Raw genomic sequence first — 144,179 nt, forward strand, 5'->3', positions numbered from 1 at the left:
CTAGAACGTTGCCCTGACAGTGTGATCCTCGGACTCGACTTTTTGGCCACCCATTCTGCTCTGATTGACTGTTCCGCCGGTGTTTTACAACTTGACCTACCCCTACCTGTTCCCGTTGACCTTCCTGCTCAAGACCCGACTCAGCTTTGTTCCGCGGATTTTATACGCCTGCCACCTCTTGCAGCAACCTGCATCCCTGTCTTAACCTGCCCACCTGTACCTGACGGAGACTATGTCCTTATTCCCACGACTTCAGCCCTGCTTTCTCACAATGTCTCCTTCCCGCGCACCACCGTTTCTGTTGCCGACAATCAGACATGTCTTCCCATCCTAAATTTCAGACAGCTCCCACAAGTACTTCCTCGAGGCATATCTCTTGCCACATTGTCAGCGACGCACGTGTGTCACATTTTCGCTGTATCTGTTGCGCCGTCTTCGACCAATGCTCATTCTGCGCCTTCTGCATCAGCCCCGACCGACGACTTTACAAAGATCATTGCACTGGACCTCTCAACCCAACAAGCCGCAGAGCTCCGTGACCTGCTCGAGTCCAACTCCGACATTTTCTACCTGAACGATCGCTCTTTGTGTCAAACTACGGTCGTGAAGCATCGTATAAATACCGGCGATGCAGCACCTGTTCGCCGACGCCCATACCGGGTGCCGCCCTGTGAGCGACAAGTTATCCATAGCTAGGTTGACAAGATGCTTGCCAAAGCGATTATTGTACCCTCTTCCAACCCCTGGGCGTCCCCTGTTGTTCTCGTCAAAAAGAAGGATAACAGCTGGCGATTCTGCGTTGACTATCGTCATCCAAACACAATCACCAAGAAAGATGTATATGCACTTCCTCGCATTGAGGATGCTCTGGACATTTTCCACGGTGCCACTTATTTTTCATCTATAGACCTTCGTTCTGGATATTGCCAAATTACCGTGGATGAAATGGGCCGTGAAAAGACCGCATTTGTCACACCAGACGGCCTATATCAGTTCCGGGTAATGCCTTTTGGCTTGTGCAATACGCCGGCGACCTTTGAACGGATGATGGACATGCTCTTGCGTGGTTTAAAAGGGTCCATCTGTTTGTGCTACATGAATGACGTCATCGAATTCTTTTCAACTTTTGCGACACATCTTGAAAGACTTTCATCTGTTCTTAATGTTTCTCGCACCGCTGGTTTGCAGCTCAACTCCTCCAAGTGCCACTTCGGTCACCGCCAAATAACCATGCTCGGACACCTCGTCGATTCGTCAGGCATTCGCCCCGACCCCGCAAAAGTTCATGCTGTGCAGAATTTCCCCGTACCAACTTGTGCCAAAGATGTTCGCAGGTTCAATGGCCTTTGCTCGTACTTCCGCAGATTTGTGGAAAATTTCGCCCATGTTGCCCGTCACCTGACTGACCTCCTGAAGAAAGACGTTCCTTTCTGTTGGGGCTTTGAACAAGCATCTGCTGTCTCGCAGCTCATCACGCTGCTCACCTCACCTCCTGTTCTCGCCCACTTTGACGCCTCCGCTCCGACAGAAATCCGCACTGACGCCAGTGGCTAAGGCATCGGCGCAGTTTTAGCTCAACGCCAATGTGGGCACGATCGCGTCATCGCCTACTCTAGCCGCCACCTCTCTCCAGCAGAGCGCATTTACTCGATTACTGAGCGCGAGTGTCTTGCCCTCATTTGGGCGGTGGGCAAGTACCGACCCTACATATATGGTCGACCATGTACAGTTACAACCGACCACCACGCCCTTTGTTGGCTTTCCTCCCTCAAGGATCCCACCGGACGCCTCGGTCGCTGGGCCCTACGGCTGCAGCAATACACATACACTGTGGTCTACAAGTCGGGTCTTCTACATCAGGACGCCGACTGCCTGTCTGGTCATCCCGACGATGTACCGGACGGTTTAGTGGATGTCGCACCAATGTGCGTTCTTTCGCTCTCTGCATTGCAAGACATTGGCGCTGAACAACAAAGCGATGTGTTGTTACACCCCATTATCGAACGCCTGCTCTCTGATCCGTCTGACCCATTCCTTCACATGTTCGTATTACAAAATGGCATCCTGTATCGCCGCAACATGCACCCCGACGGACCCGAGCTCCTAACAGTTACTCCGCCTCATCTTCGACAAATTGTACTGCCGCAACTGCATGACGTTCCCACCGCTGGACGAAATTCTGAAATGTAATTTTGAAATAAAATTTCAAATTGAGTTACAGTTGTGCGCTGCTGTGAAGTTTCGAAGGAGAATGTCCAGAATTCCTGGACATCAGTAGCTACCCTATGGTTAAGATACTTTTGCAAAGACGAGAGAAACAGAAGTTTCCTAAACATCTAAATACTAGTTCTCCTTTATCGATCCTCACTGCCTGCTTTCTTTTAGTTCGGGAGCGAAGAGAGGCTCCACGTGATTTTGTTTCTCCGGTTTTCTTGAGTCACCTTAACTTCACGTGCACCACTTTACCCTGTTTTAGTATCAAGTTACTTTTATATAGAACCCTTCGCATAACCTTTCCTTTCTTTTTACACCACACTAGTCGCACGTTCCTACATTTCTTCACTTCACTATATCCGGTATTTGTCCAAATTTTCGTTTAGTAAAGCCGCACTGCCGGTTCAGGCTTTAGGCACGTGCAGTCTGAATTAGCGCAGCTGTCATTTTACTTTTTTTTGCTGCCTTTTCTTCACTAATTATGCATTACTACTGCTCCGTACTTCGCAATACACTAAATAGCGTTGTCTTTTTTCGTTGCAAACTTCATTTTGATGCCTTTTTCATTGCCCCATGTGCACTAGAATGTCTGAAATTGTCTTATTTACGAAACAAAAGGGGGTTGCGAACGTCCATCCCATGAACCGGAAAGTGATCTTAAGTCACCAAAGACGAACTTGTCTTCAATAACTTGGTGCTGCATCCATTCTTTGACGATTATTGCCAGCGTTAAGGTGATTACCGCGCCCTCATCATGTTAATCCGAAAAACATTTTTTTGTTTGCCGTCCTCCAGATTTTGGTGTTGAAATAGAGGGAATTGAATTGATTTGTTTTATAGGTTATGGTTATTATGAAGAGTTCTCTATACGCAGTGGCACACATGCAGCGTACCCAAGTTGGCGGTAAAGAGGTTCACTGAAGAGCGGCGCATTCCCCGCGACACATACCCAGTGGTACATACCCAGCGACACATACCCAGCGACAAAAGTTGGCGTGAAAGGAAAACGGTTAGATGTAGACGTGGATAGACACTGGACAGTGCGTGAAGTGTCATACTAATCGCGCTACAGTAAGACTCAGGGTAATACAGGCTACTAATAACGATTTTACTTAAATTTGTGGTAAGAGCACTGCAGTGGTTTCTAATCTTTTTGTTGACTCTCTCAGAACGCATTCTTTTCACACTTGCTTTGGACGCAAACAAGCGTCATTCTTTTCTAATAAAATTACTGATTTAATTATAACATTTGAACTTGTTTCTTACATAGAGGTAGTTGGCCGTGCGTTGAACCACCATAAAGTACAACTTTGATATGCCTGTATTTTACGGCATGGCGTACCTATCAGAAGAACACGCATTGGTTATTTCACCATTACATTCCCAGCACTGTTCAGATGTGGTTAGTTTTGGTTCATTGCACCGCATAATGCCTCTTCTGTGTGACTTCCAAACATTATTTCGCTGTTGCAAGTTGTATTTAATTTATCAGTTCTGGTGTGATAACCAGGTTTGCGAAGAGATCTTTAATATAAGTTTATCAAAAATTTTACGTTCTGTAGCACTTTTACTTGCCAACAAAATTGTGCTCTATAAGTCGGACTAATGATCTGTATTCTTACTCTTCATCATTTATTTTTTACTTGGCGTCATGCTTTAAGGTATGTCAGCACTCTTCAGCAATGCTTTTGGAATTTAGGGTGCAAAGTAACAGTCGTAGTTAACCTTCGTGAAGCGAAAATATATAGGAACCCTAAGTCAGCTTAATCACAACATAAAATGACACACGTATCTTAGTGGAAAAAATATGCCAGAATATGGGTGTCACGTTAACAGGGGATACCACTGTCACCTGCTTGTCAACTGGGTTACCTCTGTCACGCCAGCAGGTAAAATATGGGCGTAATACCAGCATCACTGCAAGTCGCAAGAAAATAAAGTAACAATAAATATAACTAAAGAAGCCCAGCATGTATGCAGCGATATCATTGGGCTGTACAATGAACTACCATCATTACCATATACCGAGGCCGAAGCACGTTCTTCTAAAAAAAATTAAACAATTAAAAATTTTAAACGTTTAGCGCACTCTTGCCCAAATTTCCCTTATTACCAAACTTTCTTGCAACTTTCAAACAATTATGGTTCATTCATCAGCCTTGTGTATGAAGAAACAGCCCACAAATCTTATGCAGATATGTATGCCAGAAAATGCTTATCAGTTCACGTAACACCAGAAAGTAAAAAAAATATATATAAAGTTTTCAGAAACCTACCACTGAAATTTCGGTACCAATGGTCATATACGAGAAGCAGTACGCCATTCACCTAAAATACAGCAGGCTCATACGTTGGGCCCAATATCTGTCCCTCTCTTTTGTGTCCACCGTAGGCTGGTGTGCCGCCTTCTTTTGGTGTTGTTGGGTTCCAAAACAACTTTCTTTCTGGCTATAACTTTGCAATGAGTCCAGAAATGTCAAAAAGTTTGGCTTAGATATGCTAATTGACAATTCCAAGCTCCAAGGGATGACCAAACAAGCAGGCGACCTGCAAAAGCAAGCACACGCGATGTAAAGAAACCAGAACAGCAGACGCCATTCAGCCTTCTAGTGAAAAATTAAACTAATTCTAAAATCCTACTTATCACAAAGCACTCTCCTACACGTGTCTTTATCTCCGAAAGCGCCACAAAAGTAAAATTACATATGCGTGGCAGCACATTGGGTGAAAAGGCCCACTTTTTCTTATGCGCTTTTTCCCATTTTGATTTCAAATGCATACACAAAGATTGGGAAAAAAACAATGCCTGTGCTTTTTGAGCGGGCTAAGGTAGCAACAAGATTATTTTGCCAAAATATTCCTTGCCCGTGGCCAATTCGAAAAGTGCGAGAAAAAAAAATGAAGTAGGACTTATAATTTCTTGCGTGTTCAAAGGAGGCGTCATACCTAACAGCTGAAGCATCTTCGAATGCAAAGTAGGCGCCTATTGGTGGCGATGGCTTCAACATTATGTCAACATGTCGGAACGCCGCACCCACGCTCTACGTGCAGAGTGAATTCGTAATCTACGTTTCTTAAAGCGATTCATTCGATGACCTTGTTAACGAAGTTTGTCTCGACGCAATTTCAACTTCCCTCCCTACAACCTTTGTCAGGGGATTTGCGAGACTCGAACTGCGCCGCACCAGGACTTCGCCAATGTGGAGAATGCGTTGCCCGCGCAGAACGGTCCGCTACCAGCCGCGATATTCTTTTCTCTGTCCCTCTCATCTTCTCCTCTCCATGAAGAGGCGAACACTGACGAGTACACAGCCTGTAGCTGCGGACACGCACTCTCCCACGCACGTACGATACGCAGCGCGCCGGCGGCAAGGTGGACTTCATCCCGAGCGCTGAGATAGCGCAGCACAGCGCGGGTAAGGGTCGCAGCCGCCGCGGCGGCTTGTCATAAACTCTGCTGGAGACGGCTTGCGAGAGGGAAGCGCTTCTTGACGCTCCTCTCTCTCTTTGTATCGTCCTCTCCCTATGCCTACGCACGGAGCCCTCGTCGACGAACCCCGCGTTTCGCTGGCGGCGATAACGGCCGAGTCAGTTCAAACGGGAAGCATTCTGAGCGTTGGGGCTTGCTCACCTGGGGCACCGGCCACCGCCCCTGCGTAATCTACATTCCTCGCTCGACGTCGCACTCTGCACAGTGAAGCCTGCGCGTGTGCGTTAAGTGGTGGTGCGAAATTTGCGCGATCTGTGCCTCGCAAAATCGAAGAACGCCATGGATGAAGGAGTAGCCTGCGTTAAGTACATTCTCATCACCTGCAATCTGCTCGTCTGGGTGAGTGCGCGCGACGCAGGACGGCGTCGGGATCAAACGTATTATGGGAGCATTGTTGTGTGAGCCATGTTAGGCCTAAGTTCAAATCTCTTGCTTACAACTTTGTTTTTTCTTGTCCTTTGTCGACGTTGTTTAAACCGTGTCGCCTTACTTATGTGTGGAAGAAAATCTGCTGCCCCGGAAGAGCCAAGTGTTGTTCCAAATGCCCACCCATTACCGGCATTTCGATCAGCAACATCAATCGTTAAAACTTAACAGTTACCTCGTGAGGATGTGTCATTTGTTTACGGCGCATAATACTTTTTGATTCAAAGAATGAATCGAAAGAGAATATGTACTTATGAAACTGTAGAATATTATGAGTGTGACATCAAGAAGGTGCGTGAACTGTTTGCACACAGCTGAATTAAGAAAAAACATGAAAAACACTGGACAAATAACTAAATGAACAACAAGAGGGCACCAAAGTCCGACTGCTACAATTCATGAAATTCTGCCGGCAAAATTTATTCAAGTAGTAATTTACGTCTACATTTGTTGTTCAGTTTCTATATGGCAGCCACTCAAGGCTAAATGACCCTTACTGATTTGTCGTGTCGTGCACGTTTAGAAGGCGTCGCGTAGCCTCCCCCCTTTCCCTTGTCAATATTTTCATCGATAGCATCAAAAGAATTCTGTCAGCGATCTTGCGCTATTCATTAGTTATTGTTAGTTGATTCGGCAGTGCCCTGCAAGCTGAAGTAGGCGCTCAGAGGGATCATGAAGACGACCTTGAGCAAATCGCTCATGTTGCTGATAGGTCATTTTAGTAGTGGTCAATTGAAGTATATATATATATATATATATATATATATATATATATATATATATATATATATATATATATAGAGAGAGAGAGAGAGAGAGAGAGAGAGTCTTTCCGCACTCTTTCTCTCTCTATGTCAACAACTTCGCTACTCTCACGGCTTCTACTGCGCATGTTACAACACGCCTTCCTGCTACTGGGTTTGGGTGTGCGATTATTTAAGACAATCTACTGGTGAATACAAGCGTCTACACACTATTGAAAACTCAAATACCCACAGAGAGCGGCTAGCCATTATATGACTTCCTCAATGTCGCACGACAGTTCCCTTCAGACAATGGGTAGACATGACAACCGCGCAATAGACATCGATATTTTCCTAAATAGAGAATTGCAACGGCTGACACCCTTTCAGCGAGAGCTTTTCCTTTTCCTTTTTTGTTCCTGTACCGTATTTCTCATTTGTTTCCTTTCTGCAGCGGCATACCCATCGCGCCTTCGTAGAGAAAGCTGTAACACGTCTCAACACTCATAAAATATTGTGATCTTATCTGAACAAATCAACACATAGTGCGCATATTTGATGAAGACAAGATTTAACATAAACTCTACACAGAGCGGACAATACGAGCTGAGGAGCCTCACCTATATCAGTGTTCTCCTTTTTTTTTTCTGGCGCAGTAATGTTTACGGCCACTTCGAGGTTTGTGACGTGCGGTGTCGAAGTACAAGCCTTGTACATTTCGCCGTCAAAATCTTTGGCGTGTATAGAAGAAAACAGAAACTGAGATTCAGTAATGGCTAACAGTTCTCAAGTTATGCAGATGAAAAGCAAACTGTGTCATAGAACGCTGACATTCTTCAACGCACAGAAAATTTTATAGTGCAGCTCTTAAGTGCCCGTTCCTGTATTGGGCGTCGGCGTCCCTCGGCGTAACCGCGCGAACGGCCTCGTGCCACTGCTCGCGCGTTCGCCGTCGTCTTCAGCCACAACTGGCTCCGATGCCGCTCATCGTGTTCTCATACTGTCTCTCCCTCTGCCAAGGCGCTGACGGCATACACCGACTGCCAGTCGGCGCGGTGACTTCGGCCCCGAATTCCTTGCCTGAATATATTGCAAAATGAAAACACATATCGAGCTCCACTAAGAATTCGCCTTAGGCAGTATCGCAATCGTCCGACAGTTTCTTTCCTCAGCACATTGGTTGCAACTGTGATTTACTAGTTGAAAACGATCATTTGATTTTGTTGTGGCCATCAACACCATCTTTATACGAGGGGAAGTCAAAAAGTAAAGGGAATTTGTAATTTCTCGCACTAGGGTTTGGTAACACTGCTAGTATCCAGCACTGAATTAGTATCATCCGCAACGCTTAGCGTCGTCTACAAAGCTTCTGTGGAACGTGTCACTCTTATTCACGCGTTAGACGGAGTTGGGATTCAAATGGCAGGAACACCCGCCATACGCTCCAGACACGGCTCCGAGCGATTTTCATATGTCTCGATCATTGACGGGAGCGCTCAGTTTCCCGAAGAAAATTTGCAACCGACGCAGAAGTCATTGATTCGGTACAAAATTTGTTACAGCTGCAACCCAAAAACTTTTTTCCCCGACGTAATAAAAAAAAACTTGTGAAACGTTGGGCAAAGTGCGCTGAAGTGCAGGAAGGTTATGTAGAAAAATAATGTATGTTTCAGCTTTCTATCATTATCATAAAAGTGCCTTTTCTCAAAAGTCCCTTTCCTTTTTGACTTCCCCTTGTTTAAAGCGAATCAACCTGACTGTGCTGATGAAAATAAACGTATGGTTAAGCACAAGGCATAATCACAGCGGCGTTCTTTTACTATGATTCAGTTATTGCCGTTTTCATGTAACTGGGTATTTATATATGACATTACCCACCACAGTGGCTTAGCGCCTGTTGTGTTGCGCTGCAAGGCACGAGGTCGCGTGATGATATCCCCGGCGGCCGCCGCCGCATTTCGATGCACGCGAAATGCAAAAACGCTGATGTCCCGTGTATTTAGGGCACGGTTAAGATCCGCTGGTGGCCAAAACTAATCCGCAACACCCCGCCCCCCCTACACCGTGCCTAATAATCAAATTGTGGTTTTGGCACATAAAACCCCAGAATCCAATTCCATTATACAGGGTGTCCCAACTATCATGCACCAAGATTCAAAAATATACAAATGCCGCGTAGCTGGACAGAACCAAGGTAATGTTGTTTGCAGGATCATTTTTGGTACTCTCATTATACTAAGATTATTTTTCCCCACGTAATTACATAAGTAGCATTAGTCAATGAGTATTTGAAATATTATAATTACATGAAAAATATCAATGAGGAAAAGGAAAAGGAAAAACTCCCGATACAGCTTTCTTTTGCTCAAGACGTGCTACACAAACTGTTTTCCTGCTTCCTGCTGGCGCATTGCAGAAGTGCGCCACCTTAGTGTGGTCAAAAATAAATATGTTATTCATCCGCTGTTTTGTGTTGCACTGAAGCGGCAAGTAAAAACAATACGCTGCCGTTCGTGATAACTTTCGCAAGTTGTTTGTCGCTGTCCCAAACTGTTCCGTCTCTCCCGAGCTACGCTTGGACGCAAGGTTCGCCGCTGGCGGCATACTCAGCGGATACACTAAAATAAACGGCCTGCCAAATCAGTAAGCCCACAGCATACCGTACAAAGCACCTTAATTTAAGTTGAAGCGTTTTTCAGAACGGCAGTTGGGTGGCGGGAATGGATGGTCAAGTCAGCTTTTTTTTTTTTGAATTTGTAGGGTCTTGTCTAAAAAGTGGGAAAAAGAGTTGAGATAAAAAATTGAACGTTACGTTATTCAGATTGGTTTTCTAAATGAAGCAGGGCGATATTGAACGGAAATCTAATAAATAAAAGGAGCCAAATTTTTCATTAACACTAGAGTTTTACGCACCCTGATCAAGGCATGCCGTATTGTGGGGGGGGGGGGGGGGATGGGGGCGAGTTTTGGCCTCGTGGAATTCTATAAAATTCGGCTATGCAAGCTCACTACCACGTTTTTTTTTTTTTGGCATTTCACCGGCGTCGAAATGCGGCCGCAGCGGCTGCGATTGAAAGCGTGACATCGAGCTCCGCAGCGCAATGTCATGTCCACTGGGCTAGCGCGGTGGGAGCCTAAGCTGTACTTAAAGAAACTATCATCTATTCAAGAAGCAGACACCCTATACTATCGCTTCTTTAAAGAGGTCAATAACTAGAAACACTTAATCAGTTTAAATGAATAAAACATTATTTCCAAACACTATCGATAATTTCACGGCAAGATTTCAATATTAGATAAGCCAAATGAAGGAGAAAGTTTTGTTTTTTAAAATTTTGACGAAAACTCCCAGCACTTCCACGTCAGTGCGACGTTACGGATTTGAGGGCAGTATTTTCACTTTTTGTATATGGGCACTTGCGGCTTGGTAAAAGCTCCTGAAACTTCTGTAAGCCAGGTCGGGTAAAAATGTTTAAAGATTTATTGCAATCAATACTCGCCATTGGGATGCCCATGCTATGCGGCGAACCAGTAGCTTCGCAAATTTAAGAAGGAGTAAGTTCTTGTTCAAAAGCGTGCATTTGTTTTTACTCATTGCAGCAGCCGCTTGATTTGTTATTTATTGCATTTTTCGGCTCGAAAAGCAATGGTTTTCAAGTCCGAGAGTATGAAGAAGCCTGCTCGTACTTGATTATTGCGTTCGATTAGTTTTTTGTGCAAGCGAGGTAGTCCTGGGTGTTCAACTGACTCTGGAGCCTCTGCATACTATCATCAATTCCTGTACAGTGCTACAGACTAGTGTGGAGTATTGCACAATATGGTACAAAAATACATAAGGGCACTTGCACAGGTGGTGTTCGAAATGCAATAAATTAGACAGCTAGTCAAACTCCGGTCGATGTTCGGTCTGGAATCAACTGCGTGCGCTTTTGTAAGTGAATACGCCATACGACGGGGAGGATTGCTAGTTATAATTTGCACATACGTTGACACAGCGTTGATCGATAAAAGTGACCGACGGCGAGGAAAATAATGTTGCAATTGACATTTTTCTAACTAATTATCAAAACAACACACTCTTCAGAATCTACCGCACTTAAAGACATCATTCAAAAAGCCTGCACATCGGGTTAAAAAATTTCCTACCCGAGGGGGCCTCCTGTGTCTTCATTGCTGCTGTCAATTTTTTAAAAATTATGTTGCCGAGTTTAACAAAGCAAAAAATTTGTGTCGATTTATAGAAGAAGCGCTAGGAGCACTGGTGCGCAGTTTCGATTACACCTCTAGTCGAAGTTTTATTTTTTCCAAACTCTCAATCTGCGAAAAATTCTCAAATCTGACAAGTAATTAAAGTTTGGACGTCATTTAAGGTAGTGCGTGATGTTGCTAGTAGAACAATGCCATTAGAAATGTTGAAGAGCCTGTACAATAAGTGCCGATCAAATTGATTGATTTCTATAGGCCTAGTAGCGAAAGATTTACAGGGTCTCTGAAACGGTTTGAACAAATTTTGTAAACGCGTAGGTTACATCTAGAGTAAAAGGTCCGCGCCACAATTCAAGTGAAGTCATATCATTGATGAAGCAGCGCGCTTAAAAGAAGCACGTTGACGTATACATGATAAAGGCCAGACACCGGCGCTGGACCGCAACTACTGCTTTATTGCTCAAAGACCCCGATTTCTATAGGATATAAGAAGCGCGTGCGCTTCTGAAGCGATACGCTGGTTCATCACGTTGCTTCATCAGTGTCATGGCTCACGAACTATATATCCCATCCGTGTCTATTATTTTAGTGAAGTGTCTCGTATTAAGATAGCTACGGACGATTACAAGTTACCCTCCTACCTAGCCATGGTTTTTCTGCTAAACTCATTCGCCGTGTCATCGAGGCTAAGCTCCGCCTTCACTGACGCTGAGTCATGATGTGACGTCGTGTCGCCTACTTCCGGTCGCCAGCGCGCGAAGCCTTGTCAACCTCTCCGCTAGCCGCCTGTCCGTCGATCCCCAGAGATAGCTTTCTAAGGAATGTGCGTTACGAGCATCCTGTCAGAGCTCCGAGCCTGTCTGGTTATCATACGCTGCCCATGCTTGACTTGACTGAAATGACGCCTCTCGTGAGTGCACTCAAGGAAGCGCAATGAGCATCTTGGCCGCATTCACACAAGGCGTCATATATATCAAGAGTGGGCTTCACATTAGGTTGAATTTCTGAATACGGGGGTACATCTCCATAGTACTACTACTGTGATGAAAGATCTTTAGCGTAAACGTGAACGTCCTGCACGGTGCAGCTGGCCGCTCACAGCGCAGCTTAACCAACCAAAAACAAGCCTAATAATGTTGTAACCTAGCGTAAAACATTTTAAACATTTAAAAAGAAAACGTGTTCGCGATTACGGTCCTGTCGAAAATTTACACCAGCAGCAAAGTATACTGTACTTGGTTACTCCCATAAAATTCTGTGTTTGATTGGTCGAGCACTGCGCCACGAGGTGCCTGCATCGTGGACGCCCTTGATGTTTGCGCCTCCACTCATCCGGTAAACCTCCCGGCATACTTGCACTTGCGTTCACCCGTATACAGGACGCGTTAAAGCTCTTTATTGTGTGTGTAATCCTCCGGTGTGAAGTGACGGCCGCAAACTCGTAGATGCAGGAGCCGATTTGACACCGACAGCACGATGCGCTGCAGCCACTCCGCTCGCATGTTGTCGTGCAGAGGGACAAGACGTCGCAGTTTGACATGTCGCCAGTCGCTACCTTTGCAGTCCGCAACGAAACAAGGTCGATCCGTGGTGCTCGCGAAAAGAAAGCACGAGGCCAGCAGTAACCGTGCAGCTCGCTTCAACACGGAGAGCGTTGTCGAACAAGCAGGCAACACTTACCGTGTGCCGGAACTGCTTGACTGTAGCGTTAAATTATCGTTGTGTATTCTCGTATTGTGCAACTTTCTATGAATAAAAATTCACCAACAGTCAAACTATTGAGAACGTCTGTTCACGACCTGTAGAAAAATTATCGATGACGCCATCTGGGTAGCCATTCCGGTAGCTCACCCAACTGACGTCAATTGGGCTAACTGCATCAATTTAGGAGGTGCAGGTTAAAAACTTGCGGAAGTGGTGGCTCTGTCATTGACAGTGACGCACATCTTTAAAGCCGTCTAATATATTACGCGCTTTACGCGGAGTGTTTAAATGCGTCCCTTAACGATCAGAGTGTCCTACGCTAACGATTCAGTGCGTTTCTACAAAAGCGACAAAATAGTTTCAGGGGCTAATGAGAACACAATGTTCGTTTCATGAGCCTAGAAGGTTGCCTTTTTTTAATCAGCTTAGTTAGCTGAGCAAACAACAATTTTCCTGCTTGATTGCATAATATGAAACCATTTTTACTATGCATCATTGTCTGTGTGAATATTCTCGAAAACCGAGTACTCCCAGCGCGAATAGACGTGTCATGAATGCACTGCGAGGATGCAGAGGGACGTTGTTTTATTGCTGAACGCTGCGTTTGTGAAAGTGTTTGTGTGTCTTCGTGTCATGTCTATTCGCTCGCGCTGCACCTACTTTTCTACAACAGCGTAGCAACTATACTATGTAGTCAGTGAATGAATTGAGGGTAAACATATCCGCGAGGGGCGCCAGAACGGTGACTCTGTGTTCCTGCATTATTTCTTTTTCGTTTATTTTACCTGAATGCCATTGCCTATTATCACCACGTGTTTCCATACTTCAAAAGCATTCTCCCGTTCAAGTAAGCGCTATGCCACTAATATAATCTTGTTTCCACGTGCTTATCGACCGCCAGCCGTCTACCCTGCCAGGTTGCTCACTCGGCTTAACTGCTATGACATTCGTCTGCTTACAGATAGCGTGAGGTGTCGGGTACTATTCTTTGTCGCTCATACTGTTTCTTGGTGTGAACGGAATATCAAAGTGTCAGTGCACTGTAATATCAGTGTGAGGTAAAGACTCAGGAAACCCGTCTATTGCACTCCGAAGGCCCTCCAAAAGCCCTCCGGATGCCAAGGGTTACCCTCGGCGCCCTCAACTGTATCAATTAATATGAATTATCTAGAAGCGTGACACTAAATGGGGCCCGCTAGAATTTCTATTCGTAATACTTTCAATTTCTATTCCATTGTTATTTTGTTTTCGAATTCAATGGTGGCGTCTCTTTAGTAAAATACGCCTGCGATAAGCGCAGCTTCTCGTCACCGAAAGATTAGATTAAATGTCCCATTTGAAAGAACCAAAGGCAGTAAGTACGAAAGCGATGTGAAAAAAAAAATGAGCCCCACGAATAAAGTTTCGTATTTGCGCTTAGAAAAAGTTCACATGAGAAGGCGTCTCAGCACAATATATTTAAGTGAAACGTAGACTGCTCTGAATTATCATGGAATAAAAAAACAAGATTATTGCAGCTATAAGCATGGAAGCATCGTTTATGACGGATGTGTTTAGGATTGTCATTGTGGCTAAAGACACACAGTGGTACAGGATCACCATTCTGAGAGGTTGCCTCATTTTACAGCGATACTCTGTGACATGTTTGTGTGAACAACGGCGCTAATTCCCGTTTTTCTGTTGAGTCAGCCTTGGCCACGTGTTCCGTTTGTGTGTGTCGTAAGCCCGAGAGATGTGACGGCATCGCTGGCATTGGTAGTAGCATTGCTTTTCATAGGCTAAATGCAGCTTGAACACATTTAACTCGGCCACCCAGATACCTAAGTGACTATGGCATCCTGCTCTTGAGCACCACGTTGGGGTCCCATTATTGGCTGCGGTGCCGATTAGCACTGAATTCGAAAACTGTTGTGGGCCATTATCTGGATGCACGCTAAATAATGACAGGTGTCCAAAATTGATGAGAAGACCACACCACTGCGCCCCCGTGGTGGGCGTAGAGCTTCGGTGGGATGAATACCGCGGTTTAATTATGTTTTATCGCTAAACACCCGGAAATTGTTGTTAGAGTTACCTTCCCTTGAGAATTTTACTGAGACATTGGTGGCTCGACTCATTTAGCATAAAAAATGCACGGTAATTTCTGTTCGTACGTGGTCGAAGAAAACGTTCAGTCTGCCTTGTAATGCTGTATATATATATATATATATATATATATATATATATATACATATATATATATATATATATATATATATATATATATATATATATATATATATATATATATATATATATATATATATATATATATATATACCAAGCGTGATTGTTGCTCACACGGTGTTCTAACCAGGAGAGCTTATAGCACTGACACAGGCGGGCAAAAAAACGTTTCGCGTTTTCTTTCGAAGACCTTGTGCAGTCCCATGCACCTATTACGAAGAGAGCCAAAGTGCAAAGCCAGACACTGCCGTTATTCCTCAATGGAAGCCAGTTGACGGTAATGGAGGACGCTGCGACATTGATTTGACGTGGATGTCGCTATCTGTCCTAAGAATGTACGAGTCCTAGGATCATAAGTACTGTTAGTCTTTCGAGTATAGGTTTTTCGTCTCCAGTTGTTATTTGGGGCGTTATCCGAGAAAACAACTACGTGATGGCACCACTTTAAGAATGTTACTGATAAAGCCGGTCGTACCGGGAGTTGCCCTCGTCATACGCAAGCCAACGATTTCATCACTTATCTGTGTGGGCGAAATGATTCATTTCCCGTGCAGCAAAGGACGATGACTTGTCCATATCAGACTCCCTCTTTGTGAATCAGTAACGACTGCTTGGAGGTCTACATCGAACCGTCTTGATCAATGTCCTTTTACTGTAGGAAAACTATACGGGCTCTGAAATGATCTACGACAACGAAGTAAAGCCTCCGTAAGCATTAATATAGCATTTCTTGTCGGGCATAAAAGCATTTTGTTTAAATATGGACTATAATTTTTTTTATTTCACTTCTGCGATCAGATGGATATTTTTTGCCTTGAAAGTAGCCAGAGTGGTAACGCCTCTATTATACTTTTCACCGATTCAGGAGTTCAAACGAAAGGGCGTATTATGTTTCTTTATTTATTCTACGTACCATGTGTAAATTATGCAAGTTTATGTGGCACAGTGTTGCACAAATAGTTATAAGAAAATGCTTATGTTCAAATTTTACCAGAAATGAATAAATAAATCTGCGCAAGTTTTCAGCAGGTACGGAAACAGTCGAAACCATCAAAAGAACTCTACCTGTGCAACGTTAGCCTTACGCTTTCGCCACGTCATCACTAACCATAAAATAAATAAATAGAACTGACAGTACGCTATATGCTCCTATATATATGCGTATACTTTCAAAAACCAATTTCCCCAGCGTGCACGAAAACAGAGACAGACCGAGAAAACATTCATTTGTTGTGATGCTTTGTCACAACAACATTAGCGAGGGCCGCACATTAGCACAAGCTGCGATTCGCACAACAAAATTGGATATTATTAGTACTACCTCCGTAATAGAGGGAAAGAAAGGAATGAATGGCAGCCGTATCTCAGAAATTGATATTACCCTTCTGTATATATATATATATATATATATATATATATATATAGATAACGCCGGACGCTATAGAAAAGGACCTCTAAATTCCTTATTGTGGCCTTGGCTTCGCTAACCTTAGTCAAGATATCTAAGAACATATTTTCGGCATAATTGTCAATATCAAGTCAACTATACATACAAGATCACTGATTATGTAAAGGGGATACAATGTCACGCCACTTGATTCATCTCGTGGCAATACTCTAATGGCATAAGCGTCATCGAAGTAAAGCCAGCCAACTGTTCTCCACCACCTTCGCTTTGACGAAGCGAAGGTGGTAGAGAGCAGTTGGCTTGCACACTGGTGTAGTCCTCGCACACTGGTGTACTCGCAGACGGTACTCGCACACCGGTGTAGCGAGTACCCTTTCTTTATTACACAACTATTGCACTTAACCCGTCATTGACCGCACATTTCGTGTTAAAACAAACCACTACAGTATTAGATATGACAATATTCATTTGTTATAGTACCGGTATGCTTACTTAGGCGCTGTTTTTTATGTGTATATATTAATTCTTGCTTTTCATCTCATCTTTGAAGAGCACCGTTAATTTTCCTTTTGGTACTAGGTTTACGTGACATATTTTCCTTGCTCTTCAAGGTAATATTTTGCTTTTTTATCACATCTGTGAGGTGATGCCTTCTGTGGAATACTCTGCTGCAACACTCTGTGCTGCGTTCATTGAAGTTGTATACGGTGTTTTTCTAGATATTACAACTTTAAAAAATTGCTTCAGGCAGATGGCACAATTGTGATCCTTCAGTTGGATAACTCAAAGAGGCGGACAACACCTTCACGAGAAATCAATATGCCTAATGAACAAAATTTCAATAATTCACTTTCTTATAAAGTAATACATGGTACACATTCCAATTTACGGATTAGCCGGTTAGGTTACTTGGAACAAATTCTGAGGATGGCACCGGTTTTTAAACATGTACCTTGAAACATGACTTACTGTACGACATACTCGCGGTGAAGATTCACTGTTCCGCTCACTTTATTAACACAACGTTGTTTAGCATACAAGAAGGAAAGTAACTGGCATGCCAATGTATTTTGTCGAACACTTTGGAGAAGAAGCCCTTGAAGGGTGATTATTTCCAGGAATGTTGGACATTAGTCCTTCGGCTATATCTCAAACTTCGTCGCAGTGCACCATCTTAAATGAGTGGGCAGCGTTAGGAAAAATCAGTGTTAGGAAAAGAAATATATTTATTGAGACCGCTCGTATTTCAGCAGCTCTCAGTTAGCAACGTCGCGAGGGTACGTCAAGAAGGTAGCCCTCTCTTTAACTAGGGTATGGGCACTTACAAATGACGTCATTGCTGAGTAAAAGCAGAGTGTTTGTTTGAATTAAAACACTTTTAATTGCAGCAGGAAACTTATGAATAAGTACCTTAAACATGCAAGGGGTTGTAGGGCGTACCCTCTCGACATTATACATTGAACTTGTTGAAATTTGAGCGGCCTTAGAATTTTGTTTTTAAATATGCTGCCAGTTGAGCTACGCTGCCACATTTCGGTGAAGTTCGACAGAGCGGAGCAGAGGCAAAGTCCGAAATTTCTCGGTATGGTCATCCTGAAAATTCGTTACAAGTGAATACGCCTTGCGAATTCACCGGTTACAATTCTTAAATTGCCTAAAGCGCCGTAAACTAATACGTCAAAGCCGTATTAGTTCACTATTGTTAAATTATTCATTACGCATTTTAATTCCTCAGGCAAGCATTGTCTGTATCTTCGAGTAATACACTTGAAGGATTAGAATTTTGCTGTAAGGCACATGCGATTTTTTAGAAATTCTTTATAATCTAAAAAAACTGCTCCCGGTATATGAGCTGTCGTGTTTGTTTTGCTATAAGTTTGTTTCTGAAATGCTTGTATGTCACACGCTCGTACGTCCCCCTTGTGTAATGCACTCTGCGTTCTTAAGGAACAATGCGCGGAGGAATAATTTCGATAGTCGTCCACATGTGCAAAAGTTCAAGTTTCGGCAAGCAAACAGGGTATCAAAGCAAAAGCCATTGAGTCCTGCGAGCCGCATAACGTATGTCAGTGTTCCACGTTACGAGATGAAAGGTGGCAGTGATAGAATATGCATATCTTTATTTCTTTCTTTACATTCCTTTCCTCTGTTACAGCACAGATAAGGTTGTTTTGCTTCAAGTTGATGTCTCTATTGGCCGAAACGTTCTGATCCTTTCTTTTGGAGGGGGGGAGGGGGCTGCCCTATGCGCAGTATGCTTCTTCTTATACATTTAACGCTGCTGCTTCTGCATATCCGCTCTTTTTTATGTGCTTCCCGGTTTTCAGATGCATCCTTGCACACATTACGTTGGGTTCACAGTGACCCTATGAACTTCAACAGGGCCCAAATCGTTGCGGATTAGGACGGTCTCTTAATTGCAATAATGTTTAGCGGCTCCCGTTCGATGTGATATTATTCAATCGTAATACCACGAGTGTTTTAATAATTCCACCAAATTGCTACGCAGCAAAGTCAGATTTCTGCTCTTGTATGAAAATGTATTGTTTAAGTAGTAAAATACTTGCAAAACGTTTGTACGAAAAAAAAATATTTATTCAGTCATGACTATATATCTGCGAAATCGATTATTCTTCAATCAGAAAAGCCAGGGTTGTTTGCATTTATTTAGCATCGAGACTCCTATGATACTTGCACCGTGCTGCCACGAGCACAACGATTTTAAGTTCACTTTATTTCTGACAAGCCCTGCTACACAGAAAAAGGCAGCAGATTTGAAAAAAAAAACTGCATTTGAGTGAAGCATCTCACTAATGCTTATTTACAGCTTTAGCGCTTCCAAGATGGAAGACTTATTTGTCAAATGTCCTGATCCCTAACCCAGATGCGATACTGAGTGAGAACATCGCCCTGTAAGTAATTAGAGTACCATTTTAAATGCGCGTCTAGCCCCTGCATGCAAAGTAGTGCAATAGTCTAGTCAACGGCCAATTTCGACTAAATTTCGGACCACGTAAAAAGCTTAGCATAGGATAGCGTAGCTTTAGACGAGCCTGCGTGCAAAAATTTGACGTTGCAAATACGAGCGGAATCATTAAGAAAAACTGGCAAGAACAATTGCTTTTGATACGGAAACTGACAAAAGATCCCGCCATTACGGCTCACCGAAAGTGACGAATGGCATAAAGCACCGGCCTCCTTCGCACAACCTTCGAGATACAGCAGCGGCTGCGGCGCGCTGACAAATCTCAGACTCGGAATGCTCGAGTTTGCGTCATAGCGACAAACACCAGGTGTAGGTGCCGTCAGTTTGTGTGCTGTTTAAAGGCTGCTATCAACAAACTATGCAATTACCAGCCCTCTCACTTCGCCAAGCTTTGCTGTAGCGGAATGTACTACTAATTTATAACACGTTTACCCGATGTGAAATTTCGATGCAGCAGTCGTTAAGCGTTCAAGTTTTAAGTTCTATCGAGCGGCACTCGATCATTTCAAAGGACGAATTTCAACTCGAATACTGCTACCACGCCGATTGCCAGAACGTAAAATTATATCGCTTTCATTGTGCAAGTACTTGCATTGTGCGTTTAATATATGTGCTAAGCTACCATACTTCACACACGGACAGCTTCCTATAGCATCATAAGGTAGAGGATTGGGCGAGTTGGTGGTTCAATATCGACAGGTTTGCACATCGCCAAAGACGAGGTCTGAAGGACAACAACAGCGCCTGTGTGGTGTTCTCCCTTCAGTCCCCATCTTTTGCGCTGTGCAAACATGTTACTATAGCACTAATAGTAAATCGGCTGAAGCTCTGTCCCTGCACATCTCTAACTGCGTTCATAATTACGTACACGAGTTGCCCAGTCTTGAAGTAACTTACGCTGGGGTTCATAACATATTCATAAAGATTGACACAACTAATACCACGGGACCTGACGCCATACCTAACAGGTTCTTAAAAATGTGCTTGGAATGGAATGCCCGGTATCTTACAGTAATATTAAATAAAGCGCTGAACAGGTCAATGGTTCCCCATGCTTTGTAAATTGCTATTGTCATCCCTGTATTTAAATCTGGAGATTAACAAGTGATGGCTAATTACAGACCAACATCTCTCATTTCCACTTGCTGCAAGGTCCTTGAACACATTATACCTACGCATATTCAGTATTTAACCTGTCAAAATCTCCTATCCGAAAACCAGCGTGGCTTTGCAACTGGTATTTCCACTGTCACGCAGATTGTTTAATTCACGCACAACGTAGCTTCTGTAATCAATAACCGCGATGAAATGGACGCCATTTTTATTGATTATGCAAAATCATTTTACTTAGCCATAAAAACTTCAGTGTAAATTTCTCGCAGTATTCACTTGGGACTTAATTACTAGACTGGATCCCTGACTACTTACAATTAAGATCCCAATTCGTCACTTTTAATAGCCCATAGTCTTCATCAGTCAGTCACATTAAGTGTGCCTCATGGTTCGGTGCTTGGACCTCTGTTATTTGTATTATATATTATTATTATTATTATTATTACAAATATAGTTATTAACACTGCCGTCAAGCTGCGTCTATACGCTGATGACTGTGCCCTATACCCCACTGTTAGCACTGCTAAGAAGGAACAGAAATTAAACAATATTTTTTTCCATTGTTCTGCGAATGGAGTAACGCGTCGCAAATCAAAATTGATTTTCATAACCCGCCGTGGTTGCTCACTGGCTATGGTGTTGGGCTGCTGAGCACGAGGTCGCGGGATCGAATCCCGGCCACGGCGGCCGCATTTCGATGGGGGCGAAATGCGAAAACACCCGTGTGCTTAGATTTAGGTGCACGTTAAAGAACCCCAGGTGGTCAAAATTTCCGGAGTCCTCCACTACGGCGTGCCTCATAATCAGAAAGTGGTTTTGGCACGTAAAACCCCAAATATTATTATGATTTTAATAAAACAAACGAATTGACCTACGGTAATAAAAAGAAGCCGCTAAATTTCTGTTACAATGCCACAATACTACAATGTTACAATACTTGCCCCACGTTATTGACTTCAAGTACCTGGGTGTTACTTTTTCACATAACTTAAATTGGCATGCTCACATTACTCATATTCACATTTCTGGAAAAGCAGTTATGACACCTAGTTACCTTAAACCAACATATAAAAATGCAACAATAGAATGTAAGCTAACTGCTTACGAATCACTAGTTCGCCCGACACTGGAATATGCTTCAGGTGCTTCAAACGTGTGGTCCCCTCACTGCACATGTGACATTGAGCTTTTGGAATCAGTTCAGAAAATAAAACAATGAAATTCATCTATGGTCGCTATGATCGCGGATTTTCACCTTCATCAAATGCTCACACCTAATCATAGCAGACTTTGAAACTCAGGCGCACGCGGGAACGAATCAACATGCTTCAAGAGATCATTCACACGTCATGCAGCACTCAGGCACCCTTCTATTTTATATCTCTAGCGCACGTGCAACCAGAAAGAGTCATGCACAAAACTTCTTTCCTTTCAGGACATACATAGGCTGTTTTAAATTATATTTTTTCATTCATAGCGGAAATGTGGAACTACTTGGACCGTTGGCTACGCGCATTGCCTTTTGAAGAGTTCATTGAGCAATTATCTAACCATGTCACTTGTTAATCTATTTGTATAACCTTAGTGTTTGTTCTTTTCTTCGTACTAAAATCTGTGCCCACCCCGGCTATGTATAGAAATAGAGACAGTGGCATTTCGAAATTAAAATGAAGTATTCCGGCAGTGTTTGACAGTTCTTTCTGTTTGCGAAGAGCGTCAGTTATATTCACCAGTGTTCGGGATCAACGTTGCTTGAACTTTCCTTGACTTTGCTTATGGTAAAACTCTAATAAAAAGAATGAATGAAGCTATAATCTAACGTAACACTGAGCTTTGTATCTTAAGCGATATTTTAATATAGATGCTGAACCTATTAGGATAAGCATGTTTTCTGTTTCTCAGCTTGAACAAAAAAGTGATTTGGGGAGAGTTTTTATAAGCACTGTCACGCGCGCTCTTCGCCTCCGGAGAGTCTCTCTTCGTTACCACAGAAAGTTTGTTAGCTTCACCATGTTGACGTGCTGGTGATAAAATCTGTGATAACCTCTGCGTGTCTGCGCGTGCAGATCCTGGGCCTCGGGGTTCTCTCTGTCGGCATCTGGATTCGTTCCGACCCGGACTTCTGGGTGTACCAGGACAACCTGCCGCTGTCCAACTACTACAATGCCTGCTACGTGGTCATGGCCGTGGGGCTCCTGCTTCTTGTGCTTGGCTTCATGGGTTGCTGCGCCGCTGCCATCGACAGCCCCTGCATGCTGCTCACGGTAGGAGACCAGCCCGGAGATGGTCGTCATTCCACAACAATAACGTAAAAGCTCTGGGTTGCCTGAGGAGTCTGTCAGCAGACGATGTTGTCCTGTGGTTAACGTCTTATTTAACCATAGAGAAGGGACAGGGACCAACCTCGTTAAGGCTTGCAAAAACGGCACAACGCAACTGCGCTTTGGACAAGTGTAGTTCAGCGTAGATATTTACATATGAATTATGCACGCCACAACTTTAATCTCAATAACGAATAGAGGGTTCTGCACAAATTTTGGCTTTCTCGCGGAACATAGCAAGATGAGTACCCGTGCTATGGCGAATGTATACAATGATGGCGTCCCTAATGTGGGCTATTGCTAAGAAAAAGTAGCCCACAGAAGACTTATTATTTGCTTATTATTATTATATTATTATTATTATTATTTTATTATTATTATTATTATTATTTGCAAAATATTATTTGCTCCTACTTAAAGTTAAGCTGGCACGTCATAGGCTCGGCCGCCCTTTATGAAAACAAGTGTAACTCAGCTGTCTTTGACGATTACCTCTTCTTGTTGGCTATCGCATTTATGGACTGAACCGTATGATCTCGTTAGTAAGTAATAAGCTATGTTCGGCGCCTACTAGTAAGAAAAGTTGTGGTTCGGTTCTTGTTCTTTGCATCGTAGTTGAAAAGAACATGCGTAGCTAGTTGTGCACGCTCGCCCGTGCCAAAACCCTAATGAAGCTCAGGGATGCTTACTGTATAAAAGAGGAGGACGCACCTTTGAGGAATGTTATCGACAAACATAGTAATCATACGTGCTGTCTTTATGCTTCCCTTTGCAACGTTAGTATGGAAGCAGAATCGATGCGCTCAGACACAATACTTACCGTTCGCTGCTTCTATTAAAAGAAAACATTTGTTGGCACCGCGGTGTCCTTTAGCATTCTCGTATTACAGTATTAGCGATATGGAAAATGCAGCACCAGAATCCTCTGCACACTATGGTCTTTCATGTCTCTTCGCAAGAGGTCGCGATAAATACCGCAAGGCAGGTCACAGAATTCATTCACGTTCTGAATTTATTTCGATACAGGACATGCCATCGCGGACCTCATCTCTAAACGTTAGGAAATAAATGGGAATGTTTGCCAACATGGCCATTGCCCGGTAGCATGTATTAAGACTGAGCCCATAGAAGTTCATCACATTTATTTTGTAGACTATTTGCCAGTTTTACGTAGTTCCTGCCAGCGCGCTATTCCATCCCGCGTCCACAGGACTGTGCCTCATGACGACATTTGCTCCTAGTAACTGTGTTTGCGTTAATCTATGAGCTATCGCTGTTTGCGTCAATCTATGAGCTATCGCTGTTTGCGTTAATCTATGAGCGAGCTACAACCTAGTATTTATCCCCCCCCTCCCACGAATATTGAAGGACAACTTATTCATTTGCTATCAATATCGCTTTGTGATCTCATCATTCTTTCTGAGGCAGCAACTTCACATATATAAACAGCACTGCAAGTGAGCTTTCTCTCTAGACCCAAGGCCATAAACAAAAAAAAGAACGTGAAGATCGAGCACACGTTGGAATATGCGCTAAGCGTAGCTTAAGTAAAGCAGTTAATTAACAGCTGTACAACTGTAGGCGATGCGTGCAGTTTGGTGATGACAGGTGTATCCACAGAAAAGCGCGACAGGTATCAAGCAACCTTTACGGATTTTGTAATCTTGTGTCAGAGAGGGTTATAGCCATTCATGAGGCAAAGCAGCGAGGCGGGCTAGTTGGGTGCTGGATGTCGCGTTCGTGTTGGCAGCGTGGATTTCAAAAGCACCTATACAGCGGGTATCAAGTAGGCTGGACTTCTTCTGTGTAAGCGCTTTCCAAATCCGTGCTGCAAACGTGAATGCGAGAGCAATTCTGGAGGATTCGCCAAGAACTGGCCCACCGCCATTTACGCCTACCGAATGGCTAACTCCCAGAAAGTAAAGTAAATCAACCAATTCCTGACATATAATTAACAGTTATATTAACCGAACGATGTGCTTTAGAGATATCTGTGAACCGACTTTATATCGTAATGTTTTATGAACAAATCGCTCCTAGTGGCACACGCCCATTCTGCAGGAGTGGCCAAGCACCTATTGTGAAATAGTGAGCCGGGTAATCCGAGTAAAGTGAATCGAAGAATTCGGTAAATATAATTGACCATCGCATTACCAGATGGATGTGCTTCAGACATACTTGCGTGCCGACATTACGTGTGGAGGTCTTATGCCAGGAAGGTATTTTTTTCTAACGTAGCACATATAGTCTATAGGAGCCATGACTACCTTCATATAACCTTTGTACATATTGTGAGGATAAAGCGGTGGCGTAGGTAGATCGAATACTCCAGGTGAAGCGAGGCGAGGCCTGGTGCTCGGAGGCTGCGCGCGTGGTTGACTGTAGTTGTCAGGGAAAGAGCCAATGACGCGAGTGCAGCGGCGACATAGGGCGCCTTGATACCAGCGCCGGCTCCTTCCGTTCATGGTGGTGACACCGTTTGACCGGACCCGTGCCGCAACACCGCCATATTGACATGTGCGCTTGTATATCTTTCTCCGGTGATCGCAATTCACCGGCTAACAATGTTAAACGTTATCGCTCAGTGCAGGCGCGCCTGCATGATTTGTAACTTCAGCGAGTGTTATCGTTGATCCTGTCTGTAGTGTATGTCCTCGCCGAACCTTGTATTAGCAGATTGCATGCGCGACAGGAACTGTGTAGTACTCTATGAAAACCACGCCGGCACCAGCGATTGCTCTGCAACCTTCGACGACTGTTGTATAAAAGCCGACGCGCTTGACAGGCTCATCAGAGTTCGACGATTCCGAACTGTGTTCGCCGCTGCCGTAGTGCTTTGAGCGTAACTTGCTTTTGTGGACGCACGATAGCCCAATAAAAAGCTAGTTAAGCTATGCACAGTTTTGCTGTTCTGTTTTTTCACCTTCACTACTATGTGACAATATTGTGTAGGAGCTGCCGAAGCGGCGCTGCATGCGCGTGCATTAGTCACTGTTGCGCGGTCGTGCCGCCTGGTGTTTGTAATTTTCACGGTGCTGCGCGCGTGCTCGCTAAGTTGACTTTTGGGGCTGGCGACATCCGATGAAAAGTACGTTACACATAGAGTTTCATATTAGTATACCTAGAGGGAAATCTGGCGCTGCGATCGTTCAACCATCATGGGAATGATGGGAAGTACAGGCTTCGGATTGGCGTTCTATTGACTGGCGAACCAGTCTACAAGTATTTTTTTTCAGTTTTGGTTTCGCTTCAAGCTCAATTGCTATAACCTGCTGTGGGACAGTGCAACGCAAAGCTCTCTGCCTTTGTTATGTTGCTCGAAGTGGCGATAGCGCGCTGGGCCAGCGACTGAGACGATGTTCGTGTCGCGGTGTAGTGTCGAAGTCCTGACGAGAAAGCCACGACATCGAAAACGTTGAAAGAACATGTTTTGAGCGTTTGGACTTTGGTTTGTTAAGTGTGTTAGGTTGGCGCTGTAGCGTTACGTGCTTTATGAAACTTCAGAATAGGGAAAAGAAGGCACTACTGATACAAGACGTATACAGTTGTACTTCTAGTGGCTTGACAATAAAATTTTATTGAGGGCTTCATCATGCATTGCTCGTTTATGTGCTCATTGAAATGCGTGTTTTAGGACTTTGAAAACACAAACTTACTTGTGGTAGGACAGGTTGCTGCTTCCTGGCTGTAGTCTAGGGTCGCAAAATAGGTAATTTCGAAGCCACGCCATAACGCTTCGGAAGCGGTACGTCAATATAAAGCATGATGAAGCATATACTCGTAGGAGGCCACTAGCGTCCTAGCTAGCACTGCAGCAGATGTGCTTAAAAGTACTTGAAGCCGTTCAGCAATCGTGACAGCTGACCCAGCCTTTCGAAAGAGCGAGAGAGTTCGCAAGTGCCCGTCGTCTGCGAGAAATGTCTCGCGTTTGCAACGAGCAGGTGTCGTAGCAGACGACACTTGCAGCATTCCGCTCAAGGGCGCGAAACTTTCTCACAATACATTTTTATTTCCATAAATACTTGATGAGTATTTTTATATAAGTAAATGCACGGTTGTTATAGCTGTTGTAAAAATAAATAAATAATTATTCGCTGGCGTTAAATCGGGAACAGAATCGCACAAGAATGCATACCCTGGTGTGTCCTGGTGATAAACCATAGTAAACCGTGCTTCCCTCTCACAGTCATACAAAGTTTATGTAGCGTGTTGTACATTATATGACATACTGCAGAAATAAAATTAGTTTTTTACGCGATAATGTTTGAGTATAGATTCGTTTAATGCGCCGCAAGCAAACGCCACTAGTCTAAAGATCGAAGTCAATCCGAAGCCTGTACTTCCCATCATTCCCATGTAGGTTGAGGCAACGCTCATGAGAGCCCCCGTAGACACTAGCGCCACATTTCCCTCTAAGGTATTATTAGAAACTCTATGACGTTACAGTTTTATTGTAAACACAACCTGTCATGCCCTTTTGCTCTCCATCTTATATATTCATATATCGGTAACGCTACCGTACCTATTCACGTAGTTTTGTCCTATACCGTTCCCCGCATTAGGCAGCTGTACTTCTGCGGTCAAAAGTTGCGTCATTCTTTTTCATGGACAACTTCTAAAACCTTAAGTATACGCCATATGCGCAAACGTTGTTTTGGAAACAAATTTATGAGCGTAAATGAAAACGCGGCAAAAGAGGACTATAGCTATCTCCTGGGCTTGAAACTTATTCTAATATTGTTTTACTGCAAATGTTCCAACATAATTTTTAAGGTACGCTATAAATATTGAAATGCACGAAATCATACAAACTGCGAAAATGAGAAAATTTTACACTGTCAGCGAGCGCTGAAGCGAAATTCCCGCTGCCTGTCATAGCGCGCCTTTACACGCCCCGACAGAATATGGCGGTGCAACCGGGCGTGTAACCATCCAGCACAAAGAAGCGTGGCATCGAGGCTGGTGCGCAACACACACAGCGCAGGTCGTGCGCCGTGCGTGTCGCGTCGAGTGTGCAGGGATGGTCAGGATGTGGACAGCGTGGGGGAAGATTCGCGGAGTACAGTAATGAAGGAAAGCTTTGCAATGAACATGTCGGCGTGTCGTCGTTCTTAACAAGATATCAAAGAATATCACCGCTGAGGCAGGGGGCGACCGAACCGCAACTAGCAGCCAGGTGGCCAGGCTAAAGCCTTCAAAGTAGGCAGCAAGCTTCGCTTTGAGCATTTGCTTCGAAATCTACTGTAAAAGTGGGAAGTTGGGCTAGTTTCTGGTGGAGCATCATCCTCGAAAGCAGCTCTGGCTACAGGACCTTTGGAGCACTACCTGCACCTGCTTACGCCACGCCTGTGTCACTCCTCTATCTGTAGGCATGTAGCAAGTATTTTCTTGCTCAAAAGTCCTCGCTTCCCAACTGGCACACCAGTAAAGTGCTATAGGTATAAAATGCGTGGATATTGCAGCGTTCTATGTGGAACACCGTGGGGCAGTAAGTGGGGCGAGCTTGCTTAGTTTAATTGTCATACGTGCTGAGGGGCGTAGCTAGTATTGTTATTTTAAAATGTTTTAACAGCGGAGCTGCATAAACGTTTAGTTCCTCCGTGCAGCGTTACCGAAAAACTCAGTCCAACTGTGCGCCGCCTCGCATCGCCTAGCAACTACACGCGAGAGCACCGAGCCACGTAAACTCCTCGCACCCCAGACGCGTTGGGCACAGTCGTGACGTCACAAGCCAGTAAAAGCTCGGAACAGCTGGCGCAGTGGCACACCTTTCGCCTCTACTCCGCGCGTACGTGCTGCTGCCATGGGAAGACCGAAGAAAGTCCGCACGCCCGAAGAAAAAGCCGCTAACCAGGAAGAGCGCCATACTGCCAAGCGAGAAGCGATGCGTCGCCGCCGAGCTGATCTGGAACACTGCGCCGAAGCTGCGGCTGAGAAGAGGGAACGCCGAGTCGAGGATCTCGAGTTTAAGTCCAGGGAGCGCGAGAGTCGGTGCCTTAACCCTAGTCGTCGCCGAGAAAGCGATCCCGGCCTGCGACTACTCTAAAACTTCCAACGTGAAGCCTGCCGAGACAACAACTTATCAAAACCTAGCGTAACCTCGCAAAACCTAGAAACAACTTAGCCACCCCCAAGCCTACCATGACCTCGCAAAGCCTAGAAACAACTTAGGCAAGCCACGTAAAAGCTAGGCAATCCCAAGCTCCTCTATTGATTCCAGTTTTGCACCACTAGTGCAAGCTGCACCAGTTTTTGTGATTAGAAGTGAAACTTTTACAAACTCAGCTGCGGCAAAGCGCACAAGTTTGCACATTCAGTTTCATTACTCGATGAGATGAACGTTAAGTAAGGCAATTAAAGGGGCTAATTGGTACATGTTCATAAATAGTGGCTCTGAGTTCTACACTGGCAAAAAATTACACTGAAGAGCACAAGGACGAAGACGGATGAAGGGCACACTACGAAGTGCAAAAGGGTAGCTTGCGCTTTGTCCATCTGCGTCTTTTTCTCTTCTCAGTAATTGTTTAACGGTGTAAAACTTAGCGCAACGTATTTATGAATGATGGAGCCCTACGCTTTTGCACGGGAACATGAAATCTATGGTATCACCTGATGTCATAGCCCAATTTGACGCATACTTGAATGATTGAGCATTGCGATAAGTGGAATGATTGACATCAAGATAATTAAATGCGCTGTATCAAAACATTTTTCTCTTTGAAACGATATTTATAAATACTTCGTGCTCGTCAGGCGTCCAGACTTGGACTTTGATTCTGACTCTGAAACGGTGCGTGGCTTGCTTTGGGCAGCAGCCGCTGCACACGGCCTAGCCGGAGCACGACAATGGTGTGCATGTTGACGTTGCTGTTTCTGTCATCGCTCATGGTGCTCGTGCTGTTCTTCGGAAGCCCTAACTATGCGTGGCGTTTCTATAGCGCCATCATAAAACAAAAAAGCATTTGCTAGGCGGGTGCTGCTTTTACATAGGAAAGGGCAGGGACGTCACTCCCTGCTTTGTATGCTACCGTTTCCGCTTCCCGGCAACTGCAGCTTGTGCAACTTTAATCTTTACTAGGAAACGCATGAGGCGAACGCTGCGTCTTTCGCATTGCACGCGTGCCCCTTATCATCTGTCATGCGGTTTTGAAACTTGTTCTGTGCTTTTCTTCATTGAAAATAAAACTGGGGTATGTTGCATGCGTAATTCCAATGGAGGTAAGCACTTTTTGCCTCAATTCGAAGAATGGTTTTCTTTAGACAGTCCTGTCAACGGAGACGAAGAAATTCTGGGATCTGAGTCATATACGTACAGCTTCGCTGTTAAATATTACGCCGAGCCAGATTAAAACGCGAAAGATATGTAATAACGACTTGGTCATTGGTAACGAGAGCAGAACTTCTCCAAGCGATAAAATCAAGAAAACAGAAAATCAGACTGCCGCCACGCAGTTTGGACTATGTTATGTTATGGACTATGTTTGGACTAAGCTCCTATGTTAGGTGGGCGCTGGCTGCGAAACTGCAGTGCGCCATGTCTCGCACCCATCGATTCACAGAAAGCGGCAGAGTGCGACGTTACGTGGGCATTGCGACAAGTACGTTTTTGTGCGGGCGATTGCAACTGAGTAGCAGGAGTGGTACCATATTCAAGCAAGACATTCTTATAATGTCACACAACAAACAAAGATATACTTCCAAAGAAATAATATGTCCACGAAACTTGGCCTATTATTAGCCATTAGTGTACCCTTAAATGAGTGACAACATTGTGTTATGTGTTATTGAAATTCTTGCCGATCGCTTTGGGGCAGATATTGCAATTTTAGATTTACAACCGGTTAACTTGCAGGGCAATATTGCACTTGAAGAAATTCTTAGGCACGCTTCAGTTTGCAGACTTCTTTTTCACCAATTGCTCCATGAAATGGACTGGGCTGTTATTTAAGGATGGCATCATATATACTGAAGAATTCGTTATTCAAAGAAAGCGCAGTAACATTCACGACATTGATCTCACAACAGATGTTAGCGTCAAGATTTGTTCCTTGTAGACATTACTCGGGAACTCAGACTTAAATTGTTTCGTGACAAAACGTACCCCAAATGTGATAACAGAAGATTGAAGTAACAATATTTGATAACTGTCCAAAAACTTGCTGATATTGCGGATGAAAACGCTCGCCTCTTTAAGCAATTTAGCCGAGCCACCTGAATTATGTTCTCTCCAACATGCGATTGATCAAATTCGCTAATAACGAAACAAACTATTGGCGTTAGGATGGATAGTTGGACGTGTTGGTTAAGCATGATCTGAAGTGAAGGCGCTAAAACGAAGGTGGTCGAAGAAGGATCACACACACACACACGCACACACACACACACACACGCACGCACGCACACACAAACACACACACACACGCGCACACACACACAGGGCGCCCTGCCCTGTGTGTGTGTGAGTTCATTGTTCGTCCACCGTCGTGTTAGCGCCTTGACTTCAGATCAAACTATTGGCGTGTGTGTTCTTCCGTATCTTTATTTTAATCGTCAGTGCATCCCTAATTTGCCATAGAAATGAAGTTTGCCACTCCTTCCTGTCAAATATTGACGGGAATAAAATAGTATGCGAAGTGTAAAAAAGCTCGTGTAATTTGGCTCATGAGCACGCTAAAGAACTTGAAGTGGTCAACATTAGCCCGCAGTCCCCCACTACAGCGTGCATCATAAGGGTTTCACCGCACGCAGAACACGCGAATTCAATATTACGACAGTACTTATGGACACTCCAGGCGCATTTCCGCCGCCGCCTCCCTGATGTTCCGTATAAAGTCGAAGTGCGCTAACACCGTGGCCGCGCGCCGTATGCTGTACGTGCGAGTGTGAGCCGAGAATGGTGGATTGATCTAGCGCGCGCAAGGGAGAACACAGGTCAGTAAGCGCGCTGTCTTCCACATGCGCGCAAGGCACCGGGCTCATTCTGCTCCTGCGGCGGCTGCACATGGCGCGACTGATCGTGGCGGCGCGGCCTTATGGTTAAAGTAATCTGTGATGAGTGCCGAGTCTAGGTGCATCGATGGCTGATAATTTCGTGTGCGCCGTGTTCTCTGCGCTTATTTCGGATTGAAGCGAGAGGCAATACGAAGGTCAATTCGCTCACTGCTGCTGCCAGCGTTCTCACAGAGAGTGTTCGCGCTGATCGAGTGAGGTGTGTCTATGTTCGCCTGTGCGTGCGGGACACCATGCTCGTTAATTTATGGTGTAATCGGTTGGCCGCTCTGGCCCTCTGGCTCAGAGTCGGCAGATCCGAGGCCAGGGTGCAATCTGAGCGGGAGACGCAGTGCGCCAAACGAATGCATGAGCGATTCCGAAGCAGCAGGAGCAGGGCATCGGTGGCACCACTGCGCAGGAAGCGCGGGAAGTCGCCGTATAAACATTCGTGCGCGACATTGACAAATTGCGTATTCGATGCTGCTAGCTTCAAGGCGCTTTGTCGCGAGGTGCTCTGAAAGCATCACTGATGATTCTTGCGCCTTTAAGAGCCGCCTTCGTTTCGACATGGGGCAAGTATGCCTTGCTGGACGTAAATTGGCCGCAGGGACATACGAAAACGCCACGAGCAGAACCCAACAAACCAGCACGACCCTCCAAAACTCCAGCCGGCGAAAATCTACGCTGACGCTGTCACCTGTCGGCAACCGTGGCATATCAGCATACCACGGCGGTTAGTGTCACGTGACGCTCCCCGCGCCCAGATCGCACCAGCGCGATCACTTCGAAGCTAGAGAAGTTGGTAGCGCTCTGAGTCGGAAACACGGAGTGGTCGGAGGCTGACGCTTCGAAAGAGCGATCCGAACCTAGTCCGAGCACTCGACTTCTACCACCCGAAGGCGTGCCCACTCTTCAGAGCGCTCTAGAGCACTCGAAAACGACCATCCGAATACACTATTAGTTCGTAAGCGAATGTATACGAGTGTATACGGTCGGTAAAGCTATTGCTTATTTCGTATAGCTGTCTACTAAAGTACTATCGCAACCGACGCATCGCATTTCGGGCAAAACTGCGGCTTTTTTTCTTTTTGTTTTAATCCACACTAAGGATACCACCCTCTGCCACACTTCTTTATTTAAACTGTTCTCGCTTTTCCTCTGAATTATGACTTGCTCTAATGCTATTTCTACCCTTCCAGTACTTCATCGCCATGTTCGTGCTGCTCATCATGGAATGCGCCGTTGCCGGCTTGGTGTGGAAGGTAGCCGATGGAGACCAGGTAAACAGCCCACTCCACTTTTGAGAGCTCGCTCGCGTAACCCAACCGTTGAACGTAGACTGCGAACTGAAATATTTTTTATTACTTGGTCTCTTAAAAAATAAAACAACTATCTTGGCACGCCATGCTGACGAACAGTAACATTACAACATCAAGCGCTACTGACGTTGGACTGTTAACTTGCTTGCATTTCAAGCACACCAGTGGAACACTGCGACTCTTATGTTGCTTGTAGCTTAATAGACGTAATTTATTTTGTTATTTGGGAAATTCTCCAACAGGCGAGTGTTTCAGTGACAGTAGCGTTGCTCTTTTTGACCTAGCAATGTACGAGCTTTTGGAACAAGTTATTCTATGATGTCATTTATTTGTGTTTTACTTATTTAAAGGACCGCCTATTTTTTCCTTGAACGCAGTAACATGTTTGCCTTGCTTACCGAAAAACGCCTAGGACTGACAAGCCTTGCAGTGCGCTTTTTTTCTTTTCCTTATTTGTAGATTGTGTTGCGTTGGTCCCTCTTTTGTTGATATGTACTACCGTAAACAATACACAGATATTCGCCTAATATCCAGAGCGGCTTTTCTCGCGTGTCTTTCGTGCCACTTGCACTCGAACTTCAAACGTTCAATTTTGCACGGAGGCCCCTTGTGTCTATACTACCTTATTCTAGGGTTTTCACATGGTTCCAAGTTTCGTGGTGGCTGACCTTTAAAGGGCCTTTCACCAAGTTGGGAATCGGCGTACAGATGAAGCAGAGTGTGTAGAATGCACGCAGGCGATCGCGTCTGCGAAATGTCAAACTGCTGTATAGCCGCAAATACACCTTAAATTTCACAGAAAAGTCCATGCGTCCTTACTGTCGAGAGTGCCGCGCTTGCTGCAGGGGAATCGAACTATCAAAGCGACGCGCATAGGCGCCTCTACTACAGAGACACAGTTGGCAACATCGCGGAATACGACGCGTGGCTTAGTTATATAATTCATACAATGCAGAACGTGTAAGAGCACCGCAGAAAGTGCGGTTCCCAGGAAAAAAAAGAAAAAGCAAAGAAGACAATGAGAGAAAAATAAGTTGCCAGATCCCAGGTACTGGGGAGATCGATGATATGTGAAGCACTTAAATTTTTACCCAGTATCCTTTTAGGTTCTGCAATAACGTGATCCTATGGGTCATTGTGAGTGTGTAGGGCAAGTAGTGGGGTGTGTTGCGGAAGCGTATGTGTGCAGGCACCTGCAAGATGACTGTGATGAAAACAATATGACGGCGGTCGTAATGACACGAACACAGGTTTTTTTGTGTGTGCGTGTTTGTGCGTTCACTCCACCAAATAAAAGTTATATCCACTTTTGTTACCGGGAGCGATAGTGAAGGCTGTGCAACGTAGCACAGCGTCTACATATCGTTAGCTGCTACATGGAAAGGACTAGTGAGTGCGGAGCAAGGAGGCTCAAAAAAAGAATTCCTTTGTTTGGGCCAACCCCGAAGGCGATGCAATCTAACGCAGTGTCTCAAAGTGGCTGTCAGACGAAATAATGGAAGTCATTGCCGCATTCTCATGCATGAAGTTGCAATGCCACGCAAGCACGTCAAAGAAGAATAGTAAGTTGGACGAATTGGAACTGGTTCGTCTTTCAAGCGCAGCGCTAAACTGACACGGTAACATTTTAAACAGAACATGACGGACCAAGTACTGAATTTCAACTGCCCGATTTATTTCGAAACTTCGAAGGCTGGCAGCTATCCGCACGTTCCAAGTTTGTGAATTTAGCGAAACTGGTGCGCGCTTCTGTGCACGTGTATTCACTCGTGCTATGCAATTTGGCACACGCGCCAGTTGTCTCAAGAAGCTCATTGGGTTTGGCAGAACAGAAGAGGGGCGGCGAGTGTGACCTAATTGATAGAGCATTTGGCTGTTATGCGGCGAGGCCAGGACATATAGGGCCCGATCCTAGCATCGGGTAAGTGGAAGGAAGCTTTATGTCGGGCCCAACTCCGACGCGGCTTATTCAAATACATGTAAAACGCAAAAACGTTCTTATGAGATAACCCCTGGACCGATTTCAATAAAATTTGTTGCATTTGAAATAGAAAGTTAAGTTCTAGTGACTGGTGGAAGCGGAATTTGGATCTATGCCTTGAATTTTTTTTTAATTTCATATATTTGACCGTTTGAAAAAAAATAGAAGCACGAAGTTTACAAATTCGTAGCTCTGTATCAATAGAAATTTACAAATTTATAGCTCTGCATCAATAACTGATATCGCAGTTCTGTGAACGGCATCCATTAGATCATTCAAAGCTGACGAATTCAGTGTGTCAATTTATATCTTACTTGAATTTGTTACGCTGTGTGCACGGGTTCTGCAAAAGCTGTATTTCCATATTACTCAATTTTTTTATATTCATATGTAACATGTCAATCTTGTCCGCTTTAAATGTACTATTCGATGCAATTCACCGAATTGTATTAACATTTTTCGTTAGTGAGTTACCGAGTTGTAAACTTGATAATTTCGTTTTTTGAGACCTTTCGATATTTGCCATTTTTTAATAAAAGATTGATGACCTAACTCGAAAATTCGAAACCAACAGTCACTAGATTTTGTTTTTCTTTTAAATGCAACAAACGTCGTCAAATATGGTGCAGTGGTTGCCGAGAGAAACTAATTCTCCTTTTGCATGTATTTAGATAGGAGCACCCGAGATAAAGCTCCCTCTTAACGCAAAGCACTATTTGGCTCATACGAGGCACTCGGTGGTAAATAGTTTTGTCATAGGTACGCTCGCGTGTCACCTCATTTTTGGGCATTGAATAAAACGAAAATTAAAGTTTCTGATAGCGAGAGTGAACATCTGACTGCCAGCTCAGCAGCGCATGTTCTATTCATTAGGGCGCGATCGAATGCATGTTCAGCAGATGCTCGGACCTACCTACACAATCATGCGCTGGGCCTATTTACCCTAAAACCAGAAGCACTGGGCTGACAAAGATATGCACTTAGGACATGTAGGTAGGACCAGGTCAACTAGAGTTGCAGAATACGCGCCAAGAAAAGGGGTTGAAACAGACGGAGAATCACATGGCGGGATGAGTTTCTCAAATTTACATACAAGCAATGAAGTGGGCTGGCGTACCCGAGGAGTACCTGGAGATTTGGAGTACCTGGAGAACCACCGATTTCAAGTGGAGATGAGATATTTTGATGTATCTAATTGTGATGGCCGTGCTAGCAACCAGATCAATTGACGTGAAGAATCAGGGACGGTTTGCTGGCACATGTGGCTGTCCCTGAGTTTGAGCAAATCAAGAGCAAGGTAAAAGCGGGAGCCAATGTTTCGACAACTACACTATATCTATTTATATTAATTATTTATTTATTTGCTAATTAATTTAATATTTATTTATTTATTTATTTATTTCAGATACTCTCATGGCCCACAGGGCATTATTGAGGGGAGTGGTACATACATTGCAATACATTTGTTACAAAAGGAGTATTTGTGACATTTGTCGAAACGTTGGCTCTCGCTTTTACTTTGTTCTCATTTTGCTCATCGTCTTGTATTTACATCTACCGCCTTCCCCGTACTTTCCCTCTCCCTGAGTTTGTTATTTTATGAGGTGGTCAGTAATCTTGTTTTTTAAGAATGATAATTCTACGCACGACTGATGTAACCAGAAAGTGGTATTTAGCATGCATGGCTTTCGTCAGTGATGCTCCTGTGAGGTGTTTTTCCGCAGCTTGGATGACGGAGGCTCCGTCCGCCGCCGACGTCCACTGCTTGTCTCTTGTGAAGATGCAGCCTTTGGTCTTGCCGGCTGATCACAGCTTCGCTAAGACCGACACCCAGAGTGCATGAGATCTACATGTTATTCAACGCAATGGTCGCAGTAGTATCGGGCAGCCGTAGTGTAAGGGAGCGCAGATGAAAGAGGAGGAGCGCAGCCATTCTTAGGTCGTCGCCATTGGTAGTCACCGCGCCGCCATCGCCACACCATCGTGACCAGACTATCCTTATTTAGTTGTCGTTATGGCGTTTTCTGCATGCTGCTGTCATGGTTCCGCCGTTATCATTTCCATTGTCGTCATCGACATGCCTATTATGCCGTCTACAAAGAAGAAAAAAACACATCGTCCATAATGTGTCATCACCATGAAAACCCGTGCAAGGCTTGAAGATCACATGAGTTGTCATTTCTTACATCTTGGCTGTTTTCACACCGCACAGATGCTTAGGAAACGGGGACAGAACCATTGGTATCGTGAACCACCGGTTGAAAAAAAAGCACAATTTCATTTCCGACAGCGGTATCGGTTATTTACTATAGCCATTACTCAGAAAAACGGCTAGTGACGAGCAAGCAGTGAGAGTCTGGACGTTTATACATACAGGGTGTTTATTTTAAACCACAGAACAATTTTAAAAATCCCCCGTAGCAAATAGCGTACTCGTAGTTCGTGAGTTAGATTGCTCAAAGCGGTGGACATTACTGGCACGAGAAATATAAATGTATATTCGACTAACTAACCAAAATCACTCATTTCATTCTCAAATTATTTACTTTTAGGGCAGTGCAATTTGCGAGTTGCAGCCAGAGAGTTTGTAAGACTTATCCACTTTGAGCGAATACCGGGGATGGCACGGATATGCAGATATTCACTGGCAAACTAGCGGGAAAGGTCACTATTGCTTAACTTAGAGGCACGTGCACATATATATTGCCTAGGTGTATCGCCTGGATCACTTACTATTGCTTTGCGATTAAACTAGTGTCGAAACTGCAGCTGTGAGTCTGTGCGTCCTGAGAGGCAGACTTGAAAGATTACGCAACTATCGTTCCACCACAAAGACAAAAGGGTAAATTGGTCTCGCGCATCGTCGCCGTCATCAAGTTCATTTCACGACCAAGATCTTTTCACTATGATCTCGAGTCACCTTCCTACTGCGTGTGCCGACTGGATCCTCTCGTCTGCAAGCTTCCTGATCCAAGTGCTCCGTCTTATCACTAGCGGCTTTGGACAGTGCTCTGTTTTTCGACACCTTTTCTTTCTCTAACAGACTACCGATTATCCTGACTCTACATCCGGTGATGTTCCCAACTCACTTTGTCCCAAGTTTAACATCGAATGTGAGCCATCCGCATTCCCTCTCTAACACACGCTGGCACATTGATATATCCAACTGTTATGCCTTCACCCGCCGTTGTTGCTCAGTGGCTATGGTGTTGCGCTGCTGAGCACGAGGTCGCGGGTTCTAATCCCGGCCACGGCGGCCGCATTTCGATGCGGGCGAAATGCGAAAACACCCGTGTACTTAGATTTAGGTGCACGTTCAAAAACCCCAGGTGGTCAAAATTTCCGGAGTCCTCCACTACTGCATGCCTCATAATCAGAAAGTGGTTCTGGCACGTAAAAGCACGTAATTTAATGTTTAACTGCTATGCCTTCGATATTGTGGTACATAATTTTGAGTTTCACAATTTCTTACATATTTTCAAATTTCTCTGAGTTAAAGTGCGTCAAGAACTTCCGCGAGGTATGGTAGAACTTGAGTAATCAAACGACAAAGACGTCCATTTTACCCTCCCCTTTCTCATACATGCGCGCGAGTGAGCCTCAATATGCAAGCTTCAGCGAACGTAAGCAAATGCAGGCAAGTCTCCATAACGAAGCTCTGGAGCTGCTGAGACCCATTGCATCTCTTTCTTCATTGGCATACTATAGGTAGCTCAAAGAAAGCACCCTCCAACTGTTTCTACTGTTAAAGCGTATACTGCACTGAGTGTTCAGCGGGATGTGTGCACCTTAGATCGTATGAACAATACAATTGTGCGGCACTTGTTTACGCCAAAGTAAATTTGCTCTGTTTGTAAAAACGTAATTCTGGACTAGAGAATCACACGCCTTGAACACGTCTTGGCTTAGATCGGCCTGGTTGAACTTTATGTATCGACTGTTACAGGCTTGGTATGAACCTTCGCATTTAGTGCTCAAACAGGGCTTCTTAAGTTTAAGGATTCTACTATGGCCACCTTATTGCCTACAGAAAATAGAAGGTGATATACTTTTCGGATCCCTTTACATCTTGCAGCTTCAGCATCACCTGGCTTCAAGCATAGAACAAAAACTGGACACCATCATCGATGATCCCAAGGCCAGACGATTCATGGATCTCATGCAAGTTCACGTGCGTATTTCACATTGCTTCTCTCTGCATGCATAAACCCTTTATTTAGGGGCACTATAAAATGTTTGTTTTGCCATAAAAGCTCGATTTTTATGCTCATACGAACAATACCAATTTGGTGTCCAAAAGCTTCCTATATGCAGGAATTGTTTCACTGGATTTAAGTGAAGCAAATTGGACGTCAGATCTATCATCAAAATCCTTAATCCATCACACTAAATAGCCGATACAGGTTCTCGAGCCTGCCGCGAAATCTTCTCTGGAGCTTTTCCGCTTTCATTGAACGGGTTGTTCCAGGTGATCAAGCCTGCGCAGCTTATTTCTTCTCCTAATTTTTTTTTTTGCTACCACTTCAAATATAACTCTCGAGCAACGAGGCCGGATTTTCTCTAATATATTCTAGTAGCCTCCCCTATGGCTTTCGGGGTAATAACGCGTAACTATTCTTAATTACCTCACACGCCGCTGAGTTACGTACTTAAACGATCCTCATACGATGATTTTTTTAGGATTTGTGTTTGTGTGCGTGTGTTTTTGTGTTTGCACGTATTTGTGCGTGTGTTTTTGTCCCAGTGAGTAAATGCAATACTTAAAGGAGTCGCTTTACGCTGAATGCCCTACTTAAATTATTACACGTGTCTCGTTCCACGTAGCTGTTTCTATAAGCCCATCGGCTACCCCGTCTTGGTATTAGGCTATTTATGAGCAACTTATGAGGAGGATTTGAAGGCGAGCTCGCTGATATGAATCCGTCGAAGAAAAACAGCGTTAAAACACGGACGAGACTCGTCCTGTCTTCTTCCTTTCTCGACCGTGTTTTTAGCGTTGTTTTGTTGGCTTAATCTTAGACTTTGTGCGTGCAAAATGTTTTTTTTTACGGTGGTTCCACGACGTGTCTTGTATCTGGCCCCTGCCACTCCATTTTTCTTTATGCTTTTTCGCCCGACAAAAATAACCGCTTAGGAGAACTCTGCAAATTTAAAATTCTGTTGAACAATCGCCCGATGCGCCCTTGGTGTCTTGCTTGTTGGCAAGTTTACAAGAGCAGTAATCAACTTGCCTCTTATAAGGAAATTAGGCACGTTTTAGTATCCCCTCTCGCGTGGCTCATTCTTTGCCGCAATAAATTCGCTGCTGCAGAGCTCCTGTGTATGCAGTTAGGATATATTTTATGAATGCGGCGTGTAAGTCTGTCAGCGCATTCCTGGAAGTTGAAATTTGTGCGACACTTAAGTGAGCTAGAAAATGTTGTTTTAATAATTGCGGTTCCAGATCTTCAAAATGTACGGCAGAAAGCACTGCTTAGTTTACCATGTTGGCCAAAAGTATATTCAGATCAAGTGTTTAAAAGTAGCTTCAGAGTGTTCCCCTAATTTTGGTTCTACCCGTTTTTGTAAATACTTCGATCAACGGGAATGCCGTACTCAAGTACAAGAATTCGTGTTCTTGTGAACAGAATGGCCGAAGCAAAGGCATGAAGTAAAACGCTCGGCGCTTATCTGCATCAGGCTGACCAACATTAACCATCTCGTGTGCCAAGCTTTCATGTTGCCTGCATCCGTAATGTGGATCGCAGTCAAGTTTTCACTGACTAGTTCAATGGCTTTCCGAGTGACCTAAGGAGATCATCTTTTTTTCATTCAATGTTTCAGTTGCCCTTCAAGAACGGTGACAGAAACCTCGAACGAGGCGCCTAGTCATAGGACAATATTTCATATTCTTTAAAATCAATTGTTAATGGCATGTAGCATCCATTTCAAACTGTTCACTTGTTTCTGTCATCCCTTTATTAAATTACGCATTGCATACCGTTAGACAGTGGACAAATAGAAGCAGTCTCATGGTTTATGTTTCCCAGGAAAGGTGCACAGTGTTGTTTCATACATTTAAGCCAACAGTAATTAAGATCTATGTGAACCCTACTCCGTGCACTAATTTTGCCAAGAACTTCTTATTTACTTGACGCATAAAGAATATAAAAAGTGGAAGTAAGTGTAGTGGCCGTATCAATAATGAAACCATGAGAGCTTCCCCATTTATAGCGACAGTGCCTCAACATTCAATTGTACAATGATGTCCACTATTTAGCTTAGGAGCTCCTATTCGCTAAACTAAAATATAACCGATTGATTTAAATAAAAGCCCAATCGCAGTACCGTTCTCTTGGCGTTATGCACTGGCGATAGCCTATCCATTCCAACCTTCGCATCTTTTCACCACACCGCCACAATTTTTTACGCTTTCACCCAGCTCAGTTTTTTAATGTTTATTCTCTGTCTAGAGCGTCTTTTCTTTTCGCATTGCGTTCCCTTTTTTGACCTACCCTTCCGTATTGGAACACGCAGACGCTGAAGCCTCATCGACATGATGTCCAGTAATGGAGCTCCCGTCTGCAGAGTCAGTCGTAACAGAACTCGTGAACCTCCGCACTGATTTCATTTTGTCCAAGCACTGTTGTTGACGGCACCCTCTTACATGAAGAGGAATGCGCGCTGTTGTTTGCGACTACAGGAACCGCCACAAGCTCACTAGAATTGAGGCTGTAGGATGGAGGACCGACGAGGTAGATTGTTGCGTTAAAAATTGTCCCACGTGTTTCTCATTAGTTAAAATTCACAAGCACTTTATTGTGCAGTAAATTACGTCAAATAGTCTTGGATATGATTGTGCTTCTTTTTCTTTTTTGGTACAGCTTGAATGTTGCGGCGCCATCTCCAAGCACGACTACGAGGTCCGAGACATGACTATACCACAGTCGTGCAGCAGTTCCCGGACCAACAATATCTTTATATACGTAAGCGAACCTTTCACACAACTTCCGTCGCAGCTCTATTTCAAACGCTTACAGTCTCAAAAGAAAGTTATTCGCCGATTTTGAAGGGTGTCAGTCATGGCGCCAGTCATGTCAGTCCTGCGATTTGGCAGCGACTTACAGGGATGTTTTGGCCGGTAATTGTACCCATTCAGTGATATAGCGTTTAACAATAATTAATAAATATTAGCAATATGTCGCCTTCTTTAATGAAAAAAAATCCAGTGCTCTTCCACTCTGTGAAGAAAGATGACCGGCGAAGCTGTTTATGTGGGCCCCTTAATGGCGAACTGCAACTCTGCCGCGGGTAGGCCCGGTATTGCACCATCTTCGGGATCGGACTACGTCTGGGAAGCTTTGTGTCTACCCACGGACACGATCCTGACGGAACTAGTCCTTAAGAGCTTTGCTGTAAAAAATTTGGTCGGCTGCAACGAGGACGCAGCCACAGTGTGGCACATGAACTATTTTATGCCCGTTGCCGAGGATGTCTGAAAGTTATGCTGCAAAATAACCTAAGCAAATACAAGTGGCATTTATTCAAATAATACAATGCGTGCAAAATATGATACAGTTAGTAGCTGTACTGCGGCGTTTTGTTGCTGGCATGCTTGATCTCTATTTGTAGTCAGTCCGTCGTGGTCTAAAGTGGTGGTCGCGAGCTGGCATCCTTCTGTGTTGCTTCGCGAATCAGTTTCCGTACCTTACGTGTCGAAAGCGCGGGGCCCATAGTTGAGCAACCGCAAAACGTATGCAACAGACTGCACACTTGCAAGCCTTATAACACTGATGAGCACAGGTTTGCGTTTAGTGAATTATACCGAACTAAAGCTGTGAGTAGTACGGTTGCAAAGACATAAGTACTAGTAATGCGACATGTTTTCATTAGATGTGGTTTTATCAAGCGACTCCTGTGCTTAAAGAACTGAAATTTCACACCAAAAAGAAACAAAGGAAGAGAGGCGGCATCAATTTCTTTGCAATGCGAGAACTTCAGGTTTCGTGCACAATGCATCTGATCACAAGAGTACCCTTACATATATCCATCACTGTGCATAGGGGAACAAATAGGCAGAAAAATATTGTTCCCTGCGATGCAGCAATTCTTAGAATTATTTTGTAGTATTATGTAGAAGAAACCTCTTGATTATTGGGTGTCTTCTCTCTTCAACTTCGGCAGCTACACTGTGGTTAATGAACGGATAGGGACTCAAACAAAAACCCCATGCACTACTGTGAGTTCATTGATTTATAGGGAAGAATAAATGCTAACACGAAACATTATCCCACAAGGTGTGCGCATGACGTGCTACTTCACGTGTGGTGCGGCATTAGAAATGAAAAGAGGCGTGGTTATTATGGTTAGGAATGTGCATGTTAGAAAGGAAGATGTGAAGAGTTGGCACCTGACGCTGACTTGACGATCTTTCGGACCTCCAGTGTGGCAACCGTATTTCAAAAAAATTATTGTTACACAATACATTTTTTAAACCTAATCTTTTCCTCGTCCTGAATATCATACACCACAAGAAGCATACGCCAGAAATATTGGAATACAGAAACTACTAAAGTATTTATCACCTGATAGTTACCTTGACTTAGCTAAAGAATTAGGCAAAATGTTCGAGAATATGAGTCTCTTTCATTATTACGGTTTCTTTTTTTTTTCTTGGGAAGGGGAGGAGGAGGGGGAAAGGTGAAGGCACAACTTGCAACACTGGCTGCTCAAAGGAGTTTGCAAGTACTTTAAGAACTTCAATGTAAGCACTAAGCTCTGCGATCTACTGGGAATGCTGAAATATGCTACACCCAATCCTCATGTCGACAAATGGTTTCCGATTGTATTTTTCTCGCTCAATGTTCGCCGAGCACTGATACAGTGATTGCAGATGTGAAGGCTTTCATTAATTATTTTCGAATATTTCAGGGATGCAGCGAAAACTTACGTGTCCTCCTTGAGAGGACCGGAGCCGTCGTGGGTGGCTTGGGTCTCGCGCTCGGGTTTGTGCAGGTGAGAAATGGGCTCAATGTATGCATTGAAACTTGAGCTGTTCAACTATACATGCTTGCAGTTGTTTAGTCGAGCTTCTACAGAGTAGGACATTACCACGGCCGATTAATCTTGCATGAAGATGGCATGGATGCTACCGTCATCTTATCATCTCATTACACTAAATATAACATTAGGATACCTGATCTCTCTCTTCTTCTTTTAGTGGTGCTTCACGTTGCAGAAAACTGAAACTCTCCGGCTTGCGAAAAACGAGAATTTAGTTACAAGCAGAAAGACGAGCTAAGAATTGTAATATACAAAACCTAATTTACTGAGACGTAACATAAAATATTGTAAGCGCAGCAGATTTTCATACTACTATGGTAAGATTCCTTACACAAATACTTTGTGGTAAAAATTACTTCGCGGGAAGAATTCCGATAATATAGAAAAGGAAATCTGTGCTGGGCTAATTGGATTTTCAACCTCAATGAAGTTATCATGGAATTCCTGAGTAAAGGTTGCAGCTTGTTTTTGAATTAGTACAACTTACCAACACCTAATCTAACTGAACAGCTTCTGTCAAATGTGTTTGTGTGCATCACTTCACTGACTTAGGTAATTAAAGTGAAGCTGAGTGAAATACGGCTGCGGTGTTACATGTAGGGTGTGACAGCTGACGTCAGCCAAGTTGTTCAGAGAACAAAAAGATTTAAAAACATCTTCCCAGATACAATATTGAAGCCTATGGTGTTACGTCGTCAGACCTCTGACAACTCACCACCGCATTTCTTAAAACTATATTTTCACTGTGATTTTTTTATATTTTTTATTCGTACAGTTTCGCTAGTCCTAGGAAGGACACACGGTACAGAATGTCATGATGGGCCTCAACGGAAGGCGAAATATTTGAATCTGATGCAATTGTAAAGATTGTAAATATGATACATAGTTCAGCACAGTGTGTTGGCGGGCTAGTTGGCGCGGATCCATAAATACTTCGTTTAGCGCAAAAGCAACACACACAAGAAAGGCGACAGGACAAGGCTAGTAGCGCCTTGTCCTGTCGCCTTTCTTGTGTCCGTTGTTTTTGCGCTAAACGAAGTATTTTTGATACATAGCTCCGCTTTGCTTTTTGTACCCACAGTATACACTTGCTCGTATTATGTTAGCTATTCAATGTACCCGAGCTTCCGGCCGTTCCGTTGTTCACATGTGTGCCTTGGGCGAGGAAGGGGCGGTGCTCCCAGCAGAGTTGCCCAGCTTCTTTTTTTTTCTCCTAACCAGCGCCATTAATTCTCGCTTTTTCTGCAACGAGATGTAAGCGGTCGCGGACGCGTATCCAGGTGCATATGTGTGGTATGGCCTATAGTTCTCACTCAGTGCTTAACGGGCTTAATGGGTTTCTAGTGTATGTCTAATTAGATCGACGAAAGCATCGCTTTGTTTCGCACAGGGCACCTCTGCAGACTTCTTTTCAAGTGACGCCAATAATAGTCTCATAGTACAGAATATACCGAGAAGGATAACACTAAACAAATAATTCTGCTGGAAGAGTTAACCCATACGTGAGAACCATCGTCTCAGCAGTGAAAGCTTGAATGGTAAAAAAAAAAAGAAATGAAGAAAAAACTTCGTCAGTAAAAGTATTTTAGCATTCTGTAATGTGTAATTTACTTTCAGTGGCACCTCGTTTTCACCAAATATGTGGCTTCTTTTTAGAATTCCTCAGCTTTCACATCTAATGCTAGGATGACACAATTGGAGTGTGGCGTGAGGCAAAAATATTTTCATTTCAACTATGCTGGGAACAGTGCTCATTGGTTTATTTAAGCGGAGCACCCACTATTGCGGGTGGAGTCTGCAATTGTAAAGCGATCGTCAAACATCCCGGCAGAGTCTTGTTCTTCGTAATGTAGGTACTAGCCTTGGTTAATATTGTGTAGAAAGCGTTCACGTTGCATATCCGCACAGCAGCTTTTAGCATATAAATAGGACACACAAATAAGGCTACACGAGCTGTCTACGAAACACTGCCAGGTTTGATCAAAAACGAGATGTCAATGATCACTACAATGAACTATTGTCTATTTCATTCCAATCAATTGCTTGAAACTTCCGCTGTTCATAGCGCTCACAAACAGTAAGCAAACAGGGGTAATCTCTGCGAAATAAGACAAACGAGGAGTGAAGATGTACCAATGTCATTGCGTCGCAATTAACACGACTGAACATTTTGTTTCAAAGGCGAGTGGCACCGGATGGCTCAGAAGGGCCTCAAGCTGGCACATTTAGCCTCGACCCTTAAGAAAATGAACCATGAATGAAAATTATGAGCCAACGTAATCTGCCTGCACATCATATGTGAAAGGGGACGCTTCAATATGAGGTACGCAAAGTAATGCTTTAGGTGCACAGCCTTCTGTTTCCGTCTACTCTGCTTAGTGTACAACCAAAAAAATTCTTGGCATTGATATCGGATCTTTTGATTTTAGGTCTTTACTAAGCTCGAACCTTATAATTATGTGACGATTTTTCTTTCGAAAAGTGAGTAAAAGTTTTTATTTTCTTCATTTTGCAGATCATCGTCATGATCATCTCTCTCTGCCTCTTTTGCACGATTCGGCAAGATTCGAAGTAATGAGCAGATGTGATACGTGTTGTGTTCTCTTGTTTCCTTTTATTATATCTTTAACACCTCAATAGAGCAAGCAGAATATCTTCAGCTTTAAAAAAATGAGCCCTCCATTCCTGGCGCTGTATAGCGACACGCTGCTCCTCTGTCATCTACGCAAGCTCCAGTTCGAGAATTATATTTTAAAGCTTCTTTATTGCAGCGTAGACAAGCATGGCTATCATGACGAGCAGCGATTGAAAGCAGTGCTCGTGAACGCGTACGGTAGCTTCAAAATAGTCATTGCTTCAATAAAGCTGCTGCTCTTGAGTACACGACATACATTTGAGCACTTTCACGAAGTAGTCTACACATTACACATGATTCTCGTCTCCTTATTCGGAGGCAACACTTTGTAGCTCACCATCTAGCCCTCGCGATTTCATTTGTAGAGTTTGTAATTTTACAGACAATGTTCGTTATTCGATCATATTTTATTTCAATCAACATTCATGAAGGAAACCTGTCATATGTGTATATTCAATAAAGTCGTATTTTTACATAGTGTACTGTTTTATTTGCAAGACATGATCTTTTGAAAACATAGAAAAGGACATATAGGTGCGGTTCCAATGACTATAACGGCATACACATAGTTCAAATATTTGCTTTGAACTAGCACTTGTACCATCGGAATTCTTCCGAGGTATGCAATATAGAAGATGTTTTTTAGCATCTGTGCCACCACCAAGAACAAGTCGTGCCGACCTTTTCTTGCAGGACGGCGATTCCTAAATGAATGAAAGGTATTGTGTAACATAAAGCAAGCACATATTGCGGCTGGAAATAGCGTTATGAGCACATAAACAAATATGCGTTACTAAAATAAGCACGTAAAATACATAATATACGCGCAAAAGCATACATCAGAGAGCCGGAAAACGTACAGACGATAAAAGACATGTCTTTCAGCTGAAGGCTTATTTAAAACATGTGGTGTTAAAAAATTACCTCACAATGACTGTCGACGCTAATGCGAATAGCCATCGAGCAACGCAGCGACAGACCATAATCCTGAATTCAGGTTTATTGAACAGGTGTAGTAATATTGAGACTCTTTGCCTCGGCTATATGTCACATTCTCCGATATCGCCGCACTTTGCTGTAGCACTCGCTTGCCAAGGTCACCCATGAGCATGCAGGCATGCCGATGACTTTATGACGTGGACGTAGTGACGATGTAATGAAGGAGAACTAATATCCATAGAATTACCAAGGCGTATAACGACGAAGTGATGACAATACGATGTCAGTTCTTAAATTATTGCAATAGCATTACGACAACCAGTAGGCGATGAAATGAAGACAATGACATGGCGACAACGGTATGCCAACAACCGGTTGAAGAAGCGGGAATGACGACCGAGACGGCATGATGATGATGTGACAGCGGATGAATGGTAGGGTCTCTGTGACGATGACCCAGTTTAGGCCAATGGCAAAACAACAATGTTATAATGACGACTGAACGACAACATCATTATTATCAAATTATGAACGAGCATTGACGTCGACAGATCAGCAAAGGTCGTATAATGACGATGGCATGACGGTGACGGCGTGACGAGAGGCAGATGTGCAAGTTGCAATGAAGACGATGGAACGGCCGCGACGCCTTGCCAACGACGCAGTGACAACAAATACATGACTATGATTGTATGACGACAGTGGCACGGTAGCAATGGGATGACGACGAGTGTACGAGGACAATGACGTGACCATGACGCTGTCACAAAACCTGAATGAAAGCGATGGCCGGGAGGAGGAAGGCATGACGGGGGTCGGATGAAGAAGCTGGGGGGACGATGCCGACATGACCGAGGCGGAATTATGGGGACGCCCTGACAATGCCTGCGTCATAGCGACTGTCTGAAGATGTCGACATGACGGGGGCACCCTAGTCACGATCGAATGATGGCAGTATGATTACAATACAATGACGAAGGAAAATCGACGTTGCTAGAAACACGAACGTGGTACGACAACGGGAAGACGATGCTGAAGTGATGACAATGATAAAACGACAGCGTGGAGACGACGGCGTGATGAATACGGACTGACCTGACTCGGATGATGAAACTGCAATGACGATGCAAGTACCACGATGGCATCACTGACCTAAGGCTCAACCATTAGACAACTTCGACCGGTGGGTCTGAATAGAATACGCGTACGTGAAAACGACAGCATAGGCAGAGTGCGATCAAGCTAAACCAACGACGATTGAACGAGCACGACGGCACCACAATGGCAGTATAACAACGAATCCATGACAACTGAATGACGACGATGGCGCGACGACGGCATGACAGGTTTCAGATGACAAAGCTGGAATGACGGCAATCGAACGATCCAGCTGGTATCATGACCACTGGGACATACTTAATAACCCAATCTATTAGACATATTCGTTCACTTTGTTAGGGCAGATGGCGTGACGAGGACGGCGTGAAGAAAGATAGGACGAAGCTGGAATGATGACAATGGAAAGGACACGACGGCGTCATTACTAGGGGTCCATACCCAGTCACACAAGCAGGTAGACAACTTGGGTCACTGCGTCCGCATAACAGGATAGATAGATAGATAGATAGATAGATAGATAGATAGATAGATAGATAGATAGATAGATAGATAGATAGATAGATAGATAGATAGATAGATAGATAGATAGATAGATAGGCAGGCCCAAAACTGCTGAAGTAGGCAAATAATGCTATTGGCATTAATATACACTGTCACGGGATAACATCCGCAAACTCGAAAGTGCAGTGACAAGTAAAACCCTTGCTTGGGCTAGCTGGTGCATGCTTGAATGAGTAAAGGCATGGCACAAAAGACCAGGACTGAAGAAGGACGCAAACGACAGGACCGGCGCCGGAAGTCCACTGAATGCCGGGCACGTGTCGTGTACCAAATCCCTCTATGCTGTGGTTGCAGCTATATCGGGCAAACAGGTCAATGTTTCAATGAGCGTGCAATGCAACATTGCCGTAATCTGCGCAACAATGAAGATAGCTTCCTTGCATAGCATTGCAGAGACTGCACTAATTGCCGCCCTCAGTTCGAGAAAACTAAATTTTTGAAATTTGGAAAAGACAGGTTCGAGCGGGAGATTGTGGAAGCCTATTTCATCAAAAAAGAGGGAAACAAGTGCGTCAGCAGGCCGTCCATTGTGCTTACTGAGAAGGAGACTGCTTTTTAGGTTGTGTTTGGGCCTCATGTTAGAGTGATTTCATTTAGGGTTTTTCCGTCTGTCTTCCTTTCACTTATTTAGTTTTTATTTTGTTGATGATTTTCTAGTGGCTCTTACAGGTTTTGTCGCCTTTCTTATTTTCTCGTGTTTCGTGTTTTCGTTTTTTTCGTTTTCATGTTTCCGCAACATAAGGCAGGCTTGTTGCGGAAATAAACTTAGTTGTGAAGGCGCCGGTCCTGTCGTTTGTGTCCCTCTTCAGTCCTGGCCTTTTGCGCCTTGCCTTTACTCATTGAAGGAGTGACAAAATGATTAATTTATTTTGCCGCTCAACTCTTGAGAGACTAGTATAGACTATATAAGCGGTGCTTTTCTTTGCGAAAATCGCCGGGTTTACGTGACCGCTGGAGCTGCCTGACTGTTCAGTCGCCGAATAGGCCATCCAGTCTCAGCGGCGGAGGTACGGGTCATCGCTGCAGGATTCCTTACGTCACCATCAGATGACCCTGGTCTTCGTGCATCAGTGGTACCGGCGGCGCCAATCATACGGGGGAGAGAAAAAAAAGAACCAGAATTCTCACCTTCACGCATCCGCAGCTGCGCAGTAAAGAGGAACTAAGCGCTTCTTGCGGATAGAATGGATTGCAACTGCGCTACCTATGTATGTTCATGCTACCTTTGAAACCATGATGTGTTCTTGGCGTCTGTAATAGTCAGCAACTCCGCTTTAAAGAAGGATCGGTATAATGTATGAGCCCGCCCTCGTATGTGTTTGTGCGGGGCGTGGAGGGTGCGTATCCGTATTATGGGGTTTTACGTGCCAAAACCACTTTCTGATTATGAGGCACGCCGTAGTGTAGGACTCCGGAAATTTCGGCCACCTGGTGTAGCCGAAATTTAGGTGCACGTTAAAGAACCCCAGGTTCTTTAACGTGCACCTAAATCTAAGTACACGGGCGTTTTCGTATTTCGCCCCCATCGAAATGCGGCTGCCATGGCCTGGATTCGATCCCGCGACCTCGCGCTCAGCAGCCTAACACCATAGCCAGTGAGCAACCACGGCGGGTTATTCGTATTTCGACTATTTATGCACTCAAGGAAAGCTTCGCGGCATATAGATTCCAACTCGTTCGGTCTGCTGCATTTTTAAAATTTATGTGTTTGTTCATGTGGGTCAATATAATTTCTGAGCACATACCTCCAATAAATTTACATTTGTAAAAAAATACTGCACGCGTTATTTCTAATTTAGGTTTCTTCTTTGCTTTCACTAATGACCTTCTTCTATCTTGCCCAATACTCCGTGTCGTTGAGCATGCATACGACTGTAACAATTATTAAATATATAGCAAGCCATTAATGCTGATGCTTCATCGACCTTGTTTCTTTGCAATTTATATGCCGTACCTTAGTGGCGCATGTCTAAGCATTATTTAGGCCCAAAATATCATAGCATATTTCACGACCACAATTATGTCGGGGAAACTGAGTTATTTTAAGAATGACAGCAACCAAGATTAAGAATAATTTGTTTGTTCAACTTCAATTGAGGTATCTATGCTGGGCTCATTTAAACTCTGTCGCCAGCAGTGTTGCCACTGCGCCGAGCTATTTGTTAATGACATGGAATTCTAATTACGCTGCTTTGGAACGCAAATGATGAGGACGCCAACAGGTAAGCGCACTATTTACGCTTTCGTTTGGGTACGCGCACGCAGGTCATCCTTGATATCACGCATTGATACGCTTATGTGGTGTCGGAGGGTGGTGCATGAGCGATGCGTCAAATTAGTGTTTTACATTAAAATAAACAACGTGCATTCAACGCAGTTGATTGCAGGTCTACTACCTATGTCAGAAAAAAGAGCCATGCAGGGTGAAAGATTGTAAGCAGAAATTAAGGCATGAATTCGCCTCTTCGTCTCCAAGTCGTTTGATCTCTATTCTGGTCGTGGCGTCATGAGGCAATAATAATGGCAATAATAATGGTGTTCTGCGAGCAATGTCGTTATGAAAGTGACCCTATTCTTCAGCTTCAGAACAATTTAGTATTCCCTAATGTAATAAGACATCATAAATGCTTCATGCAAATATATTAGTGTTGGACCTAAAAGAAAATTAGGTCTTCGTTAAGCGCACTAAGAAACCGTGTAACATTGAACTCACGTTACGTTCTAGGACACCGTCATAGAACGAGTAAACGCGAAAACATTTAGGTGTGTGGTTTGAGTAAAGTATGTAATGGAATACACACATTACCAAACTAACTTCAAAACTAAGCCGAATAGTTAGTTTATTATTCAAATGGTTTAATATAGTTGTTCTGAAGCTAACCAAGGAGATATATTATGCCCACTTCTACTCCCGTTTATCTTTTTGGACTACGAAATATAACATATCGGAGATATTGCTCAGGATATTTGAGAATCATTATGGTGAGCCCAAAGTTATCTACCAAATAATAATTTGTTTATCAAGCAAAATTTGTTCAAAGCGAGTAAATTACATGACTACAAACTCCCGCAGCCCATACATAAACATAACCTGCTACATACAGCACACACAACGTAAGCTCGTTATGTACGGCCTAACGAACAGACACAAACACCACGAACACGCAAAAATTATGTGAGGGCTGTCCTCCCCTGTCAGATACCCGCACTAATAAAAAGTGTGCCTTGACAAATAAACTTCAACATCCCACTTTATAAATTCACGTCGCAAATAAGATTTTATTTTTGCTGTGGAATGAGTGAAGAACCCTAATACCACAAGCGCATTCTTATTTTCCACATTGCTATGTTTCAAATATGCATGAAAACGTGTTCGTAATTTCCATAACTGTATTTGTTTTTATGTTGCACTACATATTATTTTTACTATTTCAAACTACCCAGCGATATAAAGTCTTTCAAATTTTCGTTTTCTGTACGCACCCCTATTACCTGCTGTTTGTATGGTCCCCAAGCCCCCTCAAGTTGCCTATGACAACTTCTTGCCTGGAAGACCCCCAAATTTTGTGTTGGAAATAAAGTCACTTGATTTGAGTCTGGCGCCCAGATAATGTAGCGACTTTAATGCAACTTGAGAAAATGTGACAAAAATGTGAGAAAGAAAAGCCTGCCAGTTCTTACGATTTGTTTAAAGACCTAAGCAAACCGTGAACTTAACGTTTTTTTTTTCATACTATAGGAGATGTTAAAGTGGCATACTAGGAAGATTTGAACTGTGTCCAGCAATTAGGGTTAAATGAAAATTCCTAAATCTTTGTTTACCAGCCCACCTAAACACGGTTTATCAAACACTTGCATAGTTTCCGCCCTCTTCTGTGATGTTTGAGAACGGCAGAAACTTTGTAATTAACGGCAATGAGACCCAGTCTAATTGTTACTTGGGCGGAAAAGTATGTGAGCGAATCAATTAAATCATTCTATAATAATTACTGCATGCCCGCATATGCGTGTATTAGGTAGTCCCAGTATTCTCGAATAACTGTGCGAGGTGCATTGTTTATAATTCTTGGAAGTGGGAAGCACCTTGTGAGTGACGAACGATAAATGTTTATTCTGCGTAAGTCAATGACTTTCTTGAAAATTGCTTATTTAAGCGTTTGAAACTGTCATACGGCCATTATTCTGAATTGTTTTCCAGATTCGAAAAACCGCTGTAGAATACAGGTCCATAATCTGTGGAAATGGGGGCATGTTGTAAAATCTCAGAAAACCTTAACAGTTTAAGTTGGATTAGGAGCCTGACAGTTAATTACTGAAAGCTTGTTTCTTCTTTTTTATTCACTTTTCATGTGAAACAGTGTATGTAGCTCCTTTCCCCGGCGTTCTTAGCGAACAGGACACCTTGTTCATATGTATCTAAAATAAGGGCCACGATATGCCTAAGGTCAAGGAAAGTTCAGAGCTTGTAAGTTTCTTGTGGCTGTTGCCACAAATTGCGTGTGCGAGTGCTCCAGAGTTTTATAAGTGTGTGCTACGAACCGCACAATATTTAGCCTGGAAACCTGGCATGCCTACGAAGGCCACCGAGATCAAATTTTGTGAACACACGGGAATGCTATGGCAAAATTGTGTGCAAAGATGTGCATCAAATTCTGCTTTTGAGAAACGTGTGTTTAGGAGTGAGCGAGAACGGTCATAGGGCTATTTAAAGCCATGTTTCCGTGTGCCGAGGGAACTCTGCGAACCCCCAAGATTATACTTCATGAAGCTACGTCCCTCGTCCTACGTTAGGTGCAGGCAAACTTCAAACAGATTGGGTTAGTCATGGCTTTAGCAATTATTACGTACTCTGCCACCCTGGCGCGTTATGAGTGAAGTCGACGAGAAGTGCAAAGCTACGAATTCCACTAAGATCAAACTAAGCAAGAATGGCGGACCACTATGGCAAATTAGTGTGCGAAGTTGACGCTGTGTCAATTAAATCTGTGTAGCGGTAGATAATAAAAAAAAGGAAATCTATGAGGTGATTACTGTATAGCGTGCTCGCGCGCGTATCGCAGAGGACGAACTAAGAGATGGGCTCGCGATCGGCAGAATACTGATGTTAGGCTTCTTAAGTAGTATTCGCCATGGTTTAGGCGGCTTAGCGCTCTGCACCAATGAACCCAGCAGCAAGCTAGTGTCTTTGCAACTTGCGGCTTCGTCTGGGAGAGATATTTGCATCCAGACCATCATAAAATGCATCGAGAACAAGCGTACTTCTCAACGAGCGCAAATCACGGGGACCATAAACGAGGTGAACGAAATTAACACAGCAAGCTGGGCGAGTTGGTGTCTGACCATATTCATAGATTTGGGCAGCGCAACCCGGACGCAGGGCAAAAGGAAGTGCACGATAGGAGCGCCGTTTTTTCAAACAAGTGAATAAATATACAGAGAGTGTGATCATGTGATGAAGTGACGCTTACAAGTGGTGAAAGGGTGTCAGCCTATCTTGCCATTCAAAAGCTCTTTCATTATCATGCAAATAGATATAAGTGTGGCTGACGTATGCACCTGCGTTGACATGTACGAAGTAGGCTTCTACAATCTCGCGGTTGATTTGATTTCCATTTTTATAACATATTTAGGTTTTTCGAACAAAAGCTGGCATGGGAAATTTTGTGAATGTGTGGCCAGATTCCAGCGTGTTACATTGCTGATCGCACCTTGTTGCTCCCTAAGGCGGATGTTAAGACAGCGTTCCGTCTTCCAAAACTATTTTTGCCACACGAAAGTTGAGTAACGTAGACCAATCCCACAGAGCATGCGACGAGCTTCCCCGTGTGTTTTACGCGGCACATGGCCTTGGACGCCTGTTTAGGTCGATTGACGCGATTGCAAATCTTGTTTGACGAATTTTTAGCTGAAAAGACGACGTGAACACCGTACTTCATGGCTGTATTTTTTAACCCTTGCCCCATCTGATGTACATAAGGGATGACTGCAATCTTTTTTATCGTTGCGATGTTTGTCTGGGTTGTTTCATATTTTTTTTTCTACACTAGCCCTTCCCATATTGATACGACAATAGATTTTGGAGAACAGGCGTTCTCTAGACGATTATGTTTTTGCAAGAAACTCAGATTGTCGAGGTGGTGGCACCACTTTTTAAGTGCGGAACCTTAACACGTCGTCGCAATGCGTCTTTTCACTAGTTTTCAGTGTGCTGACGCGTAGTTTAGAATTAGTTTGCTTGTCAGGGGATTATATTGCCAACAAATATGTTGTGCAATTTTACCTGTAAATAGTAAAATTGAATTTCATTATTACTCGGCAATTGATCAGTAAATCTGAGACCCATCCCTTATCAAAGGCTGCGAGAATAACGCCAATATCTTTGGAACTGGTTTGAGAGGGGATAACTACCGGGTGGTCATGAACAAACCTAAAGCAATCGATCAATGTTCCCGCCAAGACGCTGTCAAGCACCCGGTCAACACTTCAGAGAAAGACCTCGCAAAGAATTCGTGCGACCTGACAGCCAATGCAGACCCCCTGCTTCTGAATCATAATTTCATTATCACTGATAGCGAACGTGGGATTTAAATAAAAGAGCAAGAGTTCGAGAAATGACTGAACCGGGACGCCACTCACATAGCTAAACTTTACCTCATCGTTATGCATATGGCAATCTTTGATTGTTTTGATCAGCTGATTTCTAGGAAGGGAATAATATACATACGTGACGTCAACGCTGAAGGCTGCGCACGCTGGATACACCCCTTCTTGTAAAAAGCTAACAATCTCTTCTGAGTTTTATTTTTCGCCTTGAATGGGTCATCTACCTGGATCCCTGTTAAGTTCTTCCGAAGATAACCAGAGACTACCAGTTGCCAAGTGGATCTCTCAGACACAATTGTGCGTAAACGTTGCTCAGGTTTACGCGTTTTATCGTAAAAAAAAAACCTCAGGGTCCAACCCCCGACTTTTGTTTACTTTACTCAATTTAGGCTCCAGGTTCAATTGCAGCAATAATTTCTCTGCCTGATCTTTGTCTTTCTTAGGTTCAACGTGTACCTGCTTGAAGTTTTTCTTAAAGCGTTTGAGATTTTCTCAGATAACTGCCCTTCCGTATGGAGGGCGAAGTACCCTTCTTAACCAGTGGTCAATGCTTTCAATTTGTTTTCTATGACAAATTGCACAAGAGGTTGAATCTTGTGCACTCTGCCATTCCGCTTTCCTTGAGATCTGACTAACACATCAATGCCCTCAGAAATACACCTGAATTTTCGATCTTCTTCTACATGCTTGGACGCTGATCTAACGGCGGACATCTTATTGACTTAGGCTAGGCGGAACTTTGGCCATAATTCAAAAATGTTGATGTGCTTACTGGAACGACAATATCGGTCAGGTTCAGCCCTTTGGTCGTGGGCTTCGGTTTCTTCTCCTTGGGGGTAGCTTGAGCTGGAAGCTGCTCGTGAAAAATTGCAGCGAAGACTGACTTGTCATAGATCACTCGCGGTATCGACGGCACTCTCGTTGCCTTCCTTTTATAATCCGCAAACGGATTTGAGGCCGCCTCGCAGCATTCTGGCCTAGCTCACCCATTCGGACAGCAGTATCTTGTAAATCCTTCTGGTGTGGCCAACCGAGGCATGGAAAATTGTGCACAGAGCCATAACTTCTTCAGGGCACGTACCATGGCGAAAATGCCAAGACACCGCCCTTGCACGGCACTCGCAAACGGCACTGCGCTCGTATTCTGCACTTGCTTTTGTCCTTCGTCCGGGTTGCGCTTCCCACATCTAGAAAAATGAAGAGGTGAACGAGATCATTCCATCCGGACGGTTCGACCTTTCTGTCCTTCGGTTTCTGCGTAGCTGGTTAAAGACGACGATGTCTTATTTGTCAGTGCTCAATGTCGAGTGGAACGAATGCATGACCGGCGAGCAAGCCACGGAAGATTATAATTCCGTTATGGAATTACGGTGTTGCGGTATCTTCTCTTATAGACACTGGGGCGCATTTGTCCGTAATGAGCGCTGACTTTCGTAACCGCCTGAACAAAATAATCACCCCCGCCACGGTGCCTGTTGTCCGTGTCGCCGATGGCTCAACAGCACCCGTAATTGGTATGTGTGCCGCCCGCGTCTCCTTCGCCGATCGCTGCACTATTGTGCTATTCACATTCATCGTCCACTGTCCCCTCGACATCATCCTCGGCTTAGACTTCCTCTCCGCACATTCTGCTCTCATCGATTGTTCGGCCAGTACTCTCCGCCTTGACCTGCTTGTTCTGCATCCCGCTGAACCACACCCCAGTCGCCTCAGTTCCGCCGACTTCGTTCGCTTGCCACCTTCGGCACTGACTTACGTTGACTTAGTGTCATGCCCACTAGTGCCCGATGGTCACTACATCGCGGCTCCTATGCAAGACGTCTTACTTACACACGGGATCACAGTACCTCATACAGTTTTGTCTATTACAGCAAATTGCGTCTGCCTGCCACAGCTCAATTTTGGTTTGTCGACGCAAGCGCTGCCACCCAGGACGTCTCTGGCCCAGCTTTGCTCATTCGAGGATCACTCGGTAGCATCTATTGCAGTAGACGACAATTCAGCCAATCCTCCTCTACCATTGCAGTCGGCAACTTGTACCATCGCCGAATTAGAGAAAATGATTGCGGCCGACATGCCGTCGAGCACGCTCGTGAGCTCTACCGTGTTCTCTTTTCCTACCACGATATTTTTTTACTTTACCGATCGTCCTTTGGCCCAAACTACAGCTGTTAAACATCGCATTAATACCGGCGATACCCCTCCTATTCACCGCCGCCCGTATCGAGTGTCACCGGCTGAGTGTCAGGCTGAGTGTCGCAACATGCTTGCCGAGAACATTATTCAACCTTCATGTAGTCCATGGACGTCACCTGTTGTGCTGGTAAAAGAGAAGGATGGCTCATGGCGCTTTTGCATGGATTATCCGCACCTTAACAGGGTTATTAAAGGACGTGTATCCCCTACCTCGGATTGATGACACCCTTGACTGCCTCCAAGGTGCTCGCTACTTCTCCTCTATCGACCTTCGCTCCGGCTACTGGCAGATTGCCGTGGACGACCTCGACCGCGAGAAGACTGAAGACTGCTTTTGTAACAGCCCCCGCTAGCCTCCCAACGTCGTCGCTGTCTTCTCACTGCTCGCCTCTTCGTCATTGGAAATACTGTTCCGTAGCAATATGAAGACGCTGCTACCAGTGCTTTGGCCTTGCTCGAGCACAATAATGACATGCTCAAGGTTTGCACCTCGCCACCGACAACTTCGCCATCGACACCAGCTGACAGAAACTAACCGGTTGTTTCCTCAACGAACACGACAACGTGAGCTTGGCGCCAGGCTACCGAAGTTAGAACTTTTGCGATTCGACGGAACGATCACTCGAAAGCAGCCGTTCTGGAATATTCTTCTGCACTCTGCCCACGAGAACTCGAGGCTGTCTCCCCTGACACAGTTCGCTTTCATTACCCAGTTTCTGTGCTTGATAGAGCTGCTGCTCAACCGGTCGCCAGAGTCCAAGTGACGGAACCAAGCTACAGCGACGCACTTGGAATATTGGAGCAGCGCTACGGATACCACAAATTGATCCTGCAGAAGCTCTTGAAAAACCTACAATTGCTCAGAAGATGGCACCTTCCAACAACGTTAGAGCCTTGTGGAAGTTGTTCAACGATATTCAAATCAGCCGAAGAGGACTGGGAACCTTGGGGCGAGCGCTTCATTATACGCTTCAATACTATGTGAAATAGTTCTGAAAGCTATACCTGCATATATGGTAGTAGATTATCAGTAGCGCGAGAGTATCGAGTCCTCTAAACCGTCAGCATACACATGCGATAGTGAGCACTCTTCTGAACAGGAGTTAGAGCGCCTCCTGAATTTTTTCAAGTAGAAGTCGAATATAGGGAGAAGTGGTGCTCACACTAGGACACGAAGGCTGAACGAAACAGAGCTTAAACACACATCTTCAATATGTTCTCAACGCCGGCTAATATGGCGCTTCACAAGAAGGCAGAGGTTGTAGCAGAACCTTCTTTTGTTCTGCTAGGATCACAGGACCAAACGCTGCACCAGTGAAATTGACCTCGCACACCAACGCAGTACGCTCTGCAAAGGTGATTGATGGTGCAAGTGCATGACGAAAGGCATTTTCTGGGCGTCTGCCACCGCAGGATCCAGTGTACCAAATGCAAGCGTTATGATACTTCCACAAAGTGCAGCGCTGATTCTACGAAGAGCTCATTTTACATATCAATAAAGACACCGAATGTCGCCATGCACACTAAACTAACGGCACACAGCCTCCACTAGGTGCGGAGATCCTCCTCCAGACGTTTCGTGCCTGGCTGACGATTTCGACGCACTGCTGTTATGTCCGCGCTGTTTTAGGCAATGGCAGTCAGCGAACATTTTTGCGGGAAGATGTCTGTAACTAGCTCAATTTATATCCCATTCGAGATATGGATCGGGTAATTAACCAGCTCAGATGAGCTCAGTCACAGCGGCCTAAAGTATTGAGCATTGCACTTAGAATCCAGCATGAGAATGTATCATTACAGATACAAGCAGTCGTCGTGCCGTTGGTCTGCGGAGAAACGACCGAAGTTACGCAATATAAAAAGTCGTTCCGTGCCGTCGTAGCGGAGGGCAAGCCACTACCAGACGCAGCAGTTATTCCTGGCCTAAGAAGTGAATCTAGAGTGAGTCTCTCGATTTGTTCCCACCAGATGTGGAAGCTCAGGCTGAATTCAAATGAAGTGAAAAGGCATACCGAAAACAGGCCTCTCCTAGTGATGAACACGAACGTCGGATGGAGTCTTCTAGGATCCTTGGCGTTCGCAAGGAAGGTTAGTCGGAAAATGAGCAGTCAGCTATTTGTTTTACGCATAGACGCATGCGAGAATGTAGAGCTTCCCTTTCCGTTGCAACTATTCTGGGAAATGGAAGCAAGTGGAATTCTGCATATGCAATCACCCAAGCAAGAAGATGTGTGGACGAAGTTTATTGAAACTATCAAATTTCAATATGGTCGCTATGAAGTATCGTTCCCATGGAAATCAACTGGACCTGACATGACAAACAATCGCAAAGCTGTGCTTTTGCGCCTACATTCGTTGGTTCGAACGATTTCGTCGAATGATGAAGCTTTAGAAGCGTGTGACAAAGCTATCAGACAGCATGAGAAGGATGGTCATGCGGAGAAGGTTAGGGACGTCCAAACATCACGAGGTAACGTCCATTGCATGTTCCAGCTCAAAGACATTCGCTAGCTGTCCACTACTACAAGACTGCGCGTTCTTTCTGACGCATCGTCGCACGGAACAGGGTCTTGCAATCCGAATGAAAGATTTCAAAAGGGACCTGATATTCTAAAGATGATAATTAGGTATCGTTTGTAATTATTTGGACTTACAGCGGATGTGAAGAAAGCCTACCTTCCGATGTCCATCGAAGAAGAAAACAGGGATGCGCTTCGCTTTTTGTTACGAAGAAGTACCGAGGAAGAACAAACAGCTTCCATGCCTTGAGGAGCTCAGGATAACTCGGGTGCCTTTCGGAACCACTTCTAATTCGTTTCTCCAATCAGCTACGTTTCAGCATGACTTCAAGCACGTAGATTTGAAATACCAAAAAACAGCTGGACAGATGAAAAAGAGCTTCTATGTGGCTGATTTGGTACTTGGCAATTCAACAACAGAGGAGATCTCCCATTTGCACGAGCAAGCAACCCAGATCGGAAAACTACCAGGGACGAATATGCAGAAATGGTCCACTAACGACAGCATGCTACGAAAGATACTGGCGAAAAAAGAAGAAACATCAACGACGGAGCATAGACTAACGAAGGTACTCGACCTATCCTCGAATACGGAAGAAGATACACTTTGTGTGAAGGTTGACTCACTTGTACAGAATATCAACAAAGAAAAGGACAAAAGCAAACAGGGTTCCAAGCAACATCAAAAATTCCGAACCCGTTCGTTTTTATGTATGCATGCGGCATGCCTTCACAATCAGAACCAAAATACTTCTTCACGATATATGGAAGCAAGTACTGCATTGTAAGATGACACTCCCGAAGGCTCTCGAAGATGATTGCAACAAATTTTCTAAAGAGGTTGAAGATATCAGAAGTTTGTATTTAAAGAGGAGATCATCGAAGTCAATATAACTAACGAATCAGACGAATTTGTTAATGATTCCATTTGAGCTGACGTCTTTAGTTCCGCCTTCGCTATTGTGTTCACTAACGAACGTGATGCACCTCCATTTCGCCATCGCTTCTCTTAAATTCTTCATTGTGAGTCATCATTTTCAATCTAGATGTTATATGTGTGGTCATCGACAAAATTAAGTGTTCATAATCTTCAGGCATGGACGAGATTAAATGAAAAATTTTAAAACCAGAAAGCATATTGCCGCAGCTTATCTTTGTCTTTGCTCATTGTCGTTCTTGAGGTTTCATTCCAGACGACTGGAAAATCGGGAAGGTCGTTTCAGTCCACAAAGCAGGTAAGCGAAACTCACCGCTAAATTACCACTCTACCTCCCCAACAAGCGACCCTTGAAAAATCATGAAACATGTCATATACTGCCGTATCGCACATATTTTTTACTCGATTCGATTGGATCGGACAAACTTTAATGCAGGTCCAACAGGACGCACGTCAGAGGGCAGTGGGCGTCTCCCATGCAGGGACCAACCGGGAGTACCTGGCAGCCACTGCGCGAGCCTGCGGGACGGCCCATTGCTGGTCTTGTAGTCGCGGCCTTCGTATGTTTTCTCCCACTTGTCCGGGATAGAGTCGGGCGGAGCTTGTCTACACTCCCAGAGCACGTGTGAGAGTGTCGCCGTGACCCCGCCCGAGGGGCACGCATCGTCGGGGTAGATGTCGGGTTAGATGGTGTGCAACATGGCGGGGCTGGGATATGTATGTGTCTTTAACATGCGTAGCGTTAGCGCCCGCGGCCTGTTTATTTTGGGGAGGCGGGGCAGAAACAGACGTGGTCCGAAGTAACTGTATTTAGTGATTGCGTTGTACGTAACTGGGGCGTCCCTGTTCGCCTCCAACTCGTCGAGGCATGGTTGTCCGGGGGTAACGTCGTGGTTGGTAGCCACGCGTGCAACGTCGTGGGCTGTCTCGTTGAGGTTGGGCGGGGCGCTGGGAATCTGACACAGGGTATCGCGTTGTCCGTCTTTGTCGTCAGCTTTTTGACCGTTTGAATGTTTGATCCACCCGCCTCGATTATCATTCCTGGTACGCGGATGGAGTCGACCCTGGGAATGCGGAAACCCTCTCTGGTGCAGACGGTAATGTTGCGCTCAGTTGGGGGTTTCCACCCCTCAGGCCTTTTGCCTTGTCGTGTTGGCCAGCCCAGCAACAGCTACAAATTGGCGGTTCCGCGAAGGCTTTTCGCAAAGGCTTTTCGCGTGAGACAGCTGGCCATCTTGCACGATATTTACACTAACCTTGACACTAACATACAAACAGTCGCAATTTTTCTGGATTTCTCTAAGGCCTTTGATAAAGTCCTTCATCAGCATCTATTACTGAAACTTACAAGACCTTATTTACTTCCTAATATTTTGAATTGGATTATAAAATTTCTCAGTAACCGCTCCCAAGCTGGCTTTACAAATAGTCACCTATCCAGCCCTGTGCCAGTGACATCAAGCATCACTCAAGGATTGGTTCTTGTCCCTCTGTTATTTTTATTATATATAAATGACTTCTCTGCAGATGTCTCCTCTAACATCCGAATGTTCGCGGATGATTGTGTCATCCATCGCGCTATTGGGGGCGAGGAGTTACGGAGTCGACATCTATTGGAAGCGCCTCGCTGGAGTAGTATGAGGGATCACGTGGCGCGCTCCTCATAGATTTTGCTGTCAGCGATCACTGAAAACACCACGCGCGAGCTCTACCGGACATTTCTGTAAGTACTTTCGAAACGAGAGAAGTTTTTACTGTCTAAATAATAATTGGGCAAACTGAAAGCACAGAATCATTTACAGATGCTATCTCTTTACCCAATACGTACAGTGAACGCCACTGCGCGCGGTCGCCGCGATGGAGTCTCCTGAGCCGACTTCTTACGTGAAAGGTACGTAAACGCTCAGAGCAAACTATGTGAAATACGTTCTTTAGTGTTTGTATAACTAAGTGGAGCGTAATCGAATGAAGCATCAATGCAGCGATCGCACAGATTCGCAGCGACCGACTGCGCTTCTGCATGCTTGGCCGCTCACTGTTGCGCTTGCGCCGCGTGCGCGTTTTCGCACCGTGCCATTAGCTTTAGGCCGCAGAATATGAGTATTTTACAGTATAAAAGCAACCATTGTTGCGTGGGCGCTATCAGAGCTGTTCAAAAATAATTTCATTGTAGAGACTTCGACGCCTACGGGGACTGTGATGTGCCTCCGCGACGATTCAATCTTCTTTTTTTTTCTTCTAAATTCTTGGACGTTTCGATATTATTTCTCGAGTTGTGTCACACTGTATGTTTATCGGCGTTCTCAGCGTGCGATTTCCCGCTGCTTCCTTTTTGTAATCCAGTGCATTAATTCTTAACACAAACATGACCATATGCCATGCTTTCTTTTATGTGCTTCTTACCACTCCCTTTCGACTCCAGTGAACTTGCCAGTATCTATAGCATCGACAATTCATAGACCAAACCGTCATGACATCAGTCGGGCAGCGTACTCGGGCGAGCGTCTCAGTGCGCGTTTTCCGAACATCGCAGACCCGGCGCCATAGCAGAAATCTTCCTCGCGTCTCTGCTTGCTGCATACCCGAGGTGTAGCTGATGACAGTTTGCCGGCTTTATGTTCCGCGAGCCAAGCTTCACGCAGCTTCTTGCCCTGCGGCTACGTGTGAATAAGGCTGACACCGGGCTCCGTTTCGTACGTCCGGCACTGCGGCACCGAGCAATAGCCTACCATGTTGCGCGCCTTCAAAGGCAGCCACTACCTATTGTAGTGCCTTCAAGCGTTGTAAAGGAGACATTCGAAGTGAGAAAATCTCGTCAGTAAATGAGGACCGCAGCGTACGAGGGAATTCAAACTCACTTCGTTTTCAGCTCGCTTCGGCGCTCCCGAAGCAGCCAACGCGGCCGCTATGTCCACGTGATCCCTAATAGCACGTCACGCCGACGGTGGCGCCAGCATTTCCAGTGGTGGAGCTTGAGGCCAATATGTAGCATCTGCAATCAAGCGGCCCTGGAGAAAGACCTCGCCAACGTATTAACATTATTAGTTAATGACACTTAATGCTAGAAATGCAAACTTATATCAGTCACTCGTAGCAGTAATCACGCGGTATTTCTTTATCAAATCGGAAACATGCCTCTAGAACTAGTCGAGTCATATAACTTAACTACCTAGGTATCACTGTGTGCAATGATCTCTCCTGGCATAAACATATTTGTAAAATTATATCATCTGCTATAAGTCACTGGGCACTTTTAAGCGTAATCTCCGTCCGGCTCCCCAAATCGTAAAACTGCTTGCATACAAATCCCTTGTTGGAGCAAATTTAGAATTTGCATACGCCATCTGTAGCCCACATCAAGCGTGTCATATCAGCTCACTTGAATCTGTTGAGAACTTCGCTACTAGGTTCATTTAGTTGCAATATTGATACGATGTCATTATTTCTGCTTCTTAAAACAGAATGTGAACTAACACTGCTATCTAATCGACAACGCATTGCTAGTCTTGAGCTCTATCTCAAGTTCTTTTTCGGCACCCTTCATCATGCGCCATACATCGCTCCTGCAGCACGCATCTCTAACTGCACCAATCATCCGCAGCAAGTCTCACGCCTGCGTGCCCGAACCGCTCAATTTTCCACCTCGTTCATTCATAGAACGGCTGAAGACTGGAATGGCCTTCCTGCTGATATTGTTGACATTGCTTGCCCGTCTTTGTTCCAATGGCGTGTGGTTGATAACTTTGCATATAAATGAATGAATATGTGGTGTGTATTGGCGCAAGGGTTAGATATGGCCAAAGGGCGGCATTGCCGTAGTAATGAGTTCGCCGTGTAGTTATGAGTTCTATGAAGGTGATGTCACTTGGCTGTAAAGGCGCCTCAAAAATAGTCGCTATAAAGTGCGTAAAATCATTGCATATAACTAATGATGCATGCGTAACGCGGAGGTTATGTAAAACCCACCTCTTATGTAATACCCCCTCCGTGGGTTCTTAAGGAGAGTCCACTGAAACCAAAATGAATTGAGCTGACTTGCACCCACATGTATTCACTGACACGAATCCTCAAGCATACGGTGTCGTCACACACCTAAGGGTTGAAGATAGATTTGGCAACATCTATGTCCAACAGCTGTTCGTGAAAGCTCGAGTCACTCCCATAAAAACTAACGTTACTGTGTCTAGAGCTCCTCGGAGCTTGCCTGGACTCGCGGATCTCGACATTCCTACGAGATACACTACCAAAACGCGAAGAATACTTCTGCTCGACAAATTCGAACGTCTGCTTATATGGTATTCCGTCAGCCCCCACTAAGTGGAAGCCCTTTGTTTGCAACCGAGTAATAGAAATTCAAGAGCAGATCGACCCAAGTAGCTGCTGCGCTGGGAAAAGCAATCCGACCAATGTTCTAAAAAGAGGCGTGGCAGCACAGATACATTGTACAAATTCTTTATGGTGGCATGGCCTCGAATGGCTCATTATGCCTCAAGAAACGTAGCCACCCCAAGATGAAAGTTGTGAGATCTCACTTGAGCGCTTACTCAACGAAAGAAATTCAGCAAACGAAGTGGTTCTAGTGGCTGAGAGTAGGACGCCTGAACATAGATGTCGCCAAATATAGGCGCTGGACGACGTTCCTTAGAATCGCGGCTTGGCTGAAGCGTTTCCTGAAAAAGTGCCAAGCACGTTTATTACTAGAAGAGAAAGCCCTCTTTCCGCTCAGGAGATGTCAGAAAACGACGACACGTGATCCAAGACTTTACAAGCACAAAGCATTGGAAAGGCGGTTGCTGCACCGACCACGGACGAAGCTCGTGACAACACGTCGAACATACGAGACCTTCACCCATTCGTGGAAGCGAAGGGCATTATCAGGATGAGCACCCGCCTTGATAACGCAGCCGCTTCGAAAGACGCAAAATGTCCTGCGCTCCTACCTGCAAATTATCGTTGCCCGCACCTCATCGTGGACAGAGAACGTCGACGCCTGCTTCACTGTGATGTCGGCGTTACGCTCGCCGAGCTGTGTGGAGAGTTTTGGGTTCTGCATGATCGCCTGTGCGTGAAAAAGGTGCTTGACCAGTGTGGTGTCTGTGTGGAGTTTCATCTTAAAGCTGCTTCAGCTCGGACAGCTCCGCTCCCGATGGACCGAGTATCGAAGACTCCTCCATTTCAAGCCAAGTGCATCGACTTAGCTCGTGCAGTGTTTGTGAAGGGAAACGGCTCCGTGAAAGCATTCATTGTAGTGTTCATCTGTGCTGTAGGGCGAGCTGTTCGCTTAGAAGTTTTCAGTGACATGACTGAATTACTTTATATTGGCTTTTCGTCGTTTTATTGCGCCCCGTGGTTTAGGAAGCGTAATTTATTCTGACAATGCTTTAACCTTTAAGGCATTCAGTGTCGAACTTAGGCTTACATGTGGACTTCTATGTGAAGCCTAGGTACAGAACATTTATGCGTCTTATAATATCACACGGAAGTGTTTATTGCTCACCGCCCTTCATTGTGGGGAGTTTTTTTGGTTGAGAATGACCAGCATAGTTAAGAACTTTCTCAAGAAAACAGCAGAATGATTCTTGAGCTTCGAACAGCTCTACATTTTACTAACAGATCTATATGCGGTGGTACGTTTTACACCGCTCACATACATTTCTGATGATGTTGCCCAAGCCGAAGTACTCACTACTTCACACTTTTTGGTGCGTAGATGCCCTACTGCCCTCCCTCAAACTCAAGTCAGGGAGTACTCGGGAGGTTGCACAGACACACTGCGAGCCTGAAGATGAAAACTAAACGACTTATAGCAGCGCTTGTATAAAAAATATATTGTTACGCACTATTCCCACGCACTGAAGCACGCATCTATACCGAGCATGGAAGAATGCGCCAGAAGGACGGTGAAGACGACTATCAGAGTAGCGCTCGTGTTGTTGTTCTGCCATCTAGCCTGCCGCCGTCTCTCTCTGTATACACTTTGTAAATACAATTTCCTATCCCTTTTGGCTGCTCTCATCCGCTGGCATTTTGGTGGGAGGTGCGGGGTACCCACACGGAACAACGGAGTTCCGCAGCGGCCGACGCTTCGCTTTCTCCACGATGGAGAAAGAAGTGTCACTGCCCACCGAGGCGTCTGCAACGACAACGGTCGTGCTGGCTCGGCTAAATGACCCCGGCACATTCTGCAGGGCTGACAGCGTCGGCATCGAGGAATAGCTACCCTGTACGAGCGTGCAAGTAAGAACAATCACTGAAATGAGACGATAATGTTGGCAAACATATTATTTAACATCATAGGAACAGCGAAGGTGAATGAATGAATGAAACCACGTTTATTCCACATGAAATGCGTCGAAGACGCTGCGGTGGAAAGAGGAGGGGTGTTGTTGGAAAAGGGGAAGGGTAAGGCTGCCTCCGTTTTATTAATGAACGTCCTGGTGGCAGCTAAGTGGGGGCGGCATGACGCTTGTTGCTGTCGCGGAGCCGATCGCCGACGGGTGGTGCTGCAGGGTCCTGAAGGAACAGCAGCAGTGCTCGCCAGAGCTCGATGGCATAGTCCAGAGACGTGGTATCCGGGCAAGCCCAAGTCCGGAGAGAAGAAGGCCAGGGTCCCCGCTGTATGGTGGCCAGGATATGAAGCCTTGATGGGATGTAGAAGGGGCACTCCAACAAAGGTGGTTTAGATCAGCACGACATGTGCACATGGAGCAGAACCCACTTACGGGTGGTGGTGTGCCACCCTTGTGGAAACGGTTCAACAAGTGAGGAGCAAGGAGGGTGCTTGTCTGATTTGAGAATAAGGAAGGCGAAATTGGGAGCTGAGATGCATATAAGAAAAAAATGCGTTCCCTGTTCGGCAAGTCTGCAGGTAGAAAGGCAGCAGGAAAGAAGGCGCTTGCATCTCGTGCGCAGAGAGCGACAGAGTCATACCTGACTTATATACAGGACGTGCTTGCCCTTTGCCGTAAAGGCTACGACGGCATGACGGAGTTTGAGAAAGTGGGCCGCATCTTAAAGGGCATAGCAGATGATGCGTTCAGTCTGTTAATCTGCAAAGACTGCGACACCGTCGATGGCATCATCCAGCAGCGAGAGCGCTTTGAGGCCGCGAAAAGTCAACGCATTGCCCATCATTTTGCCCGACTTCCGAACACAGCAGCAACCTGGTCGTGCGAAGACGTACCTGAGCTGTCGGCGCCGCTCACCGCAGAACACGTGAAGATCATCCAACGTGAACTTGACGCTGTGTCTCCTGCTTCTACGTGTGGCCGTACCTGGGACCATAGCTCCCAGATGGCGCCACTAGTCCAAGCGTTCATCAGGAGCTCTCCAGTGCTGGCCTGGACTCTCTGCACGCCGCAGCTCCTTACCAGCGAGATCGATCGCCATTCCTCACTTTCGCACGCCCAAGGTCAAAGGCAGCCGTTCCGTACTCAAAATTCAGTCGAATGGAGGACTGCTGATGACCGTCCCATTTGCTTCAACTGTCGTCTTATTGAACACGTGGCCCGCCACTGTAACAGCCGGTGGTATTGGACACGTAGCCCGCCATTGTAACAGCCGGTAATATTGGTATCAGGCGCCCTATTGATACAACTGTCGCACCGACATGGATCATGGCCGATTTCAGGACTACCGCGAGCCTCCCCAAACCACCGGTGACGGCGCTCCCTCCATGCCGTATCGTCGTTCACCATCCCTACGTGGTCACCAGTCCCGTTCGCCATTATATCGTCGCTGATCATCTCGCTCACCCCAATTCCGCCGCTCTACGTCGCTAATCGAACGACTCCCTCGGGAAAACTAGAGGATGCAACTCCCAGAGGTGGTGCTGCATCGGTGACTCGCCTGCCAGGTCCTCTTACCACAATGCAGATCAGAAGGAACCTGATAGACGTTAAACTGGATGATGCACATGTTGCTGCTCTAGTGGACACTGGAGCTCAAATATCAGTAATGAATTCGGAGCTTCGTCGCCGCCTGGAGAAGGTCCTAACACCGCCCATAGTACCGTTCATTACCACCTTAATTAAGAAGGTTCAACACCACCCACAGTACCATTCACAGTACCACCCACAGTACCGATGACGGTAAGTATCCCGTGCTAGAGATGTCCCCTGCTCGAATAAGTGATGCTGACCGATCCACAAGCGTGCTACTTGCCATGCTCGAGAAATGCTCCCACGAATTTATCCTCGGTATGGATTTTCCATCTGTCCATTCTGCTCATATTGTCTGTGGAAGCGGCTTGCTTCAGCCAGACCTGCCGTGCTACCATGACGCTCCTACTGCACACCAACCGCGCTTGTGCTCAGTGGATTACGTTTGTCTACCTCCTCGAGCCGTTATAAATGGGAACTTGCGATATTTTTCGCCCATTCCCGATGGCGATTACACCTTGACCCCGATTGTTGACATGTTATTCGCCAAAAACATCGCTCTTCCTCACACCCTTAATAGTACTACGGATAGCCGAACCTGTCTGCTCATACTGAGCTTTAGTTGGTGCACGCAGCTTATCCCACGCGGCATGAATCTAGCCCACATCCCTTCTATTGATGAGTGTGCCGTTTCTACATTCGTCACCGACGCTTCTTTGTCCTCTGCCCCTTCCCCTTCCTCGCACAATCTTGCCGACAGCGATATTGACAAGATGATAGCGTCTGACCTCCTTCAGGCTCAGACAGCCGATATGCGACGCACATTGAAGTCCTACCCCGACATCTTTGACTTTAATGACCGTCCCTAGGGACAGACACCTGTGGAATACTGGGGACGCCAGCCCAATCAGACGACGTCCTTATTGCGTGTCCTATGCCGACAGAGAAGTGATACAGCATGAAGTCCATGAGATGCTCACCAAGGACGTCATAGGTCCTTCATGCAGTCCATGGGCATCACCGGTCGTCCTAGTCAAGAAGAATTATGGCAGCTGGCGCTTCTGCATAGACTACCGCCACCTAAACAAACTTGGCGCTCTTTGGCCACACCTGGCCCTTTCGCCACTGAACATCAAATATTCATCCATTCACCTAAACAAACTAACGCGCAAGGACGTCTACCCTCTGCCGCGGATCGATGACGCTCTCGACTGTCAACACGGCTCTGCCTACTTCTCGTCTACCGACCTGAGGCCAGGATACTGGCAGCTACCCGTCGATGATCAAGACTGTGAAAAGACCGCATATGTGACGCTCGATGGACTTTACCAGGTTAAGGTAATGCCCTTGGGACTGTGTAATGCCCCAGCCACATTGGAAAGGATGATGGACTCCTTCCTTCCTGGAAACAAATGGTCAACGTGCATCTGTTACCTTGACGATGTCATCGCCTTGTTACCGACATTTGAAAGCCGCCTTAGCCGCTTGTCGGTAGTTCTTGAAGTTTTCCGGCAAGCAGGCCTTCAGCCCAACTCTGCCTAATGCCGTTTTGGACGCCACGAAATCATGGTGCTTGGACACCTTATGAGTGCTGACTCAGAAAAAATTCTGACTCAGAAAAAATTCGAGTAGTCAAAGACTTCCGTATGCCGCGTTCCACTAAAGATGTGCTGTGCTTTGTCGGCTTGTGCTCCTATCTTTAACGTTTTGTCAAGAACTTTGCCATGTCAAAATTTTTTTTGTCAACAACGCAACTCTTGAAGAAGGAAAGGTCATTTTCGTGGGGTCCTGAACGTGCCACTGCGTTTCACACGCTCACGACTTTACTTACGTCCCCACCCATCTTGGCCCATTTTAACACATTAAGCCCCACGAACTTCGCACCGACGCCAGTGGACACGGTATCGGCGCTGTTCTCGCCCAGCTCCAACAAGGGCGAGACCGCGTCATCGCCTATGCCAGTCGCCTTCTTTCCTCTTCAGAGTGCAAATTTTCGATCAGTGAGCGCGAGTGCCTCACTCTAGTTCTGGCTGTCGACAAGTTTCGAGTATACTTGCTCGGCCGCACCTTTTCGGTCATCACAAACCACGATGTCCTTTGCTGGTTGGCTTCCCTCAAAGATCCGACTGGACGACGTCGTTGCTGGGCACTGAAACTGCAAGAATACAACTTTCACGTCACTTACAAATCCGGCAGACTGCACCATGATGCGGACTTCCTATCTCGTCATCCAGTGCATCCGCCCGACTTGTCAGCGCGTGATTCGGACGCCTGTATCCTCGCGATATCGGATTTAACTGACATACGCAGCGAAGAGTGCCGCGATGCCGATTTGCGGTCAATTATCCACCATCTAGGCTCTCATCTCTCTGCCCCGTTTCTACAATTATTCGTGCTTCGAGACGGAATCTTATACAGACGCAACACCAGCTCCGATGGTCCAGAGCTTCTACTGACTGTTCCCGAAACACTCCGTTCCACTGTCCCCGAACAGCTTCATGATGCCCCAATCGCTGGACATATCGGAGCAACTCGCTCGTACGATCGAGTTCGGCGTTAGTTCTTCTGGCCAGGCCTCCACGATATGTTGCTGCTTGTGATTCCTGCCAGTGCCACAAGCATCCATCCTGTCGCCAGCCGGTCCTCTACAGCCCATAGGCATTCTCGGTGTCCCGTTATACCGTGTGGGCCTTGATCTCATCGGGCCGTTCCCAACATCTTTCACTGGGAACAAGTGAATTGCCGTAGCTACGAGCTACGCTGCACAATACGCTATCACGCGGATACTGCCGACAAGCAGTGCAACTGACGTTGCGGAATCTCCCCTTTACAACGTTGTTCTTCACCATGGCTCTCCTCGACAGCTGCTGACCGACCGTGGTCGCTCATTTCTGGCCCAAGTCGTCTCAACCGAGCGCCTCAACCGCACGCTGACTACAATTCCCTCCATGTACGTTTCCTTAGAGCATCGTGATTGGGCCAGCACCTTGCCTTATGTGACATTTGCCTGCAACTCGTGACGCCATGACACCGCTGGCTATTCTCCCTTTTATCTCTTGTTCGGGCGCCATCCTACATTGCCCTACGAGACTCTTTTACCATCACCTGTGCACCCTGTTACAGACGACGCCCGCGATGCAGCTTCTCGGGCTGCAATGGCTCGCCAGATTGCAAGGGATCGTCTTTATGCCCCCAGCTGTCCCAGAAGGCCCACTACGAGTGCCATTACAGAGTCGTTAATTACTCTCCGGGCTTCTTGGTCCTCCCCTCGACGTTCGCTGGCCATCGCAGCTTCTTTCCCGCTACTCCGGGCCTTACAAGGTCCTACGCCAGATCACTGACGCCACGTACGAGATGGCTCCATTGGACAGTCGATCATCTGCCGCATCCACCACTGATATCGCGAACGTCTCCCAACTTAAACCTTATATTCCCGGAAACGATCCTACTTATCCTTCAGCGCCGAGACAGCGCTGTCGCCGGCGGCGGTTCTATGTTACGCGCTATTCCCGTGCACTGAAGCACGCATCTTGCCGTGCATGGGAGAATACGCCAGAAAGACGGTGTATCTTCTTTTGTTGTAGCGCACGCTGAACAAGGACAACAGATAGGCAGACCTGAAACGCACAGCGCTACAACAAAATAAGATATGCCGTGCCAACAAGGTCCTATAGTTATCTTCATCGACGGTGAAGACAACGATCAGAGTTACACTCGTGTTGTTGTTCTGTCATCTAGCCTGCAGCCGCCCCTATCTATATATATTTTGTAAATACAATGTCCTATCCCTTTTGTCTACTCTCATCCCCGTGGAAATATCTTGACACTGAGAAGCGCACACAGCCAGTCACAGAAGCTCCACAACCGTTTAATGAGTGACGACCTTCTCATTATTCCAGATGACAAAGTATCCAATACATTTTGGACATTACCGGAGGTTAAAATCTTTAAGAGCAAGCTTTAGCTCGGATGCTCCTATTTAAATACATGTAAGATGAGAATTAGTTTTTCCCGGCAACCACTGGACAAAATTTGAGGATGGATGGATGGATCAATAACTTTCTTGAGGTCCGTCGGTGCGCGCGATTAGTGCTCAGCGGGCCGCTCCCACGACGGGAGAAAGAGGTCATGCCCCTCCGCCGCGTCGCGGGCCCGATGGACACTCCAGAGCTGTGATTCAAGGTCCGAGCTGCGTAGAGCTCGGTCCCACTCTTCCTTAGTGGTCCTGGCCCCCGGTGCCAGGGCGCAACCCCAGAGCATGTGAGCAACGCTAGCTATATCCTTACAGTAGCGACACGCATTGTGAATGTGCGCGTCAGGAAAGATATTGTGCAGGAAGGCCGGGCCTGGATAGGTGCCCGTCTGAAGCCAGCTGTACGTGACTTCTTGTGCTTTATTGAGTGCTTTGTTCGGTAGCGGCATGGTTCTCTTGACTAACGTATAAAGCTTTGTGAGATCGTTGTAAGTGAGGAAAGGGTCGCGCTCGCTCCTCCATCCTGCCGAGGGGGAGTCCGCACTCGCATGGTGAGTTGGGTCTCGTGCAGCCTGGTGTGCCGTCTCGCTGAGGTTAGGCAGCGGCCCCTTCAATGGTCCCATGTGTGTCGGGAACCAATTGATTTAGTGTGGGGTGAGGTGATGATTACCAAGTATTCTGCCGACGGTCGGGGATATGCTTCCTATTCCCAAGGACAGAATTGCCCTCTTAGAGTCACACTATACCAAGCTTTTATCGTCTTCTAGAAGTGCAATGCTGATGGCCGCCTGCTCGGTTACCTCAAGACTATCAGTGCGGACTGTGCACGCGTGATGACCGTGCCATCTTTGTTGACCACCGCTGCTACATAGGCTCGTCTGCCAGGATATTTGGCTGCGTCTGTAAAGCAGCATGCTTTCCCGGAGGCGGCTGCCTGCCGGAGGACTGCTTTGGCTCGAGCAAGTCTTCTGTCGATGTTGTGCTCCGGGTCCATAATCCTGGGCAGAGGTTCTGCCCTGATCTTTTTCTTCTGGTCGGCTGTTAGCCCGTGGCTGTTACACTTGATCTCCCGAGGCGCGACGCCGATTTCTCGTAGGATCCACCTGCCCGCAGGTGTGCCGGTAATCCTGGTAATCTGTGCCCGTTACTGCGCCTCGGCAATCTCCCTCAGCGTGTTGTACATGCCTGATGCGTCCAGTGCCTCCGTGCTCGTGAAGATTGTTGCATTTAAAAGAAAACCTTAAGTTCTAGTGAATGTTGGTATCGAATTTTTCATTTGGGCGGTCAATGTTTCATTAAAAATCGGCAAAAACCGCAAATTTTCAGAAAACGAAACTATCAAGTTTACAACTCTGTAACTCCGCAATGAAAAAAGATAGTACATTTAAAGCGGACAAAATTGTAATGTTACACATGAATTTCAAGAATATTAATAATATGGAAATACAGCTTTTGCAGAACCCTTGTACGCAACGTTACGAATTCACGTAAAATATAAATTGACGTATCAAATTAGTCCGTTTTGAATGTTCTGAGAGATGCCCTTTACAGAACTGTGATGTCTGTTCTTGATGCACAGCTAATTATTTGTAAACATCGTGCTACTATTTATTTTAGAACTTTCGAATTTGTGAACATACTGTTAAGAAATTTCAGGCAAAAAATCTAATTTACGCTCCAACAGTCCCTAGAATTTACCTTCTCTTTCAAACGCAACAAATTTAATGAAAATCTGTCCAGGGGTTACCTCAGAAAAGCGTTTCTGCGTTTTACATGTATTTGAATAGGCCGCGTCGGAGTTGGGCCCGAGGTAAACGTTCCGCTTAAGGGGAACGTTGGGTACGTAAGAGCATGCAAAGTTCTACCAGCCGACATTCGGAGCTCACGAGACCGGTTCAAGTACTTTGTCTTCAGGAACTGTGAAAGTGACATTGTCGGCTGTGCAGAATGTTCGAAATCGTGGTAACGCGGCGCATCGAAGAGGACGAAGAGATGGGCTCCCGACCAACAAAATGCTGATGTTAGACTTGTTGCGTTGTGTTCCTCATGTTTTCGACGGCTTACGCTATAATATTGAAACAGCGCACTTACGTCTAACACGTACACGTACACATAGAAAGGGCATACGTAGGCGCTGGACTGCAACTACTGCTTTATTGCTCAGACTTGTCTTTCGTAGTGACCCTTGAGAAGCGCACGTGCTCTGATGGCAATGAGGCGTGACGAGAGCCAGAGTAAAAACACACAGAGAAAAAACAAATAAAGTTGACATTTGTGGCTTCCCACTCTATCAAAGTTCAAGATCACTAGCGATTGCTTTTTTCAGAGGCTGATGCCCAGGGGCAACTTATGTAAGTGCGCTGCTTCAAAAACTAGCCTACCAGAATCTTGGAAGATTAGCGCTCTGCGACAATAAACACGGCAGTAGTGTGTTTTCCCATAGTGATTTCAATCATAAATACACGATCTTGTAATAAGCAGTCTAAATGAGCAAACGTCTCTTGCTGCTCATTGTAGCAACAGTGGCAAGATATACATGCATGTATACTGGGTGTCCCAGTTAACTTGGACGAAGATTTTAAAAAAACTCAGGAGCTCTAAAGAAATTGTACCGGCTGCATAGCAGCCGTAGTGGTGTGTACTTACAGCTAGTGTATTTTTCATCACGAAGCATAAAATAATTATTTGCTTTTATTGATTGCACTATTTCATTATTGCTTGAATCACAAACATATCAATTACAAAGTTGTACGGCACCTCAAATAAACTTCTAAACAAGCATTCGTTTCGTCCTCAGCTTTGCCTCGTTGCTTTTTCCATGAAAAAAAAAAGTGCGCGAAACATTCAAAATACGAAAATGATGCGTGCTCGCATGTCGTTACTCAAACACTCCCAAGCGAATAGCCACGGGTACACGGCTTCACTAGTGGCAGCCGCTCAATACAGGGCTTAACGCTATGTGATGGTCATGACATCATGAGAACACGCTGCTGAAGCATTGATAAGCTATCGTTTACGACGAAGCCCTGTGCGATGCGGCGATAAACGAATGTAACCCTCATTATAAAATATGAAGACGCCAAATAAACGGACACACACAAGAGAAGACAACGGGACAGGGCGTTCTTCTCTTGTGTGTGTCCGTTCATTTGGCGTCTTCCTATATTATAATGAACAGCTACCAACTAGCCCAACAAGAAGTGCTTTCAAGAATGTAACCCGATATCCTTCAAAGATTGCTTGGAGAGGCTTGAGTAGCGGCGCGCGAGCGGGCATCTATTTCATATTCCGCTTATTTCGTGGGCTTTTTTTTTTTCTTGAAAAAACCAGCAAGGAAATGCTCAGCACGAAACAAATGCTTGAGTGGGAGGTTATTTGAGGTGCCCTACAGCTTTGTAATTAATGTCTGTGTGATTCAAGCAATAATTAAATATGTCACTAAATGAAAGCAATTAATTATTCAATACATCGTGATGAAAAAAGCACTCGCCGTAAGTACACATGACTGCCGCGACTATGCAGTCGGTGCGATTTTTTTGTTGCTATTTTATTTAAAAATATCTTTGTCCAAGTTAACTGGGACACCCGGTATATGCATGATAGATGCATATGTGCATATATATGACAAGCTTATAGGTTTCTTCACAACAATGCGGTTCCATCAAGCATTCTCAGACACGAAGATCGAGATGGCTACCTGAATGTGTCCAGAAAAATGTAAAACGTCGCAGTGACCAGTTGATTCTGAAGCTGTAGCGCATCCCTTTGAAGGAAGAGAATCGACTCTGTGGAATGGTATGTAGAATGGTAAAGTAAAAAATAAGTCTACAAGGGAACGAAACAAAAGTTGCACGTTTGAAATATAAAATAAAAATTGAAGTTAAAGAATGATATCTTGCCTTTATTGCTATAGTTGTCCATTCTCTGACGCTATAGGCTGGTTTTCAGTGCGCCACCACAGCTCGAGCAGCCTCTTTGAAGACTCAAGTGATTTTCACGTTTTTTGGAGTCCTTTCTTTGAAAGATAAGTGCCATCGCCATCGTGTATGTTGCGTCTGTCAGGCGCACCACATTACTGCGGGCATTCCAAAACGACATGTCGACTAGCCTGCGTTACTTCAACTGTCATACGCCTTCTCCAGGTCGACTGTGTACCTGGTTCGTAAGGCGATGTTTTCAGCACACGACAGCAAGCCTCGCAGAGCAGATCGCTTCCCCGGAAGTTGTCGCAGAAACGTTCATTTTCTATCTCACTTTCCGAAGCAGTGCAGAGATATTGCTGTCTTCAACGAACCACCTATACCGTCGCTGTTCGTACAGCACACTTATCAAGCACGCCAATGCACAATTAGTGCCTTGCTCAAAGCAGACTGATGGACATCACGAAAACTAAATAGACGCGTCGTTCGGCCGACACGTTCTGTAAGAAGTGGATACTTTATTCTCACAAGACGCTGTTGTACGCATCGTGGTCGTCGGCTTGGTCACCAGATCATATTAGTGCACTGATTTCGATAATGTTTCAGAGGCCAAACTGAACTTTGCTCGGCAGCGATTTTCCCGGCTACCTTTAGCGCCGGATTCATCGCCTCAACGGGAAAGTGCGTTGTCCTCTATGATCATTGCTGCAGCCTTGCTCCCGATCATCATGCTCGGCGCGTTTGTGTGGCCACTCACAATGTCGGGCATAATGGCAGCATCGGCCACGCGCAGACCGGTCACGTTGCCACGGACCCTGCGCACACAATCACCAAATAAAAAAAAGCTCGTATGGCAAGGTTTTTTGTGTAACTTGCCCCCAATGTTCAGTGAAGCGGCCCAGTGAAGATGGATGTGGCGCACAACTACATTTCTGCGCGCCCTTATCCATACAGTTATATTGCTTGGGAATACAAGTAATAATTGCAGGGCAAGACTTTAGGAGAAGAAAATTGCATACCGTAAACATTCAGCTCAGTTACTTAGTACATGCGCACAGGGTGAATTTTACCCTTCTTTTTTACCATTCTACCCCCCCCCCCCCATGTTACCTTCTTTCTCTAGCCTCGCTTATTACCTCTAACTACTTTCACTCTTTTCTTCCGAGCACAACTAAGGCAGCCCGTACTTTCATAGAGTAACCACCCTGTCTCCTTTTTTTTCCTTCGCTAGTGAAATATCGTATTGACAAATACCCGATGCTGTTATTTTCAATGGTTAAAATTTGACGTATTCTTTAGGTTTTCTTGGAATGGGGGCTCGCGAAGAATAAAGAGCCCCGCTGTCCGTTTACATACTCGGTATGTGGCGCCCGGTAGTGTGCTATTGAAATACGAAGTTAGCATAAAGAGTGTATCTGCCCGCCGGACTCATGATGATCCCTTAGGTTGTACATCCTGCTTGACAAGGAAACCTTAAATTACGTGCCATATCAGATAACACGCAGACAGGCACTAGCGTTGCGGTCGTTTTGCTGTCTCCCTATTTGCGCGTCGTCTTCTCAGCCATGTTAAAGCACATAGCTCAGCAATACGCTTTGACTAGCTGTTCTCAGTTGCTTACTTTAGCGCTCCGGACGTAAATATCAAATCTGTCTAGGTCACATGGCGGCGTTCTTTAGCGCTTCAAGGATCGGCTGCCTGTTTTCAGAAGCCTTCGTCCGTGGCAGCCAGAAATGTTTTCTATAATTGCTGCAATTATATGTTGAAGACAGGTTAATGAAATTGGTCACTCATTTCAACATTAGAACATGAAACGTTCGCGTGCTGTTTTTCTTCGCACTGCATCGGCTTCCACAATTAAGGAACACATCGAGTGCTTGTACCACGTTATTGCTTTTAGGTGAACGTTTTTGCTATTTAAGCAGTAGTGAATTTCTCATCGTACTATAGGTGCTTGGCAACGAGACCAGGTGCACAAATTTCACCAAAGGCTCCTCGTTCATACCCACCGTAGGCGATCGTCCAGGACTGCGTCAGTGTGTGTGCCCATGGCTACACTGCAGCACAGATGCCACACCGTTTGGCCGAAGTGCCGGAACACGCATTCAATGTACGCCTGACTCCAGAGGGCTCCAGCCTCAGCACACGGAGGGAAAGTGACGTTCCACATCCTGGCGCCGATACTCTTCATAGCATCTGTGTTCAAAATTCTGTCGATGAACATCTTTGTGCCTGCGAGCGAGCGTGCATTTCCTTGTCATTTCGGGTCTACTGTATTGCTCATACTTTGCAATCGCGGGCATGCAGCTCTGTCCTCATCACTTGAAAATATTTAGCTGGTGTATTAGAACCTTACTGCGCTCAGTAAACATATTTGCTCGCCTCTTTAGCAAAGAACACCACCAACGGCCGATTCTTAAACAAATGACCTGACTAATTCTTTCTTTCATTGACATTCTGAGCCTGAGTGCCTTGAATGAAAGCCTTTTAGGCCGTGCTGATTAATGCACGCACTTCGCCCCACTACTGGCTAGCAGATCTCAAACTTAGCAACCACCACAACGTGTCATGGAGGTGGTTTGAAAGCGGCGCAAGGACCGTCGACCAAAGCATACAATTGTGGCCGTATCTGTACTATGCAATGTTGGCCAAACTAAGACCTATCTAATATGCCTTTCCCCTATTTAATATAGAATTTGTTTTTGCGGAAGCACAACGTACATGGTCATATATAACTTTAGAACCTATAGCTTTTTCTGCTTGTTTGCCATATGGTTACTATTCGCAAATATAGAGCTACCTAAGGGACACCATCGACGATGCTATTCAACCCTTTGTCTAGCGACGTGTAAGTTCCGGCGGAGAGCGAAGTAAGTATTCTTTCACTGTCATCGTCGCCATTCCAGAAATTTGTGCTGATCTACCGTTTGCTTAAATATTTGTTTTAGAGTGTCGAGTGCCAGATGCACGTGTTAGAAACGATGCATAGTTTCATATATTCACACAGTATACGTGCCTTGAGCGACAGCTTTGATATCGTCCGGATGCTCTAAGATGCGTGGGTCGATAGCTGGATGGTCGTAGGGATCTGTGGACTTCAAAGAAATTGAGCCTCGGGATTTCGGCCGGTTTATAACAGGCGCCAGCCGAAATCCTGGTTGACCATTCGTTGGCCCTATAAAGCTGTCAAAGGCCTGCGAATAAACAAACATAGCAACGACAATTTTCCCACTCTTTTCTTTCTCAGAAGTAATTATTTTTGTAATCAAACTTGAGTACTTCACTTAGATCAAAAGTCAAAGGGATGAATACAGCTTACACACAATTTGGAGCCACTCAATATTCCACTGTTACAGAGTATTGGGTTCAAATCTTTCAAGTCAAGGGTAAAGAGGGACCCGTGCCGCAAGCACAAATAAAAGAACAGTCAATAAAAATATTTCAATTTTTTTTTACATATGACTGACCTATTTTGAAGTTCAAAATGTTTGTAATGACACAGGTCAAATACCGTCCGTTTCACCACCTTAATATTACTTTTGAGGTTAAAATGATGGTTATTCCTTCTCTGGCGTCTCTATGGAAGGTATCAGCTACAGGCACCCAGCACTAAGAAAATCTTATTTCATGAATTGCCTCGTACTGCAGTACCCTGTCACGAAGGTAAAACAGGCACGCAGATTTGTTGGGTTTAATGGCGATAGTGATGGTAATGAAAAGTCATAGTTTCACCCAAAAGGGAAGCACCGATTGCCAAAGCAAAGTCGTAGAGAGCTTTACGCAGTAAGAATGGCAGTTTTATCGGCCTTGTAATGATGGAAAAAGTTGCGTTCTAGCTAAATGAGTGTCAGCGCACAGGCAAACATGCGCACATCACACTCGATGATCGCGGACACTCGCTGTCAAAACGCTGGCGCGAGGAGCCACGGCAGCAGCAGCGAGCGAAGTGACCTTCGTGTTGTCTGTCGCTTCAACGCAAATTTATACAAAGGCATACAAAGGTATGAGCCGTCTGCAAGTCGCTACATTAGGGCGCGCGCGAAGTACGCATTTGCTGTCGGGGTAGAACGCCGCCCTCCCTCCGTCCCGCGCTTCCTGCCCACTTTCCTCAATTTCGCGCGTAAGATTGAGCCGCGATCGTGGGCTCTCCTTGCGCAAAGTCGCGAAATTGCAGTTGCTGCCGGAGAGGAACGCCTCCGTCCTCCCATCTCTCCACGGCCGTTAGCGCGACGGAAGACTGCGCGTTCCCTCTGGGCCTTCCTCCCTTGCGCGTGCCTGATTGAGCCGCGATCATGGGCTCCCATTGCACGCTTTCACTTGCACATCCAACACACGGCGCGCGGCGACAGTGTTATCGCCCTAGAAATCCGTACCGAACATCACGGCGACGCCGACGCCGACAGCAAAAATGCGACCGTAGTGTCCACGTAATTGCCATCGCAATAATATTGTCTTTCGTGCCATGCGCGCGAGCACGCTGCTCGGTCGACAGAGCGATTTCGAAGAATCCAGCACAGAATGGCGCGCTTGCTCAAGACCTACCATATATTGCATGAAGCAACCAAGAGGCCAGCCGCTCCTCCAGCTCGTAGGTGGTAAGGAGATGATCAAGGCACATGCATTCCGAGGCGAATGCGTAGTGAAGAACTTTCTACTTGAGCGCTACAGTCGTTTCGTGCAGCATTTCTGCCATGATATCGATCAGCTCTATAGCTGCCTCTGCATGTTGGCATACGAGAGCGAGCGATGGTAGCTCGTGGTTCTGTAGTCCAGAAGGTTGTGCGGTGCGATGTTCTCCAGTATTCCACATCAGCGAACCATCACAGCACAATGGCAGCACATGCAAGGGGAACATGGCGAATTGGCGTCTATGTGAGCTGGTGAAAGGTAAAAGTTGACTGCTGCCGAAATGGCGGACAAATTGGTGCCTTGATTCAGAGGCAGGAATTGTAGGCACAGTCAGCGAAGAAACGACGTCGGACTCGTTGGTCTTGCGATGCGTAACGCTACCAGCCTTTCTGTGAGAGCGCACATTACGGGAACTATGCAGATAACGCCATAAGTAGGGCTGTGCGAATATTCGAAACTTTGGAATAACGAATCGTATAGTGTCCAATACGATTCGGTCTTCAAATTGAATAAGCACTATTTGTAAACGAATATTTTCCAAATACATTTCGAATACTTATAAACGTCAACTGTGCAACAATAAACATAAAATTGGACCAAACTATGGGACACAAAACATGAGAGCTTGCACTAGGGAGCAGGCTACGTCCCTTTGGTAGCCATACTGCACAGGATGGACAGCGATCATTTGCACTCTCTGAAGATCCGTGCGCATGCGAAGCAACTACTTGTTTGCTCCTAGTGTTCCATTTGTGCTGTTAATAAACACTCGATAACGTACTGTGTAATGAAAGAAACTTGCTAACCTCAAGTATACTGGAAAGTTGGCATCGTTTTGTATCATTGTGACAACAGCTATTTATTATTCAAAAACTATTTGAGAAGTATTCGATATTTCATTCAATTCGCTTGTGGCGCGATTCTGTTCGTATTGGGTTCGGTCTTACAAATCACAACGCGCATTCCCCTAATGAAAAGCACAAGTAACGTAATGTCATTACGCTACATTTACTTTATGGTGTTTCACAACAACTAGTCTTGCCCACCCTACCTACCTTGACGGCCCCATAACAGTTGCTACAATGTTATGGCAAAGTACACGAGGACAATTAACAACTTTTTTCTAGAGTGAAGAAAATTTACCGGACAAAATGACAAAGAAGTACTCGCGCGACAATAAAGACAGGTGTAACAAGAGAAGGCATCGACATAAGCATAACCTTTGTGTTTAACAGTACGTATCGTCGCAGAGGTGCAGGGACAAAATCGAAGAAGTGCTGGCGACTATCAGTTTACAGATGTGGTTACATGTGTTTAACCTTTAGATTTAAATGGAGGAGCCTGTGGCAGACAAATTTTAAATTAATTCATGTACATCCTCCATATGGAGGGCAACGCAATCCTCGGAACCGTGACCTAGGCATTGAAACTTTTTAAATATTATACAGAAAGAAAAGGCAGCTTGAGTATTTGCAAATGTAATGCATTTTCATTTCTTCATTTATATCTGGAAAAACGTGGTATTAGAAGCGCCTAAATATTGTGAAAAATTACGAAGCTTTAGCACTAAGTTGCGATACCCTTATTTCTGCTAACAAATTATTGTTGTGTGAAAAGAAGCATTTCAGAACTGCTATCAAAGGTTTCAGACACTTCAATTCAATCTTAAAAAAACTTTCTGAAGAACAGTATATTGGTTATGTTTATGCAAGAAATGTTATAAAATGCCTTTCGAAACAAATGATTAGCCTGGGCTTTCAATCAGCGTACAAATATTTGGATACTAATATCAGAGTTAACACTCCCATGTCGAGCACACTTCTTTATAATGAAGCCCACAGTCTCATGTGATATCATCAGTACATTGATATATTGGCCTGAAATTGGAAGTTTTTCTAGAAATATACTGGACATTCGGTCTACATAGTCTAGAACATTGCCACGTGATGTGGTCCCTGGGGAACGCCGCCCTCCGTGCGGTTTTGAACATAGTGGCGCATTCCTCATGGTAAGCTAAGAGGGGTAGCTGACGCCTAGGCAATAGGGCAAAACAAATTGCGTTCAGTGCATTGCCTTTGTGCAGAGAATATCGTCACTACTCTGCTTCCTTTGGTTAAGTACTCAATATCACACACTTTCATTCCCTGAATGGACTCCAATATCAATATATCCCGATGAAATAGGACTGGGAAATATTGTTAAACATTTACAATGTGCTAGCAGTTGCTTAAGATACAGTTTAATATGCTTACGTAAGGAAAGACAGTCAAAAGAGACTATTTATCCTGTATTTAGAACAGAAGCGCAGCCAAAGACGAATATGGTTATGAGCTCGTGCCAAGCCAAGATTCCCATCTTAGCGTTCCTTTGAGCCACGCCTCATAAACGCCTCTTGTATCGCAGCACAACCCGTGGCTTCAAAAGCGCCGTCCCGCTGCCTCTGGATACCTGTGGCAAGCAGATATTTGTAGGACTTGAGCCTGGCGACGTGGACGATATCACTGCTGGTCGGAGCGGAGGACGTTACGGGGCTAACTGGAAAGATCTCATAGGTGACATATGTGACTTGGTATGCGACGCGATACGAGCTTTTGTAAAAAGACAGGAGTTTCTCGCAAAGCCATACTCGACGGGAGGCCCTCCAAAGGTGCATTAGGGCACTTGGCGAAAAGTGCAGTTGAGGATGGTAGAGGTCGTAACGACGCTTCTGGCTCTCTTGCACACGAGTGATGGCATCACGCGCATGCTAACTTGCCGAGGTCGTTATCGATGGTAGCAAGGTGCCAGCTGGAAGCGTGGTGTCATGGCCATGCAAGAGGCAGAACTGGAAATAGCCGGCAATGTCCAGACGAAAAGAAATAGAGCCAATAGATCGAGGTCCCAATTTCGGTGATCGACTGACACGTATGTCACCAGCATGTCTGCAAGCGTCCGCTTCAAGCGCTCAGACAGGCCTTTTGTTTATAGAGTGTAGTAGGTGGTTACTGATAATGGATGGAGCAGGCGCGCACGATGTCGTCATTGACCTTGGAGAAGAAGGTATGGCCTCGATCTGTCAGCACTTGAAGTGGAGCTCAAAATGACGTCTAATCTGGTCGCGCAGTCAACAGCGGTAATAGCTGCTTGCTTCCCGGCGCAGATGCTGGAAATGGGCCCAGGAGGTCTAAGCCGACGCGACCAGATGGCCCTACCGGGACTTCAAGTGGCCGTAGGTGTCTAGCAGGAAACAGCGATGGCTTCTTGGGCCGTTTACCGCTCACAAGCTGTGACATAGCGCCACACAGAACGTGCGAAACCATGGAAAAAGAAGCGGTGGCGTACTCTGTCGAAGGTTTGAGGCACGCCTAGATGTGCAGTGGTGAGTGCTTTGTGAAATTGCTTAAAAGCAGTAGCACTGAAGTGCTTTGGGATGAGAAGGAAGAGACGGGGACCATCGGACGGAACATTGCGATGGTAGAAAGTACCATGATGGAGAACCAAGAGGCGTAAGGAAGCGCCGTCGGGCTCGCATTTGAAGCGATAGTCGAGTACATTGAGTTAGGTATCACGACACTGCTTCTCGGTGGTATTCTCAATGTCAGGTAAGGCGGTAAAAAGCGGCATTCTCAATGTCAGGTAGGTCAGTGCTATCGACGGCGTAACGCGACGAACTATTCGCGTCTTGGTGCTAGCGTTCGGGCTTGTAAATCAACGAAATCTCTTAGAGCCTCAAAGCCTAACGACCAAGCTGGCGCGTGGGATCATTGAGGGTGCAAAGCCAGAAGAAAACATAGTGCGTGGTTACTACGGAAAGGGACGGCCGTAAAGATAAGAACGGAGCCCGACAACCACCCAGGCAGCATCAACGCATCCCTGTTCTGTATGAGAATAGTTGCGCTCTGTTGGTGAAAGGAAGCGGCAGGCACAAGGGATAACGCGATCTTGGCCACCCTGGGCTAGGAGAGCGCTGAGACCATGACCATTGGGATCCGTACGCAATTCTGTTGGGCCATTAAGGTCGAGGTCGACGAGGATTGGTGGTGAGCTGAAATGTATCATGAGATGAGAGAAAAGTAGCAAATTGTGGAGGCCCCCTGGGAAGGGTACGCCTTTCTTCAAAATGTCAGTGAGAGGTCGAGCAGTACCGGTAAAATCTTGGAACAAGCAGCGGAAGTAATGACACAGTCGAACGAAACTGCGAGCGTCTGTGGCTGACTTCGGAAGCGGCAAGTCTCGGACGGCACGAATTTCATCTGGGTCACTTAGTACTCCAGAATCTTCGACAAGATGGCCCAACACTTCCATTTGGTGGCTACCGAAACGGCATTTGGTGAGTTGAGTTGCAGTCTCGTCTTACTAAAAATGTCAGTGAGACGTTTAACGTGAGTGTGAAATGTCACTGAAAAGAAAATAACGCTGTCAAGGTCACACAGGCATGTGGACAATTTGAAACCCTCAAGCAAAAAGTCCATCATACGCTAGCAAGTGGCCGGCGCGTTAGATAATCCAAAGGGCACAATATTGAACTGTAAAAGACCATCGGGTTTTATAAATGCGGTATTTCCTCTGTCCATGTAGCCGAAGGCGATCTTTCAGTATCCAGCAGGAAGGTCAATAGAGAAGTAGCTTGGACCGTAGTGGCAGTGAAGGGCGTCGTCGATTTGTGGCGTCGGATATACGCCTTTCTTAGTCACTTTGTTCAGATGGGGGTAATCCATGCAGAACCGCCATGCCTTGTCCTTCTTAAACAGCACTACCAGTGGCCCTCACGGTTACGAAGATGTCTCAATGATGCTTTATTGAGCATCTTGTCAACGTCAGTTAAAATAACCTGTAGTTCCTATGAAGATAATCGATATGCGCTACGGTGAATAGGAGCATCATTGCAAGTATTATTACTATGCTTCAAACAAAACCTCTGGCCTGAGGGCTGACTATAGATGTCAAAAACATCCCTGCAGAAAGGCAAAACACGGCACAGGTGTTCGGCTCGTGGAGGTTAATTGTACGTCACGATCATTTTCTGAATCCTGGGATCAGAACAAGAAGCAGTTTTTCGAAACCTGGTAGGCTCAAATGAAGCGTCGGGCGACAAAGGCACCACATGATGGTCATCTAAAGGCTCAAGTTCGGATAGCCAAATTCTTTGAGGCACAATTTTTTTGGTTCGACCGAAGTTGACGACAGGAATGCAGTTCTAATTCACCGTGATTGAATTGTTAGAGGTATGGCGACGTTATATTGCAGTTGAATTTCGGGCAGCGGCGTGATGAGATACTTTGCACAAGGTACGGATAACGATTCTGACAGCACTTGTACAAAGCTGGTGGACCTAAGTGGCTGGAGATTGGATCAAAAGTATCCGAAAGAATAGGAAGTACGAGGCGGAGGGTGCAGGCGGCGCAGTCAATAAGAGCCGAATGCGCTGCGAGAAAATTGAGACCTAGAATGTGGTCGTTGAGGCCATGGGCCATGGGCCGGTTATCCTTATGCGTCTCTAAACATGACGATGACAGGAACAATAGCGCGATGCCCAAAAGCTGGTGACACGTGTGGTTGCAGGAGTAAAGAGATCTTAATTCTTTGTCGGAAAGCAGTGCTCCCAATGCAGAGGCGTGCACCTGCGGCGATCAGTGCAGTGACAGCGGTGCCTTCAGCGTCAGCTACATGACGGTTCTGGTTCGTGGGCAAAGTGAACAAACGACCTGAGGGCAGGGTCAACATGAAAGCTTCACCTTGTAAGATTTGGCGGTCGTAGCTGTAGGGATGAACTTGGGGCGACAGGACTAGTCGAGCAGGGTTTATTAGCAGTATTTACATTTTGAACAATATACATTGGCAGTCTAGCGTGACTCCCATATGGAGCACGCAAAACGACGCATACAGCAAACAGCTTACGAGCACACAGCTCACTAGTACATTTTAGCATGACAAAGAGCACTCAGCTCCCGACGACGTGCACACTCTAGCAGCCGGCAACCACTGCTTATAAGCCCTTGGTCCCCCCTTGAGTCCCAGTGGACGGACACGTTCGTCCAGTCATCGTTCGACGTCACCGTTTGAGGTCACCGTAGATGACCCGCCCTTTTGGAGGAGGGCGAGGGCTGTTGGAGGAGGATGATGACTCACATACACGTGCCGCACATACACACAGGTGAAAAGGGCCGGAGCCGACGTCAGACGGCTTCGTAGAACTCTGCTTTGTCCCAGGTGGCGCGGCCGAGTACCACATTCCTGAGCTGACCGCGCGCCACGTGGCTGCCGGTCATCCGCAGTTCTCTGAAGTGCGCCCCGTCTAGTGGGATTGGAACACGTGCGGCGGCCTGAAAGCTGGCACGTTGCCACCCCGTACAGCCATTCCTAACAACCTCAGTAAGCTGCATTCGCTAGTTTTCGGGCAGGGTGTGGAGGCGCATGGACGACGACGAGAAGTGACGGTGCTGGGGTGAAGGAGGCTGACGACGTCGTGGGGACGGCGAACGGCCGTAGCGACGATTCGGAGCAGAGGCGTCAGGGGCAGTACGATCGTGGCGAAAAGCATAAGGAGTACTGCGTGCAGAGTAGCAGAAATGGGTACTGTTCCACGTTTGAGACTGAGTTGGCCATCGGTAGAGGCAATGACTACCGATGTGGTCGATGCGGCAGCAATGGGAACAGATGGCCTTGTCTCAGAGATGTGCAATTTAGGCGGGTTGTGAGATGTACCGCAAAAGATTGTCGGGGACGAGGAGGACCGCGAGAGAAGCGCTGCACACTGGGTTTGGGGGTCTACGTGCACACGGAGTTGTGACCCATGTTTTCAAATTCTTGTAGGACAACGGCCTGGATTGCATCAGTTGTGGCTGGTGAGGGATCTGTGGGCGTCGCGCAGTAAGGTGGTGAATAAGATGCCTCGAGCTCGCGGCTAATAACGCGAGTTGCTCTATCACATGGGATTGGTTGGTGGGGATGGTCCTCATAAGTCGACGTAGCGGCGGTGTTGTGCAGGCGCACGATGTGGGACGTGATACGACGGTGCTTAGCTTTTTTGAAGCAGTGACACTCTGTTAATGGCGTCAGTAGTTGAAACGTTGCCAAAATGCAGCAAATTTCAGAGACTTTGTTTCAAAGATTTTGTCATGAGCTTTGCGGCAAAGAAACAAGACGCCTTGTACGTATAGGATGTAGGGCCCTGTGGGACTCTGAGCACGCGTCACAATAGCTATTTTATTGCTGCGACCGCGCTCCCGTTTGGGTCACCGAACAGTTCGCAGAGTTTTTCTTTGAATATGGCCCCACTGGTTATTTCATCTTCGTCGGTTCATCACCTCAAACGGGGGGTGCCTGTCAGGTAAAATACGACGTTAGCGAACATAAGCTTTGGATCCCGACTGTTATTAATTATGACGCCTTCATTGAGGCTCATCCACTCTTCGAGCTCAGTGCCGTCCGAGCTGGAAAACAGACCGAGGTAGCGAGTGTGGGAAAGCGTCGCGAATGGAGCAGCCGGTCGAGTCGTAGCCGACGCTGATAGGTTACCAACTCCGGGAGGCATGGTAGCAATCTCGATGTAGCGGTCGCTGCAGAGCTCCGTGGTGAGGACAGGGATCGCAAACAGACGAAAGACTGCACAGTATTTACAAGAATGGGGCACCGAAAGGCTAAAATGTTGGTTTAGAAATGTTTAGAAATGTTGATACGAAGAATGAGTCATAATCACGGCACAATTCCCCCGGGACGATAAGATATACAAAAAACGAAGGCTTCTACACACGGCATGTTTTCAAAGTAGTGTCCGAGTCCTCACTCATTAACATGTAATCACATAGACCCACGGAAAGGCACCGTTACACATAAGCTAATTGTCACATGTATAAAATTATGTTCCATTATACAGCGTACACAATGGTTATGTACGATAATGATGTGACAGAGACGCTTTATATAATTTTGAAGTGATGCGCATGAGATGTGTATATACATAAATGATCACGTATATGAAAGCGCATGCACACTGAAATCACGGGCACCCACATTCTATGTAAATTAAATGAATACTTCCGATGGCCTGGCTAATAGAACCAGACTGGTCGAAAATTAAGACATACGCGTCCATCAGCTACCGACAAGAAATGGCATGACGACTGCCGAAGGAACATCTCCTTTTCCAAGAAAAACTCCTTTGGCAGAAACCACAGTTGCTCAAAGTAGAGCCTCCCCAGAAATGGAAACAGAGCGCGGCGACAATGCCTCGCGGCTACTGCCTCGCATCGGTTACGCCCTCGACAAAAGGCCCCGCAGAAACTAAAAGCCGCGCATACCTGCCATGTGAGCAGCTACCAGATGTAATAAAGCGGTTAACTCTAAGGTCGCGGAAACCAGTATGCATGGCCCTCCAAAATACCCTGGCAACGACGCATTGCAGCAGCACATGTTCATTGGATTCTTGAAGGGGGCAATTGGGACGCCGCCAAGATGGGACTATGCCACACAGCTCTAGCCTGTCACGAGTTGCACTTGCCATCCTAGAAGCCCCATTAAGTCGCGTAGGTAGCCAAGCGGAAATTATGCAGTTATCGCATCCCACCACACATTATTGGAACGTACGTGGCGCGCTGTGGGAACTAGAGCAAGCAGTAAGGCTGGCATAGTATGAATAACACGCTTTTCTAGAACGTCTACATCAGGACACACCTGTTGTATGTGGCTATAAAATGCCGCGGCCGTACAGTAAAATGTACGTGGGCTTAGCACTTGTAGTCTGCGATTTAAATGCACGGCTGGTAACATGTAACAAATTTTGTGCCAAGGAAATAGCAGGCCACTTCACGCCCAGGACACTGATCACGCTGTAACAGGCAGAGCAGAAATTGCAGATCAAGCAGCCGGCAGCGAACAGACATGGATGGGAACGCGAACCCACCGCGCGAGCGTGGTTGCCCAAGTGGCACGCGACAGTACATTTCTGTACTGCCCGACCTGAAGAAGGAACCAAGAAGGCACTGCAAAGACCTAGTAACCCGTAACAGTGGCTGTATAACGTGACAAGCGTACCACACTCGGCCGCAAAATACAGACGGTTCTAAGTACATTCTCTTTAATAGGGGTAAATCATGCCCTTCAGCATCTTGAATATCTCGCCTTACATCTTCAAGAACTGAGAGCCACACAGAGTCTGATGTGCCATCATAGCTGTAATCTAGGCCTAATATACGAATAGACTCGCTCTTTTGAAGACGGAAAAGGGGCCTTAGGCGTGTCTGTGGTGAACCAATGAACAAATAACGGCATACTGAAAAATTTAGCGCAGCACCTGAATTATTATCGTACTCAGGGAAAATTCAAAAGCTACGTGATAAGCTATATTCAGTCCTGAGATGCAATATGATGTCATCGGCGAAAGCTGTCACCGTCACAACAGGGCTACCATGCAGTGGGAGACCGCATACATAAGGGTCTCTCACTACTGAGCGCAGAAATGGCTCAAGGCCGAGCACTGGGAATAGAGCACACCCTTGACCAACACCACATGTAACGGCATATGTTGCTCTTTCACGACGATCAAGAACCAATGTACTTCGGATATTTGATAGGCAGCCCTAATAAGTTCAACAAACTTTGACGAAAAGCCGAACTAGATCAGTACGTTTAAATATGTAACTATCTTCAAAGCGATCGAATCCCTTTTCTTGATCTAGTGAAACTAAGAGACCACGTGCAGACCTGGTCAGCGTGTATGTCATTGTGTCACGCGCAACGAACGAGGACTGTGTATCTCTCTGCCAGCAACAGAGCATGCCTGATTGTGTCCTATTAAGGAAGGCATCAGGCTTCCCAAGCGTCGGGTGAGAATAGCTGTGAATGTTTTGTAGTCACCGTTGAGAAGCATGATTGGCCTCAATTCCTCTGCACGAACTGATGATGGATCGTGCTTATGTATGAGTACAATATGACCGTCGCCAAAGCTAGACGGGAATTCAAAATTCTCAAAGCAGCGGCTGATAACAGATACGAAATTGGCACCAATATCTTCCCAGAACATTAGATAAAACTCAACGGGTAACCCGTCCGGCCCTGGGCCCGAGCCACGCTTCATGGGAGAAAATGGTGCCTTCACCTCATCAGCTGATGCTAGTGCGCAAAGACGGTCAGGTACCTCAGGTGGAACCTGAGGCAGCCCACTAAGCAGAGTGCGAGATAATCGAGAGCCAGGATATATTTGCATAGCCGCACGCGCAATGTTTTAAAAGTGCCTTACAAAGAACGAATAATCTCGAAAGGAAGACGACGTAACAGGGCCGCAGAACCGAATGCTTTCGGCTGTCTAAAGGTAACCAGCTTGTGTCAAGTCCATATGTCCGTATTCGTTTTACTTTGCGCTACGTCTCATGAGCGCCTGTTGTATCGCAACAATATTGTAGATGTTGAAGAAGGTAACAAAGCTAATGCCTTATCACCTCTCCTAAGTAACATTGTAGGAGTGTGCGGTAGTTCAGAGCGAAGTGGTTTATAACCAACATCTTTTGCCATACGCGAAGTGCCTCAAACGGGTTACGTTTAGTAATAATTAAAATAATATACCTTTCGCTGTTTTGAGTACTAAAACACCATTTGCTTTTCTATTCGGTAATAGTTTTTAGTGTATTAGCTGAAGCTTTCAAGCGGTTTTCATCAGTTTGTTTTTGACTCAGAGCCTACCCAGTTTAGTTTTCTAAGTGAAATGCCTCCATAGCTACCTGAATAGCTTTGTCATTAGGCCTGCTGAGCTTACGGCAAGCCTTCTGTGCGACCTGCTTCTGCACCGTTATACGTGAAGAATAGAACAGAATAGTATTTATTGACAGGAAAGACAGTGATGTCGACCTGAGCTAGTGCGCTCTAGTCTGCTACTCTGCACTGGGGAAGAGCGAAGGGGAGCGAAAATATTGGGATGGATGACGATGATAAGAGAAGTGGAGAGTGCTTATGTATAATAGGCAGTAGTTCTACTAGAGCCGCTCGTCTAGCTTGGTCTCCTGCAGCAACTTCAACAGCGCTTTAGTTTCCCGCATTGAAGTTGCAGTGTCAGGCCATGGGCCGAGTATAGCGTCCTCTGACAGTGGTTGCCTGCCAACGCTGGCAAGGAAACTTTCTAACGTCCTTCGCTCCAGCATATATGCTGGGCAGTCGCACAGTACGTGTTGCAGTGTTTCAGGCATCTGGCAGTGTTCACAATCAGGGCTGTTCGGCTGGCCGATGAGGTGCGCTTAGCGACGGGTGAAAGCAATGCCCAGCCGAATCCTGTGTAGCAATGACGTGTTGCTCCGCGTTAACTTCGGGGGCAAACAGAATTTACCATCTGGGTCGATCTTATGTAGCCGTCAGTGGATGTTGTCATCGTAGGCTGTGTAGGCCTTTGTAAGGTCCTGCATGAGTGCCTTGATCATAGAGTTGGCGACAGGTCGCGAGCCGGCAATCCATAATTCATCAGAGGAAGAGAAGGCCCATCTTGCCTCCCCATCAGCGAGTTCATTAAAAATCACACCACAATGGCTAGGTACCCATTGAAAAGTGATCATGTGGCCACATAACTCGGCACTGTAATTAAGTTCGGCGATTTTCAGCACAAGCAGGTAATATGGTCCTTTCTTTAAAAAATGCATTTGAGCGCCTGTAGCGCTGATTTGGCATCGCAGAATACCGCCATTTTATTTGTTGTCTGCGTTCTCATAAAACGTACAGCCTCCCGTATTCCCGCAATTTCCGCAGCCGTAGATGTCGATTTGTGGTCTAATTGAAATCGCCGAGTAATTCCAAGTCGTGGAATGAAAAACGCGGCCATTGTGGCAGATGGTGTAACCGAACCATCAGTATATACTTGTACAGTCCCAGTACATAATGTAAATACATACGGGGATATTGGTGGTCTGGAAACTTGCAGGTGTAATGCTTGCATGACATGCATTTACTTTACAAAAAACTCAGTCAAGGTTGGTTATTGGAAGTGTTGACAGAGGATGGTGTGAATGTCTGGTCAGTAGGTGAAGGTAGGTTCGCACAGGTTCACAAGACCTGTATATGTCGATTGGACAAGCCCCCAAGCTGCAGCATGCACAAGCTGCAGCATGTACAAATAAATAAATAAATAAATAAACTTCGGCCCGACAATCCTCGTTAGCGTGTTCAAGCATATGTTTAACTCGAATGATCATAGGGGATGTCGCTGCAGCAGATGCCAAATGCCGCTAGATTAAGGAAATGCAGGTTCCTTAAAGAGTTTAAATATCGTAAAATGCATACTCGACTCCACAGCTTCCCCATGTTTTCGAGGTACAACTTGCCGCTGCAGCCCGGCGACAATGTCCATGCTGCGCTGAAAACTTAGGAGTAAAAGAGACATGTTAGGCGGTAGCTGCCAGACGTTCCTCATACTATTTCTAAAAAATAAACAGATGTTACTTCGTTTTCGCGGCCTGACCAGTTTTCGGCGCACAGTTCACGGACCTTGCAAATACTGTCACGAAAGAATATTCATTACTTAGTACTGGTCCTCACCTCTGGTAGCAGGCCGATGCGCTCGAACAATGACTTTAGTGCTTGACTGGCTGACGACGCTGAAAGTACTGCCATTTCAACGTCAGGACTGTCGTCATCCGACGCAAAGTCGCTGTGCAAGAACTGGAGGAACTCGGCGCTCGAGGGTATTGATATAATGCCTGCATAAGTTTGAGAAAGTAAAGAAAAAAGCCGCGGTAAGGGCGCTAGGTTGCGCCATATTGTGATCGGGTGCCGAACAGAGGACAGGTAAGGCACGGCAAATGTACAAACCATCTACGGATGTAGCGAAGATCAATAACTTAGTAATAGTCGCCTTCTTCGACACTCATAACAATATATCGATATTGGTTCTTTACCGGCAACGTTTGTTACCGCCGACGTGGAGGTTGCGCCACTGTGTCGTCGTCGTCATACGATCCTTTGGTTGTCATGTTTTTGCCACAAGAAATAATTTCTATTGGTACATCTGGGATTTGAATAAGCGGACTTCGCTCAGAACGTGAGACATCCGCGCAGAATGTTGGTTATAGTACGGCGGCCACCTAAGTGTAGTGAGGCCAGGGGTGGGGGGGCAAAAACAGGTTTGAAGTCTATTGCAAACTTTAACATATTCGACGTATTTGATGTATTTACCCACTTGAATTGTTTATTCTCAAAGACTAAGTTATGATCTTTGATGTCTTACAGCAACACACCTATGCTACCTATAAGACACGCCAGATAGTGGCAGACTCCGCATTAATTTCGGCAACTGGGGGTTGTGTGATCTGCATCGAAAACATGACAAAGGAGCGTTTTTGCGGCCTGCAACCATCATGGTCGGTGTGGACACAAATTCGTCCCTCAACTTCCTATTCAGCAACAATGCCGGCATCGACGGCATCAATTCCAAAATGCTTAAGAACACCGCGCACATCTCTAGTGTATTTTTGTGTCATATCTTTCAGCAATCATTATCATCTGGAGTGGTGCCGCAAGACTGGAAAATAGGTAAGATAATTCCAGTACCAAAAAAAGGATCATCATCATCGTGCCACAATTACCGTCCAATTTCCCTCATCAGTGTTTGTTCTAAACTAATGGAGCATATAATTTATTTTCATATTATAAACTTCCTAACATCCGCTAATTTCTTTAATCCAAATCAACACGGTTTTCAGAAAGGCATGTCCTGCGAGACTCAACTAGCCCTATTCGTTAATGACATCAGCTCGCATCTTGATCAAAACATACCCATAGACGCCCTCTTCCTAGATTTCCAAAAAGCTTTCGACAAGGTTCCTCATGAACGGCTCTTTCTAAAACTACCATGTCTTAATCATAACCCTCGTGTTCTCCAATGGATACGCAACTTTCTCACTAACCGTCAACAGTTCGTTTACGCTAACCAATGCTCGTCTACCTTATCACCCGTTATCTCTGGCGTGCCACAAGGCACAGTCCTGGGACCACTACTCTTCTTAATATACATTAACGACTTACCTATAGGCTGTTCTTCCAAAATTCGTTTATTTGCCGATGACTGTGTAATCTATCGTCCTATTACTAACGACGCTGATTCTCGCGCCCTCCAGTCCGACCTTAACGTCATTGAAACTTGGTGTAACAATTGGCTAATGTCCCTCAACGTCAAAAAAACATCACTACTTACTTTCCATCGTCGCCAATCATTTATGTCAGCTAATTACACTATCGCCGGTTCGGAAATATGTGCTGTGACTTCATATAAATACCTAGGCGTTAACTTGTCCAATAACCTCAGTTGGTCCTCACACATTTGCAACATTAGCAATGATGCCAATCGTGTACTAAGCTACCTGCGCCGTAATCTACGTCTTGTCCCGCACTCAGTAAAACTACTCGCATACTTAACAATCGTTCGACCCAAACTAGAATACGCATGCTCAGTATGGGACCCACACCAATCTAACCTGGCAACAGCACTAGAATCCATACAGAATCGTGCAGCAAGGTTCATTCATTCTGACTACTCTTACCACACTAGCGTTACTAAACTTAAATCATCTCTGAAACTTCCAACCCTCGAGCTGCGCCGCAAAACAGCAAGACTGTGCCTCTTCTACAAATTTTATCACTCACTACTTCATCAGACCGACATCACGCCTGCGCATCGCACTTCATCCCGTCATGGCCATTCAAAGGCTGTTTATCCCCCTCCAGCTCGCACCTCCGCTCATCTTAACTCTTTCTTCATTCAAACAGCGAAAGACTGGAATCATCTACCTTCTGAAGCGGTGCACCACTCCAGTCATTCATCGTTCAAGGCATTTATTGAAAATATTATGTAAATATGCCCACCCCTCATGTAAAACCCCAAATGGGGTATTTGAGGTACCAATAAATAAATAAATAAATAAATAAAAAACTCCAAAACGACTGAGCCTCAAGTCAGGTTTTCACAGCCGCACAGCAGGTATAGCTTAGTGCGACCAAGCAACTGTACGGACTCCTAAACATCTGTTTCATAACTTTGAATTGGTCAGTGACCACAGCTTCTTTATCAAATGATATAGCTAGTAAGTGGAATGTCAAGAACGGATATGTAGAAGCTGCTTAGGAAATCATGCACCTTACCAGTTCTGTTGTCAGAGTACTGCGCTATGTCTTCCAGGCCAAATGGTGGTATTGCAGCAGCCACATCCGTGCTGACAGGCAGACCCATTATTACAGCTACATGGTCCTGCAGGTTGCGCCCAACTGGGAGGTCTGCAATCACTGGTATCTGGGAACATCGTTGCGGCGACTATAGCATTAACAGTTCTCAATAGGCGCGGGATTTAGAACAGTAGAGGAAGTTGCTGCAAGGGGCCAATAAGAGGAGTGTTCTAGTCGGAGTTGCAAAGGTTACATTACAAGGAAGCGCGTCCAACAGTTTATTCATTTACTTATATATTTATTTGTTTATTTATTTACTTTAAGGCCCGGAGGCACTACAGAAAAGAGTGGGGTGAACATAACAAACAATTTGTGCAAATAACATTGGATTTTGGAAAAGGCATGTTGAATGGCTTTCTTAAGTTAGTAGTGTCTGTGATGGCGGCGATGGCAGTCGGAAGATGGTTCCATTCCGTGTTTGTTCTAGGAATGAAAGAATCACTGTAAAGATTAGCCTTACATGACAGCACACCTACTTTAAAGCAATGGTGTGATCGAGATGAAACATAAAACGGCTGTGTGAGAAGCTGTTTTTTTAATACGCGGTTAAAGTGGAAAATTTTATGAAATAGCGAAAGGCGAGCGCATCTTCTACGGGATGAAAGATCGGGTAAGTTTATGGTATTTTTCATTGCAGTAACGCTGGAATGACGCAAGAAATTTGATAAAATGAATCTAGCTGCATGGTTTTGGGTTGATTCGAGGGCAAGTGTTAGAGTGGTTTGGGCGGGATCCCATATGGCGCATGCGTATTCGAGCTTTGATCGTACCAATGTTCGGTAATGAATTACTTTAAGGGATGAAGGCGCAGACGAAAAATTACGACGCAGGTATCCAAGCATGCGGTTAGCATTATTGCAGGCGTACTCAATGTGGATGTGCAATGAGAGGTTATTTGTGATATGAACACCGAGATACTTGTATGAGTCTACAGGTGTTAGCTGGTTACTATTAAGAAAGTACAGGCGCGTGTCACTGCATATTGAACGGCGGGAAATTTGCATAGCTTTACATTTGGTTACGATAAGTTGCATTAGCCATTTACTGCACCAGAGAGACACATTATTCATATCGTTTTGTTGAAGTTTGCTTGCATCAGCTGGATTAGTAATTAGGCATCAACAAGTTAGGCAGCAACGGCTATCAGCAGGTGACTAATGTAAGTTCACAGATTACCTAAGTCGTCACGTGGTAGTTACGGTTAAGAAGGCAGCAAAACTGTGATTAACGAAACTAGCGCTTTATTGGGCTAACTTGTGCCCTCAAAAACAGGCCCTCAAAGAAGAACGGTAGCGGCGAACACACTCGGCGATCGTCGAAAATCTGATCAGCGGGTCAAGCGCGTCCGCTTTCATACATCAGTCGTCGAATGTTTCAGATTAATCGCTGGGACCCACGTGTCTTCTACAAAGTTCTACACGATTCGCGTCACGCATACAAGCAATCAGATTAAACAATGTTCGGTGACAGACAGCGAATGGAACCATCGATAACATTCCAGAAACTTCCGATACATCCAGGCGCCTCCGGAGCTGTGCGATAACATTTGTTAGGTGATGAACCGTGGTTGTCCGATAAAGATAAACATGTACATGTGGCAATATGATGTTATTGCACTGTACACACGTGCATTTGTCCCATACAATGAATCGAGGGTTCCTATACAACCGTAAACAGTGATGCACTTTGAAAGCGTTGTGTTTGTCACCGATACTTGCATGCTATTGTAGTTCAAATGGAGCATAATAAACCAGATTGTAATCACGTCTAACCGTTTTGCTTTAGCCATTCTGCTGTATTTAATGTCGTTCACCAATCCATGCCCTCTTTTACTCTGGCCCAGTAACGGCAAACCTTGAGCACATCCATTGAAAGGAGCCCAGGGCACGTCAGCCAGTCTGCCTGCACCACATCCCATGTCTTTCCCTGCCTCATTGCAGAAATATAATACAATTCAGCATACCTGCTTGTGCCATCATGTCTGCTTTGATAGGTGTGGGCGCTTGCAGCTAGGCGGTCCATTTCTCTGCGTCCCCTAAGTGTCCCTCAGGCACTTTGTCAGCTACCCACTTGGACTATGCTTTACATTCCGAATCAAATAAACAGAGCCACCAGCCGCACATGTACACTGATACCTGCTCGCTTCAACCGCATGACGGTTGCATCAACCATGGCAAAAACGCAACTGTTTAAGGCTTCTGGCGTTACGACGTCAAAAGCTGCGAAACTCAGAAGTAAACTCGGTGACCTCTACTTGTTCAATGTGCCAACTTCAATACCGACTTCCAATGTGCTTCACTTCTTCAATCCTTCAAAAGAATTTAGCAACAATGCTACTCAGCTCCGTCTTTAAAATGGGCGCATTTGCTCTTTCAACAGGGCTGGCACTAGCAGCAGTCAATGATTCTCACTACCCTTTATCAGATTATAGGTACTCACCACTACGTGAAAGGAATGCCTATGAATGCATTTTTTTATGTGTTCAGATAAACGATAGAATAACACTGAATTGCGCAGACATGACTGCTAAATGGTACCACGCAATACACCGTTTGCCAATTGCAATTTGAAGAAATGATTGTGCGAGAGACTTGTTTTTTTTATTGTCACACGCGGAGACTCATTAGAAGAGTGAATATGGGTATTATCAAAATCTGCTGCGCATACTCGCCACTTAGTTGCAACTGTGGCCGCCAAACATGCGACCATGACATGGCGCATCCCTTCTGTGCTGCTCGCTGTGGCGAAATGTGGCTTTCACCAAAGATTATCTTCACAAGGGTCATCCCTCATATGTATGGCTGACAGGGATTTAGGTTATGTCTGCGGCCTCATGGATAGCACTGACTGTGAATTGTGCTCCTTTCTAGATTTTACTAAGACGTATGATTTTTCGAACAAATAAGGAAGACCAGACGATATACAAGTGTCCGTAATTATGATAATTGAGTGACATCCTTCCTACTGATTGGCGCAGAAGACAATGAAGGCAAACCTTGTCAATGCGAGCGTCCCTGACTGCTTGATGCTCTTTTCACCTGTAGATTTGTTATCCTGGTCTCTCCTTCTATCCTATCTACAGCGAAGCTGTATACGGCTACCCGATTCGTCCATCCGTCCGTTCGTCCGTCCATCCGTTCGTCTGTCGCCTCTACGCCGAAAATTCCTCCGGCGTAACCCAATGCGCATGCGCGAAAAAGAGAGCCAAAGAGAGGCGCGCGATTGGCTGCGCCAATAGTGAGGTCGTTGCTCTCTGTCGCAGCCTAGCGCGTGCGCAGCAATTTCTCGGCGGATCTGCATACCGAGCATCTAGCAACCTACCAAGCCGTCACTTATTGAACAGTCGGGATTAATCCAGTGATAAATAACGGCGCCGCAAGTTTCAGCTTTGCTGGTTAACCATGTGTGCGGAGTGCTTGGGTGGTGATCTTTATTTCCCTGTTACCCTCAACCACTTTGGGGCAGCTAACTGGGAGCCCTGGAAATGGCGTTTCGGCCTTTCCTCTTTTATTATCTTCCTGCCTAGAGATTTGCCTCTCATGCCCCATTTAGACCTGCTCATACTACCATCCCTGAAGAACGTAATTTAACTGCAAGGGTGGCTAATAACTAGAAACTGTCCTTGCTCTATCCGTCCGTTTCCCTTTTAAAGAAATGGAAATGTATATTTGAGTAATTATAATTATTTGCCAATAACCTTTTATAGTAGTTACATTGCGCTTCATGTTGCAATTTGTGAAATCTAGCTGCTGACGTTTAACGTTGTATCCATTTGAATGACTTCTGAGGATGACAGCACTTTCGAAATATCCGTTCCCAAAGTTTGTGACAGAGTACATTGGTGTTCCAGTAACTTCTGAGTTTCAATGACCACAAATGCGTTTTGTCGAAAAAGTAAGGAGCCCAACGGTGCATATTTACAATAAGTTTAAGTATGCTGATCTCAAGACCGGTTCAATCCTAAAAATTCCTTCTAAGTACCTGTGCCTTCTGAAATCACTCTCTTCTATTCGTGCATATCTCTATGCGCGCTTAAGTAACTATATGAAAACCTAATTATAGATAACTTGTCAACCCTTTACTGCACCTTGTTGCATATATGCAACATACTGATAAACGGCTATAGAAACAAAAGCTAAGTGTAGTTGGTTCTTCCTATACACGCTGTTGCATTTCTGCAACAATAGTTTGAAAAACACGCCTTGTTTTGCTGCCCTATGTGCTCATTCTGCTCATCTTCTGACAAAAAAATATGGTGGACGCTGTTTGCACCAGCACGCAGCTATGCAGGCAAGTTTTGCCAGTTATAAATGCCTTTCTCAACGGAATAAATTGTGGAAAAAAATGTTAAGCTGTGTAACACATCCTTCCAATCGTGTAGATGCCAAAAAAACATTATTTTCTCGCAATAGTTTGTTTTTCCTGAAAGAAATTTTCTACGTCGCCAATTTGCAACAACGTCCTCACTGGGTTTGTTTCTTGTTCTCAAAGTAGAAATGAATCCTAAACGCTTTCATGGCCGAGGATTTCCGTCAGATAGCGAAGACAGCAAACTTTTCGGGAGTGACGACGACCCCGAGTGTGTGTCTGTTTTGATTCATCGTGTGTGCAGTGTGTTGCATGGTGGAATGCCCGAAATTCTTTATCAGGGTGTGGGCGCACGCACGGTGCCGTTTCGCATCGTTATTGCTTCACCATTATGTCTGCGCTCCAGTGTTCTAATTTTAGGTTACAACGCGAAGACATCGTGCATAGTGTTTCCGTCTTCTTTCAATATGCAGAGGCACCCTGTTTTCTATATCTGCATTTCGCGTTCTTTACATGTTCAGCCTGATCTCAAAAAGCTAAATGACGGCACAGGCGAGTCGAGGGCATGCTCCCACGAGGATGAAGGTACAGCAAATGACACAGCACCTGACCAGCGCCCTACACAAGCTAAGAAAAGGATAATTTGGAAGAAGGCGAATTTAATGAGAGATCCTCAGACAGCTCACTTCTCCGGGCAAATTGAACTCCCAGAGCACATTTCACAACTAGACACCATTCCAATACTTCAAGTTTCTCTTCCCCAGCTCACTGATTTCACTAATTGCAGATCAGAGTAATTTGTATGCGCTCCAGAAACACGCGAGTCAATCCCTTTGTACCACCGCAGAAGATATGGAAGTGTTTATTGGCACGTGCATGTGGATATTGGCGACTCATTTGAGGAACTCAAGGTGGTACTGGAGTGCAGAAACCAGGGTTAGCCAAGTGGCTGACAACGTCCCTGTGGGTCAGTTTGAAAAATGAAGCATAACATCCGCTTCATTGACAATAGTACTCTCGGCCCAAAGGACGCTCCAGGAAGAAATCGGCTTGCGAAGGTGCGTCCTCTCGTTGATACCATCAATGTGCTGTTGACGCTTGTGCCTCTTGAAGAGCAGCTATTTATTGAAGAACAGTTCATACCCTTCAAAGGCAGAAGCTCCCTCAAGCAGTACTGTCCCAAGATGCCAAAAAATTGGTTACAATGTTTCAAGCTCTCCGGTGTGAGCGGCTTCTCCTATAAATTGGAGGTGTATACCGGACAGGAGAACTCGGCGCAAAGACTTTCAGGAGTGCCTGACTGTGGAGCGAGTGGAAATGTTCGCTTGAGTAGAATGATTCCAAGAGGCGTACACCACGAAGTGTACTTCGACAACTATCTGAACTGCCCAAGTTTGCAGCTGCACCTAGAAAAAGACTCTGTACACTGCATTGGTACCGTGCGGATAAACCGGGTCCCTGGTGTGAGCCTGCCTAGCGAGCAGGAAATGAAAAAAAAGAAGAGGACATTTTAAAGAGAAGGTTGCACTTGTGGATGGAATTGAACTGTCATGTACAAGGTGGCAAGATACCCGAGCAGTGAATTTGCTCGCCCCTTCGTTGGAACACAGCCTGCTACAAGTGCATCAAGGTATAATCGTAAAAAAAAAAGAGCGGAGTGAGATACCATGCCCTGCAGTTATCACCATCTACAACAAGCACATGGGAGGCGTCGACCTTTTGGACTCCCTCACCTCCATTTACCGTCCCTACCTGAGGTCGAAGAGATATTTTCTTGCTTTTCTGCACATCCTTGACTTGACGGCTGTAAATGCTTGGTTGCTTTACAAGAGGAACGTCATGAACAAACGGGATCAGTACGCAGAAAGGCTACTTCCGTTGGCTGAGTTCAATATGGACCTGGCTGCATCACTCTGCAGGGCTGGGAAGACGGCGCTGAAAAAGTGAGGAAGGCCTAGCAATGAGTCACTAGAATAAGCCTCTGAGGAGAAGAAAAAAAAGGGGTCATCAGCTCTAACTGAGGCTGTCAGGCTAGATTAGGTATTATTTCTCATCTATGGAGCTTTTTCTCAGTGCTCATTATTTTCATTTCCTTCCTCAGGTTGGTCACTGGGTTCTTTGGAGCAAGAAGCGGCAGCGCTGCAAGCTTGCTGGCTGCACAGGAATCTGCATGAGCTACTGCTTTAAGTGTGGAATGCATATCGGTTCCACAAACAAGAGCAATTGCTTTTTTGTATACCACACTACAAAATGAGTGCACCGTTTCACACTATTTACTGATTACTTATGGTATAGAACAAAACTTTTTTAGCAAGAAAGTGAAATGGCTTTCCATTGTACCATGTGTTCCCCCTTGCTGATTGTCATGTAAATAAATGTTAGTTTGAATTGCAATAAGCCAGGCTTCCCTCAACTTTTTCTTTATGTGCGCGTTGTTGCAAATATGCAACTTACTCTATTTCTGCCAATACAAACTGTAAAAGTTCACTAAAGATATTTTTTGTTGGTACACCTATTGTTACGGTTCCTTGCAACAACATGAATTATTTTATGGCAAACGAAAAAGTTGTGCAGTAAAAGGTTAACTAGTCGATTATGCATGACAATCTCTAATGTGAGCATTGTGCGCCTACTCGTCTATTCCAGCTCAATAAATACATTTGAGCTAAATGCTACACAAGATTTTTAATAAATATGTTAACGTTAAAATAAGAAATCGGTATATTTTGACAATGTGAAAAACTTACGTGTTCTTTCTCATTAAGCCTTCGTATTGGGTGTTTTTTATCGTAGGCTGTAGTGTCATGGAAAATTTACCGCTTGTAGCTAGTATAGACGCGTTACATTTTCTTAAGTTTGTAAGTACCCGGACCATGCATAACTTCTTAACGACGAAGATCTCTTTCTGAGAAGCCCACATGGGTTTCTTCTGTAGTTCCCTGCTACTACGGGGCTGGTGAAGCTTTCTGCACCACGCGGATTTTAGAACAACTAATTTCACAAGGTGGTCTCCAATTTCTCATAAGGCCAGCAGCACTATGATGAATAAACCATTAATATATGGTGTCTCCTCGGCCTGCCTTCAATTTAGAGCAGGTATTCTTTTTATCTAGCGGCGGCGACGAAAGGACGAATCCTAACCTACTGTCTGCACTCTTTGCAGATATCGGCATATCATCGTGAAAGGTGGAAATCCCGTCTGTCTTCAGCTGCATGCCTGCTGTTCAGGAGTAGCATCAATTGCTCAATTGTGCTGCTGTGGCGTTACCATTATCAGGACCGGAACGGAGCTGCCGAAACCGCCATCTACCCGAGCCCACTCCAGTTTCAGGATTCTTATCTAGTCTGTTCTGGAGGCGTTGCCTTTTTGGAACCGGCTTCACTCAGGCAGCAGCGGCGGCGACGAAAGGACGCATCCTAACCTACAGTCTGCACTCTTTGCAGGTTGGTCGACGTTTATATTGCATGTTGTATGCATCACTACGTCCGTCGCTGCTGCTGCTGAGTTTTTTATTGGGCGTGGTAATCAAACCAGCGTTTCTTTTTGAAGTTATTGGAACTTTGTGCCTCTTTGTGCACATAACACTACCCTTGTGAAATCTTATTTCATGTGTCTGAAACCATGGCGGATAAGAACTCTGGTGGCATAGGCAATGATGCAGAGGCCCTGGCTGAGAAGCAACCAAACAGCATAAAAGAGGTCGTTAGGTTTAGGCTGATCTACTGGGGAGACTCGATATCTTTTCAACTGAAGTGAAAGGTGAAATTTCTAAGGTCGCTTTCTCGAACACTAAGATATTTACTGAACTTGGAGGTGTTCGAGATGCTATTGCCTTCATGAACGAGAACTTTGAGCACTTTAGGACTGACGTGGCGGCTTTCCGCAAAGAAATAGGTGCGGTAAAAGCTGAGAGTGAGCAGTGCCGCAATGAAAATCTAGAACAGCGGAGAGACCTGAGGGAAGCTAGGCGAGAGATTGTTGAGCTGAAGCAATACAGTAGAAATATGAATATCGAACTACAAGGTCTTCCGCAAACCCAGAATGAAGACTTGCGGAAAACTGTTGCAAACATTGCTAAACGCTTTGCAACTGATGTCACAGAACAAGACATTGACATTGCGCATAGCGTATTGTCGAAAGATAAAAAGAAATCTAATGTGGTCGTCCAATTCCTCACTAGAGCTGCGCGAGACAAGCTGCTGTCTGCCGCAAAGGAGGCTAAATTAGACAGCAGCTGTCTTGGTTTTGACAAGAATAACGCCGTTTATATAAATGAGTACAGGCGCCCAAATCTTTAACTGGCGTGCGCCAGCGGTGACTTTTCTGTGCGTCAGCGCCGTATGACGGGGCGAGGCTGGAAACAGCCTAGCAGACGATGGGCCTAGCTGAGTGCGCTTTGTCGGCATGCGCTTTGCCTCACACTGTTTCTAGCCTCGCCCCGTCATACGGCGCTGACGCATGGAAAAGTCGCCGCTCGCGCACGCCAGTTAAAGATTTGGGCGCCTGTACCTCTGCATGGAATTGAAGATCCTGCTCAGTAAAGCACAGCAAGCAAGGCGTGAAAGGGAATGGAAATATGTATGGGTATCACAGGGCAAGATTTTCATGAGGAAACAAACGGTACCCCCCTTTTATATATAACTACTGATGCCGATATGACTAAAGTAGTCAAGCCTAGTGCCATCATTAGTATAATTTTTGTGGGAACAATGGCGGAGCGTTCCAGTGCCCCTGAATTGAACTCGTATGTAGGCGACGATCATATGCAGTTGCTGACGTTTCTTCATATTAATATGCAATCAGCTCGTTGAAAAGCAGAAAATTTTCTTTCACTTCTTCATGAGTCCAACTTCTTGTTCTCCGTTATTATGAGGACGGAAACTTGGTACCGTAGTGATACAGACGTGTTTCGCATTGACGGATATAATGTTGTATACCAAAATAGAAAATCAAAAATTGGCGGCGGTGTATGCATACATGTAAAGGCCGGATTTGTGTACGAATATGTAGAAGATTTGTCTCTGTGTACAGAGGACATTGAAGCGTTAACCTTAAAGTATCATATTTATATGTTTGTAGTGATGTACAGGCCACGTGATGGGAATATTGATTCATTTATACAATATTTAGAAAATCTATTTTCCGTTGTCAATGAGCTTAATTATAGATTGATTCTCGGAGGAGACATTAACAATGATTTGTTGAGCAATACACCTAAACAAATGAGGTTTTCAGACTCTCTTGCTTCCTTTTTTCAAGAAACGTAATCACTATGCCAACGCATGTTACCGATAGCAGTTCTACTTTGACAGACTTGTTCATTACGAATAGTACAAATAGTAAAATACAGGCAGTCGTCCTTGATGCCCCAATAAGCGATCATTTGCCCATATATTTAGTCTTTGACAACATAACTAATAAGAGGAGTAAAACATTTCCTGCAGCTTATTTTCAACAAATAAATCCACGAACCTTATCCGCTTTCAGAGACAAAATTAGCACAATAAATTAGAATACCGTTCCATCTTCCTCCCCCTCTGATTTCGCTTATGATACTTTTATTGATGCCCTATGTTGTGTGTATAAAACATTTCACTTACAAGCTGTAAGCGCCCGCCTCGGTCACTTACAGAGACCGAGGCGGGCGCGCGAACCTTGGATTTCTTCAGCAATACTTAATATGATAAAAGAAAAAAATTGGTTATATCGAGCATTTCTGATAAAGCGAGACCCGGATAAATTCAAAGCTATCAAGGCATACAGAAACAAACTCACTAACATACAGAAACAAGCCAAACGTAATTATTACTTCATGATTTTTGACGGTGTCATTGATTCCATCAAATCTGGAACAGACTAAATTCTATCATATCGGCTAGACAAGTTACTAACGATATTTATGAGCTCTCAATCAACAATGAATTATACAAAGGTGCAGTTCTAGCAAACAAGTTCAATGAGTATTTTACCTCATTGGTTGGCAGTACTCGAAATTGTGATTCATTAGATTATTTGCCTCCCCGACTAACTGATTCATTGTTTGCGAATCCCACAGACGCGCAGGAGGTCATCAGTGTTTTTCGCAACTTCAAAATGAGTAAAAGTGAAGACATAGATGGTTTAAAATTAGAACCTATAATATTTATCTTGGATCTTAGATGTGTCTGCTTAGTTCACATATATAATCTCGTGTTTGCCACAGGAGTGTTTCCCCAAAGAATGAAAACCGCTAAGGTAACGGTTATATATAAGGGCGGACACAAAGGCATTTTAGGTAATTATAGACCCATATCAATTTTGCCGGTTTTTTCTACGGGGTGCGAAAAACTTATTTTCATTCGACTGTCTTAAGTTTTTTAATAGACATAGGGTCATTACGTCGTCACAATCCGGCTTTCAGTCAGGCCTGTCTACAGAAAGTCCCTTACTTTACCAAAAGGAATTGATTCTAAGGAATGTGGAAGCAAAAAAACTTACCCTAGGAATATTCCTAGATTTCTCCAAGGCATTTGACAGGATAAATCATGCTACATTGTTAGAAAAACTTCAGTATTATGGAGTTCGTGGTGTTATTTTAACTTTAATCAAAAGCTATTTATCTAATTGGCAACAATGCGTCTCAATTAACTGAGAGCTATCATCACCTATGAAAGTTAAATATGGGGTACCTCAAGGAAGCATATTGGGACCCCTGTTATTTAACATCTTTATTAACGATATTGTACAAATTGACAGTTCTGTAGATTATGTAATCTACGCTGATGATACCAGTCTATTTTTTACTGGTGAAATGGCTGATGACCTCATCGTGTCTGCCAATGAACTGCTATATAAAATATACGCATGGAGTACAGCGAATTCACTACACATTAACTGCTCTAAAACCAAGGCTGTACTGTTCCGTGCAAAATTCAAATTATACGAAACGACTTTCAAGCTAACCCTTATTAATAGCTCAATTGAATTTTCCCAAATTGTTAGAACTCTCAGTGTTCTCTTCCATGAACATATGGCATGGAATCACCATACGGAACACATAAGCCATAAACATTGGAGAGTTTTGGGTGTGCTGCGTTGGTGCCACAATATATTACATGTAAAACAAAAACTACTATTATATAACGCTCTTTTTTCTTCGCATTTACACTATTGTCATCTGGTTTGGTCCACAGGATCTAAAGCATCATTAAATAATCTGGTCGTGCTGCAAAAAAAATGCCCTGAGGTGTATTGAAGGTGTATCGCAGAACGCACTCACTGCTTCATTATTCTTAATGTATAGAATTTTAAGAGTGAACATTTATTACCAATATAAGTTCTTGTCAACTTTTAGATCACAAATACGCAGAGGAAGTACCCTCTTACATACGTTGGCCGATCAGCAACCAAATCCGACCAGTCTCTTACCCGACATACAAAGAATTGGTATGTACCATGTCCTCGTACTAATATTTGACTGCAAACATTACATTTCTGCCTTCCGAGTTTACTGAACAAATGGAAATTAACAAGTGAAAGTTTATGTAATTTGTCCAATACTGATATACTACATAGAATGTCCTGAATGTCCTCTTCATGTAATATTAGGTCACTTTCGTGAGAGGTAATTAATGTCATGCATTATCTATTGCTTTGTTGTTTAATGTATTTTTTGTATATTTCAGAGTTTTATTTTGCGCTTTGCTGTGACGGGCCACATGTGCGTTCCTTTTGTATTGTCGCTCTCTGCTGCCTGTAATTTTGTAATGAAACGTTGTTTTCCGAGTGATGGGGCCAGTCAAGCTGTTAAATGCAGCTTTTTTCCCATCACACCTAACCACGTCCATGTGCACTTTTATGTGCATGCATACATACATACATCACATCTGCCGCGGTTGCTTAGTGATTATGCTGTTGGGCTGCTAAGCACGAGGTCGCGGGATCGAATCCCGACCACGGCGGCCGCATTTTGATGGGGGCGAAATGCGGAAACATCCGTGGACACTTAGATTTTGGTGCAAGACAAAGAGCCTCGGGTGGTTCAAATTTCTAAGGTCCGCCACTATGGCGTGCCTCATAATCAGAAAAGGGTTTTGGCACGTAAAAGCCCATAATTCAGTTCATACATCGATACATACATAAGGGCGAATCAGAAAGTCTTTTCCCCTATTTTTTTACCAAATTACAGCTCTAAATGCGTTAGTCAACATATCCATTTCCGATGGTAGACCTTTCTTAGACCGCCCCTGACTTGTCTGCCGGTAGCTCAGCGGCACCGCGCTGCTGTCAGTTGTTGAAAACGGCGATTGTGCTTCACACGTCCTTGGCGTGCAAGCAATGAGGTGCGATTTGTTTTATAGGGAGTCAGAGACGAACGCCCATCGAAATAGGCAGGGGAATGCAGCCGACGTATGGGGAAAGGTGTCTCGCTTCGAAAAGCGTCAGGTGGTGGCGTTTTGAGTTCGCAAAAGGGTTGTGAAGTCTCGCCTAACAATAATCGTTCGGAGAGGCCGCGCGCGTACGAATTCTACCACAGGGTCATCTCAAGTTTAGTGCTGCGATGGGACAAATGTTTGAATCGGTGTGCCGACTATGTGGGAAAATAGTGTAAGGTAAGTAGAATAGCACGTATATTTGTAATTACCTGTTTGTACCTTACTTTTGCTCATAAAAAATAGGGTAAAACAATTTCTGTATTGGCGCTCGCACATACAGACATATATACAGACAACTTTAGTTTTTTAGGCCGGGCAACAGCACAAATTGCAGCCTTGAAAGTTTGTGGCTCGCAGGCAGCAAGGAACCACTAATTGCGTACACAATACCCTAAATGTCAGGTAAAATGTAATGATACCGTGGACAAAGAAAGCGAAAGGAGCAGTAGACGCAACTAAACAAATAAGCATAGTATAATTCATGAGAACCCTGCAGGACAATAATTTGAAACAAATTTCGCAAGCAATACTTGCGCGATCTTTGGAACATGTCAGTAAAGTTTCCTAAAGATGATATGCACTGCCTACCTGAAGGCGCTCCAAATCTTCTCGGGGTCCCACACCGGAGAGAAGCAACAGTTGAGCGGATCCTACCGTTCCTGCTGAGAGAATCACCTCTTTTCGTGCTGACACGTTCTGTTGTTGGCCGAACCTTGTGAACGCTACGCCCACGGCGTGACTTCCTTCGAAATTCACCTGCACTTCATCATGACATGGGGACTATTATGTATGCTTGCTCAATCATCATTATTCGGTTTGGTAGAAATGTGCATTAAAATTTGCCGTTTACTTCCACTCTGTTGTGGCGTTATCAAGCTCATTTATCAAGTTGACGTTCAGATAGGGTGACGATAGCAGTGCGTAGTGCTATACATAGGAAAAATTATGCATCAGAATGATAGTGACATGATGCTAACACTAAACATGCAAATCGTTGCGGTCCATATTCAAATCAAGATTCGTCCTATCACTGATCAGTAGCAAAAAGTTTTCTTACACTGTGAACAGAATAAACAGATTCGAGGTGCTCTATTTTTTCTGCAGTACCTCGCTTCGTACACAGCAAACAAGACTACAAATGCTAGAGAGGCATATCTCAGTGTTTGCGTTCACGGCCTAAGATAGTAAAACACATATTAAAGACAGGCATATCTGCACGTGCCATTTAATTCGATGTAGAATAAAGGTTTACACTGTAATGTCACGAAATATGATGATTACTGCGTACAATGCGTCGCACATTTAACCTATTTACCACCGAACGAGCTGAGTGACCCGCTTCTCCAACGAGTGGCCACAGTGCACTACTCAAAGCACAAAGAAATCCAAATGATGCGCTGGTTGATGCAACAACCAGCGCATGCAACAACCAGCGCGAGGTTTCCTCTGTAGCACTTAGCTACGTTTGGCTGGATATATCATTTTCCCTTAATTAATTATCTGCATTCACCTTGCGGGCTTCCGCAGAACAATTAGGTCAAGTTGCGGTTGTCACACATGTAGCAGTTATTCCATAGAAAATGTTGCACGCACATGGAAAAGCTTTACCGTGCAGCGCACGGAGTTATACTGCTACGACCACACTAACTGCGTAGCTTTCGCAGCGTTGCCTGCTGTGTATGAAACTGAATATTCACGCTTGCATGCGAACAAACAGAAAGCGAAGGCAGAAAATAGAACTGGAAATTATTATGATCGTTTCAAATCTGAAAGTAATAAAGGTAGCGAAATGAAACAGTACGAAAGTGTAACTTGCCGCAGGCGGAAGTCAAACACACATGTTCAGCATTATGAATGCGGTGTTTTATCAATTACACTGCCACGGCAGCCATTCTCCACCCATGGTATAGGCCGCTTGTTACACATCACCGATGGTTACAAATCGCAGCGTTAACTGGCCCCGCTTGCAGCTAAGGTAGCGAATTCTTACCATCGTTTTAACGTCTGGCGCCAGGGGTAATGCTCAGGACGTGGGTTCGGCTCCCACGTGCAGCAAGTTACGTTTTCGTTCGGTTTCTTATCCTTTTACGTCGTTCTATGCAAACTTGTAAACTTGCAATTAACGCAATAAATTGTTTCTTCTACACTTTCTCTAGATTGTCCATTTTTTTCTTATACTGTGAGCGTTTCTCTCGAGAACCTTTGTAGGATTATTTTGGAATTTCTTGAAATATTCTTCGCGAGAATTCCCGTGAAGCTCTTTCACTTGCGGATTCACCAATAAATGATGTGGTGTACCAATGCAAATTGAATGAAATGCCCTAGAACATGTTTACTGAACTGCTGCGCTGGGAACGTACCTTCGTGGCATGGCTGAACAGGGCGACATGCAAATTCTTCCGTGTCCCAACGACGGGCTGTATAAAGGCCTTGCTAGCGCTAAAGCGCTCACCGTTCGCCATGTTCGTCTGCAGGCGAGAGCACCCTGGACGCAAGGTTAATTTTGCCACAAATGAGCTGTTTATTCTTTTTTTTCTGGGTGATATACAAACTTATACCGAACGAGAACCAAGGGAGCACTGCCATGGTTACAGCGGCAGTAATTCTTCAATTATTACAATATATTTTAGTGATCAATCTCTTGATTCCCACGTGTGCGATATACTTAGTGGACGGAATTGGCCTCAGTTTTAGGCTAACAAGATTGAAAACTCTCCATGAGCTTCTAAAGAAATTGCGTATGTTCAGATCCTCCCTTGACGAAATGTAATCACTGAATATTCCTTTATATTCAAGATGCTAAACGTAACCCAAGCATGTTTTCCAATCTTTATATATTTCTTTTCAAGATATTGAAACTGGCGTGATTGCTAAAATTATTTGCGCCTCAATCATGAAAGGCTGATTACAGAGTCGCGGTCAGGTCACCGCTTCCCCAAAGATTGAACGAAAGTGAGAGATCGTTTCTTACAATTGATGCTACTTACCTAGGGAAATAAATATCAGTCCCCTCTGCCGGTAGCATCCTTGGGATTCGCAAAAATAGACACTGATCTGCCGCCGCTGAATGTTAAAATTTACCAGAACACAGCGCAGTGTCCATACTACAAGTGTGACGAAGAAGACTGGCAGGCTGAAAAGCCCCGTTGCCATCGCGTGGCACGTATCCAGTTCGTTCGCTGGCTGCGCCCTACCTGCTGGTGCTGAGTTTGTCGCTGCTGCTCTACGAGCCGGATAAACACCCCGTTACAATTGGTGGAGCTGCTGGGTACAACCAGAGTTCTGGAACTTCGTAATCGGACACTGCAGCCCGTCTTCATAATGTCGGACGAAGGACCACCACAACCACAACCTGCTGCCCCGGTGACTACCGTGGTCTGCCACGACCCGTTGCGGCAACGCGAACCATCCATCTTCAGTGGTACCGAAGACCATGACGTAGTAGACTGGCTCGCTGACTACGACCGGGTGAGCATCCAGAACCACTGGGACGACGCCAAAAAACTTAATTACGTGTCATTTTATTTGAGCGGTGTCGCCAGCGTGTGGCACCGCAACCACGAACGTGATCTGACGACGTGGACGGCTTTCAAGACTAACGTGACAGATGTATTGGGGCGCCCCGCGGTTCGCAAGCTTCGCGCCGAGCAACGTTTGCGTGGCCGTGCGCAACAGTGCGGAAATACATTTACCAGCTATATAGAAGATGTTGTCGACCTCTGCAACTGCGTTGACGTCGCAATGGCTGATGCCGAGAAGATCCGCCATATCTTAAAAGGCATTGAAGACGACGCCTTCCAGATGTTGTTGGCGAAAAATCCCTCGGCAGTCTCTGAACTCGTCAGTCTGTGTCAAAGCTCTCACGAATTGCGCAAACAACGCGTAGGCACCCGCAAATCTACACCTCAGGCCACTTCAATGTCGAGCTTGGCTGCTGCTCCGAACAACACTTCGCTGCTGCTACAGATCAAGGAGTTCGTCTATGAAGAGGTGGCTCGTCAGCTATCCTTGATTCCACTTGCATACGGCAAGCCGAGTACTCCGTTGGCGCCCGCTTTCCAATCTGTCATCAAGGAGCAGGTAGCCGACCCCATTTCGCCTTCTCTTCAGCAGGCCCCGACGGCCGCTCCCCTGACGTACGCCGAAGTCGCGATGAGGCCTGCGCCACAGACCTACGGCCCCCTTCGCCCACCTTTGCGCCCACCCGTATCCCCTTCAGCACGTCCACTGGTGCACTATGCACGACCTCAAGACCATTGGCGCACGGAAGACAATCGTCCGATTTGTTTTTGTGGCCATGCTGCACACGTGCACGTCACTGTCGCCTGCTTGCACCAAACGTCCCGAACAATGTGCGTCCGTATGCGCCACGTTTCCAACAACACCGCAACTATTCGGACGCCTTTGAATCTCATTCTGCCCCGTCGACACCGTATTCTCCGCCGCTCGCCGTTCACGTTCTCCTCGCCGCTGCTCGCTTTCCTCCATGCACCGGTGGCGGAGCCCTTTGCGCCTGGAAAACTAAATATCGGAGTTGAGGAGGCGAGAACTGCGGTGCCAGCGAAATGTATAAGTCCTCACACTTCCCCGAAGAACGTTATTGAAGTCGCAATAGAAGGAACATTGACGCTGGCACTTGTCGATACTGGCGCTGCACTTTCAGCCATAGATGCCCGTATTTGCCGCAAGATAGGAAAAGTGATGACGCCGCTTTCTGGACTGTCTCTTCGAACTGCCAACGCGCAGCACGTCGAGCCATCCGGCGCCTGCACTGCTCGTGTCGCAATTCAGGAGGTCCTCTATATCATAGAATTCATCGTGTTGCCATCATGTTCACACGACGTCATATTAGGTTGGGACTTTCTCTCCACACATCATGCGATCATTGACTGCGCCCGCGCTGAAATCGAGCTGTTTCAGTTTTCGACCGATATTATCACTGCCCATAAGGACCATTATCGCAAAATCGCTGTTTCAGAAGACACCGTTATACCTACCTGGTCTTCCACTCTTGTCAGTATCTCTTGCGAGTCTGTAGATGATGGCACAGTACTCTTCGCTCCGTCCGAACTCTTAGTTCGCCGCCGTTCGCTACCACTGCCGTTCGCCATCCTCGAGTTCAAAGCTGGCGCCTCTCTCATGTGCGTCTCAAACCCATCGGCTGAACCAATTACTTTACGCCGCCATGAAAGCCTTGGCAGGGCAGAGCCACTGACCTCATCTTCAATATTTGACACGATGGACGACTCCACTCATCTTGCTGCTCTCGAGGCATCGCCTCCTAAGTCACTGCCGCGTCCTTTTACGCCAGCTATTGTCAGTGACCTTATGACGACGCAGCGCGACGAACTTCTTCGCTTACTCCAAGGCTTCTCTTCGTCTTTTGACTGCCAAGCAACATCACTCGGCCGCACAACGGCTGTTTCGCACTCTATTGACACTGGGAGCCATGCACCAATTCGACAGCGTCCCTACCGAGTATCGGCGACTGAAAGACGCGTTATCAATGACCAGGTGAACGATATGCTCAATCGCGGTGTCATCCAGGCTTCTAGTAGTCCTTGGGCATCACCAGTCGTCCTAGCCAAAAAGAAAGACGGCACCATACGATTTTGCGTCGATTATCGAAGGCTTAACAAGATTACCCGAAAGGATATATACCCGTTGCCACGTATTGACGACGCACTTGACTGTTTGCAAGGAGCGGAGTTTTCTTCCTCACTAGATCTCCGCTCTGGCTACTGGCAGGTGCCCATGGCTGACACTGACTGTTCGGAAACCGCGTTTGTAACACCAGATGGCTTTTATGAATTCACTGTAAGGCCGTTCGGTCTTTGCAATGCACCCGCCATCTTCGAACGCATGATGGACGGAATCCTACGCGGCCTGAAGTGGCATACTTGCCTCTGCTACCTCGACGACGTTGTCGTCTTTTCTCTTGATTTTCCGACCCATCTTTGGCGTTTACATCAAGTTTTGACCTGTCTCCGGAATGCTGGTCTCCAGCTTAACTTAAAAAAGTGCCGATTTGCCGCTCGAAAACTGACTATATTAGGCCACGTTGTCTCCGAAGAAGGCATTCTTCCTGATCCTGCTAAACTTCGCGCCGTATCCGAATTTCCGAAGCCCACTAACTTGAAAGCACTGCGCAGCTTCATTGGCCTATGCTCTTATTTTCGACGTTTCGTTCGCAATTTCGCTACTGTGATCGCACCACTAAACCTACTTCTCCAAGGCGACAATGAACTTTCTGCTTGGTCGCGAGCCTCTGATGATGCCTTTACGACTCTTCGTCACCTACTCACGTCTCCGCCAATCTTGCGCCATTTTGATCCAAGCGCACCTACAGAACTTAACACTGACGCCAGTGGTGTCGGCCTTGGTGCCGTGCTCGCACAACGCAAGAACGCTAATTCCGAATACGTAGTCACCTATGTCAGTCGTGCCCTCACGAAACCTCAGGCCAATTACTCAGTAACAGAAAAAGAGTGCCTGGCTATCGTATGGGCTCTTCACAAATTTCGTCCATATCTCTACGGTCGACGCTTTGACGGGGTGACCGATCATCACGCTCTTTGCTGGTTGTCCAAACTAAAAGACCCGTCGGGGCGCCTAGCTTGGTGGGCCCTCCGAATTCAGGAATATGATATCCATGTCTTCTATCGCTCTGGACGCAAACACGCTGACGCCGATGCCCTCTCGCGCTCTCCAGTTATTTCAGACAGCAGCACGTCTACGGACAGGCATGACATCTCACCAGTTGACATCCTGGACATGGCATCGGAGCAACGAAAAGGCCCATGGATTGTCATGATATTCCACTTTTTGTCAAATCCTCCGGCAACTTCGACACCTCGAGTGTTACGCCGACAGGCGCAGCATTTCACAATCAGGGACGGACTTTTATACCATTGCAACTACCACAACGTCGGCCGCAAATGGCTCTTAGTAGTGCCTCGCCGCCTGCGACAAGAGTTCTGCTCCGCTTTTCATTCTGACCTGCAGTGTGGTCACGGCGGAGTGTCAAAAACTTACACACTGCTTCGCCTACAATATTATTGGCGAGGGATGTACGCCTTCGTCCAGAAATACGTAAGCTCCTGCATTGCCTGCCAGCGACGCAAATGTGTCCCCCATCTCTCCACCGCACCTCTCCAACCACTGTCCTGCCCAGCTCAGCCACTTGACCGTGTCGGCATTGATATATACGGGCCTCTTCCATCTACTGGCGCTGGCAACCGATGGATTGTTGTCGCCGTAGATCATTTGACACGGTATGCTGAAACCGCCGCCTTGCCTGCCGCATTAGCAAAAGTCGTCGCCTCGTTCATTCTAAACAACTTTGTTCTCCGCCATGGCGCACCTCGTGAACTGTTGAGCGATCGGGGCCGCGTATTCCTCTCGGATGTCCTGCAGTCACTCCTATCTGAATGCCAAATTATTCACCGCACTACTACTGCTTACCACCGACAGACCAATGGCTTAACAGAACGATTCAACAGAACTCTTGGTGACATGCTGTCAATTTATGTTACATCTGACCACTCCAACTGGGACCTTGTACTTCCGTTCGTCACTTACGCAAATAACACTGCCTCTCAAGCCACTACCGGATTCTCACCATTATTTCTGCTTTACGGCCGCCATCCCTCCAGCACCATCAATACGGTTCTCCCGTACCGGTCGGACCCTGCTGAATGCTCACCTGTTTCTGCGGTTGCTCAGCACGCCGACAAATGCCGACAACTGGCCCGTTCTTTGACGTCTGCTCAACAGCGCCGCCAAAAGGACGCCTTGACCTCAATCCTCCCCCTCACCCCTTCCCCGTCGACTCACTCGTGTGGCTTTGGGTCCCGCCTGTTGCTGCTCCTGGCCTTTCGTCCAAGCTCCTCCCGAAGTACCACGGGCCCTACCGCATGGTTACACAAGCATCACCAGTGAACTACGTGGTCGAACCCGTATCGCCATCTTCCAATCTGTGTCGTCGGGGACTAGAGACTGTGCACATTGACTGGCTGAAGCAGTATTACGATCCGCCGACCTCTTCCCAGGTCGCCAGGATGGCAACTCTTCAATTCCGGGGGTGATTGTAGCGACGAAGATCGGCAGGCTGAAAAGCCCCATTGCCATCGCGCGGCACGTACTCAGTTCGTTCGCTGGCTGCCCCCCACCTGCTGGTGCTGAGTTTGTCGCTGCTGCTCTACGATCCGAATAAACCCCCCTTTACACAAGCATGATTCGTTTACAGACCATGCGGAGGATTTATATGTTTGTCTATACATCTTGAAAACCTGTAGAGCTTACCACACTAAATATAGCAGCGAAAACAGAAAGTAAAGGCACGAAGAGGCAGAATGGAAGCGCTAACTTTCAAGTAAATTATTGCAATGTGGCAAGAACATATATGCAAACAAGCATAGCTTGCGCAAATACCGTGGCCAGCAACATAAGGCAAAGAGCAAGCGAAAACAACCAAAGCGCAAGAAAAAACTGTTGCTCATCCAGCCCACTGGGGGAATGATATTATGCTAATCATTTTGCATGTATCTGATTAGGAAGCAATGTTTGGGCTTCTGCAAAGCGCTACCAGGCGGACAGAGAATTTTTGCGTAACGCGACCAATCGTGCGTGGGACGCGAGCGTGTGTGTGACAACAGCAAAGTGGTTGGAACAGCGACGATACTATTACATCAATGGCATGTGATGTCGCAGAGGACGCAGCTTTAATCTCACTCGATGGTAGCTATATGCAGTACAGCGTTCGCGACCTGTGTACACCGTAACGTAAACACCAAATCATGCGGATGCAGAGTGCGAGACTTGGATGTAGCGACGTCTCGAGGATGAAGACGATGTATAGTACTTGACGAGTAAGAATGATGACTATATATGTGGGCCTAATATGTGTAATTATACTTGAGTACTCTGAACCGCTCTACCACAGTGGTACATAACTATTCTGCCGTGTTGGTGAGCAACTCAATGAAGCGAAACGCGCTATACGAAATATTGTAACTGCAAAAAGCATTTACCCTAAATCGCATCATTCCTTTAATAACGCGAATGCCTTTGCAGAAGCGTTCGGCTATTCACAGGCATTGGCAATAATCCTGGATGGCTTCTCCACATTTTTTAAATTTTTTGTTTGATTTCATTGGATGAGCGCCTTGAGGTAGCTGGCCACCGCGCACGCGCAAGGCGCACTAGTTCATTTATATATTCGCAACTTTTTATAATAAAATCCCTTGGCAGTTAGAGATTCGTCTAGCGTCACCCTTCCTGCTACTTTTGTTTGCGACGTTCCATTCACTGTGAATGACCAACTTGCCTATTTGTAAATTCTGAACGTCCCACGTTTTCGTCAGCAATTTGATGAACGCAGTTGTATACCTAAAGCAGTTCCTACTTTCCCTGACAATAAGAATAAGCTTATTACCATGAAAGATAGTCTTGTGTCATATGGTTGCGTACATCTAGGCGCAGTAGTGCCAACTGTGATGCCCGCGAGTCAGACGTTGGTTATGCGTAATGCAAACTATACTAGGGGAATACTTTTCTTGACAGTGAAGCCAAAGCTACGACACTGCAACGCATCCTATTTGTGTGCGCCACCAAGAAGTTCCTCGGTGTCATCTATAATGTCGCTGTTTCATAATTTCAAAAGAAATTCTAGCTAATCGACTAATTTAGTGACCACACTCGTGCGGCTACATAAATAAACATACCAACTGTACATTGCTCGCAAGAAAGCTTCGTTTGTTCATTTTCTTCTTTTTTTGGACCGCACAACGTTTTCTGTGTGATTGCCCTCCGTCATTACGAGGGTTAAAGATGGCGTGCCCCTTGTCCTTCGGGCACATCTGTTGCCGACTTCTCCGCATTGTAGTCGACGCAGGAAACATTTACGTTAATTTAGGCAAGTAGTGGTTGTCTCAGCCCATTAAGCAGCTTGTGTGCAATACGTACACCTGTGCACTGCGCAGTCATTCCGGCGCATGCACAGTTTTTTTTATTTATTTATTTATTTATTTATTTATTTATTTATTTATTTATTTATTTATTTATTTATTTATTTATTTATTGAATCGGGCGGCGGGGGGCACAATAGAGAAGGGGCCCAGAAGGAAGAAAGAAGAGCGGCAACTTGTGGAAAGAAACACAGTGTCACAGTACACATATACAAGGCACGGCCCGTTCCGGCCACTCTGTGGTCCAGCTACGGTGCGAAAAAAAATTAAAGTTCCAAAAAGAATATATCCACGGGATTCGCAAAGCAAGTGCGCCCCAGGGCTTAGGTTTAGGGAGCCGAGTTAAATAGCCTCCTTGTGGTCCAGGTTTTGAACGTTTAACTGACAGCCGACATCAAGTCAGCTCGTGCGGATTCCAAGAAGGGGCAATACGTCACTCAGAATGACCACTTGAGTGGCAGGGTGCAGGAAACTGAATTTATTGGTCTTCCGCTTGCCCCCTTGAGGCACATGCGGAGGGACGAGCAAGTAGCAAGTAGCGTTATAGATCTATGACGTTCATGTAGCTCGACTACGTGAACCGTCAATAACGTTACCACTTGTGCTTGTTGGTTTTCTATTTTCAATATTTAGCGTTGCGCGTAAAACACAGACAAAACGAAATACGCGTTGACAAACACAGAACGCAATGGTGTTTCTGACAAAGCATAAAAATGGTCAAACTGTTTTCCGCAGTAAATTGTTGATAGCTGGCGCTCTGTGGGTGTCACCTCGTTACTAATTTTGCCTGTCTTTTACGCGCGACGCCACACGTTCGTATGTGGACCGGTACGGGTGCAAGGTTGTTCGCGTGTCAAATTGCAGAATGGTTCTGATTTGAAAGCGAAAACTAATTCCGCTCTGACAACCCGACTACTTGCGGACTGATGCATGTGGGCAAGCTCCATTTCTCCTGCACTGGCTTTATTGCCGAAAAATTTCCCCGCGTATACAGAGACTGTCCCCAACGTTAACGCCCGTGCTCATAAAAGCCCTTTAAGTGGAATCGCATGCTTGATTTGGCCCAATGAACTACTGATGTGAAAGTGCCGAAGGTCACGCAATGAGTTTATTGGCAACCTTCAGGCCACGGGCGTAATCGAGATTAAGCCAAGCATGGGTTTCTAGTTAACGCACACTTCTGAATATGGGTTAAGTGTCTGCCGTTCCCGCAGAAATAAATGCCATTTTATAAAGCGAAAAGAAATTACTAAAAAAACTGAAAGTGCAGTAAATTTATTTACATATAGTGCTCTTTCTATATGTGTCTGTCTTACTGCTATTGATCATAAAAGGTCGCTAATTTGAAACATTGCTTGAAAGTCATAAATTAATCGATTGTGAAAGTGAAATTGATCAGCCACCTGACTGTAGCGTAGAGCGACAAAGCAAACCAGAAGGTAACTTTTGTAGTATTCGGGTGGATGACGGGATTCTCTTTCCTGAACCTTGCCCCACGTTGCGGTCTCCCGCAGCATTCATTTTCCATAGTAGATTATATTGCTGCTATTCAAATGTATTTCTCTTATCGCGATGGCAGGCTTAATGAGCCACAAAGGACGTTAAACCTGATGTGCCCCGGCGGTGCGATTTGATCTGCTTGTACAAGCTCGACGTGAAGTTCAGTACATGAAAGCGCCTGGTCGGGAGAAGTTGCTTTTCTCTGGATATACAATGATTCTATAGTGTTAGTGAAGAAATAAATTTTACTGGAAGATATCTAAAAAAGTTCCTGCAAATGAAGGTTGCCGTTGCTAAAAGATATTGTAAAACGTGGGTCTTCTTCTTAAAAATGCTCGCCGCATGCTTTCGATGCGACAGCGAAGGAAAGAAATCAGTCGTAACTTCTCTCAGAACGACTCATCTCTACGCTGCAAAGTAAATAGCTTTTGAAGACTATTCCATCTATGTACACTGCTGCGTATATTTTTTTTATCTTCAACTGAAGGAAGTCGAGAAGAAGTTTTGATTTGAAACAGGCAAGTTTTGACACACAACATTTGACGTGTTATTCCCTATGTCCTTAAATAAGGTACTTTCCTCCTTCACAATAGCGGCAAGGCTAGTGGTGTTCTGAAGGGTGTCCTGAAGGATGAACAAAACTGTTTAATCGTAACGTAAAGTAAGCTGTCGCCGAACATTCTCTGGGTGTAACACTCAGGTAAAGTTGAGCCACGAGCCACACTCGATGTTCCTGAAGTAGCATAGCATAGCACTGTGTCATTCACCTCTAAATCAGCGCAGATACAGACTAAATATCATACGTTTGCGTAAGTGCTTTATTCACAGTGAGGGCACACTTTTGTTTGATCACTAGATCTTTCTCGCAATTCACACCCTGAAACTCGTTTATTACGAGATCACGACAACCTAGCAATCTCGCACTGCTCTTTGGTTGATACTTGTACATTTCCAACATTTTCCAACCAGAGTTCGCTGATGTTGTTCAATTTAAAAGAGCGATTTGGCTTAGGATGCATAACGATGTGCACTCCAGTAGTGCTCATAGCATGCCGCATATGGACCTAAGAGTCACATGAAGAAATTTATTTAAGTACTTTCAAATCACAAGAATATCCCAGCGCACACGGAAGCTGTCAAGAAACCTTATTGTGTGTATCTGCAGCATATTTTGTGCTCCCATAAACAGATTTGAAAAGCGCATTGGTTTCAGGATTACTGTTCACTTATTTGCTTAACCATTCTACAGCTGAAATCAGGGTGTGGCTGTGAATAACAAAGAATGCACACGTAAGCTCCTGACAGGTTATAACACACGTGTCTAAGTAAACACGAAGTCGAGGGCGCCAGCGAGCTCTCCTTCCGAATTAGGAGCGGTGAGATGTACTCTGGACTAAACATGCTTAACGCAGGCACCGGAAGCTTCGATCTCAGCGATTCTCTTAATCATATATCAAAATATGAAGAGTTCGAGTCAGCTGCCTCCCGGTGAACACTTTTTCTGTCACCTATAACAAAAACGTACCAGCTAGCGCGCGCTTATAAAAGGCACGGCTGGCTAGATACCAATTCATGCGTTAGGAATAGCTAAAGCTGGCTTTTACACACCTGCTGGCGTAACGCACGAAAAATCAACGCAAGAGTTTACACACCTGGCTCCGCGGCGCCGTTGTAGTCGACGACAGGAAAGCCTGACTGAATGCACGCTTCCAGGAGCAGATGGCTGAGCCGTGAGCTCGCGTTGGCGTAGCTCACTGGTACTTCGCCGCCCGTTCCGTGGTACTCTGCCAGGGGAAAAGAAAGGAACGCCAAACCTGCTGATAAGATACAAGGACGTTGCTTTGCTTTATTTACGTGTGATGTTACATTCTTCAGAGAGAGCTGTACCTAATCACAAGTCAAGCGACGCGTATTTCAGACGTATTTTCGCGGCGCAGATTGATTACGTCACGTGGCTCTCGCGCTTCTGTTGCGTTCCACATGCTCAATAATTGCAGCAGTGTACAGCCCTCTGGGACGTTCTGTTTTTCGGAAGTAGTCCTATTAGTGTTATTATAATTACACGAAGGTATTTCGCCCTCGTGAACAGCAGTCCTTGAGACAGTTACTTGGGCCAGCTTCCCACGCTAGGAGTGCCGCGCTCGCACCTGTTTAAGCTTTTCCTAGACTCTAGAACTACACCATGTCCGCGAAGCCTTGAGCGATCGGAACGCACTTTTTCTGCGCTTGGCCGGCAGAGACGGGAGGTTTGTTCCGGCCACAAAGCCGTCCATGTCTCATTAAGGTGCCTGGTGGTGGTCTCGTGCAGACGCTGTCCTCTGGGTGAGCGCCATATTCCCCACATCTTTTAAAAAGTTCAATACTTACAAGCATTTGTCACGCAAACCATACTTATTTCAAGGGAATTTTCCATGTCTCAATAATTTCTCTCGTCGTATTCGAGTGCTGATTGCCGTGTTATCGTTTGTTAACGAAGCGTTCCCTCAAGTCTAAATATTTTAAGGCAGTTTTTCGTGTGCGTATCATGGCCACGCACGCTTATATTGCCTTCCGTTTCTCTACCGCGGGTGCGCTTTAAAACCACGGCGGTGCAATTTTGCTTCAGAAACTTTCCTTTGTTCTTCTCCTCCCTTAAACTGGCTCTCTTAACTACTACACGCAGAGACAAAGCAACAGCGCTCGCATTCGATCACGCGCTCGCCGAGCACGTGATCAAGCTTTTCCTAGCCTCTAAAGCCGCTCGAGTCTGCTCTTCTCCACGGGTGGCCATTTTTCCAAGAAAGTATGCCGTCCAACCACTCGGAATCGGAAATCCACTTTCGCGGGCAACATCAGTCCCTTTCCACGTAAATATGAGGCTCTGGACAGGAGCTATGGCGCTTCAAGGTAACCTGGAGCCGGACGGACCAACCGACTGAGCTATCTTTCCGGGCAACATCCAAGGGTCACGAGTTCAAATCACCTGTTCTTTTTTTTAATATCCCCCCTTTAAAAAAAGGAACAAAAATGAAAAGAATCTTCTCTATTATGTATTGCCACACATGTGCAGGTCATAAATACCAGGTTCTCTAATTGAGCGCCACCCATGCGGTATAACCGAGCTCAAATTGGTCCACCTTGACTGATCAAATAAGGCCCCACTGTAGGTTAAATGAGGCGTACAACTCCTGCGCGGGCGGTAGAGCATCCGCCTCGCGTGCAAGAGGACCGTGGTTCGAACCCCGGTGCCGCGCAATTCTCCACCGAAAAAAAAAAACGGCTGTTGAGAAAATTGCACAAACAGGCCTGAAGTGCGGCCTGATCCCGGTTACCAGAACCGGTAACGCCCTCTCTCACCAGAGCAGGATTGGCCACCCTGATGCAGTTCTTAGCCACAACCTCCTATATGAATACAATAATCAAACCCCGGCCCTCAGTCCCCAGCAGCCGTGAAACAACTGACCACGGCGGCGGTCAGATCTGTGACGCTACAGAGGGTGCTAAGAATACTTGGCTCCGGACAGGCCGCCATTGGAATTTGAACCTGGCAACGTTTCTGGCAACTGGCCAGAAAAAAATGAATGGTCATTAAAAAGTTATCTACATGCAAATAAAAGATAGACTCCCTGAGTTTAGAAGGAATGCTTGTTAGCGAAATGAGTCAATGGTTGTGAGCGAAATATTTGTTGCGGGATTTATTTATTGGGACCCCTTTCCCCAATTTCCCATCCAACGTCAAGATTCCTTCATCAAGCGAGCGGTGAAAAAATTTGCGCAAGAAGATAATGGCGAAAATATGCTTTAGAAATTTTCAATCAATGCTATCAGTGCTACATGATGAAGATACTTTTAAAGAAATAATTGACTACATAATTCCTCAAGATTTGAATATATTAGGAATCATCGAACAGTATTCACGGCGCACCACTGCGTCAACAGTTGCAGCGTTTTTTTAACAAAACGTTGGCGGACATGACAGCGTTAAATAATGCACATTAAGACTACGGCAACGGTTCACCAGAGTGAGCGTTGATTCGAAGTTGCAGCTTTCGCTAGAAGCAACCGCATTGCAAAAGTTCATTTTCATTTCTGGATAAAAGATTAGGCACACTATGGGAAAGCAAGTGTTGCTTAGCAACATACTTCGGTGTACTCTGCTTCTGCGTTGTGACACGACGCCCAGCGATCTGATTTGTTTTGCAACTTTACCACGCTTGAAATGTCGCGGAAGTTTAAAAGACCCACTATATCACGGCACTTTTTTGTTGCTTCTTATACGCAGAAGGATAACATGCGCATTACTGGTATGACTGACTTGGTTGTAGAACAAATTGCCGTTTTCCTGGACACTGCACTCATCAAAGTTGAAGCTAAGATGTCCAAATACACACACAGTTTTGGATTAATGGCGTCAGTGTTTGGCTTCCTAAAGTCACGAATGTATTAGTCTTGGTTCTACAGGAAAAAGACAGTAATGTCTAAATAATGGAACAGATGGTCACTTGACCGGGAAGGCAGGCCATCGGTGATATGAGGCCGGGGCGTGTTACTAGAGCAAAGTGTAATGTATTATATGACTAGTTGGTTATTCTCGCGGGCTTAGTTAACACCTGCGCGAAATTCAAACAAGCACAAATGTCTGAAAATGTTGACATTGTATTGAAGCTTAATTTACCAAAGGGAAACCATCATGCCAGCTAATGTTCAGAAAATTTAGGTCACTAAAATGTAAAAGTTGGTGATGAGAGTACCGAGTTAGGACAGTGACGAGAACGCCTCCCAATTCATCGACGATTGATGACGCGTAGTTTGAAGAGCGATAGCAAGCACTCAGTATTCTTGTAGTGTGTTTACTTGTAATTCATGTCCTGAACACTTCTGAAGCTGACTCAACTTCAGCTTTAAAGGACGAAATTCATTGAGATACAGCTATCAGTACGCCATCACCTCGCCTGCCTGCTCTATCGCAGCAATAGCCATCACAAGACTTTTCAGTCTAGTAAATTTCTCTGCTTTTCTCTTTTAAATTTAGCCTTGTCTCAGTTAATGTTATTGAATGACCGTTCAATCAAGATACGAGAGCTAAGCCATCCCCGTGTTTCATTATGCTTCTTACCTTAGTAAAAACAACAGCATCATTAAAATGTACTGCCCTTTGCAGATTGCTGTTTGGACAAATGTTTGAACTGAGCGAGACGCGGATAATTTTTTCCCGCAGTGAAAAGCAGACCAAAAGGAAATAACCCTGAGAAAGACAGCAAGTAGGGACGACTTGCTATGTGCCACAGTGCGAGAAGTGGAACCGCGATAGAGTGCGCTGTCCTCGTTTTGACTTCGTAGGGTGCTTCATATCTCGCGCCATGGTACATAATATATTGAAGATAAAATTCTTATGCGAGAACTTTTCTTCTGCTAGTCTTATCTGTCAGCTGAACAGTGAACCAATCGTGGAAAAAAGCACCCTGCAAAGTACTTGAGTCTTCAAATTTTCCTTGTCCCTTTACTTTCGACCAGGACTTCATGGCAGTGCCATTGAATAATGCCTAATTAGCAATGCAAAGCAGGTTTGAGCCTTTATTAGAGCGCAAATGTCACGCGCCGTGACAAAGTGCCATTTTGCTTATCATGCGAAATATGCCCTAAAATATGCTCAGTGTGTTTGGTCTTTACAAAACCCCTAACTCAGGAGTGTGTATCAATTAGTATAGTTGTAGATATACTGCTCCTTAGCATCTGAGGAATATTTATTAAGGTGTGAGATTTTAAAAGGAAGTAAAATATAACGACTGCCCAATTGGCTTTCGGCCTTTAAGTTTTTAACCAAACCTGGTATAGAGGAAAATAATTAGTAGAAACAAGCCTGATTTACCAAATAGGTATATGACCAGTAATGATGATATCAAAGCGTTATAATGTATCTATTTGCACCTAAATAGGATGATATTGATAAGTCGTACAGCGCTGTCACGTGTAAACTTGTGAGTAGTACGTCTACAACACCAATCTAAACAAAACTACAAGGTTAAACACGCTATACCATCACATATACAAGATGGTAATTTTGGTGTGCAACACATTTATAATATTGCCTATGGCAGATGATAAATTCTAACCCTTGAGCTAAATTACACGATGAGGTGGCCATTACATCTACATAAAATCAAAATGCTTACTTGAATACTTGACATAATTGCACTAGTGAACTTGCGAATTAATTTATCACACATATTTCAGTCTACAGAATAAGCGGGTGAGTTCGCAAGGCATATCCACTTGAAACGAATTATCAGGACTACACCAGCTTCGAGATATTAATTTTCGAAGTGTCTGACGAAATGCATTGACATTGATGTTAACTTTGCGCTTCAATGCAGAAAACAACATTAGTTCGTGGAACAACAGTGCATTTTAACCGAAAATTTGTCGACGCATATCACGATACCAGTGCCATTCTCAGAATTCGTTCCAAGTGGATAGGCCTTGAAAAATCCCTAGCTACATGCCCTAGATTGAAATACGTTGGGATTAAGTGATTATTTAAGAAGTTAATTAGTGTAATTATGCTAATCATTTAATACAGAATTTTGATTGCTCGCAGAAGTAATGGTCGCCTCGTCGAGTAATATAGCTTAAGAGTTAGAATTGCACTAAGTGGGAGCAGCCCGCTACGTGCTAGTGCACGTTCTTATGGACCTCAATAAAATTTTCCGTCCATCCGTATCCGCTGCTATCCTTTTATCGGGTTCAGTTTAAACATTTCGATATATATATTTATCGATGTATTACCGTGGTCAGGAAATCTATTTATTTACTAATTTACCGCGCTTGCGTAACAAACTCACAGTTTATATACATCATCTGGTTCATAGAATCGGCAGAATTATTATTTCTCTTTCACATGTTAGAAACGTTATGCGATTTCCGTGGTTTTCTATTAGTTTTTTTGTCTGTGTATTTCGCTGGCATTTGAACAGAGCCAATAAAAGTGACCGATCGATATAACGTTGCCTCTCAACAGTACGCCACCACCCAAACATCAGCCCGCGATAGCCATCGAACCTTAACTCGTTTTGCTGCAATCGCAACAGGCAGGAAAGCCAAGAAATATGAAAGAGCTCCCCTGTGTTCCTCTCCAATGAAGGAGCTGCCAGCGAAGCAAATTACTCACCGTCTGGCGTGTCCGCGCGGTAGTCCTCGATGGCCTTGAAGTGCGGCAGGACGTCCTCGTAGGCCCAGCCCTTCGCCCCGTATTTGTTCGCCCACCGATCGAAGTCGCGCGGATGGCCCCTCGTGTAGTACATGTAGTTTAAAACGCTGCTGCCGCCGAGGACCTTGCCGCGTGAGAGAGAGAGCCGCTGCACATATGTTGAAGATAGCATAACGTTGAAGAGGGGACTGTAGTAGAACCTCGCAGAGCTAGTTTGTAGGCATGCTATCACTGCGGTACCACCGCGCGAGGCATACGATACAAGCCTATCCTGCTTACACTGATACTACATAAATGGCTTCCGACAGCGAGTTTAGGTTTCTCTAGCACACGGCGCCACTGGCCTTAAGGTCGCTTTGCACATTGAGAAACGCTAGCAAGGTGCAGATACTACGCGTTTTCGTAAGGTGAAGCTTAGCTGTTTATTCATTTTACTGGTGTAAAGACAGGGAAAAGAAAAATTGTTGCTCACCACCCTATAACTGCCAAGCTTCTACTGCTGGCACTTCAACGGTGCTCAACACAGAGGAGTAAACGTCAGGGACACATTATAGCATTGAGATTGAGGGAGCTATAGAGAATAACTTGATAAAGTGGAAGCTCACGCGAGTTGGTGATTAAGTATCGACGTGTGTGCAAAGGGCAAAATACGAGGGCAGAGGAAAGAGCACAACAGAGGGACTGTGTTCTTTCTTCTTTCCTCGTCTCTGGCGCTGTGCAGACACGTCGATATAGAGAATAAAGTTTTCAAGGTTTCTGCGGCGCCGCATTTAAGCGCCAACTATCATGTACCCGGATAATTGCGCTCTTGCCAATGTTCTCCGCAGCACTTTACGCTATCTATGCGATGTTCTTTATTCTTGTGGGAATCCACGAATGAAACCAGGAGCTTGAGGCAACAGGCATCCCTACTAGCGGGAACCCGAGGCATAACTTATGACAACGATTGAAATCGTTATCCAGCCCCAGTGCTCTCGTGACCGTTGTATGATACGTGCGATTTACAGAGACACGCTGCTTAATGAAAACTAGAAAAGCTTTCGTGTTGGCGTGTATGTTATGCTACTCCATATAAAGAAAAATACAAGCCAACTGATAAGAGCAGCGTCCATCTAACACTCAGAACATAGGCTGTCACGAACATGCCAAACTAGTAAATGTGTCTCTTTGGGATAAGCGTCTGGCATGTGAATTAGGCGTGTCTCCCTAATAGCGCAAGTGTAGAAGCGGCGCTGGTCTAAGCTGTTAATAACATAAGAGCTATGAGAGACATCATAATGAAGGGCTACACATTGTAAACTTTAACGCCTAGGCTTTTTTAGCATCTACCAAATGTATCGCGGTAAAACATTGCTATGTTTGTAAGGAAAACTTCTGATGTAGAGAGAGAATTAAAGAAGTCCGGGCAACCAGGCTTGCTAGACAAGGCACAGCGTGTATAAAGACTTGAATGCCCATCCGTGCGGCAATGGAGCACCTACCAGACGAAGTCTACTCCGCACCTGACACTGACTCACGTCCGCTGTAATGTTTCCTGCGAATGTTTCAGACAGTCTGCGCAACGCACTGACTGAGCACTGTGGACATTCAGCTTGTTGCGATCAGTGCGTCCAAGCTTGATAGTGTCCGCCTTACCTGGTCTCGGTAAGAGAGGATACCGTTCTTCTGCGGCGTGCTCCAGTAATCCCAATCATCGTGGCCTCTGATGTTGAAGGGCGCAACCAGCGGGATTTGCCGCGAAGCGGTCTCAAGTCCTCCGGCTTCCAGAAGCAACACCATGGCGCTTGGGTCTGCCGAGAGTCGGTTCGCGATCACGCAGCCTGCAGATCCACCGCCCACTGCGGAGAAGGAGTCGCCCATAATCGCGAGGAAAAGAACTAAGGTATAAAAACTGGAGCCAAGGACGTCCAGACATACTTCATTTAGAGTGCTTTCCTGGATGGTTAACGCCTCACTTCAGTGGGGCGGGGCTGACGTGCTGAGACATGAGTGGGTAGCCGTAGAGGAATGATAGTCGCGCCATAGCGTCACTACCAAGTCAGAAAGCCGCACATGGACTTCCGATTGAAATATTCGAGCTTGAATGGGTGATTGGTGTGTATCGGTCCAACTTATTTGCCCTCGCGAAATTCACTGGGGATGCTCCACCGCATGTTATGTGAAGCGGATTCTGTTATTGTTCTAAGCATTTTTCCGTCTGTTACTTTAGGTTTTTGTTCTGCATTGTTTTCGAAATGGCCACCCGCATAGTAGGGGATTCCGTATTTACTGTGGTCACCACGGATTCTTTAACCTGCTAATAAATGTAAGTAATGAGCACACCGTACGAGATTGAACCTGCAATGTCGAGCTCAGCCGACCAACGCCGCAGCCGTTGGGCTACCGCTGTGGGTCTCCACCTAGCAATGCTATGAGGCCTGAAATGTAATGTAAGCGTGCCATATCACGATTCGACTGACACTTTCTAAGCACTTGTAATAACCTTTGTTTTTCTTTTACATTTGCTTACTCTCCACCATCAGAATATGTACTGGACAAACTCAGGAAAACACATAGCCTGTTTTAAATGAGCAGAATACTTCATACGTTCCAGGGCAGTCGTTTGCTGGGGTTCATTATTCGCGCTGCACAAGAGGCTCAAGCAAGGGTGTTTTCGGCATCCTACCAGGAAGGTCCAACCTTTTGTGCACCTTTTCATCATACTACTTATACAGCAGATTTGAGAGAGAGTCGCATTTCTGCGAGAAACGGTTTTGAGGCGCAAGAGGAGTTCCAACTCACACTCGCACAATTTGGACGTTCGCAGTATAAGGCACGTTTATATATTTCTGTCATAATGGCAACGTTGAACTTGCACGCGAAACGCGTTAATCAGTGGCTTCAAATCAGCAAGCATTGCGACGTCACGAATAAGAAAACTTCTCTTCTGCGGAACTTCCTGGCCCGTTTGTGGCCATGTGGGGTAGCATACACTTTTTGCTTTTCGTGTGCTTTAAAATAAGCGCTCGCATTGCAAATTAAAGTACAAGCTTTCAATGTGCGCAGGCCAGCACAAATGAGGCACTAACAAAGCAATCACCCAACTGTGAAATGGTAGTCAATCTTGGCTAGTTTAAGCTTTTCAATCTGCACGCAATGTTTGTTGTGAATTTTATTTCTGTGACCCAGCCAGAAAGTGCAGACAGCTCGAGTGATGAATCGTAGTTTTCGCGTTTTCATTCAAGACCTTTATACTGTGATGCAGCAGTTATCACGACGTTTATTCCGCGTCAAAGATGCGGTTAACCGACCACGCCCACAGCACAGATCACACTCTAGAGCCAGCCCCACAAGCGATGATGAAGAAGAACCCCACATGAACCCCACATGATGATGATCATGTACAGATGACAACGAATAGCTGATAAATTCCCACACCAGTGTCCCCTCGCGCGAGAGCGGCCATCCTAGCCGGAATTCAAAGGGGCGGCAAACTCCTCTTGAAAGGCTTCATACGGAAACGTGGACAATCTCAATGGCGCGGCAGCGGCGGTCATTTGGAACAATAACTGGTACCAGGCGAAAGTTAACTGGAGAAGTCTGCTCCAAGACTTTGTAGGGGCCGATGAACCGAAGCTGAAACTTGTCACACAAGCCAGGAGTACGAACTGATGTTCGGAGTAGCACTTCCGCACCAAGGCGGAAGCATACGACGCGATGAGAGGCGTCGTAATGCTGCTTGCGGTCCTGTGTCCTTGCTTCGGTGTTGATGCGAGCGAGCTGGCGACAACGCAGAATGCGGCCCACATATTCTTCCCAGAATGATGAACATTGATGGACAGTTGGCGCGAAGAAAGAGACGTCAAGACAGGAAGAGCGCGAACAACGATAGACACGGTAGAATGGCGATAACCGGTCGTGCGTTGAACGGCGGTATTATATGCAAAAGTCACGAATGGCAAAATTATTTCCCAGTTTCTGTGCTCCGGTTCGATGTACATGGCCAGCATGTCTGACAGCGTGCGATGTAATCGCTCTGTGAGGCCGTTGGTTTGCGGATGGTAACTGGAGGTAGTCTTGTGGGTGGTTCCGGAGTCTCTGAGTACTTCGTCTAGTAGTTGAGAGAGGAATGATTTTCCACGGTCGCTCAGGAGGACGCGAGGAGCACCGTGACGCATTATTAAGGACTGAAGTATGAATGCAGCAACTTCAGAGGCTGAGGCAGAACTCACACAAGTTGTTTCGGCGTAGCGTGTCAAGTGATCAACGGCTGTCACGATCCATCGTTTACCGGTGAGAGTCACAGGAAGAGGACCATACAGGTCAATGCCAACGACCTCAAACGGTTGCGATGGACAAGGAACCGGTTGCAGTTGTACGCTTGGAGCTGATGCAGAGAGCTTTCGACGCTGACATAGGACGCAGGAAGCGACATACCTCGCTACACTGGCGGACAATCCAGGCCAGTAGAAGCGACCTTTGATGCGGTCATAGGTTTACTGGAAACCAAGGTGACCAGCAGTCATGCCGTCGTGAGAAGCCTGCAGGACATGAGCACGTAGAGAGCGTGGCAGGACAGGAACCCAGCGTTGACCGTCAGGGTGATATACATGGTAGTACAGGACGCGGTTGTCAATCTTAAATTGCGTCAGCTGTCGACGAAGGCGGGTGTTAGGCTGGCGCGAAGCTTTTTGAGGGTTGTCTATGATGCGCCGACAATAATAGTCGGCAAGTTGATGAGATTGGAAGGATTTGTTGTCGTGTGGAGGCATCTCGTCGACAGTGGCCAACAAGAAAGCATGTGACGAGGGATCGTGCGAAAGCTTGTCACGGATGGTAGTTGTAGGTCCATTGCATGGTGTCGTAGAAAGCGGACAGCGAGAATCGGCGTCGGCATCTTGGTGTTATTTTCTGCACTTGTAATAGTAACGCGTATTCTTGCAGACGAAGAATCCACCGACCAAGTCGTCCAGACAAATTCTTCAGCGTTGAAAGCCAGCATAATGCATGATGGTCTGTAACTATCGTAATATGGCGGCCGTGAATATAAGGTCGAAACTTCTGCAAAGACCAAATGATAGCTGGGCATTCCTGCTGCGTGATGGTGTAATTCTTTTCGGCATTTCTCAGAACGCGACTTGCGTATGCGACGACCCTCTCACCTAAAGTGTCGTCTCGCTGTAGCAGAATGCCACCAATGCCGTTACCGCTAGCATCCGTATGCAGGAGAGCAGGAGCAGCTTCATCAAAATGGCGTAGTACTGGTTCAGATGTGAGAGCGCGCTTCAGATGTGAGAGCGCGCTTCAGATGGGCGAACGCAGTTTCACATTCGGGAGACCACACAAAGGGAACATTGGAACCCAGTAATTTCTGCAGAGGTGATGGTATTCAAGTAAGCCTCATATGAATCGGCTAAAATAGGAAGCAAGGCCTAAGAAACTGCGCAAATCTTTGGTGTTTTCGGGACGAGGGAAGTGCTGAACTGCCAAAACCTTGTCATGATCAGGACGAATGCCATCTTTGCTCACAATGTGGCGTAGTACCTTGATCGACTTGCTCGCAAAATGGCATTTCTTGGTGTTTAGCTGAAGTCCAGCGTTGGCAAGGCACGTGAGAGCTTCATCCAGACGTTGCAGGTGCTGAGAGAAGTAATATAATAATAATATTTGGGGTTTTACGTGCCAAAACCACTTTCTGATTATGAGGCACGCCGTAGTGGAGGACTCCGGAAATTTTGACCACCTGGGGTTCTTTAACGTGCACCTAAATCTAAGCACACGGGTGTTTTCGCATTTCGCCCCCATCGAAATGCGGCCGCCGTGGCCGGGATTCGATCCCGCGACCTCGTGCTCAGCAGCCCAACACCATAGCCACTGAGCATGCTGAGAGAAGGTTCACGAGAAAACAACAGTATCGTCCAGGTAGCACAAGCCAGTCTTCCACTTTAGGCCACGAAGAACGGTGTCAGTCATGCGCTCGAACGTTGCAGGCGCATTGCAGAGGCCGAATGGCATGACATTAAACTCGTAGAGCCTATCTGGTGTTGAAAACGCTGTTTTCTCTTTATCGTCCTCGTGCATAGGTATCTGCCAGTAGCCGGAACGCAGATCGATGCTGGAGAAGTACTCGGCACCCTGTAGGGAATCCAAGGCATCGTCTATTCACGGCATAGGGTATACATCCTTGCGTGTGATCTTGTTAAGTGCTCGGTAGTCGACACAAAATCGAACAGAGCCGTCTTTTTTTTTTCGAACCAAAACAACGGGCGAAGACCAAGGGCTAGCAGAGGGGCGTATTATATTCCATTGAAGCATATCGGTGACGTTCTCGTCAATGACTTTCCTCTCGGCTAGCGATACGCGATATGGTCTACGGCGCACGACGGATGTACCATCTGTCTCTATCCGATGCGTCGTAATCGAAGTCTTTCCCAACGAAGCTGAATGCGCGTCAAACGAAGCTTCATGTTTTCGGAGCAAAGCAAGCAATTGTTGTGACTGCGAAGGTGTCAGGTCGGAACTGATGGCAGCTGCAAGAGCTGAAGGAGATGCGGCCCGTTCGGTACAAGGAACTTCAGAGGAAGCTGGTTTAACGGAAACAACAGATATAGACTCCGATTCAGCGGCGCAAGCCAATGTAGTGCCTTTTGGGATGAGAATCTTTTCAGATATCGGGTTTGTAGCGTAGAGAAGTGCAGAGCCATGATCAAACCGAACCAGCCCTGATGCAAAGGCTATCCCTCTTGCGAGACAGCGTGCAGATGGTAATACGAGCACGTCGCCGCAGTCAATGACGTCAGACGTGATGGTAACGATGCTTTGATGGCGAGGAAGTGGCGCGGTATCTTCTGCAGCAAGCAAGTGAAGTGGTGCGTCACCTGCATGAAGAGAATAGGTCGTGTCAGTCATGTGGAGAACGCGTTGCCCGCAGCAGATGGAGGCGGGGGCCGTAGAAAGAAAATCCCATCTAAATATGAGCTGCTGGGCACACGAACTTAGCACTGCAAATTGTACGTAATGCAGAAGTCCATCGATGGAAATACGAGCAGTGCACATGGCGATAGGTCGAATGGCGGCCCCTTGAGCAGCGAGTAGCGTAGGTCCATCATAGGGGCTCGTAACTTTCCGAAGTCGCGAACACAATGCACGGTGAATAACTGAAACACTAGCACCAATGTCTATCAAAACTTCTACTTGTACACCTTCTACTACAAGCAATATAATATTGCACGGCCGCGATGGGGCAATTTCTGTCCTGTCGTTCGATGCAGCTTTTCTTCCAAAAGCTGCATAATTCAGTTTTCCGGACGACGCTCCGTTATTTGGGAAGCAGTTCTCACTGATGACGCAGAGCGGCGAAGGGTTGACGGCGAGCGGCGTTTCGCAGGACGGTACGTCTGAGCCGTCTAGGATGCTACAGTAGGCGATGGAGAGCGGCCGCGCGGTGGACCATAAGGACGGCGTTGGTCATGGAAGCTCCCTAGACGTTGGAAAGTAGCTCCGGGCGAAAAGTCATCCCGTTCGTATAGGTCATATCCGCGACGTTCGTCTTGCTGGCGCTTGCGGCAAAAGCGTGCTATGTGGCCACGATAGCCGCAGTAGTAGCAGATGGGACGAGGAGGACGCCAATGCGGATAGCTGGTTTGGGTAGGTGCGCTGGTAGTCATGGAAGCCATGTGGACCGGTGTTGGTTTTGGAGGCATCGGTGGAACGATGACTGGATTAACTGCGGCTACTTGTGCGTACGTTGGGGGGGCCATAGGGGTTAGAGGGTCCGTGTATGCTGCACCAGCCATGGATGCCTATTCCTCCTTGATAACGTCTCGCAGATTGGTAGTCGAGGCATGAGAAGGCATAGGCCCTGCGGCTAAGCCAAGATACTGTAGCTCTTCTCGAATTATTGCGCGTATCATTGCTCGTAACGTAGGGTCGTCGGCGGTAGTGTTTGCAGTGGTGTCTGGCTGCAACCGTATTGATTCGAGTTCGTCAAGGCGATGGCAAGTAGCGATGATATCAGCGACTGTAGCGGGGTTCTTGTAGCGGGGCTTTGAAAGCAATAGCCCCGATGCCTTTGACGATGTGGCGAACCCTGTCAGATTCGGTCATGGCCGTGTTCACGCGTAGACAAAGAGCAAGCACATCCTCGATGTACGACGTATAAGATTCCCCGAGTTGTTGTTTGCGGGTGCCGAGCGTCTTTTTTGCGAGGGCGGAACGAACAGCCAGTGTGCCGAAGATTTGGCGGAGCTGCTGTCTGAAAGCGCCCAGTTCGTGAAATCAACCTCATGGTTGAAAAACCAAGTCTTCGCTTCTCCTGTCAGATAAAAGGCGACGTGACGTAGCTTGGACGCACCATCCCAACGGTTAGCCAAACTCACTCGGTCATAGTCGTCCAGCCAGTACTCGATGTCTTCACCGCGAAGTCCAGCAAAGAGATGGGGATCACGCTCGTGCCCACTAACAACTCAATACGGAAAGGCTGGGGTAGCCGAGGCCGAGATGGTGGAAGTAGAAGTGCCTGTTGGCTTGTCCTGCGACATGCTGGCGGACAGCTGGCGCAATCGGCGACCCGATCGAAGCTCCAGGAGGTTGAGCGGGCAGTCAGAGGACCGAGGACCGAAGAGCACACTCCACCACTTGTGATTTATCACGACGTTTATTCCGCGTCAAAGGCGTGGTTAACCGACCACGCCCACAGCACAGATCACACTCAAGAGCCAGCCCCACAAGCGATGAAGAAGAAGAACCCCATATGAACCCCACATGATGATGATTATGTACAGATGACAAAGGACAGCTGATAAATTCCCACAATACTTATATAAAATCTAGTGTTATGTCCCACTACATCTCCCCACGGCAACCACCGTTTCTAATGAATGTCGTTGAAAAGGTATCGCCCGAAGGAAGCAACAGTCACAGCAGTAGCAAGGTATTGAAATGTATGTTCTAAAGCTAACGTAGTCTTCTGGGCAGTATAAATTGCAACAAAAATTAGCTTCATAAGTAATTACACTTGGTGCCACGTGTCCAAAACACACATAAACGGAGCTGTGTTATCATGACAAAAAAAAAAGAAAGACAGAGCTAGCTCATTCACTGGGGCCACTGGCGATCTCAATCTTGACGCGATGACGAGCGCCGGAAGCAGGGAGCGCGCTGTATTGTCTCGAACGCTCAGTGTTGCCACTGCCTTTATCATTTCAGTGCGCATCTAAGCAACCCAGCAGACCGCGTCACCGTCGACAATGCACGCACGGGAAGACTTGGATGGGCTTGTGATTACCCATGCTCCCCTTCTAGCCAGCAGCCGAGTTCGTGGCCATCAGCGCTGCCACACCAGGTGTGTAACGACGGCAATGGTGATGGCGCAAAGCGCTATCAGTGCCCGTATAACTGTTATCGCGATAAAATTAAACGCAGAAGTAAACGTTCGCAGAGCACGTTTATTTTCGAGGGCCAGTGACACGGCACTTTGTGGAGGCTAACGGTGACGACAGCCCACATTGTCTATAGAAGAAAGGGCTTGCGTTCTGAAGAGCGTTTCAGGCAGAGTTTTGTACAGTCAAGGTAATTTAAGAATGCACATTGCACACGATGCTTAGCCGAAAAAACCGCTGCTGTATTACGAAGACAATTGTTCTATTTGTTCAGCCAGTTCTTTTCCTTGCAAGAGCGTTGCCTCGTTTGCGTTATCCTGAAGTTAGTGTGTTAAAGCATAGCTGCACAATCGCAGCGTAAATACATAGACACTGACGCGTTCAAAACACGGCTGACAGCTCAGTAAACCTGTGCTGCGAAATTACGGGGTGAGGTTGACATTCTCCTCTGAAGACGTGTCCCAAGCTCAGCTACTTCATGTTGTTCGACATGGAAATCAGGGCGCATTGATGCATTTTCTTAGATGAACAAAGCCGTGCCGGGAGCGAGCGGCTGCGAGAGCAGCAGAAGCGCTGGGGAGCCGACACGCGCGCAGAGCTCTATTACGTGCACCTTTGCGGCAGATTGTGCGTCCGCTGTCACTAGCATAATGGGAGACTTTCTTGTCGTGAGATGACGCAAGATCATGCAATTTAATTCACTGCTTGTTTTTGCACATAAGCTAACGTAGCCTGACATGCTAAAAAGTGAAGTCAGAACAGAATCCATGACATGACAGATTTTCAACTACAGAACACCTAAAGGATTTCTTTCTGAAATTTCAAGGTTAGGTTTCGTGGTTTTGGTATTTCAGCACATTGAGCGTTCACGCAAAAGGAAGTGCGCGATTCATTTTTGATTTAAGCCTACATCGGCTTAGCGCTGCTGCTGTCAAGAATCGGAAACGCGACCTCGTGTGCAGCGGCACAGCGCCAGATATAGTAAGTGCTGCGCCTATAGTTTTCTTACCAATGACATAGTCGTATTCCTGCCGCAGATGGCTGAGCTCATAGTCTCGGAGCACTGGGAGGCTGTCGAAGGGCACGTGCGTTATGAGGTTGACCAAGGCCAGCATCAGATTTAGCTCGCTCTGAGGTGCGGCCGCACCAGCCGATGAAAGAGCGCACGTCGTGGCATTCATGCCGCTGCTCATTGACGATGCCCAGCGTTCTGTCTGGGCGACGGAAGTGTTTGTCCCCTGAACGTGCGCGAATTTTATAGTGCTTTTACGCTATCATTCAATCATGACAGACAAAGGAGGACAATGCGCCTTATGAAGTGAAAAGGCTGCTACGTTCACCAAAGGCTGGCACTTGCTGCGCTATGTTAGTTCATTTTGTCAACGGTGAAAACCTGTATTATGCAGATGAGCGGGCGCAATGTGCCACGCCTACCTAATTACACCCACGTGCACACGACAGAATCGGGCTGATGCAGTCTATAGAGGTTTCCCTGTTCACGCGGTTAGTACACATCGCCTGACACGGATGACATATGACATGACGGAGAGAGACAAGAAGAGCTTGCATACAAGAGACGGTAGTGCGAATGTGCTTCCGAGCGGCCCCGTATTTATTCACCCTGAATAAATGCACACCCCCTTAATCGCTAAGTGGTTCTCTGCGTTACGCCGCGGTGGAGGAAGAAGTAACAGAATAGCAAGGCTGCACAACAGCAAGGTCAGCGTTTGAGGGAGGGCTTCCGCGTGCTCCACGAGGGCGCAACGCGCGGTAAGCCTCCCTTTTGCTGGTGCCGGCAGGCGGCGACGCAAGCTTAAGCTTGCGTCATCGCGACAGCAACTCCTATCCCCATAAGCAAAGGAAAATTGGCACTTTTTTCTTGAAACCAAGGAAAATAAATGTGGCAAGTGTTACACTGAACGGTGTGGACTGCGATGCGATTCTTCAAAATTTCAGCAAGAACAGGGCGGCGGTAAGCGTGAGATCGTTTTTATTTATTTGTTTATTTATTTATTTAATATTTATTTATTTTCAATACTGTCAGCCTCTTTATTGAGACCATAGCTGGTGGGAATATTTTTACAATGTAAGCTTTGATACAATATTTTTATAGAATATATGTATACAAAGTACAATAAACTAGGTACGCTACATGTAGCTACGCAGTACAGTCTCGAAAAATATAAAATGCGAAAGAAAGACATCGTTTCATGCATTTAATAATTGAAGTTAACTTTACCGGGAAAACAGATGTTATATATACAAGAAATTGTCATACCATACAATCTCGTGAAATATAAATGCAACACAACTATCTACAACCTAACAGTGTATAACTTAATACAATCTAACACAACATAAAAGATAGATCTAAACAATGTAAAAAACAAACTTGCATAACTCTAAAGTTTTTCTAGCAGTTATTCCTTACTCTTTTCTATCATGTTACTAAAAATTAATGATGATTCTATGTCAGCTATTCCTGAGTTAAAGTGGTTCCACTCCCAACAGCAGTAGAGAAAAAAGAATATCTAAATGTGTCCGTTTTACTAGGGTACTCAAGTAACATTTTATTATGTTTATTGCGTGAAATACGGGGCGTAGAGAAAGTAATGTATTTTGAAGAATTTATGTTAAAGCGGTCGAGCAACATGTTGTGTGTGAATTTTAGCCGAGCATGATTTGCTCTGTTTACCAGTGTGTCCACTCCGGATGCGCCAGGAGCTCTGTGGGCGAGTCATTGGTTTTGTACTTGTTGTGAATAAACCGTATTGCTTTCCTTTGAACTTTTTCCACTTGGGTTATGTTTGTCTTTATGTGAGGAAACCAAACCGTGTTGGCGTATTCTAGTACTGGCCGAACAAAGGTTTTATAGCATAGCAGTTTCATATGACTGGGAACAGATTTCAGGGACCTTTTAAGGAAGAAAAGCTTACGGGTAGCTGCTGAAGTGATGTTGGCAATGTGCTTGTTCCACTTCAAGTCAGATGCTAGAGTCAGTACTAGATACTTGTGTTGCTGAACATTAGTTGGAGGTGTACCGTTGAGATGGTAGGTGAATCCTGACCTAATATTCTTTGTTGTTACTACCATTGTCACTGATTTCTTGAGGTTAATAGACATTTGCCATTGTTCACACCAGGCATTTATCTCGCTAAGGCATCTGTTCAAAGTAAGGTGATCTCCATAACTTCTTATTTCTTTATATATAAAGCAATCATCTGCAAAAAGCTTTATGCTGCATGCTGTGTTAGTGACGATATCATTGATGTAATAATTGTTATGCTGTGAATGTGGAACTGCAGAAACTCATGTACGTTTTTTATGAAGCTTTCGTCCGAGTCAGGACTTCGGTAGACGCAGCCTACAATTATTGTACTGTTGCTGCAAGCAATTCTGCAGAACACGGCCTCAGCATCCCTCAGTTTGGCAGCGGTTCGTATGGGAGGGATTTCTTTATTAGCAGTGCCACGCCACAATCACGTGTTTATCTGTCTTTTCGAATGGCGGAGTAATCTGGAGGCACAAATTCGTGATGTAAGACAGCCGAGGGAAGCCATGTTTCAGTTATCGCTACTATGGCAGGATTATATTCAAGGAGCAGATATTCAAGCGCGTCAGTCTGATTTAAAATGCTTCTCGCGTTTACATTCAATTACGTTAGCTCTTTGACTGAGCTTGGCTTCGCGCGATTGGATGTTTTGCTCCTGCGTTTTATTTAAGTAAAATTCTCTCTCCCTTGTCCTCGTCCCAAGCGAAAACTTGGTCACTAATGTAAAGCTTGTCTAATGACAAAGAAACCCGGTCATGGTTTTCTCGGTTTTCCTTGGCGCTATTCCACAGCGGTTTCCTCATTTCTCGAGTTCTTTTACAGAAGTCTTCCCCGATAGACAAACCTGTGTTTTTTGGCTTGCGCCCCTTTCTTAATATTTCCAAATGTAAGACCAGGAACCATTAATCCCTTCCACATACCCCAGAACACCTCGTACCTACTGTATCCCCATAGCACTCTGTGTTTCGTTATGGCCGCATTTCTCTTCCACTTTGCTGTTATTGTTTCTTCCTGTGTTTCCATATGATGTTGCCTTCGTTTATCCATACACCAAAGTATTCATATTCTTTTACGCGAGGTATTTACTGGCCCTGTATTGACACGGTCTGTTCACTGTTCCCATTGCATACGACAAAACCTGATATTTCGATGCGAAATTTCACCCCTAAATTATCGCCATCCTGTTCAGATATTAGCCAGACGTTGCAGATCACTTTGCTTGTTAGCTAGCAACATGAACTAGTCCGCATAAAACAAACCTCCAGAATGCTGCTCTACTATAGTATCTTTTGTTTGTGTGAGAGATTAAACCAAACATTCATTTCTTCTAGTGCCCTTTCCATCCTTACGATGTACATTACAAAGAGCAGCTGATATAAAGGTCACCCCTGTCTCATTAGATCAGTGATAGCTTACTCATCGCCCCTCATTCCTGCCCATTCAACAGAAACGGTATTTTCTGGCAGACATCCATGAAAAGTTGCATACAGTCCTTGCCGAAGACTTCATCTTCCAGAATACCCCACAAAACACTTCGGTCTACGTTGTCAACGCTACGGTAATGTCTAAAAATGCCATATATAAAGGTCTCCTTTCTTCACTGGATATGTCAGTACACTGAGTACCAACAAATAATTATTATGGAGACCTCTACAGATTCTGAAGGCATTCTAAGGTCCTCCCAATACGCCATTGTGTTTTTCGAATGCTTGCAGCTTTAATTTATTCGCCTGCATTGCTAACCTTCATATTGCCGGTGTAATTGTCAACACTATGTAAATGAGTGTATCTTTACCCTTACGTTTATAAGTTAAATTCAATTGGCTTCGTCACCAACTGTCTGGTTGGTATTCTCCTATCATGTAAGTTTTTTCATACTGCTTTCAACAGAACTTTCTTACTTTTTGGTCATAGCTTATTACTGAGCCTAATGGGAACCTTGCCTAACCCTACGGCTGCGCGCATCGGAATTTTCAGCTTTGTTCTAGTTCAAATTTCTCAGCACCAGCTACTTTTCAGTCTGCTTATCCTTTATGTTCCTTCATTTCTCAAAGAACCACTTCGTCATGCCCTTGAAATGATTCAGCTGTTTTTTATGTACTTTAATGCCGCGTCCCTTTTCAGTTTGCTTACATCTTCGTCTAGGTTGTGTTGTATTGTTCCAGAGTTCCTGTCTTACACGTTAATGTGGTTCCAAAAACTGTAGGGGCGGCCTTCTTTTTCCCACCTATATTACAGCCAACGTTGACTTTAGTCTTTAATTTGGCTTGCACCAGTACTTTAATTACTGATTTATTGTTCCCGATATATTTCCCATTTTCTGTCTACTTAAACTTGCGGCGACTGCATTTTCTTTTTTTGTCTGCCTATGCTCTCGTATTGCTTTCTGTCCTTCGTCCATTGCTTCCCATATCTCCCGGGTGCACAAAACTTTCGGCTTCCTTTTAGAGCGCAGCTCTTTGGCGTCCGTTCCTGGGTTTCGCGTCGTCGTCGGCCTCGTAACCAGCTCCGCCCCCCTTTCATCCCCCCAGCGCTAGCAGCGACCGACTGATACCGCTGGATGCCGCTGACGCCGCTAGAGTCAAGATAACGTGACTGCATAGAACACCATCGCCGCCATGCAGAAAGAGGAGGAAAGGGTCCCCCCCCCCTGTTCTTGTGTGGCGGATAGGGTGCTCTTCAGTTGCCGACGCGCCGGTTATTCGTTGTCCCTGAAACCAACTCCGCAGCTGGGGTTGACTCACTATCGGCGTCAGCGGCATCAGTCAGTCGCTGCTATCTCTTCCCTCCTCCCTTTATCGTGTTGTCCGCTTGCTGCGCGCGCTTCTGCCCCCATCGTTTGCCGCTGGGTGTACACGCCGCCCCCCTCCCCCTCTTCCTGCGAGTCTCCGGTTGTCAAAGCGCCGGCTCGAACTTAATTCCTTTCTTCGCTCCTCCTCCAATGCAACCCCTGTGCGGTGGCAATCAGAGAGCCAGATCGGTGGCGGCGGATCTGTATATGTGCACCGCCCGAGCCGAAATTGCCGCTGCCGTTCGCCCTGTGCGGTGGCAATCAGAGAGCCAGATCGGTGGCGGCTTGACATAAAGACAAACAGCAATTTCCTAACACTTATGCGGGAGAACATCCCGTTCCTCTCGC

The 144,179-nt window shown here is 45.6% G+C and overlaps 2 protein-coding genes and 1 pseudogene across 2 annotated transcripts; 2 read left to right on the forward strand and 1 right to left on the reverse strand.

Annotated features, from left to right (window-relative positions):
* Positions 1–5,783: 5,783 nt before the first annotated feature.
* Positions 5,784–47,278, forward strand: LOC142580033 (CD9 antigen-like). Its single transcript, XM_075690770.1, has 7 exons — positions 5,784–6,043; positions 22,583–22,780; positions 33,028–33,108; positions 39,204–39,299; positions 41,992–42,093; positions 44,039–44,122; positions 46,686–47,278. Exons 1-7 carry the CDS (start codon positions 5,984–5,986, stop codon positions 46,743–46,745), a joined length of 681 nt encoding a protein of 226 aa, XP_075546885.1. The 5' UTR covers positions 5,784–5,983; the 3' UTR covers positions 46,746–47,278.
* A 30,672-nt stretch (positions 47,279–77,950) lies between these two features.
* LOC142580034 (L-sorbose 1-dehydrogenase-like) lies at positions 77,951–139,233 on the reverse strand. Its single transcript, XM_075690772.1, has 11 exons — positions 138,998–139,233; positions 130,265–130,467; positions 128,591–128,777; positions 123,096–123,227; positions 112,336–112,460; positions 110,564–110,731; positions 97,172–97,319; positions 94,574–94,734; positions 80,469–80,646; positions 79,462–79,684; positions 77,951–78,267 (listed from the first exon to the last, which is right to left on the reverse strand). Exons 1-11 carry the CDS (start codon positions 139,179–139,181, stop codon positions 78,123–78,125), a joined length of 1,854 nt encoding a protein of 617 aa, XP_075546887.1. The 5' UTR covers positions 139,182–139,233; the 3' UTR covers positions 77,951–78,122.
* On the forward strand, positions 103,262–103,831 carry LOC142580035 (uncharacterized; annotated as a pseudogene).
* Positions 139,234–144,179: the final 4,946 nt, after the last annotated feature.

The sequence above is a fragment of the Dermacentor variabilis genome, chromosome 4, assembly GCF_050947875.1.
Source record: "Dermacentor variabilis isolate Ectoservices chromosome 4, ASM5094787v1, whole genome shotgun sequence".
In the NCBI taxonomy this organism is placed as follows: domain Eukaryota; kingdom Metazoa; phylum Arthropoda; class Arachnida; order Ixodida; family Ixodidae; genus Dermacentor; species Dermacentor variabilis.

What these genes read in the sequence shown, in the direction of transcription:
- LOC142580033 (XM_075690770.1), top strand. Translation starts at nt 5,984, where the DNA reads ATGGATGAAGGAGTAGCCTGCGTTAAGTACATTCTCATCACCTGCAAT. An exon ending in TGGATCTCATGCAAGTTCAC is followed by an intron (nt 39,300 to 41,991) that starts GTGCGTATTTCA and finishes TTTTTGGTACAG; the next exon opens with CTTGAATGTTGCGGCGCCAT. An exon ending in CCAACAATATCTTTATATAC is followed by an intron (nt 42,094 to 44,038) that starts GTAAGCGAACCT and finishes CGAATATTTCAG; the next exon opens with GGATGCAGCGAAAACTTACG.
- LOC142580034 (XM_075690772.1), bottom strand. Translation starts at nt 139,181, where the DNA reads ATGAGCAGCGGCATGAATGCCACGACGTGCGCTCTTTCATCGGCTGGT. An exon ending in TATCAAAGCTGTCGCTCAAG is followed by an intron (nt 79,685 to 80,468) that starts GCACGTATACTG and finishes GCTCGCTCGCAG; the next exon opens with GCACAAAGATGTTCATCGAC. An exon ending in GTCCTGGACGATCGCCTACG is followed by an intron (nt 78,268 to 79,461) that starts GTGGGTATGAAC and finishes TTGTGTGCGCAG; the next exon opens with GGTCCGTGGCAACGTGACCG.